Source organism: Mytilus edulis, chromosome 1, assembly GCF_963676685.1.
Source record: "Mytilus edulis chromosome 1, xbMytEdul2.2, whole genome shotgun sequence".
Taxonomy (NCBI): domain Eukaryota; kingdom Metazoa; phylum Mollusca; class Bivalvia; order Mytilida; family Mytilidae; genus Mytilus; species Mytilus edulis.
The window spans coordinates 122,578,157-122,722,335 of NC_092344.1; the positions used below are offsets into that span (position 1 = coordinate 122,578,157).

The 144,179-nt window shown below is 31.3% G+C and overlaps 4 protein-coding genes across 13 annotated transcripts in view; 2 read left to right on the forward strand and 2 right to left on the reverse strand.

Moving 5' to 3' along the window:
* Positions 1-662, reverse strand: part of LOC139504781 (uncharacterized) — an 11,387-nt gene extending 10,725 nt beyond the window's left edge. The window contains exon 1 of the mRNA XM_071294764.1: positions 1-662. This exon is cut by the window's left edge and continues 34 nt beyond it. Coding sequence (XP_071150865.1) covers positions 1-662 — 662 coding nt within the window.
* A 13,615-nt stretch (positions 663-14,277) lies between these two features.
* LOC139505082 (dystrobrevin beta-like) lies at positions 14,278-106,029 on the forward strand. Of its 10 annotated transcripts, none has more exons than XM_071294934.1 (19): positions 14,287-14,389; positions 38,516-38,617; positions 41,885-41,965; positions 43,888-44,101; positions 52,686-52,771; positions 56,004-56,155; positions 56,670-56,778; positions 57,277-57,443; positions 58,610-58,734; positions 59,199-59,234; positions 60,599-60,703; positions 61,224-61,326; positions 83,058-83,143; positions 84,830-85,037; positions 95,697-95,997; positions 96,422-96,466; positions 103,338-103,512; positions 103,970-104,139; positions 105,564-106,029. In XM_071294934.1, the coding sequence occupies exons 1-18, from the start codon at positions 14,365-14,367 to the stop codon at positions 104,109-104,111; spliced, it is 2,262 nt and encodes a 753-aa protein (XP_071151035.1). In that variant the 5' UTR covers positions 14,287-14,364; the 3' UTR covers positions 104,112-104,139; positions 105,564-106,029. The 10 variants fall into 10 exon arrangements, with proteins under 10 accessions (XP_071151040.1, XP_071151033.1, XP_071151035.1 ...); XM_071294931.1 differs by having other exon boundaries at positions 103,970-104,102; positions 105,564-105,859; XM_071294912.1 differs by lacking the exon at positions 14,287-14,389 and adding an exon at positions 25,763-26,087 and having other exon boundaries at positions 105,564-105,704.
* On the reverse strand, positions 44,099-51,637 carry LOC139505164 (tripartite motif-containing protein 2-like). The gene is made up of 2 exons (XM_071294944.1): positions 51,523-51,637; positions 44,099-46,086 (listed from the first exon to the last, which is right to left on the reverse strand). Exon 2 carries the CDS (start codon positions 46,081-46,083, stop codon positions 44,395-44,397), a length of 1,689 nt encoding a protein of 562 aa, XP_071151045.1. The 5' UTR covers positions 46,084-46,086; positions 51,523-51,637; the 3' UTR covers positions 44,099-44,394.
* Positions 106,030-126,207: 20,178 nt separating the features above from the next.
* LOC139505180 (uncharacterized) lies at positions 126,208-129,285 on the forward strand. Its single transcript, XM_071294947.1, has 4 exons — positions 126,208-126,646; positions 127,588-127,656; positions 128,392-128,479; positions 128,906-129,285. The coding sequence occupies exons 1-4, from the start codon at positions 126,289-126,291 to the stop codon at positions 128,964-128,966; spliced, it is 576 nt and encodes a 191-aa protein (XP_071151048.1). The 5' UTR covers positions 126,208-126,288; the 3' UTR covers positions 128,967-129,285.
* Positions 129,286-144,179: the final 14,894 nt, after the last annotated feature.

Here is a 144,179-nt window from a genome sequence, read left to right on the forward strand (position 1 = left end):
GAGGCTTGTTGTTGTAAGAGGTAGGTAGGAAATCCTTCCGATGATACAAGTTCCTCCAACAGGCCTACTGCAACTTTCGCACTTTCTTTGCAATATATATTTCGGTCTTGTAGAATCCGAATAAAGCTTTGTAAGCACAGTTTTTTCTCAGTTTCGTCTACACTAAGTTTATAATTATGACCAAAACTTTCGTTTCTATGCCGTTGAATTTCAGCCATTATTTGTTTATCAATCGAAAAAGCTCTCATATTCATAAACAAGGATATAATCGCACCAATATCTTGATAAATTCCTTGTCTGAGGTGGCGAAGATCACGAACAAAAACTTTCGATATAGCTTCATATGAATCTGGTGTCGAGTGTGGAAAGTCTATGGTGTCGATCTCCTTCCAATTGATTTTGTCCCATTGTTTCTTATATCGACAAAGCTTATGAAGTTCGTCTTTCCATGCTCTACATATGTTGCACCACCGACTGAAACCATTTCCGTATTTTCTACTACAGTTTATAGTACATTTTAAGCCTACAGGTATCTGTTGTAAAATGTTGTTATGTGTTGTTTCCATAGTGTCAAGTATAAAGTCTTGTAATCCGGATACACAAAATTTTAAACCATGAGCCACTGATATAAAATTATCTAATTTCTGATCGATAGCTGCCATTATTGCTGTCCTAAACAATCAAAACTTACAAGCTCACGAAACTACACATGTACCGCATTTTAAACATATACCTTCCTGGTTGGTGTGAAATCAATAACATGAATAAGTATAATTAGCTTTTTCAAAAGCTTGACTGGGCATAGATATCTATTCATAATTAGAATGTGTCACACAAATTGTTTGAAATGATATAAACAGGAATCGCTGGAGATTATGCTTCAAGAAGACCGGAACAAACGCCAAATCATGCCCATCTCCGAAATAATAAATTTTAGAATAAAAAAATTCAAGCGTCATAGTCTCCGATATCTCTGTTCGTACATAATGGACATTTTCTTCACTTCTGTCAATGTTATGCCATCTCCCCTTTTCTATAGGCAGTCAATGAAATGATGTTTGGAATTTACAAAGTGTATAAATGTCTCGGTCATTGATGGTGTTGAAATAATTTTCAAATTCCATTTTTTCCTGAAAGAGCCTATAAGTAATGCATTTTGATGTGTTCTGAATAGCTGAGTTCCAAATTTGTTTAAACTGTTCAATTAATCGAAGCTTGGTACTTTTTGGTAATCATTTCGTGAGATCTGAATTTTGCACATGAAATAAGTTTGAAAATCCAGCATTGTCCAATATATTTTTAATGTTCTTTATCCATAAAATATCATCACCGTTTGTGTGATATTGGAAGTATACAAATTTATATAAGATTGATGATAAATTATTTTCATCTATAAGCAGTCTGCACCAATATGATATCATTCGATATTTAATGCTTATTTCCAATGGATATCTTCCAGTTTCACCGTACACAATCATGCTTGAGGTAGATTTCTTTATGTGTAGTAAATGCTTTAGGAATTTAAGGTGGACTTGTTCAATGATATCATTTTTTCCAAATCTCCATACTTCACATCCGTATAAAAGAATTGGTTTCAGAAGTTTATCAAATAAATCTAATTTGCATTCAATTGATAAATTACACTGCCTCCCTTTTTTTAATAACGTTGTACATAGCTTTTGTTGCTTTTTCTGATAGACTTTTCTTTGCGATATTGAAGGATCCAGATCTGGTTAACAATAGTCCAAGGTAGTTGAATTCTTTCACTATTAATATTATTAGGATGTCTTCCTTTAGAGAAAATTAAAACTTTAGTCTTAGATGTATTTACTTTAAGTTTCCAAGTATCACAATATTCACTGAAGCAATTTAATTGTATTTGAAGGTCTTCCTTTGTTTCTGACATTAGAACAGTATAATCGGCATATATATAATAAAATGAATAGTTTTAAATATACATTGAGGTTAGTTTCAAGGGAATTTGATATCGATGACAAACCTTTCACATTACGTGATAGCAAAAAAAATCAGTGAGGTCATTGATATATAAAGAGAATAATAGAGATTTTCCCCTTGTCTATCTCCAGTGTTGCATGAAATAAAATCAGATTTTTTATTATTATATATAACTCGTGATTTTATATTGTTGTACAAACTATGCATAACTGTATGCATTTTTCCATCAATGTGATAATAGTGATAATTTTGCGGATCTTGGTGATTTCCTTTATATTTGAATATAGGGTGTATATTTCCAACTTTCTGGTATGATTCCTGTATCAAATATAAGATTGAATATCTTTACAAAGATATTAATGATTTCGGTTGAAGCACATATAGCTTTGAAGAATTCGTTTATAATCAGATCATCACCGCTTGCTTTGTTATTTTTCAAGTTTTTTATCTATAATACTAAAATTACGAGGTCCAATTTGTCAGCCGTCATCGCGTAAAAACGACGAATCACAGAATTCAACTTTATATATAACTAATATAGTACAAAGGTGTAGATTAAAAATTACACCACTCCAGGCCCTTTTGTTTTCCACGTAATTAATATTGCCAATAATTAAGAAATTCCGTTTCGAGTCCGCTACCGATACCAATAGTATTACACCTGTTACCTATTACCTTATCTGTACGTTCCGCATCTGACAGGCGCACCACCAAACGTTGTATTCAGGATTAATATGCTATATACACGGGTCATAACCACAGGGTTGACACTACTAAATTGTCAAATTGTTACCTATTGTAGTATTTTAATCAGTAAGACTTTCTAAGATAACAATACGAATACTAAAAATCTGGACTAAAAATAAGGCGTATAGGTACAGTTTTCAATTTGTTAGTGGGCATGACGTAAAACAGCGCAGCAAAGAATCAACTTTATTTATAACTTATATAGGACAATGCTGTTGATTAAAAAATACTCCATTCCAGGACCTTTTGTTTTCCAAATAATTAATATTATTGTTTCAGTTCGACGGGTTCAAACAGAAAGACTTGAAAGCAGAGAAAAACTGTTTATCTTATAATCGGCATGACTTTATCAGATGACAATACTAATACTAAAATAAGGCTTGCGCATAGTTATAGGTGTCAGACCACCAATTAAAAATCCCTATCTGTTCAACCAAATTTTACAATTTTCACAGCTTTCTAAATATTTTACCTTAAGTTTAACTTCAAGGAAACCAGGTATATCCTGAATTGTACATGTATCACCTTCCTACATGCCAATTTTCAACCAATGTTTAAAGTCTTGTAACAAATTTCTGATTTTGAAAAGACAGGTACTACCAAAATAACTCCCGGTTTTCTGGAAATCTTAAATTAGTGTACTATGTAGCGCATTAATCCTGAATTTTTAATGCAAACTCATAGACAAGTGAATTTTGGCTCAAAATGGTCTAAATATATTTCCCTTTCACCAAAAGTTTCATTTCTGCAAATTTGTTGGTTAGTTTAAGTAAACAATGACATCAAAAGCACTATTTTGTGTCAAAGTAGGACTACTTTTACAATACGTTCTAAATTGGAGGGAGTAATTGGTGGTCTGACACCTAAAGAGCCAAAAAAGTTGCTCAGAAATCTTTGCTTTGCTTTATTCTTAATCCTTAGTCAATTTGAAGTCAGAAACATCCTATCTGAGCATAATGTGACTTATATTACAAATTTCACAGCTCAATTTAAACTGACTGTAATGTATGACTTTGATAGAAAATACTTGAAAATTTCATTTTGGACTACAGGAACATAAACTTTCAATATCAAGATCAGTTTTGTTGATCTTTTTCTTGTTTGTTCTATATACTTTAATTCAGTCACGGACCCGTGATATCACGGGTGTGTTCTAGTATTTCTTATTATTTCATCGGGCGTTATCGTTTCATTTAATAAATCATTTTCAATATGTTTTTCAATCTCTTTAGAGTCTAGCTCGTGCTCTTATTCTATATTTCCTTGGTTTAAATTTTTGAAGAAATCATAATTTTTTTCGATTGAAATAATAGGTTGTTTCTTCCTAAAGCCACCATTTAGAATTTTCCAGTACTCTTTTGAGTTCGTGGTTTTCATATTTTTCATTTCATTTCGTACATTTATCCTATACATTTTTATATTTTTGTTCATAGTATTTTTGTATTGTCTTTCACTACGTGTTTTATCTTCCTGGTTAACAATGGATTTGTTTAATTTATATTTTCTTCTGTATTTTCTTGCATTTTTTCTAGCAATTCTACGATCTCTGTTAAACCAGGGTTTTCCCTCTTAAGATCTTGTACTATGAAGGATATTTTCATTCTTTGACTTGTTCTTAAAAGTTCCGAAGGTTTTCCTTGCAGAAGTAACAAATATGTTCGTGATATTTTCTACAGCTTTGTTAATAATGTGTGAATCGGCGGGAAAAGGATTTTTTTCTTCAAGATAGTTTTCTAATTCTGAAATCTTTTCTCTGTCTAAATTTATGATAAAATCTCTTTCTTGTTTATATCCCATTTCTTTATTTTCTCGTCGCTCATTGAATTAATCGGCACGGATCCATATTCACATGTACATTTATTTATTTCTATATCGATATCTAAAGGGCTGTGAATATCGGAGTATAAACAACTAAAATCTAAAACTTTTGAATTGGTGAAAATGTTGATAAAATCTAGCGACCCTTTGAAATAATCAACAACTGCAGCATTTTTGCTCGTCCTTTCCCCTGTGCTATTTTCTCTTATGCGACCGTTTATATGATATACATATTTGTAAATGTGCATAAATCAAGTAAAAGTTTCCCATAACTATTTTTTGTTTTATCTTTATTATTTCTTGCCATCGGTATGTTGTAGATTTCGAATTTATAGAGGTCGTTTTCGGTGATTTCCGGTAAATTCAGAATATCAGGAATATCATTTCCATCAGCTAGTTGGGATGATAATCAGCATCAGTCGATGTTCTACTGTTGAAATCGCCATTTAAGCACATGTATTTGTATTTAGTTGAAAACTTTAGAATATCGGTTACAATTTCGCGAAAGGCTTCGGGTGAACTTTATTTTGCGTTTTCCGATGGAATATAAACAGTCCGGTAGAATATAAACAGACCCAATCACTATTTCAGCATCAATTTTAGTATATGATGATGTGATTTCAAACCATATAACAAAATTACTATCACTCGATAGGAATTTAATATGATCGCATAGTTTTTCTTTATAAAGAACAACAAGTCCACCATATTTTCATAAAAGTCATATCGTTTCTGTTTTTCATTTTACTAATATAGCCAGGTACGAGAATTTCATCACAATTGTCAGTTTTACTTTCTTGAAGGCATATTATATTCCTACGATTAATTAGTTCTATAAATTCAAGATATTGTAGTCGTTTCTTTATGCCACAGACATTTAAACTAGGAATATTTAATTTACAAAAACTATTGTTTATAGACACACATTTACAACTTTTTTTCATTTTCATCAGCTACTCGTTCTTCGTGCCCCTATGATTCTTGTTCTGACCCATGTCTTGCTCGTTTTTGAGATTTTCTGTTGATTTGTCTGTTGGTGGTGTTCCTGAGAGGGAAGTCGACTGTTTGGTTTTTTGTTCACCAGGTGATTGTTTCTTAGTAATTTTCGGTTTAAAAATAATTCCTTCGCTAAACAGCTTATCTTTTATCATGTATGCTCTTTTTCCTTTTTTCTTTGCCTCTTTCATCACGGGGTACAATTTCTTTCTTCTCTCTTCAATCTATCTTAGGAACTGAGTATTTATGCCAAAGTTTGGTTTGTCCTTTAGTTTTGGTCCGGAATATAATTAATACAGTTTGTAAATCTTCGTAAAAAATAAAGGTTGCCACAATAGGTCTGTGTCTGCCATTGTTATCTTTTTGTCTAAATCGATGAACGGTTCCGAGTTGAATTTCTTTTCTTATATTGAGTTCTTCCCTCATAATTTTTTTGTGACCTACCGAATAAGGCTATTGACCGGCATTGTAATAACATGAGCAACACGACGGATGCCACATGTGGAGCAGGATCTGCTTACCCTTCCTGAGTACCTGATATCACCTCCAGTTTTTAGTAGGGTTCTTGTTGCTGTCGTATCCCTATTTGTGACATTTTTACCTATATTGTGTTTGTTTTGTTCACACATCGTTGTCAATATAATGGAATTTGATAGTTTAAACATATTTATTCATAGTGGATTGGGAAACAAGTTTTGCAACTTTTTTTAATCCCTTTCCACTTTGTGGGTGCGAGTGCTGCCTTGTAGCGGCATTAGCCTCCTCTTTTTTCGAAATCTACAAGTAAGTTTTCTTGTTTTAATTGTTTTTTGATTTCGGGGCCTATTATAGCTAACTATGCGGCATGTGATCAGCCTCTGCTTATTGTTGAAGGCCGTTTGATGACATATAGGTGTTAATTTCTGTGTCATTTGGTCTCTTGTGAAGAGTTGTCTCATTAGCAGTTATGCCTCATCTTCTTTTTAGCTCACCGTGGCCCAAGGGGTCCCATGTGAGCTTATACCATCACTTGGCATCCGTCGTCGTCCGTCGTCTTTCGTCGTCTGTCGACTGGTTGTAAACTATTTCAATGAACAAAATTGTCAATTGACCCTTTAAGGACAACTTTACACAAGTTGTTTATGGTTTTTTTTAACTTTAAAAATCTTCTCAAATGAACTTCTAGTATAAATTTTGTATTTTAATTCCTTGTACGTTAAGAAACAGACACTATGGCTAAATTAGTAGGGAACATATGGGTAAAATGAATTTATTTGCTTTAGAAGAAAACATGACAGATACAATGAACATTTAAATAGCATTTTTAAGCCATTCATTTATGTATATTGAAAAGCAAAAATAATCATTGATGAAAGATTTAAGCAAAAAATAACAGGTAAGCGATTCAGACTCTTACATTGAGAGCCTCTTGTTTATATTTAATAAAATAAGTTGTAAGAAGATGTGGTATGAGTGCCAATGAGACAACTCTATCATCAAGTAATTTGTTAAAGGGAAACTTCGCAAAAAAATCAAAAATTGATATTATGTTCATTCTGTATAAAAATGTTCAAATTCATAGATATTAAAGTTTTATTCCACTAGATAAGCGATCACCATCGATTTTAAATTTAGAGTATCAATTCTCCGAGATCCGCCATCTTGTCTTCTTTCCCGATGAATAAAAACGATATGTCTATAAACCACAAAGAAACAAAACTACAGTAACCGATGTAGTCGTAATTGCGTGTCGATATCTTGTCAATCGTACAGTTGTTTAATACGACTAACTAACTTGATACGGAAAATATTCTTACTTTTTTTAAATTACCATGGTCTGTTGTTTTTAAACTGTTGATATTGGAATTAGGTGAAAAGTCAAAGTTGAAATCATAAATAAGTGTTCCGTGAAAATTGTTTTCGAAAATCTAATTGTTCATAATTCTTTAAAGTAATAAACTTTTTTCAAATATATTTTGATCTTCCCTTATCTGATCACCAGCATGGCTAAAGGTATTACTTCCAAAGGTATTGTGAGGGGTGTGAGGTGACACGTCCAGGTATTCAAGCGATTTCCTGTCGGGCTTGCAAGTTCATGCATCGTTTCACTTCTGCAGGTATTGATCAGTGTACACGGCTGATAACTTATAACTTATAACTTTCCATTTTGAACTATCAGATGTATAATATACAACTCTGTCTTACTTGTCATTACTAAACTCATACGCTTGTTTATAAATAACATTTCTGGTGTAAAGAATATAATTCATAATATATAAATAATACCCAAAAAATAAGATTTGATGAAATTAAAATCTATTTAAATATTTTTTCCAAGGGTGAATTTGGGAAAATGTAATATATAGTCATTGTCAATAGTGAAGGACAGATTGGAACAGACCAGAAATATTGATTTAAAAAAATGTACGCACTTGCCGACGATTCGTTTATACGACTGGATATAAAGTTACGAAACTATAGCGCAATTTAAAATATATATGTGTATACATTGAACATAAGAAAAAAACATATATTTTGAATAAATAGGGGTAAAAGTGTTGTAAATAGACTAGCCAACGTATGCCAACAGTATGTAATCATCGAATGTCGATAGACTACAGTTGTATACCAAAAGAAGAAGAGAACCAATTTGATTTAAATACAGGTCGATGTATAACTTTTGCTTTGGTTAATTGAAGCTGTGGACCTAGGAAAATCACAGATTTATATTTCAATAAGATTGTTCTCAAACAAAGGAAGGAATTCGTCATCACAATTGTTATATATGCCACTGGACGAACACTAATTATCCCCAGGGGATGTGAATATTTTGCTGGGAAACTTTTGAGTATCAAAGTTTCAAATTAATTTCGGGATTTATTTTCTTTCTTGGTATTCAATAACCGAAAAAAGAATAAATTACTTGTTCGCTAAATAGGGATATTCTTGTCAGATAAAAGAATTTTAGTTATATTTAAAAAATAGGGAAATATGACATTAAATTGGTTCTGTCTTTTTTTAAACATCGTTAAAACGATGTGTGTCTAAGGTGAACGCCACAAGAACCCTGTAATACTAGTACGAGAGTATAGCATGTAAACATTCCTTCTCAATAATATGGTTGTATTGGAAAACTTTTCATACAGATTGACAACTCATTGTCCGATATGCATGTAATATTTGCCACATGACGCCCATAGTTCTTTCTACCATCATCACCTTATTCCTTGATATTGCTGTAAACATCGATGGTTCACACCCAAACAAAATGGGAGTAATGAACCTTCAGAGCTTCTCCGTGTTATACACTTGTGAAATATATAGACGAAATTTCTGTATTGAAATGAATCTACATCTCACAAACAGGATTTTCAAATAACGATTTTGAGTAATCACCTTACAAACCAATATAAACGTATGGCAAGATATAACCATGAAGGAATTTAGTTTTTGTCAGAACTCATCACTATATCATAAACGTATACGTATATATATGCATACAGTTTCAAATATCAAGAACAAGCGTTCGATGTCGATAGTCTGTTCTCTAACTGTTCAGAGTTAGACATGTCACTTGTTCATTCTTGGAAGCCTTCATATTCCCCGTCTAACGATGGGAACTCTTTCTGATTGTGTTGACTATAAATGCTTGTATGGCAATTCTGTCGTTTATCTGTACAAGCGGTTGCATTTCCTCTCCTTTCCCAACAAACAAACGAACGAAACGCAACTAGTCTGATTTCTCTGGAGCTCATCCTCAATGGCTCTTATACGTCAGGAAACTTACATGTATACTAATAATGATTGTTTCATGAACAACGATGTATGAACGAACTATTATAAATTCGTCAATATCTGTAATGCATGACTAAAGTATAACTTTTATTACAACTACTGTATTACTTATTTGGATTAATGACGTCTATCATGTTCAACATTGCACAACTATTATCATAGAATTTAAAAAAAAATCCTCAAAAATCCTCAAAAGATATAATGCCTTAGCTTAGATAATTAGTAATCTTTTCACAAAAAGTTCGTGTAAATGATTGTCAAATGAATTTAATTATGTAAGAATAAAATGTTAAAAAGAAACTAAAAAAAAATTATGCATGTTGTATGTTGTATTTTTTTGTCAATTAAAAACTTTAAAATTGCAATGGTTTTATTAGCATTTAAACACAGCCAGATTTGAATACAAGTTAAGAAATTCCGGTAAAGTCAATGATATCAAACAGATGTACAATGGTAAATCAAATTGGGTAATATTGCATTTAGTTTTTATTAAAGATTAAAACTACTATTTTTTGCTTCATATTTGAATCTTTACGCCAATTGCCGCTAAGAAAGTAATCAAAAATTGTTTCCTTTTATTTTTATACACTTTCGGAATTACGAATCTGAATTTTATTTTCAATTAATTTACACAATTTAATTATTGTATCTTTATTCTCATGGTGTATTTAATCTTAGTGTATTAACATCATGACAGCATATACTCTAATCCTTTCTATCAGAGACATATATATGTCTCTGTTTCTATTTATCCTTTCCAAATAACAACATTTATACCTGTGTACGCTTGAACTCACACCTGCGGCTAAATAGCTACAAGGTAAACGAATTGACCTCAAGCCGAGAAATATACAGTGACCTTTACAAAATAATATACACACTCTGCTCACACATTAGTTGCATTGAAATGATTATCAAAACAATAACGGTAAATAGAACTGAAATATTTTCAGTTCAATATCAGTAAAAATGTTCAATAAATATTTTATGAAAAAAATCTCAACAATAATTAATTAAATTTATTCAAAAACATTTACTAGAGATAATTTTATAGGAGTTTAATTCAATCAATACAAAACGGTATATATATGCATATTCACTTTCGTTCATTCTTATATTGTGGTTTATAACTTCGACCATTCGTCAGCTGTGCGCTTTTAATTACGTATATTGTCGATAAGCTATAAGAGTTAAACAGATTTTATTTTTTCCCAGAATTCAATAAATCGGGCTAATACGTCACGACCCACTCGAGAATTCAACCAAAAAAGTTACAAATACTTGATTTTCTCCGTTATTAGAAGGAATATAAATTTAAAACTTTGCAAATGTGTTTTTTATGTTAAGATGAACATAATTAGATGATAAGTAAAAAATCGCGGAATTTCCCGTTAAAGTAAACCATTATAGGTTAAATTATGGTCTTCAATACGTACGAAGCCTTGGCTCACACCTGAGACTACTATATGTGTTATAGTAGTCTCAGCTCACACCGAACTGCAAGCTACAATGTATACTGAAAGGACCCTAAAATGACACTTGTGACTGAGTTTTTTGGAGCTATTGTTTTGCTAAATGGTCGTCATCTCTTGAGAATTATATTTTCAAATATCTAACTGATTTATCTGCAATTATATGAATTCTTAGTTTGTATGAACAGAGACATATATTATATGTCTCTGGTATGAACTGTTCGTTTCTGCAGAGACATATCAGAGACATATATATATGTCTCTGATTTCTGTAATCATTTTCATTATTATGATAACCCATTCTTAATTTTTTTACAACTTTTCCCATTTTTCTCTTCTCTTTAATTTTTTTCTCATTTTACTTTCCTAATACTAGTAGCTGAAGTCTATTACTAATTTTCTAGTACTGGACTTCTGCTAATAGTCAATATTTTTGTCATTTATTTAAAAACCCATTCAGACCCTCTGCTATATTTTGTTCTTTTGTTGTCTAAGCCTCTGATTCGAGTTGCTAATCCGATACCGGTTGATTATGGTACAAGGAAAATCGAAGAGCTTTCTCGTGAAATTTAGCCCCTCCTATGGTGTATCTACACATACCCAACACTTTTTTAATTTGGTAACTATAACTTGCATTCAATATTTAGAACATCGAAAAAAGAAAGGCATTATGTTTGTTAACCATATTGATATCATTGTGTGAAAAATCTGCACGAAAATCTGTATTTTGGTGACATAAATCAATCTTTATTAAAAACCTGGTCTGTTAGTGGGTCGGATGTATAAAACCGGTCTGTTAAGAGTTATGAATGGCAATAAAAGTACAATTTTATTGCTATATGGGGTGTTATCGGATCAAATGAGTAAGCTCAAGACGAGCGGCTAAAATGTACGAAAACAACACATGAGCAATGAAACATAACATATGCGGAAACAACACATGAAATTGAAAATTGATAAAAATGGTTTCAAAAAGTGTAATATTAAAGTAATATTAATTTCATCCAAGAATGATCGCATATATCATATTGATTCTGTTTAATTGTCACGAATGACACAAATTTGTCTTCTACATTGGTAACCAGTATATAAATCAGAGATAAACGTCGTAATGTAACTAAACATCAGTAAGTAAAATATATTGGGATGACAAAATATGAAAAATAAAGAAAGAATAATGAGTAAGATAAATAAAATGTAGAAAAAAAATGACATAAAAATTTAAAGAATACAGAAATAAACAATACCTCAAATCCGGACCTTCATGGTATACACGAGAATCTGGATGGAAACGCAGAATATAGAATAATATATAAGGACAGTAGAGATACATTGCTAAAACGAGAGAAAAATGATACTTGTTTAAGAATACACACATGAAACACCGATGGCTGTTGAAACAGTAACGGATTGCGATGTACTTATATTGGTGACAAATTCTAGAAGTTTACATGCGGACAACTATGGTGGCAGGTTAATGCCATTTTGCGTTTTAGCGCTTAAGCGTTTTCGCCTTACATATTCTATATGGCGAAAACGCGAAATTGCGAAGTCGAAAACGGAAATCGATTTCTCGTTTTCGACTTCGCGTTTTCGCGTTTTCGATTTCACGTTTTCGCCCTATAGAATATGAAAGGCGAAATCGCGAAATGGACTTCACCGGCCACCATAGACAACTGTAGTTCTCCTCTGCACTTATGTAGAAAGGAACTAAACGGAATAAAATGAATTGAAACTTAAAATAACCAAATGTAGCTGCATTCGCTCCTTTCCGTTTACTTCTTTAGAGTGATTTGTAAACAACATATGATTAACTAATAGAAGAAAAGAACCAATTGGATGATGCTGACGAATTAGGGTTTAACGTCCAGTGACAAATATCATGTTCATATGTGAACGAGAACACGTTATATGTACCCTGTGTTGTATTAGAAAGACACTTTCAGTCAGAATTGAGAACGTGCTACTTCGAACAAACACAAAAAATTAAGGCTGATTGTAAACGTCAATAAAAAATTCATGCATATTCCAGAGGCCAATCCATATCACGCTATATTGAAGTGACACACCCTTCAATAAAACGCAAAGAAAGTCAAAATAAAAATGTTCTTTCTAGGATACTGTGGTACCGTATTGTCATTTTTGTTTACTCAGGAACATCTCATTCTTATTTTTTTCAAGGGGAAAATATAAAGGTAGCAAAATTATTGTCGTGGCTAAATAACTCTTAACTGACACAACCCATTAACAGACTTTATTCCCATAATTTTCACTAAAATGTGGTATTATTCACGTTATTTTACAATTATGAAATATTTACTAATGTCAATTTATTTTTTAGAACCACCAAGGATTTGTATGGTAAGACTTACCATGGAAGTATTATATTGACAATATAATACTTCCATGGACTTACCATACAAATCCTTGGAACCACAGTACTATTTTTTGTCCTTTAAATCTGAGACTACTTTAACACTATATATAATTTTTTTTTTTATCTAGATATGATTCAGATATGAATAGTGATAACAAAGATATTTTAAAAATTGCTATGCGTATAAGCATAAATACTACATACTTGCGCGACGCCTTAGTTTTACTAAAAACTGCGCAGACTAAGAAATGTTTTTACAAGTGCAAAATGTTCTATGATAGATATCAATTTGTCAGACACTTTTCTTTTTTTTGATTTGGTTCTTATAACATGCCAAAAATCGATATATTTAATAGAGTTTAACATTAGATTAAGCGTTTACTCTTAACAGACGTATTTATAACCAACTCGATTAACAGACCAATCGCCCATATAGCCGCAAACTCAATATAGACTAACCGACAGGAAAACAACAAAATCATCACGAACCAACATGAAATATCTGAAATTTTTAATGACTTTTTTTGTTAATGTCGGCCGTGTTTATAAAGTTATAGTACTAAAAGAATGTAGGACAGAAAGTCACAGGACAAAAAGTCACAGACAAAAAGTCACGGACAAAAAGTCACAATTTATTTTTTCCGATTATTTTCTTTGAATAAAAAACGCTTATTTCTACAAAAATATTTTTGTATTTTTCTTGAACTATTGTATATAAACCAACTTTGTAAACAAAATTTATCAAAGAAATATCTAAGATGATCAAATAATTGTTAAAAAAACAAAATGTCAAAGTGGCTTGGCACTTAAATGGCTTCATGGTGCCTAGAAATCTTTCTTTTGCGTGATTAAAATTAAATAAATCTTCACTTTTCAAATATAATGACACATTTCCTAAACTTTAATATGAATATATGTATTGAAAAGTAAATATTTTAAGATATTTCTCTTATATATTCAAACAATTGTCAACAGATTATTTGTGACTTTTTGTCCTACCAAATTTGTGACTTTATGTCCTGTGACTTTTTGTCCTGTGACTTTCTGTCCGTTTACCTACTAAAACACCTGTTGGTTATCGGTTAAATTTTTTTCTGGTTTCCAGAATTGGCGGTGTTTCTCTTTTTACTAGGCTCTTCACCTAAACAACCGATAAGGGCCCAGGTGACCGAGTTAGAAGAAATCAAGAAATGTGAAAGTTTTTGGAAGACCTTTCAGCGTAAAATGGCAAGCCAGAGAGCTAACAGAGGTAAAAATGACATCATGATCCACTTAAAGAAATGCACGAAAAAAACCCAAACTGCAGTACATAATACACTGTAGATTGTGTGGGAATAATATGATGTGAAACATGAATGATGTATTGATGATGTACTCAGTCTCAGTAGTAGCTGCGGAACCGTAGCTCTTAGGTCCTTATGTTATTTTTTGACTATTTGCGGAAATAGTAAAAAAATAACATAAGGACCTAAGAGCTACGGTTCCGCAGCTATCTCAGTAGCTGTTAGCCATGGGTCACTTCGCCCTACTTTTTAAAAGAAAACCCCAAAAATGTTAATTGTATTAAGATTTGATGAATTTATTCAGTTTTTGGGATACGATTGCTTTCAAGCAATCTGTAGACTTATACCAGTGGCTCAGGACAATGCCCTCACGTCAACCGTTTTATTCTAAACATTATTGTCATTAAGGAACATCTAAGATTCTTATGATTGTCTTGCTTTAAAAGGTAAAAACAAACAAAAGGATTGAACTTAAACAACTTTCCTATAATGTTCTTTTCATAATCTTCATGTTTGATATTTCCCTTTACTTATGTGCGTGTTTTTAACAACACGGAACATCAGAATTAAGCAGTATTTATGTTTAGTGTTTTTATAAATTTAGAAACACGTCAGAGGGAAGTCCCCAGTTTTGATAAAAATGCAAGAGTTCTCTGAATTCCGATAAATCTATTTCTTTCATATAAGAACTGAAGTGGAGTTTTTCTGATATGTCACCGTTATGAAACTGATATTTGATATTGTACTTCCATAAAGAAATAGAGAACCATCTAGGTCGTTTAATTAAAATTTAATATAAGTTCTTGCTCAAGGGTTTGTTTAGGTAATTATGCGCATGCGTATAGTTTTCTGGACTTCCAAGGGGTATAAGCTATATATAGATAGAATGGTTGCTCTGGATTCCCCACTCAATTGAATAATCTAAAACTCATGGGATCCTTTCTTTGTATGTCTGCTATTGAGGGTTATTGTTGTTGCATAATTTTAAATCATATGCATCATTTAAATTAAAATAAATGTATTCCACATCGTTACAACATCCCTTCAAGCGAAATGGAGTCTTCCATATTATCGTTTCAAGTTGTCTCCCTTCCGCAAGTAACTTCCGTTAAATCTGAATGTAAATACACTTCGAGAAAAATTAACTCATTCTGTCGATAAACATCGTATTATATTAAAAACGATCGCAATTTAAACCGAGGAATATGTACGGAAAGGAGTCATGACAACTGACACAAAGGAAATTGAACATTTAAAGAGTTAGGAATGGGGTTCCTCCTAGAATTAACGTAGGAAAATAGGTGATAAGTGAAATACCTTCTCTCACTCTGAGTCTCAATGACTGCTGTGGAAAGTAAACTTGGAATTTATAGTAAAAAAATAAAACACAATAAGCCTAAGTACATTGTTCATACACTTTTATCCAAGATTGGCTATTTTGTAACTATTCATATTACGTAAATTACATTTTACATGTGCAGTTGAATTAATTTTGAAAATAATATGATCTAGCTACATGTATACATGTGTCAATAAAAACAATGGCAATCATATCCCTCAGAGCATTCTGCTCTTTGATTAACATTTCTTAAGCATGTTAAGTGATATACAATGTATATAGAACCTTGTGTTTACTTGATATTCATAAATGAAAAATGTATGTTTTCCCTGAGCCTTACCTTTGCTTTAAGTAGATATAGGAAGATGTGGTGTGAGTGCCAATGAGACAACTCTCCATACAAATAACAATTTAAAAAGTAAACCATTATAGGTTAAAGTACGGCCTTCAACACGGAGCCTTGGCTCACACCGATCAACAAGCTATAAAGGGCCCCAAAATTACTAGTGTAAAACCATTCAAACGGGAAAACCAACGGTCTAATCTATATAAACAAAACGAGAAACGAGAAACACATATATATTACATAAACAAACGACAACTACTGTACATCAGATTCCTGACTTAGGACAGGTGCAAACATTTGCAGCGGGATTAAACGTTTTAATGGATCCAAACCTTCTCCCTTTTTCTGAAACAATAGCATAACATCACAACAAAGAAAAACATACGATAAAATATCAATAGGCAGACTTAACTCAATCAAAAAACGTATGATTAAACAATGAACGAATAAATTTGATCTGCGATATCTGAATACAAATGCACAGTTAATTAAATATTAGAGACAAACATTCATGACCAAAAAGCTAACAAACAAATTCAAACACAGGACATGACTGAGAAATATTTAACCAATCAATGTTCACTTTAGAAAAAAAACGTTTTTTTTATAATCTTGAAGTTTATACAAATGTTGTAAGAATAAGTGAAAAATTGAAGATATTACAAATAATCAAAGCTGGTGTACAGACAAGATCCATATAAATAAAAAATAACAAAAAAGCATTATAAACAGTATCAACAGGTAGAATTAACAAGAAAATACGATTTGAGAGTACTCGCAGTTACTGACAGCTAGTTAAAAGCCAAAACCAATTAATCATAAAAAATCATGCATCAGAGACTAAAATCGACTAAAACACATCACAGGGATTTAGTATTTTAACGTCATTAATAGTCAAAGAAGACATGACTTGTGCAATGCCAAAAATAAATGTATCGACAGGTAGTAGTATAGTGAAGAGTACATGTATATGATTTATTATAAGAATAAGAATACTTTATTAATCCATTTATGGACCCTTGCGGGTTTTAAATTTCATACAATGATTACAATGATTTGTGTTATAACAATGAAATAATAAAATGAAATACATGACAATAGAACACTGAACAGTTATTGCATGCACATGGAAGAGAAAGTAATATGGGAGACAATCAATTTCTGTAATTTCAATTTCTGTATTTCAATTTTTATTATATCTATACTTCTTAAATAATGAGGTTCAATTTGTTGGCTGGCATGATGTTGAAACAATGAATCAAACAATTCAAACAAGTGTAGGACAATGATCATACATGTAAATTATACCATTCTATACTGTGGATTTATTTAATTTTGTGGATTGAGGTTCCAAATATTTGAGCAGATAATTAATTTCATGGTTTTGCAAAAGTCTTCATACACTAATTCATCATTGTTCATTGTTTGTAAACCGGCTAAACCCATGAAATTTGGTAAAATTGGTATTGTAGAATAATAATGAATCCCTAATATTTAGCATGGTCAATTAAAAGTGTTTAGTAAACTCTTATACATTGACAGCATCATTTAAAGTCAAGACACAGTGTCATTCATTTGCAGATTTGTCAGTAAGAATCATGACAAATTTTTTTATGGATCTTTTCCTATTAGTTGAATTTAGTAATTTTCAGATCACAGGGAAAAAAATTAACGGTCGCCCAGTCGCCAATGGCGACCAGAAATTGACCTGGGCGATCTTTTTACTCAGTTGTGGTAGCCCAGGTGGCGAATTGAAAACAAGTACTTGACTGACTGAAATCCGCCATTTACCGTGACTCCTCCAAGTACTGACTTCACGGACAAAAATTTAAAATCTTTTGGAAATGTATTGCATCAAAGTCGCGGTTGCGATAAACAAGGATGTCAAATCAGTGTTTACCTTTGACTAAATATAGTTCACGTTAATTCAGGTCACTGATTGGTCGTCTATTTAAAGTCGGAATGTATCGTATGTTTGCAAGGATAACAAGAGAGGTGTTCTGATGGTCATTAACAATATGAAGCAATCATGGTTTTGGCTTCAAGAAAGCTATCGTAAATATTTACCCTTTTATTAATGGAAATTTTTAGATTTCATCTCATCTACATGAACATTGTTTGTTTACTTGTAACCGAATGTTTTTAATGTTGATATTTGTAGTACGCATGCGTGAATTTGGTATCGGGTCTACTCGCCCTGTTGACATGTTCGTCCTTGGTCTGTTCGTCCTGAGTTTGATATATAGTACGTTCGCCCTGTGTTCATTCTCTTCACTCTTATCAAGGACATTTTATATTACGTCCTTGCATTTATTAAAAAATATTAATATTAAGGGTATCGTTAAAAACCCCTCTAAAATAAGATTTAGTGAAAATCATCTGTTCCTTTTTTTGTTCCCAAGGTAAAACATTCATGTTCAGCCAATCAAATTCTGTGTTTCTCATATATATGCATGATCAAATTAATAAGCCAATAAAAAAACGTTTTCTCTGAAGATTATTCTAACATGCTAGATTTTGAACTTTATTGTTTTCATCTCTTTGTAAAATCGTTAACATGGCACTGTCGCAGGTGAATTTTCATCTGCAAAGAGGGTTCTGACACAGCTTAAGGAGAAAAGCATGGCTGATTGAATAATTCAGTGATACAGTACTACCATAAAGATAATACTGAATAGTAGTTTTTTCACTAATTTATTGACATAATACTTTATTTTTGTATTCAATTAAATTATTTAAGTTTTAAAGCACAGTATACTATTCTTTTTTTCACAAAGACCAACGAACAGGTTGGGACACCCCCTCCCCCCATTATGAGTGGTGTCCATTAAATGAAGGACTGTCCTTACGGATGGAAAATCCATGTTCTTATATATATATATAATTATGACACATTCTTTTTTGAAGAAAAATAATATGTCATAACAATAATGGAACAAAGTAGGCTGGGCTATTGGGGCTGCTTTTATGCATATGGTTATTCAAGTATCCTTTTATTCACCTCCTTCCACCTCAGAGCTATCAGCTCTTTGATTGTTATTTCTGACAAGAGTTACTGCTCTTCATCTGAAAATACAAATTGCGATAGTTGTTCTATCCTTATTTTATATGAATATGGCATTGGGTTTTGAAATCATTTAAGTAGCAGATTTAGATGATTAAAAAAGAGTGAGTTCAATTATAGTACATTTGTAGTATACATTGTACATATTCATAAGATCAGCAAATTTGTCAACCATGTGCTAAATGTATAGCATGCTATAGCATGTATAGGGAACACAGTTACCCTGATCATTGCTGATGTTGATCAAATTTAAAATTCAGAAATTATTGGGACATTGATACATCGTAAATTATTGCTATTTTATGAAATTTTCCTTTTACCTTTATAAACTAATTATTACCTTTCTCAGCACAGTAGAGTGATATTACAAATTATTGTTAGTGGGTGCATGTGCTGTGGTAAAAGAAATGAACAACGCTTTCAGAAGTAAAATAGTGATAAATAGATTATCATTGGTCATCTTAATTCAGTAGCTTTTCTCACTTTTGCCTTACTGGCTCAAGTGAGAAAAAACAAGATCCTTGAGATGATCAAGGATAATCCATAAATATACCATGGACAACAAAGTGAACTTTTTAGGCTAGTGAGTGCAGTGAACAGGTTAAAAGGTTCATATTGTGCTGAGAAATATTTTTTTAGCTTAATCTATACAAGATTTGAGGAAAAGTGTAACATATTGATTGATTAAAATATGTTTGTAACTACAACTACATTGTACATGAAGTTGGAATAAAAGTTTAACACATTTATAGATTTTCGATTAATTGTATGAATTTCTATAAATTAATTTGTATGGTTTCAAGATTATGGTTTTGATTTGTTTTAAATCTTTTTTCGTCTCTCTCATTGAGTCCATCAGGTTCAAGAGTTCGTAACTGGTGCATCCAAAATCTCTCTCTTTTTTGTCTTCCTTGTGTATCCCAATTTTGATTTTTCTCAATAATTTGAAATGTGACGTTTTCAAAATCATGTCCTGTTCTTAAAAGGTGTCTTGTAATTGGGCAGTTCCTTTCTTTTGTATAAATTACCGAAGGTTATTTTAGTCAGATGTAAATGGTGTTTCTGTTTCACCAACATATTGTAATTTGCAAGTTCCACGCGTTGGAACATAAATGCAATTTTGCGTTTTGCAATTTGATGTTATAAATATGTTGTATTTTTTCTTTGTAACTGTGCTGACGAATTGAGTTTCGGTGTTGGCAACTTTGCAGCACTTACATGTACAATTGCCCCTTCCCAATGGTTTATAACCTCTGATTGTTGATATCTCCTGTTTAGATACTTTGGATGTTACTAGAATATCTTTGAGGTTTTTGGGTCTGCAGTAAGCCATAACGGGAGGTGATGGAAAAATCTCTTTTAAGGAAGGATCATTTTCAATAAGACGCCAGTGTTTGTGGACAATTGATGAAAGATTTGTCAGGTGAGGATGAAAGCTAACAAAAAACGGGATTTTATTTGTCTGGGCCGTCTTTTCTTTGTTTTCAAGTAGGTTTGTTCGGTCTTTTTCTTTTGCTTTACCGAAAGCTTTTAATATTAAGGTATATATATATATATAAAAAAAAGTGCCTGTGCTCACATCCCTTACTGTGATAAGTAAATTACAGAGTGACTGAGCATAGTGATGGGAAAGAAGATACAATGTATTTATTATTGGATTTGTTGAAAATGGATGCAAATGCAATGTTCATTATCACATTTTAGGCAATGTTAAAGGAAAATAAGTGGTCCAAATTAAAATTTATAGAATTTGTTTGTAATTTGCTTAAATCATTTGTAGTTAATATTATTTCAGATATTTCCTCAAAATACGGATTTGGGGACGTATTTTTCCTTTCGATAGAAATACATAACTTTTTTGTTTTAAAAGATCAACACAAGCTGTTTTTATGCCCCACCTATGATAGTAGAGGGGCATTATGTTTTCCGGTCTGTGCCTCTGTCTGTTCGTCTGTCCGTCCGTCCGTCCAGGTTCTGGTTAAAGTTTTTGGTCAAGGTAGTTTTTGATGAAGTTGAAGTCCAATCAACTTGAAACTTAGTACATATGTTCCTTATAATATGATCTTTCTAATTTTAATGTCAAATTAAAGTTTTGACCCCAATTTCAAGGTCCACTGAACATAGAAAATGATAGTGCGAAGTCAGGTTAAAGTTTTGGTTAAAGTTTTTGGTCAAGGTAGTTTTTGATGAAGTTGATGTCACATCCACTTGAAACTTAGTACCCATGTTCCCTATGAAATGATCTTTCTAGTTTTAAAGCCAAATTTCACGGTCCACTGAATATGGAAAATGATAGTGCGAGTGGGGCATCCGTGTACTATCTGACTATGGACACATTCTTGTTTGTTAAATAATTTGTAATTTATGTGCTTTTTAAATATTGCATAAATTTGTACATTTTGTTTATACAAATAACTCAAATTCATCAAATGTTCATTAATGTAGAAAAATGTCATTTTTTGCTGTATATTGATTAAATTAAAAAAAAATGCACCATTTACGTTTTCATGAAAATTGGTACACGTAATCTTCTTGCATAATCAAACCAAATGTCATTTTAAAACAGAGGGGTCTATCAACTCTTTTTCCAGTTAAATCAGTTTGAATGATAAAAATCAGTCGAAAACTGTATCTTTTCTCGATAAGTCAACGTTTGATGTTGCAAAAATAACAATTTACATTAGCAACATCATTACCTCCCCTGTAACTGTATTGTATGCCCTTAACAGTCAGAGCTCAGACATAAACAAGTCTGAATCTGCTTTTGACTTATAGATGTCTAAATTTGTAAGTTTTAGGATTTGTCTCCCTTTAATGCAAGACAAAATACGACTTGAATAAGTCAAATATTGTTAAGCAAGAAATGATTGACCAGAATCAAAAAGTTGCAAATATCAACTCCTACAAGTCGATAAGTTACCAAAATTGGTCAACTTCAAGACCCACACATACTTATAAAAAGGTCATGCATCTAAATCAAATAATGACAACATTGAAAGCCAATGCCTTGTCTTCTAAAGAAAAATATGAATGAGAGTCTGAAAAATCGGGGATCATGTTAAGGTAGATCATAAGTAAATATTTTTTGAGACAGAATTTTCTTATACTTAGCCAGAATGAAGATTTTGATATGCTCTTTTCAAATATATAATAAAAAGGAGGGGTTACCGTGCTATTTTTCAAGCTATGAGTCGTTGAAAATTGCCTAAATTTGGTTAGATTGTTCATGGGAAAACACATTTGTGTGCATAAAAAAAAATCTATGAGATAGAATTTTGAAAAAAATTGTGAAAAGATAGGTTTTGTAATATGTTTTAAGAAAATAAAAAGAAAAAATGGTGTCACCGAACTTGTTTTCTTGCTACAAGTAAAAAGAAAAAAATTCCCTATCTGTCCAGTATAAATTTTTTACTAAAAGAGTTATCTTCCCTTAAATGGCTCGTTTGAAAAAAATGATTCTAAAAGCAAGAAAAATTATATTTGTTTAAATATTTTGGATTATACAATAAATTGCCAAGTTTTCTTTATATTATTAAACAGTCTAACCAATAAATTGCAAATCTGTCTTCAAATTTGCAGATTTAGGCAAATAACTAGACCGATTTTTTACTGTGATTGTTCAATCCAAGATGGCGGTATACCATGAATCTACCTTAATTAACCTTACAATGCAACCACCTGGATCCACCCTTAATGAGGTAAAACATCTGTGTTTAGTAAGAATGTTCAATTAGATAATTAAATATAGATAGATCAAGTCCTTGTGAACTCTCCGACAGGTTTTTACTGTCAAAGGTGGTGTAGTTTGGCCACCAAGTCAAGTTAAGTTTTTTCATCAACATAAATAGACCTAAACAAGTCTGTCATTTTGTGACTTAGATAAGTCTAAAATTGAAAACACATTTTTATAAAGAATACATGTTTTGACTTCTTTAAGTCAAAAACAGAAATAGACTTGTTTATGTCTGAGCTCTGACTGCTTAAAGGGGCACTGGCTGTCAAATTCATTGTAACCGATTTGACTCAAATTCTCATATTTGGTTTATAACAATGTAAAACATTTATCCAAACTATCAAAAGTCTAAAATAAACAGTTTACAGAGCATGGGGTAGATAATATATAGGTTCGTTTCGTGTGTATTTTAGTCCAGACGCCATCTAATTACCTATCGATTTGACCTCAGATGACCATATAAGCGATGTAAACAAAAATAAAGATACAAATAGATTAAACCAACACGTGCAATTGCATTTTTATAGGTCTGTTTGATTTTATTCTATAGATTAAAAATAGATGTTTCTCATTGTTTTTAACCATAAAAGAATGATTTTATGTGCATCGAATTAGTTATCAAATGATTTACCGTAGTTTCACTTTCATTGTTGACATTCTTTTTCTTTAAATAACCAGTACACGTACAATGCATGCGTTGTCAATCTCTAGCTAGGGGTTAACTTGAAGTTCACATGAATACCGGTTAGAATGATGATGACGTTTTCACTTGCAAGTGAATCAGTCAAAAATTATGTTTAATCGCTTATTTCAACAAAATTAAAGGAAATTGATTGTTAAAAGCAAATTATTATTTCATTATTTCAATTCGATTAATGATTGATCTAAAAAAAATCATACTTTATTTCTTTATATATATCGTAGCTAGTGCCCCTTTAACAGTCAGTTGTAAGAAAAACAAACTGACCTTAGATTATGACTACTTTGTTGTATGTGCATAACCATAATAACTGTAGATGGATAGTATGTACACTTTGTATACTCAGATGTTAAAAGTATGTCACTATTTACCACTTTGATAAGGTGGTACACTCTACTGTTCTTTCACATGGTGTCAAATAGACTGTGCTATTGTCACACATCAGTCACACTAATTACAATCATTGTTACTTACATGTTTGTTATTAGAAGAGAGATTCCATTGTGCTGAAGCTCTGTTCAGACCTAATTTTATTTGCTGATGGCTAAAGGATATATTATTCTTCATGGAGCATACTAATTACCGTATAAAAGTTTGATGAGAAAAAAAATGTTTTTTCATATTGATTATTGGCCCTGAGGGGGTTCTACGCTTGAAAAAATGCAGATAAGGGATAAATGTTAAAATAATTTGCTTTTATATAGAAAAAGATATATGTGAAAAAAAGTGGTTTTGAACAAATTGTAATATTATGATTATTGCTTATTAACATGATTATAATGTTAAACAGAATATAGATAAAACATACAAGTCACAACCTGTTAAAGTAAAAACTACATTAACTAGACAAGTACGGTACTATTGGAAATTCACATTTCAAATTTGCTGAGTGATATTTGAAGGGGAAATTTTTTCATGATAATGAAGTATAAAAAAATTAGAAAAGCAAACAGAAAAGTGAATATTGGAGAAATTATGATTGAGAAAATAATAGTAATATTATTTTTTACTAAGCATTCACAGCTTTATAATGTATAAACAGGTTGGAGACAAAAGATAAGCATATGCTACAGAGAATATTAGTGAAAAATTAAAAAGTTAATAGATTGTATTTAATATGATATGAACAACATAAAATAAAAACTGAGAATGTAACAGGTGAATTTATAGGATAATCAACCATCTATCTATTTCATGCTTTCCTTATAAAGGCGGTTGTTTTAATGGATATTAAAATTCATCAAATGGAAGAAATTATAAAATGATGCTGAAAGGTGATGGTACAGCATGTTTATAAAGATGGCTGATCAACATGATCAAATTGGAATGAACCATAATTTGTGTTTCTTCTAGATAATAGAATAGCAGAAGGATTTGAATTGTGACTTAACTTGAGTTGTCTCAAGTAGAATTGTTTGTTAAACAAGTTTTACTCTGCTTAGAAGTTGGACCATGGTTACATGAACGATATGGAACATTGTGTTATAACACTACCATGACTAGCTAGCTCATGGAATATATGTTCTTTCTATACATTTATACAATCATGTTTTGATATTTGAAAAGGAGATATTTTATTATTTGTTACATAAACGTGGATTTAAATAATTATCAGAAAATTATACTTTATAATTATATACATGTCATATATATTTACATGCAAATATGCATTTTTAGGATAGGATTATGTAAACAAATTTGATGAGATGTTTAGCTAATTATTTAGTGAAACATGATTATGTTTTATAACATGATACATGTTATCTCAAAAACTTGTACATGTTGTATATGAAATTAAAAATAGGACTATAGTTTAGGGGAAATGAAATGAATTCTCAAATGTGGAATGCTTTTTACCCTTATCAACCAATACATGCAGGAAAAGTTAATTAAACAATATGCTTAAAATGTGTACAATTCCCAGTCTCTGTATTACTCTATAAATATTGGATTTGCTGGATTAATTCAAATGACATGGAATAGAAAATGTTCAATATAAAACCTGTTTTATGTGGATTTACTACTTAATGTTGACTTACAACAAAAAACCTGCTTTGTCACTAATTCTATTTAACAATAGGAACAAACATATCATATGGTACTTCCAATAGTTAATAGCTTATTAGGTTTTCCAATATTCTTGGTTTTATTTAATGGGATATTAAGTGAAGTATAATTTTACACTGGATATGGTTTGTTTACTTTGTACATGATGTTAAATTTATGTGATTCATGAATAAAGAAGAATCAGCAACATGGCCACTGGTCACTTCATCTGACCAATCAGAAATCAGCTCGCAAGATGAAGATGAAAAACAAAATTATAAACTTTTAAAGAGAACGGGATCAAATGACTCTGTATGTGAAATTAATAATAGTAAGGAATATAAGAAACTGAAGCAGTTTAGGAAAACCAATAGAAAGAAAAAATCCAGGAGTAGATGTTGTGTGGGCTGTCTTTGTTGCTTCAAGGGAAATACAGGTAAATCATATCAAAACTCACATGCTAATGGACAGGTAAATCATATCAACATTCACATGTTAATAGACAGGAAAATCATATCAACACTCACATGCTTATGGACAGGTAAATCTTATTAACACTTATATGTCAATAGACAGGTAAATCATATCAACACTTACATGCTAATAGACAGGTAAATCTAAGAATAGATGTTGTGTGGACTGTCTTTACTGCTTCAAAGGAAAGACAGGTAAATCTTATCAACAGGCACACACTTATAGACAGGTAAATCATATTAACGTTATCATACTTATGGACAGGTAAATCCTATCAAACTCACATGCTTATAGACAGGTAAATCATATCAACACCTACATGCTAATAGACAGGTAAATCATATCAACACTAACAACACTAACATGAAATAGTCGGGTAAATCATAATAACACTCACATGAAATAGACGGGTAAATCATATCAACATTCACATGCTTATGGATAAGTTAATCATATACACCCTCACATGTTAATAGACAGGTAAATCTTATTATCACTCAGATGATAATAGACAGGTAAATCATATCATCACTCACATGCTAATAGACAAGTTAATCATATCATCACTCACATGCTAATAGACAGGTAAATCATATCATCACTCACATGATAATAGACAGGTAAATCATATCAACACTTGCATGCTAATAGACAGGTAAATCATATCATCACTCACATGATAATAGACAGGTAAATCATATCAAAACTCACATGCTAATAGACAAGTAAATCATATCATCACTCACATGTTAATAGACAGGTAAATCATATCAATACTCACATACTAATAGACAAGTAAATCATATCATCACTCACATGTTAATAGACAGGTAAATCATATCAAAACTCACATGTTAATAGACAGGTAAATCATATCAAAACTCACATGTTAATAGACAGGTAAATCATATCAAAACTCACATGCTAATAGACAGGTAAATCATATCAATACTCACATACTAATAGACAAGTTAATCATATCATCACTCACATGTTAATAGACAGGTAAATCATATCATCACTCACATGATAATAGACAGGTAAATCATATCATCACTCGGATGATAATAGACAGGTAAATCATATCAACACTTGCATGCTAATAGACAGGTAAATCATATCATCACTCACATGATAATAGACAGGTAAATCATATCAAAACTCACATGCTAATAGACAAGTAAATCATATCATCACTCACATGTTAATAGCCAGGTAAATCATATCATCACTCACATGATAATAGACAGGTAAATCATATCAAAACTCACATGCTAATAGACAAGTTAATCATATCATCACTAACATGCTAATAGCCAGGTAAATCATATCATCACTCACATGTTAATAGCCAGGTAAATCATATCATCACTCACATGATAATAGACAGGTAAATCATATCAAAACTCACATGCTAATAGACAAGTTAATCATATCATCACTAACATGCTAATAGCCAGGTAAATCATATCATCACTCACATGTTAATAGACAGGTAAATCATATCATCACTCGGATGATAATAGACAGGTAAATCATATCATCACTCACATGTTAATAGACAGGTAAATCATATCAATACTCACATACTAATAGATAGGTTAATCATATCATCACTCACATGTTAATAGACAGGTAAATCATATCAATACTCACATACTAATAGACAAGTTAATCATATCATCACTCACATGATAATAGACAGGTAAATCATATCATCACTCATATGATAATAGACAGGTAAATCATATCAAAACTCACATGCTAATAGACAAGTAAATCATATCAACACTCAAATGATACTTCATTATGTCTCCCTTACAATTTAATGAGAAAAAGATATAGTTTGGAAGTTCATACTTTGAACTAGAAAGAGAACCAAAAATTAATGCCAAATTAAAGTTTGACCCCAAAATCATGGTCCACTGACCATAGAAAAATGATAGTGCAAGTGGCGCATCCGTATACTACGGACAGGTTCTTGTTTCTGTAAAGCACTTACTGGCATTTATTGCAAATCCTAATTTCATATGAACACCTTCAAAAGTATTCTCTGAAAGAAACTCTATTGATTCAGAAAAAATAGGAAAAAATGGAAATAGTAATTGAATTTCATTTAAGATGGAGGAAGTACTATATATACTACAATATGTTAGTATTTTATGTCCTTAGACCTATAGTGAAGTGTATATTACTTTATAATTATCTGTAAACGACCAGTATTGATCTATTATGCTATATTGTTAATGTAGAAAATAGGCAGATTGATGGATGGAACCTTTAGTGAAATAAATTATTGAGAGTATGGAAACTTGTCTGTAAATAGTACAGCAACTATAACCTGAAGGAAAAAACATTGGAAAGGATCACATTGGCTTTTAAAGTTGAAATGATCCAGTCTAGTCCTAGGTTCCCCATGAGTTAATGTATTTACATATTTTCTGGCACATTGAACCTCAAGAATTTCTAAACCTAAATATTGACCTACTGGCTGTTAGTCTCAACTTAAGCATTGAGCATGAAGGCTAACACAGCCTGTTTGACCTTATATTCTTCTGTGGACTGTATTAAAGTCTTTCCCATTATAAGGCCTCATATGTCTACAAGGCATTTAAATTTATCTTTGGGCCATTACTTTAAGACATGAGACTATTATTGATCTTGCGGAAATATTGTCTGTAGTGTAATATAAAAAAGAAGATGTGGTATGATTGCCAATGAGACAACTTTCCACAAAAGACCAAAATGACACAGACATTAACAAATATAGGTCACCGTACGGCCTTCAACAATTAGCAAAGCCCATACTATTCACCACAGATATTAAACTTTCTGTTAATTTGGGTTCCACAAGGCTGACATAGAAATGTCATCTGTCCATCTGTTAAAATTGAAAAACATTGTGTATATAAAGAAAAATTGTTTATCACTTAGAAAAATACGATTAAATAAAATATATTGTAAATGATAAATTTTGAACTAGTTACTGACACCACCACACATACCTCAATAGAATGTCACAAATGGATCATGTTGATTGGTTGTCTTTAATAATTTTATGAGTTATTGTAGTTGACATGCAAAGTTTAGTAGGATAAATATAAAAATTACTGTACAGATATTTTAAATTGCATACACTCATCTGCATCTGCAAAAATATTATCATCTCATGGAGGCTAATTAAATTCTAAATTTGTTTTTCATCTGCAAACATATTTTGTGTACAATATTGAAATATGATAATTCTACAGTGAATTATGTCATAGTAAAACTACAGGAAAGTTTGACTATCGATTGAATGTGCATCTTTTCAGTGAAATATTAGATGATAATCAGTTAATCAGATCTGCATATGTTCTGTAATACACTTTGATGAAATTATTTAATTTTCTTCTGTGTAGGTAGTGCTCATGCATTGAGTCATCATCTGAAAATATCTTACAGAAAAAAGTTTTGTACATAAGGAATAAATAAAAGATTGATTTTTGTATACCTGGTTGATTTTGAATTATGGTTTTATTTATATTTCCGTTATTATCTGTACTTTGTGGTTGATTGTTTTCTGAGGTGTTGTTTGCTGTAGATCATTTTGTTAGTATCATTACAGAAATGAATTGCACTGATTATAGTTATCTGTTTGACTTCATTGTGTAGATTTTCCACAATGTATTTACTCACTGGGAACTTTTGATTGTTAGTTTACTTGTATCATTAAGATAAAAGGATATATATTATATTGATATGATTGTTTAGTTGCATTGCTTTTAATTAATTAATTTAGATTTTATTAATATTGAGTATCTTTTGAATTTTCCTGTGATATTTTTCACTGAACTTCTACATGTGATTGTCTTGAATTTGCTTGTGATATTTGTCACTGAACTTCTACATGTGATTGTCTTGAATTTGCTTGTGATATTTGTTACTGAATATATTCTACATGTGATTATCTTGAATTTGCTTGTGATATTTGATACTGAACATCTTCTACATGTGATTGCCTTGAATTTGCTTGTGATATTTGTCATTGAGCCTCACATGTGATAGTCTTGAATTTGCTTGTGATATCTGTCACTGAACATCTTCTACATATGATTGCTTTGAATTTGCTTGTGATATTTGTCACTGAACATATTCTACATGTAATTATCTTGAATTTACCTGTGATATTTATCACTTAACATCTTCTACATGTGATTGCCTTGAATTTGCTTGTGATATCTGTCACTGAACATCTTCTACATATGATTGCTTTGAATTTGCTTGTGATATTTGTCACTGAACATATTCTACATGTAATTATCTTGAATTTACTTGTGATATTTGTCACTTAACATCTTCTACATGTGATTGCCTTGAATTTGCTTGTGATATTTGTCACTGAACTTCTACATGTGATTGTCTTGCATTTGCTTGTGATATTTGTCACTGAACATATTCTACATGTGATTGTCTTGAATTTACTTGTGATATTTGTCACTGAACATATTCTACATGTAATTATCTTGAATTTACCTGTGATATTTATCACTTAACATCTTCTACATGTGATTGCCCTGAATTTGCTTGTGATATCTGTCACTGAACATCTTCTACATATGATTGCTTTGAATTTGCTTGTGATATTTGTCACTGAACATATTCTACATGTAATTATCTTGAATTTACCTGTGATATTTATCACTTAACATCTTCTACATGTGATTGCCTTGAATTTGCTTGTGATATCTGTCACTGAACATCTTCTACATATGATTGCTTTGAATTTGCTTGTGATATTTGTCACTGAACATATTCTACATGTAATTATCTTGAATTTACTTGTGATATTTGTCACTTAACATCTTCTACATGTGATTGCCTTGAATTTGCTTGTGATATTTGTCACTGAACTTCTACATGTGATTGTCTTGCATTTGCTTGTGATATTTGTCACTGAACATATTCTACATGTGATTGTCTTGAATTTACTTGTGATATTTGTCACTGAACATATTCTACATGTAATTATCTTGAATTTACCTGTGATATTTATCACTTAACATCTTCTACATGTGATTGCCTTGAATTTGCTTGTGATATCTGTCACTGAACATCTTCTACATATGATTGCTTTGAATTTGCTTGTGATATTTGTCACTGAACATATTCTACATGTAATTATCTTGAATTTACTTGTGATATTTGTCACTTCACATCTTCTACATGTGATTGCCTTGAATTTGCTTGTGATATTTGTCACTGAACTTCTACATGTGATTGTCTTGCATTTGCTTGTGATATATGTCACTGAACATATTCTACATGTGATTGTCTTGAATTTACTTGTGATACTTGTCACTGAATATATTCTAAATGTGATCCCCTTGAATTTTCTTGTGATATTTGTCACTGAACTTCTACATGTGATTGTCTTGAATTTGCTTGTGACATTTGTCACTGAACAACTTCTATATTTGATTGCCTTGGATTTGCTTGTGATATTTGTCACTGAATATATTCAACATGTGATTATCTTGAACTTGCTTGTGATATTTGTCACTGAATATATTCTACATGAGATTGTCTTGCATTTGCTTGTGATATTTGTCACTGAACATATTCTACATGTGATTGTCTTGAATTTACTTGTGATATTTGTCACTGAATATATTCTAAATGTGATCACCTTGAATTTTCTTGTGATATTTGTCACTGAACTTCTACATGTGATTGTCTTGAATTTGCTTGTGACATTTGTCACTGAACAACTTCTATATTTGATTGCCTTGGATTTGCTTGTGATATTTGTCACTGAATATATTCTACATGTGATTATCTTGAACTTGCTTGTGATATTTGTCACTGAATATATTCTACATGTAATTATCTTGAATCTACTTGTGATATTTGTCACTGAACATCTTCTATATGTGATTGCTGGCAATTTGCTTGTGATATTTGTCACTGAACTTTTACATGTGATAGTCTTGAATTTGCTTGTGATATAAGGGGCACTAGCTGTCAAATTCATGGTCACCGATTTGACTCAAATTCTTAAATTTGATTTATAACAATGTAAAACATTTATCCAAACTATCAAAAGTCTAAAATAAACAGTTTACAGAGCATGGGGTAGATAATACATAGATTCGTTTCGTGTGTACTTTAGTCCAGACGCCATCTAATTAACTATCTATTTGACCTCAGATGACCATATAAGCGATGTAAACATAAATAAAGATATGAATAGATTAAAGCAGCACGTGCAATTGGATTTTTATAGGTCTGTTTGATTTGATTTTACAACTTACAACTTACAACTCCCGTTAGCGCCATGTGTCGCATAGGGCGCAATTTTATTTTATAGATTAAAAATAGATGTTTCTCATTGTTTCTAACCGTATAAGAATGATTTTATGTGCATCGAATTTTCTACATGTGAATCAAATGATTTACCGTAGTTTCACTTTCATTATTGACATTCTTTTTCTTTAAATAACCAGTACACGTACAATGCATGCATTGTCAATTTCTAGCTAGGGGTTAAATTTAAGTTCACATGAATACGGATTTAAAGAGGTCGACTCATTCACTTGCAAGTGAATAACTAATTATCAATGTTTCTTAGCGTAATTTGATAAAATTGAACCTTTTTGGCTGCAAAAAGCGAATTGTTATTTCACTATTTCACTTTCATTATTGATTGAACAGAAAAAAATCAAACTTTAGATTTTTTATATATCTCGTAGCTAGTGCCCCTTTAATATTGAGTATCCACATGTGATTATCTTTGAATTTTCCTGTGATATTTTTCACTGAACTTCTACATGTGATAGTCTTGAATTTGCTTGTGATATTTGTCACTGAACTTCTACATGTGATTGTCTTAAATTTGCTTGTGATATTTGTCACTGAATATATTAAACATATGATTATAAATCTTGAATTTGCTTGTGATATTTGATACTGAACATCACCTACATGTGATCGTCTTGAATTTGCTTGTGATATTTGTCACTGAATATATTCTACATGTGATTATCTTGAACTTGCTTGTGATATTTTTCACTGAATATATTCTACATGTAATTATCTTGAATCTACTTGTGATATTTGTCACTGAACATCTTCTATATGTGATTGCCTGCAATTTGCTTGTGATATTTGTCACTGAACTTTCACATGTGATAATCTTGAATTTGTTTGTGATATTTGTCACTGAACATCTTCTACATGTGATAGTCTTGAATTTGCTTGTGATATTTGTAACTGAACATCTTCTGTATGTGATTGCCTTGAACTTGCTTGTGATATTTGTCACTGGACTTCTACATGTGATTGTCTTGAATTTGCTTGTGATATTTGATACTGAACATCACCTACATGTGATTGCCTTGAATTTGCTTTTAATATATGTCATTTAGCCTCATGCAATTGTCTTGAGTTTATTTGCTTATAATATCTGTCACTGAACTTCTTCTACATGTGATTGCTTTGAATTTGCTTGTGATATTTGTCACTGAACATATTCTGCATGTAATTATCTTGAATTTGCTTGTGATATTTGTCATTGAGCCTCACATGTGATTGTCTTAAATTTGCTTGTGATATCTGTCACTGTGAACATCTTCTACATGTGATTGCTTTGAATTTGCCTGTGATATTTGTCACTGAACTTCTACATGTGATTGTCTTGAATTTGCTTGTGACATATGTCACTGAACAACTTCTATATTTGATTGCCTTGAACTTGCTTGTGTTATTTGTCACTGAATATCTTCTACATGTAATTAAATTGAATCTACTTGTGATATTTGTCACTGAACATCTTCTATATGTGATTGCTGGCAATTTGCTTGTGATATTTGTCACTGAACTTTTACATGTGATAGTCTTGAATTTGCTTGTGATATTTGTCACTGAACATCTACATGTGATTTTCTTGAATATGCTTGTGATATTTGTCACTAAACATTTTCTACATGTGATTGTCATGAATTTGCTTGTGATATTTGTCACTGAACATCTTCTACATGTGATTGTCTTGAATTTGCTTGTGATATTTGTCACTTAACATCTTCGTGTGATTTTCTTGAATTTGCTTGTGTTATTTGTCCCTTAACATTATTATCATATGATTGCCTTGAATTTGCTTGTGATATTTGTCACTGAATATATTCTACATGTGATTGCCTTGATTTTGCTTGTGATGTTTGTCACTGAACATATTCTTGGCATAAGGAAGATTGCAAGAAACCTGTGAGGTATTCTGTTCATATCTTTGTGAGTATGAAACTATATTATACATTAAATTAATGTGACCAATTTTCATACAAAAAGATACCTTTCCCTTTTCTTATTTTTTTTTATTAATGCAATTCCTTCATACCTTTTATAACTTTTCAGAATAAATGACATTGTTGTTTTCTATTAAAAGATCAATTGATGTAAGATTAAGTGACCTGTATTTAAAGTGTCACATAAAACATCCATTACCACTCTGTCTGGTCAACAAAATCAATAGTTTCCCCTGTACCTCAACATACATTACCAAGCTGCCTGTCATAAATACAAATTGATCATTGCAATTAGTTTGAACAATTTTAGAAAATTAGTTTTCCGTTAAATTTTCTATGTTTACAGACTTTTATAGAAGCAAGCTTCCGAAACAATTCCCTTGATTACGACATTAATTTTATTTGAAAGACAGAATTGGAAGGTATAGGATGGGATATAGATTCTGATAGAGTGAACTGCATTCAAGGCTATATAATGTGATAATTAGTACTTCAATGTTGACGATTTATACCACATCTCTCAGTAGTTGGTGTAGGTATTGACTTCAGTGTTTGAGACAAGAGAAAATGATTATTTTGTTTGTTTTTGGTAAATTGTCATTGATTTTGTTAGAATGGAATATAATCAGGTAATAATTCACACCACTTCTAAAATCAATGTATTGACTGGATAACATTGAATGCAATCAACATCATAAAGTATTCAATGAAAAAAATCAGACCTATTTAGATTGGAATTTACCTGGCTTACACCAAAACCAGGCTTCATTATCCTTGGTCTGATGTATTACTTCTAATCCAATAATAAGCACTGGCAGATGAAGAAAGACAAAAATGATTAAAAAACTGTCAATATAGTAGTGATATTGAAATGACCATGGAATTGACGTGTTTTGTGTAATGGTATAAGTTAATCCCTTGATATCAGTAAATATATATAATGGTCAATCGTAGAGATGGATGATAATGAACTAGTGTCTCTCCATATCAAGGATATACATGTATCTAAGGTGTCACAAAGTGTGTACTGTTATACATGTTATATGGCAACTTTTAGTCATAAGTGATTTAACATTTTAAGATTCCATTAGAACTGGTACAATCTCTATATCAAGGATACCTAAGGTGTCACACAGTGTACAGTTGGATGGCCATTTTTAGTCATAAGTGAATTAAGATTCCTGTAAAACTGGTGTGTCCTTATGTCAAAGATGTTAGAGATGTCATACATTGCCCAGATCTATGACCACTTTTATTCATCAGTGATTTTAGATTCTTGAAGACATCATGCCATGTGCAATTGATAGAACTATTTTAGGAATTTAATGACAATTTTATTGTGTTAAAATGATTGCTCTGTGTAATATTCAGTAGAACAAGAATAACATAAAAGAGGAAAAATAGATTAAGCATTTAAATTGTTTATGGAATAACTTGTTGAAACATGGAATGCTTAGCCTATAATCAACAGAGATTTGCATGTGTCATTCAGAATATCAATAAAGAACTGCTACATAAAGGTGAGTCACTCAGACTGCAGATATGATGTAATTCTCATAAGACAAGGATAAATATGTTTCATAATGTCGACAGAATTTAGCATACATGTACATACATTCTAGAAACACTGTCAAAGACATTTATTGCAATTATTGCTGTTTTTCAGATCATGTTAATCTGTAACTATGATAATATCATTTACACCCGTGGCCAATTGCACATGGCAGTGGCGGATCCAGAGGTGGGTTCTGGTGGTTGGAATCCCTCCTATTTTTTGATCATTTTGATTGGGATTAGTTTTCTCGTTTGAATTGTTTTACATTGTCTTATCAGGGCCTATTATAGCTGACTATGCGGTATGGGCTTTGCTCATTGTTGAAGGCCTTACGGTGACCTATAGTTGTTAATGTTTGTGTCATTTTGGTCTTTTGTCGATAGTTGTCTCAGTGGCAATCATACCACATCTTCTTTTTTATACATATAAATTTATGGAGTACTATAGCTTCCTCCAACAAATATAAATTGGTCACCATCATATGGCAAATGTCTTTAAAATGCTTAAATTCCTCAAAAACAGAAATTAGACTGTTGGTTTTCTCATTTAAATGTTTTACCATCTTTATTTTTTGGCCATTTATAGCTTTAATACTAGCAAATATATGTGACCTGTGGTTGAAACAGTTTCAACTTCTACTTCTGTTTGTCTCTGGTTGAGTCAGTTGTCTTCAATTGGCAATCATCATGATCATACCACATCTTATTGTTGTAATAACAAATAAATAAGACATTGATGAACAGTTAATTAACCAGTTTTAAACCTTGTTTTTCTATTGGAAGTTGTAACATCTATTTTTGGGTTGTTTATGGAATTTTGAAGTTTTCATTTGGATGCACATTTTGTTTTCCACAACTTTAATCATGAACAGTTTTATTTTGGCCATTTAATCCATTTCTTAAACTGATGATTGATAATCAGTGTTTAAAATAATTTCACAATCTAATTAGCACAAAGCTCCTTTTTCCAAAAACAGCATCCTCCACCAAAAAAATAATAATCATGATAATAGAAAAAAAAGGAATTTTGAGATTGAATGAGGGATGATACATTCACTGTAATAAGCTGGTTTTAAAATTGGATCAACATGCAGAGTCCTTTCTGCTTTTGTACAATTAAGCTGACTTAGCCTTGAGATTGTTAAGCATTGTAGTTGAACTAAATTTTCTTCAGTCAATTTTGCAAGAAGTCATAAAAATATATTTGATGATAGCTTGTATATTTGGATAGTTCTATAGAAGTCGAGATTTTTTTTATCAACACAAACATATGTAACACTATTCCATATATATACTTTCATAGTAGTTTATGATTGATTTGATTATAATTGATTTTGATAGGAAGTGTTTATTGATTTATCTTGTTTATGTAGTATGCTATCTTATTGTCAGCTATAAACTGTCACAAATATTTTGCCTTAGCCTTGAAATTGTTTGGTATTGAAGTGAAACCGAATTTTCCTTGAAGTGAATTTTGCAAGATGCTATAAAAAAATATTTGATGATGGCTATCTATATTTGGATAGTTCTATAGAAGTCATTGTACTCTTAAAATACCAATTTTTAAATGCATAGCCTATCTTCAAAACTTATTTTCATTGTAACATTATATCATAGCAATTCATAAGATTTTCAGGTCTTGTGCACTAAAAGTATACCTGTTTTATACAAAAAAATATAAAGTTGTTTGAAACAATTTTTTTGGTATTTATTTTTGGTATATATTTTTGGTATATATATTTTTGGTATCAAACAAATCTAACAACTATAGGCGCCTGACCTGACTTGACAGTGTTTGTTGATTGTATATAGATTTAAGGTTTTAGAGTTTGTTAAAATAAAACCATGAAGTTAAGTTACTCCATAAAGTTATATCATCCTCAATCCAAAGAAATAAAGTCAGTCAACTGTATGAAAAATATTTACACGAGTTAATAGATACATGAGTTCTTTTTTTCTTGTCTAATATTACTAATATTTGTCTAAGTGATATGAAAGCCATTGAGATAATTATCCATCGAAGTCGCAATTTGAATGTGTAAAAAGTAGAAAAAAACTATGGGTCAAAGTAAGGCCTTCAACGCTGAGCCTTGGCTCACACGAACAGCAAGCTAATAAAAGGCCCAAAATGACTATTGAAAAAATCAATTTAAACATGAAACCAACAGTCTGATCTTTATGAAAAACAAAAAATGAGAAACACTTGCAAAAAAAGTAAAATCACAAAAATACTGAACTCTAAAATTCAAAATAGAAAGTCCCTTAACAAATGGCAAAATCAAAAACTCAAACACATCAAACGAATTGACAACAGCTCATATTGCTTACTTGTTCCAGGCTTTTTCTTATGTAGAAAATGGTGGATTAAACTTCGATTTATATCTAACATGTCTAACTAAACCTCTCACTTGTATGACAGTGGCATAAAGTTCCATTATATTGTCAACAAACGACAACCACTGAGCAACAGGTTTCTGACTGAGGACAGTTCAATACAAATGCAGAAGGTTTATACCTTTTCTATATACATGTAAAATGTAATAATTTTCTATTCCAGGTTATGTAGTGGGAAGTCCCGAAGATGAAATTAAGATTTTAGAGGATATGAGTCCTACTTCAAAAGTTCAGCACCACAACAAACAGATACTAACAGAAATGAGTAAGTCAGGACAATGAGGAGGTGTAGTATGACTGCCAGTGAGACAACTATCCACCAGAGACTTAAGGAAGTAGATGCTAGTAATACTAAGTCAAAATACAGCCTTCAACAATGAGCAAAACACATACTGCATAGCTAGATATTAAATGCCTAGAAAAACAACAACTTATACATAGAACATGTACCTCACATTTTGTTTCATGTATAAAAGTGAAGAAAAATAGTATTCATTTGAATTTGGCAGTTGTAGGGAAATTACCTGGCAATGTTTTGGAGTCATAAACATATATCTGGGGTGTTTCATAGCAATATTCTTTTTTTAATTTGGTATTTCTTTAAAATATTTTAAATATGGAAGTGACTTTGTAACCAAACCTTGTAACACAGACGTACCCAAATTGCACCAATGAGGAAATTGTGAAAGCCATTTGACAGCTCGAGTTTGTTAACAGAATTCTATCATGCTTAGTAGTTTTGTTTGCGGTCATGTGTCGTTGTCTAGTTGACGATATTGATGATTTGGTCATTTCTATTGGAATTATGAAACTTGTGCCACAATGACACATTGTGACACACATTTGAATGCCTCATTCATACATTTTGTGGAACATTTTGGTATGGGGTCGACCCAGGTAGCAATCTTGTTATTACCAAACATAGTATGTTATCGTATGTTTTTCTATGTTGTGATGTTATGCTATTGTTTCGGAAAAAGGGAGAAGGTTTGGATCCATTAAAACGTTTAATCCCGCTGCAAATGTTTGCACCTGTCCTAAGTCAGGAATCTGATGTACAGTAGTTGTCGTTTGTTTATGTAATATATACGTGTTTCTCTTTTCTCGTTTTGTTTATATAGATTAGACTGTTGGTTTTCCCGTTTGAATGGTTTTATACTAGTAATTTTGGGGCCCTTTATAGCTTGTTGTTCGGTGTGAGCCAAGGCTCCGTGTTGAAGGCCGTACTTTAACCTATAATGGTTTACTTTTTTAAATTGTTATTTGGATGGAGAGTTGTCTCATTGGCACTCACACCACATCTGCCTTTATCTATATAGTGTACCCTTGATTCATTGGCTCATCAAAGACAGGGGACAAGTAACATTTCAAAAGATTTAAGGTACTCTATGATTACCTGATATATACAAGAATATTTCTGTTTAGACTCTCCAAAGAGACTATTGCATGTTGATGATTACCTGGATATATTGAAGTTAATTAGTCTATAAGGTTATCAAAGTCATCTTAGTTATTGATAGATATCTCCTCCATACTGGAATCAACCTTTATACAGTACCTCCAGCTAAGAATACTATTGAACTTCCATTAAATACAGAAAATAACATTTATAAGGGTTAACTTGTACATTATTTATTAGCCAGTCACACAAAGAAATGGTAATTAACAAATAATCATGACGGTTAATCTTGGTGGTAGAATTGAAAATTGAAATAGAATTGATTCTTTGGAGATTTTATGTTTAATTTAGCTGAAATCTTAATGCTTCAATTGTAAAGCATGAAGGAAGAAAGGTTTTAAATTTGAATGGTAAAGATTAAAGTGGGGGAGTGGAACACTTAAAACTAATTTAAATTTTTTTTTTTTTTTTTTAATTAAGTAGATTCATTATCTGTGTCATATTTATTTGAATTCCTGTCAATGGTGAAACTAAAATCTAAATTTGCTAAGGTTTGACACTTAGATTGAAAGAAGAAGAAAGTCTGTGTACTCTCATAATGTATTTGGATGTTAGTTTTGTGATCAACTATAACCAGCTTAATGTCAAGTGGCAAATATGTCATGAGTAAGGATGAGAGTGACTATTTACAATCAAAAGAACAGGGTGGCTTTGTAAGGTGGGAGACAGGGATGAAGGGCAAGAAATTTGGGTCACTGGAAAATAATATTTTGTTGGATAGGGGTAGAAATATGGCCAAGTAACATACTACCTACAAACCCCTCACAGAGTTATATCAAGTTCAGTGGGGTTCAAGGATAGCAGGCCAGGAGGATTGTTGTACGATGGATGTAGTGATGCTTTTATAAATGTTACCAATTTACTAACAAAATTATAAAAAAGTCAAGAGTTTTAATTCAAGCATTTATATACAAGCATGTAATACAATAGTTCACAACAAGTTAAGGTGGTACCTAACACTACAGGGAGTCAACTCTGTAAAATCACCTGAACGTTTTAAATCACATTCTATTGTTAAGAAACATTAAGCTTATCAATGATCAAAATTAGTGTTTGTCAAACTGCTATATATCTAACCAATTTTTTCTGAGAAAGTGATTGGTTCATTTGTTTTGAAATTTTTATATTTTTTTCAAAGGGTCAAAGTTAATATTTTGTCAAAATTTTATGAAAATTAAACAAGCAAAATTAATTTAAGTCAAGGTGTTGGGTACCACCTTAAGATGTTAAAAATCACAATATATCTCAGTAACCATTTGTTAAGACAATCTATGTATTCAACATGATCTAGAATTTTGGACTTTTAGTTACAGCAAGTTATATTATATGTACAGTATAAGTAAAAAGAAAGAAAAAAAATAGATACCGAACTCCAATGAAATTTGAAAAAAGTACTTTATCAGATGATGAAATCAAAAGCACAAACACATCAAAAGAATTGGAAAAACTGTCATAATCCTGACTTGGTACAAGCATTTCCTTATACAGAAAATGATGGACTAAACCTGGTTTTATAGCTAGCTAAACTTCTCACTTGTATGACCATCGCATGGTCATCATGAACCTCCAGTTACAGCAATGGAATAACAAAAATACACAAGTACATGTAGATGTTTTCCTACTTCTTGCCATTGTGTACAATCCTTAAATATCTCTCTAATCTTCAAGCTTATCATCTCCTATCAGCTCCTCAATGCTAAAACATAGGGCCATTATATATCAATTGCCACCAACTATTGTTCTTTTGTCCTAAATTGCCACCAAACATGCACCAATCTCTTTATGTAAAACTATATATCTAAACATGGTAAATACTAACATGTACTTTAAGTCTATATAACCTCTATGAAATCAGATACATCATATGATTACTTAATTAACTATGACAAATAAAAAATAAAAAAATTAATGACTATACAGTTAAAATGTGTTTGAAAACAAAATATTAACATTAAACATTAAACATCTAATTCCTACACACTTACATAGGCCTATTTTAACATTCAAATTTTGTTTTGCCTCTTTAAGAACATCTTGTGAACTCAGATTATTTATTTTGATATTTATTTTCAGGGACACAGAATTTTGATGTTATACGGTTTGCCACTTACAGAACGGCCTGTAAACTCAGATTTATACAGAAGAAGACTAGTCGTAAGTTTTTATAAACACTGTGCACAGTCACAATTCAATACACAAATCCAAAACTATCCAATAAAAACTACTGGATTCATTATTATTTGTGGGATACCAATTTTTGTGGTTTTCGTTGGTACAGGTGAACCACGAATTTAAATTTTGATATGTATACCACAAATTTGCTGTTGGGTGGAAAACAGGTTTTAAATAACCAAGCCAGGAAAACAAATATTCACCAAAATTCAAGATTTCCTTAAACCACGAAAATTTGTACCCATGAAAATAAATCAAACACAGTAACATAATAAAATTAATATACATAATTTAGCACAAATAAATGAAATATAAAAAAAAGGAGATGTGCTAAATGCAAATGGGATAACTAACTGTCCACCAGAGTTCAAATGATGAGCAGAATCTGTAACAACACAAAATAACTTGTAAAATTTGGTTGCAAACAGTTGAACTCAATATTTTGGAAGAAGAAAACTATTATAAAAACAATAGAGACAATGCACATACATAGAGTATTTGGAGTTGCAGAAAGCTTGTTCAAAGCTTTTTACTATGACTAATTCTAATATGTAATATGTTCAACCTATAAAACCACTGAATTAGTCCTATAAGAATCAAAAATATTTGTTTGTTGTCATGCTCTTTGCTCATTTTAACATGTATAGGCATTATATTTGACAAAACACTTGGTGTAAAATATAGACAAATATAAAGCCTACTCAAGTTAGAATGAGCATAGAGTGCCAGTCATTGTCGTTAAAAACTTCCATTTGTTGAATAAGCATTGAGCATGATATGAAAGAATTATTTCGTATAGAAATTATGTTCTCACAGGCTTTTTACTCCATGTTTGACATATATATAACAAATAATTTGGAATAGCATATTATTCCTGCATATCAATTTCATACTGTATTGATATAAATTCACAATTCAATACAAAACACAAAATGAATGAAGGATTCAAAACAAAACACAAAATGAAAACACACTTCCATACAACTACATAAAATTAATGTGTAGTTAAAAACAAAACACAAAATGAATGCAGAATACACAATACTAAACACACTAACTATAGAATGCAGACAAAATTAGTTGTTTTTGTACTGGATTGATTGATAAATATTTCATAGATATATATGAGAACAAATTAACATTTGATACAGTAGGACTAAGTAAGTCCTAGAAGGTAGATAACTTGATTGAAGGACAGAAAATTAGGATTGCCACTTGAAAAAGCATTGTACAATTAATAAGACCATTTGTGTATGTTTTTAGAATTTTAATAAATTATTTCTTACTTGTTAAAGCCGTAAATGACAACCAAGGGGGTAATGGTATACATCTTCAATTTCATCACAAGTAATGCATACCAGTGTTCCATTAGCATTTTAGGACAACTATACACAAGTCCAAATTAAAGAGGTGGTCATTGTAGGGCCTTTATTCTGACCAATGAAGTACACATATAACATATAAATCCATACAAACAAAAATTAAAAAAAACCCTAAAGAATGCAACACAAAAAAACAAAATGCAATACAAAACAAAAAATACATTCACAATTCAATAAAAAAGAGATAATCTAAAAAATCATTTACAAAATACAGAACACAATTCTGATCTGATGTTATCTGACTGACCAGGTGTTATCATGGACATCATCTTTACAACCTTTTGTTAACCCTAGCGGAAAGTAATGATTCTCTTTGTATTGCTTGTAAACTACAATATTTCTCCACTTTGTTAGTCAGTCATTGTGATATGACCTAGACCTCGTTTTCATTTGAATGATTCATTATATAAATTTACTGAAAAATGATATGAATATGGAACTTGTGCATTTTTGAAGTCATATTCATATTTTAGAAAATGAAAAATCATATATGGATTATTAGTATTTTTTTTGTTATTTCAGTATCAGTAGTAGATATATGGAACATTATAGAAGCTTTTAGAGAGAATGGACTTAACACTTTAGAACCAGAATCAGAACTTAATTCCTCACGAGTCGAGTCTGTGTTAAACAGTATATATGTCCACCTAAACAAACGATTGCCGTTATCACAACAGGTCGACTCCAATCAATGTGTACAGATGTTATTAAACTGGCTGGTGGGAGCTTTTGACAGGTATAACTTATAGAAAAATTTATTCTAATTTCTATGTATGTTGGCAGTCAGATATACAGTGGGAGGGATCACAGAGCTTATACTGTAAGCAATTGATTAATTATATTTGGTGTATGGAATGACCTGATTTTCTTAGATATATACTGTTTAGAATTATGATTTATTTGAGTTGTATCTAGTAGAATTCATTATTAGATAAATATTACTCTGCCTAAGCCACAGTTTAATGAACTGGAGACTAACTGTGCACTACAAATGTACATGAAAAGTATCATGTATATGTTGTTCATATTCTATTGATAAGATAAATTGAATTTTGCCAAGTATGTGCCACTGTCATCACAAATAAAACCTGATGACTCATTATGTTTAAAACAAATACACCGAAGATCCTTTAGTCCATCCTCTAAGTTACTAATCAGTACTTTACTATCCTGTCCATCTTTTGATATTACTATTATTCTTTCAGAGTTGTAGTCTGCTACAATAATGTTACCATAACTATCTGTACAAAGTCCATGTGGTCCCATTAAATCCTGTGTATATCTCCAGATCTGTTTACCTGATTCATCATAACAGTATACTGCTCCACCATAATAGTCACCATAGATTACTCTGTCATTACAGTAAACAAGGTGATACATGTATGATTCACACTCAACCTGTATTGACTTCAGTGTATTTCCTTCCAAGTCTACAATACGGATTTCATCATCATCAATCAAACCTACAGCCAGAGAATTATTGTAGAATGATAATCCTTTGCATGCTTTGTCTAATGTGATAACTTTGGTAACTGTTTCATTCTCCATATTAAAGATCTTAATGGCCTTCTCCTCAGGATAAGTTATGGCTATAGTGTTCTGATGGATCTCTGTAACACCCAAGGCTTCACCAGGTATAGGTAACTGTTTCTGTAGTTTGCCATCAGAAGTAAGTAGGTTAACTTTACCACCATCTTCCACTAATATAACTCTTCCATCCATCAGACAAATCATGTCACTTATCACCTTCTCCATGTTGATCTCTATCTTTGTCTCTATATTCATGGTCATGTTGTTTATGTTGGATTTTTCTCTTGATTCTACTTGTGCTTCCTTCCTCACACTTGTTTCTCTTTTCAAGTCTGTTTCTGTTTTAACAACCAACACCTCTCCCATGGATTCTAGTGATCCTAACTTCTTTAGTATGTTTTCTATTTCATCATTTTGCTTCATTTTGATTTCAAATTCTTTAGTCCTCTCATCGTTTTCCAGATCTTCTACATATTGCTTACATTGATGTACTTGTTGTTCAATTTGATGTACACCTAGAAATGATTGTAGTTTAGAAGTTTTTGTTGTGACTGTTTGCAAATGTTCTTTCATTTCCTTCAATTTTGTTTTCTTCCCTTTAACTTCAGAAATGAAGTCTCTAGCTGTTGATATCTCTTGATCCCTGATGTTGTCAGTTTCTTTGCATAACTTTTCCTCCAGACAGTCTAAATATTTATTTATTTGATTCCTTATTTTAACAATTGATTCTTTAATGCCTTCACATTGTTGTTCTCCAGTTTTGATGTTTGTTGATTTATTGTTTACAATTTTATCCAAGAGATGTAAGATGGAGTTGATATCTTTCTCCACAGATTCTTTGGATTTTTGTATCTTAGTTTTCTCCACAACACCTGCCAAACTTTTTATTCCTGTACATTTTGAATGATTAGTGGAAATACATTCATCACAGCAAGGTATTAAATGACTAGGACAGTACAAGTTGAGTTGTTGACCATGTTTGTCACATTCTGTTTTGATAGCTTGGATGGAAGGTTTATAACTTTTGATATCAATAGTTTTATGATCACGTGATGATTTAGATCTTTTGTGATGACCAGAACATGTTGAACATAATCCTTCTTCACAGTTGTAACACCAGATGTCCGCTTTATTCTTTACTTTTCCTTCATTACAAGGTCCACATTGGATATCTTTACTGGACGCCATAACCTACTCATATATAAAATGTAAGTTATTTAGCCTTATGGTGAGGATCTGTTGTTCAACTTGTAGTTAGTGCTAACACGTTGTTAAAATTTCTTAATCATTCGATTAAAATTAATCATATGATTAGTGTGTTGTTCAACTTGCGTTAATTTTAAAGCTGCGTTAAAAAGGCTAAAACTGTCGTTAAACTTACTCAACCTCTTTGAGTTGTATTTAATTTTAATCATATGATTAAAGCATCCAAGATGGCTGCTGTACCAATGCAAAAATGAGCTTATCCTCGAAATATGAGACGTTTAAGAGATATTAAGCTATTAAGAATATAGCCATGAAAGAGCTTAATATTTGAAAGAAACACAATATATTTGCTAGGAGTTGAGTTGACAAGATTGGACGAAGGATCGGACGCACTCATACAATGGTCATTTGATAACAGAAAGAAACTGCACATTTCGGCAGTGTCTCGTTTGTATTTTACCGCTCACTGACAGTGTTGAGTGCAATGACTAAACTTAAAGACGGGCCACATTATTGTGTGAAATTATTCAATAAACTATGATGAACAGCTTTATAAATAATACATGTTACCCTAGCATTAATGTACATGCCATAGGTGATTTGTGACGTCTTTGCTAGTTTCCCCATTTTTCGAAGTTCAAATATTAGCATATATTCAGTAGTGCCCTTGACCTAACTGTTAACGCAGGTAAAATCTAATGGATCAATTCGTCCCACAGAACACTTGGAATTTACGATTTTTATCTTTACATGGAGTTTTAAACATTATATATTTTTTCCCATTTAGTATTAAAATTTATGAGTTTGACGAAGATCCAAATCTAAGCGGATTCAGCCATTTTGGGGGATTCCAACAGTGCCCAAGTTAAAAGGGTTGTTCCAACCATATATCACCTTTCAAAGGTTTTGATTGTCAAATAAAAAGGGGATCAATATTAACAATAAAGAGCAAGCAAACATCCCATAGAGCAAATGACACTGATAATTTATATTGCCCATTTGTTATATGGTCCTGTTCTTAGTGACACGTACATGCATTTAATGGAATCAAATCTTTATCTACTAATGGGTGCAATAGGAGGTTCATCAGAGTATTGAGCGAGGATTTCTTTGCTTATAGTGGATAAAAACTCAGGGTTAGAATTCCCAGAACAGACAAGGTACAGTGACTAATATTTCATGTATATTTTGAACACGGAGAGGGTGCCCCTGGTGTATCATTGTCATTTGCTAAGTTTTATTTGTTACCTTATCTGACATCAGACTCAGACTTCTTTTAAGTTTTACTATGCCAATTGTTATGTGTTTCTTTATTCTAAATTGGCTAGAGGTATAGGGGAATGGTTGAGATCTCTCAAAACTTATTTAACCCCGCCACATTTTTGCGCCCGTCTCAAGTCAGGAGCCTCTGGCCTTTGTTAGTATTGTATGTTTTGTATTTGGTGGAGGGGGTTGGGATTTGTTTTAACCCCTGTCCATTCATCCTTCCGCCTGTCCTTCTTTCGGTCCCATTATGAGTATAAAGTTATTCCACAAAATTCCTCATACAGTTTGAATCCTACATTGATCCTAGGAAGTTTTTACTTGGCTGTCTGTTTGTGCATATGTCGAAGGTGTGCATGTGGTCAGGGTTTTGATTTTGATTAATATTTGCTCTTTTGGGAGATAGTTGGACTTTGTCATTATTGGAGTATATGCTTGAATCAGAGGTGTATCATTTCCAGGTAACTCGTCCCACAGTTTGAATCCTAGGAAGTATTCACTTTTCTGACTATTTGTACATGAATACACTGAAGGTGTGCATGTGGAATAGTAGATAATAAGGACATACTATGTAGATGTGCATATCGACATGAAATTATGATTCAAATTATCTTCTAGGAGTTACGCCCTTTGAACTTATTTGTCTCAATATACTACTGCAACAGTTTGTCATCAAAACTCAAAGACAGGACATTATGATTTATGTTTTTTTCTTTATACAATTTTTAAGGTTCTTTAATTCAAAACAAAATTTTACATCTGTGGGGGCACAATAATATCTCAAATAAAGTCTCATATTTACTTTGTTATAAAACAGTTACTTCAGAGTGGAGTGGGGGGGGGCATGACTTTGTCTAGATTAATTTTAGATCATTTATATGTTTTGGAGTTTAGTGTGAAGTCCATTTTCACTGGACAAGTACACAATTTTATTTAGGGGTCAGCTGAATCGCACCTCCGGGTGCTGGATTTTCTCGCTGCGTTAAAGACCAGGCATTAGTGGCCTTTGGCTGTTTTATGTTTTTTGGTCCGGTTGTTGTCTCTTTGACATTTTCCCCATTTCCATTCTCAATTTTATCCATCAGCGTGAGACAAACGATGTAGTAACATTATGTGATATCATGTGTTTGATATTAATTTTTTGTTGTTTTTTCGTATTTTTCTGCTGAAATTTGAACATGTTGAATAAATATATAAGAGAGGTGTTTTTAACTTCTGAAAGGTTTAAAAGAATAAATTGTTATTTTAGAGGAGATATGAATTTGCTGAACGTCTACTTGCAAACATTTCATGCATACATATAACGGACAGCAATTAAAAGAATTTATTTCAAACAACAAGCTGTACTTTTTGCAGTCAAAAATAGAAACATAAACATAAAGGCCATACATTGACCTATAATGGTTTACTTTTATAAATTGTTATTTGATGGAGATTTGTCTCATTGGCACCACATCTTCCTATATCTATAATCCATAGTTATTTTATTCATAGTAAGCAGCCATCTTTGTTAGTTAGTTGTTGTACAATCTCATCCAATGGTAAAAGAGACCACACAAAAGGCACCAAATAAGCATCTGCTAGTGGTAGACAATCAACTATTTGCATGTGCCTGTAATTCAGTGGTTTTCGTTTGTTGCTATATATATATATCATTGTTTTACATCCATAGTTTTGTACATAAATAAAGCCTTTATATTCCTGATGTGAATTGTTTTACCGCGATTTGTAATATCTAGGCCTTTAAGATTTATAGCTCATTCATCAATATGAGTTTTGTTCGTTGTTGGAGGCCATACGATGACCTATATTCGTTAACTACTACACCATTTGGTCTCCGAAAGGGAGTTGTCTCGTTGGCAATCATACTACATCTTCTTGTCGCCATATTTTATTATTATGCCCCCTATCCTGTAGACGCAAATATCGGATACCCAAGATATATCCTAGTGGTGGATTGCTTTCTTTGATCTTTATTATTATTTTTATTGGGAATTTATTTTTTCTGACAGGGTATTGTCAAATAATGTAACGAACAAGTCGTTATTTCAATTTAAAAAATATATTCAAAACTCTGATACCTTGACTGAATTACAACTTTGACGGACTATGCATTATGCCATTAGTAGTAGGCATTTCACTTACACAATTGAATATTTGTTATTGTCCCTCTGTATCTCATTATGCTGTAGGAACTACAATTGATCTCAGTTCTGTTATATATAGTGCAATCTACACCATCCGTAAAAATGATCTTAAATGTTAACTTGGCATGCCATACTTGATGAAATGCGGAAGTGAAAGAAGGCACTCTTTATCTACGTGTCAATGGAGATTTTATTCCCAATGATTTTGTCATTTAGCATGTAAAGAAGGTTGTACTAAATGAACAAGATAACTGACAGGTTTTTAAAGGAATCATTTTGTTCTGGATATGTGAAAAACCGGGATAAAACATGCAAATCATGGCCATGAATCGGATGCATTCATATTGAGGACCAAAGGTAGCAATACACAGTTAGGAAAAAAACTTAAAATTGACACTCATAATTTTTAAACACCCTCTTTCTCCCCCTGTCTAACAAAGAAGGCTTTATATGTGTGTTATACATGTATATACTTGTAGAAAGAGAATCTTCAATAGATTTGATTTCTAATGGTCATAAGGGTGAAATATAATCCCTTTTGGGTGTAACCATGGCAACAATCTGCATTTCTTAGATACAAAATATAGCAAAAAAGGGGGGTGAACATGTCACAAAAGTCTCCAAAATTTGGTCTAAAGGAAAATTTCAATGAATTACAGTGATACCTTTCCTGAATCCATAGGTTTATATCTATCAAGTGGTCCAAAAAAATCATGTCTTCCTGCTCGTTTTTCCATAAAATTGAATTGAAAAGATCGAGCGCAAAATCTTTGTTGATAAACACTACAATAATTTATGGACCTATGAACGGTACGGATAGAAAAATACGGACTGTCAATCATTGAAATGGCCTATAAAACATGTTAAAATCAATCTAAATGTTCATATAAACCCACTAAGAAGGCTATATTATTCTTCAATTATCTAAAAATCAATTTTATTGTACAAAAACTTTCATATTTAAAAAATTCACAGGGGCCATAATGCGAAACTAAACTTCTAACTGTGTATTGCTACCAAAGACAATTCAGATCACTGACATTGTTTCTGGTTCCACATGTTGCATGATAAAAATAGTTCAGGTGAACATTTCATTATGAACTGGAAACAAAACTAAAATATGAATATGATTCCATAAAAAATATGAACATGTTATAAGATATTTATTCAATAATTATTGGTACCCAAAAATTGTTTAAAAGGAGAATGTTATAATTTAATGCAAAAAGGGAAGTTATATAGGCCCTGATTTATAATGCATTGTGGGAAACACTTGCTAACTACCCAAACTTTAATCATATGATTAAAAATTAATCGCATGATTAGTAAATACAATGATTAAAATTAGTTGAACAACGCAATTTAATCATTGTATTTACTAATCATGCAATTAACTTTTAACAACTGATTAAGATTAATCATATGATTAGTTTAATCACAAGTTGAACAACAGACCCCATGCAGGCTCTTGGCCTTGTAATTAAAATTTATGTCGTTTAGTCTTCAGGATTAGTATGTTAAATGTTTAATTGATCTGTACTGTAACCTACGAATATCTAAATTTATGTGCAGAATGAAACTGATGTGAATTAGCACATTAATTTTTATGCCCCCGCTGTAGGATTCAAGATTTACCCTTGTCTGTCTGTACGTATGTACTTAAGTCAGTCTGTCCCAAAAACAGATCAAGTTTGAATTTTGGTAGTGTCACTTGCACCTGTCTAGAGTTATGCCCCTTTAAAAATGGAAAAATGGCTGATTTTTTTCGGGTCTGTTCTGGAACATTGTTACCCTCAACCAAATGTTATGAAACTAATACATAATGCTTATTACTACAAAACTCAGATCAAGTTAGAATGTTAGTGGTGTCAGTAATTTAAATGATATCTCCCTTTTAATTTCAATGGTTTGAACTAAGAAAAATTAATGACAATACTTGTACAATAACACTATATGGTAGTATTGTATGTAGTCAAAAGTAAAAAGATTTTAGTATTTTTCAACCACATACCTTAACATTTATCTTTTGATTTAGCTTACAGTTACTACATCAGAGAATATTTGTCTTCCCTTTTCTGATATGTTTGTTTGTCTACCAGGAAGTTAATAAGGACCTGTTTAAACCTGACCAAGATCTAAATATTTATACATCATATAGTAGACATTTAAATTACGCCAATGAACATTTAAATGACATGATAATTAAAAAAGGATATACATGTATAATAAATTGATTTTGTAAGAAATGAATGAACTCTAAAATTTATGAGATGATACATATGACTGAATTATGACAAACAAGGGTAAAGAATGTATTGTAATGGGGTTTCAAACACAGGTTTCGCTCTGCAAAATTATATTTGCAAACACCATTTTCAGGTCATGATTGATTTGTCTTATTTTTAGATACATAAACATATGGAATAGTTTTGAATTTTGAATTTTTCACAACACAAAGTGTTATAAATTCTGTTAATGTTTAATGCATATCATTTCATAAAAAAGAATATATTTTTATTTATGTTTCAGGGATAATGTATTTGTTAGGTTTGGTGGGAATTAAAAGCATGAAATGCCAATTTTATTTGTATTCTACAAACCAGAAAAATATGGGCTGCTCATCTGTAAACCAATAAATTAAAAAAGCTGTATTCATATAGCATTTATAATAATTACATTGCATGTATATTTCCTTGTAATACATTATTATAATCGTCTAACAAGAATCTAGCATCATTCTGAAATCAACATTCATTTCAAAATGAATTGCAATATCCATGATGACATGATCTTCCACAATAAAGTGCACAGGGAAATAAAAGGAAAAACTTGATAGTAATCGTGTTTTCATGATCCTAGCAAAAAAATGTAAAATAAGTTATGAATGCTTCTTTCCATAGTTTTATAGAGTTTGAAAGCATTGACCGTGCATACATTTTAGAATGAAGCTCTTGAACTGTGCTTCATATAAAATGTACTTCCCTCAACACATTAACATCCCAATTTTAAATAAATAACCGCAGATAATTCTTACCAAAGAGTAATGTATTGAATTCTGACAACAGTAATGGTAAGAGATTAATGATGAAAAGAAAAAGCAGAGGGACAAGGATAATTCATTAGAGGTTGAGAACAAAGTCTTTATATATAAACATGTTTTGTTTTGTATTTCAGTGTTGGAAGAGGAAAGATAAAGGTGTTCTCTCTAAAGGTTGCCTTGTCTCATATGTGTGCTGGAAAACTGGTGGACAAACTCAGATGTAAGAAAATGAAGTTAAGACTTGTTCATCAAACTCATTAAGAAAATATTTCCCTAAATATCACCTCTGAATGCCCCTCACAGTTTTCCTGTGCAGGGTGTCTAAATTTTTTGAATTTTTTTACTTTTTTTTAATTAGAGTACTCAAATGGTTGCTTCAAACATGCATGAAATAAACCAATATGAAATATTAGTTTCTCAACAGATACATTTGACAACACACAAAAGTTATCTAACTTTGAAAGGGTATGGGTAATAAATTCAGAAGGGCCAAGTTCGGATGGATATCTAGAGTAGATTGAATTGACATGGTCATATATAACACCTGTTATGATTGGATAAAGCTTTTCCGCCATTAACACTCGAGGAACCCTGGTTGTGGCAGGGTTCCTAGAGATCGACTCGATATCCCGGATGTTATGACGTCAATCCAATCAAATTTGAATGTAAACATATTCAGAGTAGGGGCCTTGTACTTCCGGTAATCTAGAGACCTTACTCTTCAAATTTAATTACCGTTCATATGGAACTCTAGTCAGAACTCTAGGTCCATCCGAACTTGGCCAAGGAGGTTTTCTGGATCATGGGTAAACCTTGAACTCTGAAAAAGTAGGGAAATTTAAAAAAAAAAAACCAATTGTGTGTTAAAAAATTACCACTATGTGCAGATAGAAGATTATGGTGTATCAGTCTATCTGTTACATTTCCATTCTCAATTTTACATTTTTATGAACAAAGAGAAATAACTCAATATTTCCTTTACCTGTTCCTTTGCTTATTAATATTGGAATAATACAATCTTGAATAAATGTAAATAAAAAACAATCTGTACATATACACACAAGGAACAGCCTTCAACACGGAGCCTTGGCTCACACCGAACAGCAAGCTATAAAGGCCACAAAAAGTACTAGTGTAAAACCATTCAAATGGGAAAACCAAGGGTCTTATCTAAATAAAAAGTTTTGTTTTGTATTGTTTTTCATTTCATCTCCATGACTGGCATCTGTGACATAAGTGGCATCAACAATTAGAGTTGGTTGTGGTAAAAGTCTTTTGAGACATCAATAACTTTGTTAAACCATAATGGAATTTTATAAAACTTGGGCAACAGCTTTTTTATGGCCAAAAGACCGTATCCAGTACAAAATTTAAAAATAATTTATGTTCATTTTTCTATATTTTCCAAGTATTTCTGCCATCAATGTCCATGTCAAACCTTTTAAAAATATTATATAAATTTAACAGAAGCTTTTCAATGATCAAAAGACAATATTCAAAGCCAAATGATATTTTTTTTCTCTTATATCTGTATTTTATTTATAAATGGACTTTATGGTTTTAACAGTTAACAAGTATATACAATCAGTGTTACACTAGTCATGTTGGGTCCTATTATAGCAGGCTGGTTAGTGTTGAAAGGCTTTGTATTGAAGGCTGTACTTTGACCTATAACTGTTTACTTTTTATACGACCACAAAAAAAAATTTGCGTCGTATAATACTATCATGTCGTCGTCATCGTAGTCGTCTGAAGTCCCATTTAATTTTGAGACAATAGCTTTAGTTTTAGTGAATGGATCTCTATAAATGTTTACATAAAAGGTTTAATACCACTAAAGTTAGGTTGGGATTGATTTTGGGGGTTATGGCCCCAATAGTTAAGTAATTAGCGGCCAAAAAGGGGGCTCAAAATTAGCATTTTTGCAGTTTTCAAACAATAACTTGTGTTTTAGTGTATGAATCTCTCTGAAATTATTCCACAGGTTTCCATGCCATGAAGGGATTGTTAGTATTGACTTTTGGGGTTTTGGCTCAAAATGTTATAGAATTAGGGGCAAAACAGGGGGAAAACTAGGTTTTTCTGGTCAATGGACAATTAAGACAATTTAAAAGCAGTGTAAGGGAGGTAATTCAAAAACATTTAACATACAATGTTGGTTTTGTTCAGATAAACCTCCCTTACACTTCTTGTAAATTCTATATTAAGGAATGTCAGGTTTTGGACAAATATCAAAAAAGGGGGGTGGTAGTAGTTTTCATTTTTTTTCAAATTTCTCATATTCAAAATTTTTGAAAAGTTTGAAGAAAAAATCTCTAATTGCACAATATTGCGCTATCGATTGGTAAGATCTTGACATTTGTTTTGTGTCAGAAACTCATATTATGTCAAAAGTTTGATCACAATCCAAATTCAGAGCTGTATCAAGCTTGAATGTTGTGTGCATACTTGCCCCAATTGTTCAGGGTTTCGACATCTGCAGTTGTATAAAGGTGCACCCTGCAGAGCACCTGGTTACACATTGTGACTTGAATGGAGAGTCGTCTCATTGGCACTCATACCACATCTTCTTTTTTGTGATTTATGTTTGTTAGACATCAAATTTTTTTCAAACTATAAAGAATTTTATGAGATTTTGTAAGAAAGTTTTTTGTAATAAAGAGATAATTTCTGAAGCAATTTTTTTACTTATTAGTGGAAAGGATTCTCTTATGGCACAAAATGGCCTAAAATATCAACTTTGTCATAAACATCAAAATGGTTACAATTTGGTTTGTAAATGGGTCTCTATCAAAAGTATTAATGCTAAAAAAATCAGTTCATTTCATAAAAGTACATAATATTCATCAATATCAAAACTTTTCGGATCATGGATGGCGGCCAATGTTAATTATGCCAAAAACAATTAAAATTATGGAAAATTTTACCGAAATTTACCTTTTATTACAAAAAATGTTTATTTAAGGGATCATAGCTTCATAAATGTAAATTGAAAGTGACAAAAAACTATGTTTTTGTTGTAATAGCACTGTCAAGAGTATTTCAATGTGAAATTTGTAATTTCATGGTCTGATTTAAAAAACATCCAAAATTTAGGGCCAATTTAAACCCTTCGTGAACCTTCTCCTTTGGCAGTTAACATTGGCAGACAGTCTGGGAGGATATATTTTTGACAAGATAAATTATAAACCTTCATGGATATAGGCTTATCTTCAAGATCTTGAAAAAAAAACATTGGATGAACAAAGATTGATTTTTGAAATGTTAATAAATGGACTTACTTTTTACAATCAACATTACATTTTTTAACAGCAGTCCCAGGCAAGACACAGCCTAAACAAGTATTTTAGGGAATTAGGTCTTAGATAGTCACCTATATATGCTTACATCCACCTCATTTGAACTTTAACTGTCCTTGCAAACTGAGTAACAATATAACTCGATTTTTCCAGATGTTTTCACACAGATATCAGATTCAAGCGGTTGCCTGATTCGTAGCAGATTTATTGATTACCTAAAAGATTTGCTTGCCTTACCCACAGCAGTATTTGAAGGGCCTTCATTCGGATACAACGACACTGCCTGTAGAAGCTGTTTTGACAATGTAAATATTTAACACTGTAGAATTGGGAAGGTTCTTTTTAAAGTTGATATAATAATAAGAAGATGGTTTATGACAACCAATGAGACAACTATCCACTAGAAACTAAAGAACAAGAATGTAAACAAATACAGATCACTTTACACCCTTCATCAATGATCAAAACTCATATAGCCTGTAGTAAGCTAGATCACAGTCAACCTTCAACAATGATCAAATCCAAACTCCTGAAGTAAGCTAGATCTCAGTTCACCATTCAACAATAAACAAAACCCTTAAAGCTTGAGCACTGTACACACTTTTAACAATGATCATGAAAATCAAAAACCAAATACCCTGGTGTATGCTAGATCACTATATCCTTCAACAATGATCAAAACCCATATATCCTGTAGAAACCTTGATGACTGTGCTCCATTCCACAATGATCAAAACCCATATATTCTATCCCCTGCCTGTCTCGATCTTTTTTTTAAAATAGGAATGATAAGACTTAAGTTTTCATGTTTGTTTTCAGAGAACACAGATAAATGTAAATGACTTCCTAAATGCATTAATGGCTGACCCAGGCCCACAGTGTCTGATGTGGTTACCGATTCTCAATAAAATGGCTCATGTTGAAAATGGTGAGTTTATTTATATATATATTTTAGAGAATTTCTTATACAAATTTCTAAAATTCACCAATCTTAAATTTGTGTTAGGTGACCTAAAATGGTTGCAAATGAATCACTTTAAATTCTAATGAAAAAGAGTTACAGGAAGTTTTCAACTTACAATAGTGACAAACTCAAATGTTTGTGGATTAAACTTTAATTAATACTTTATCATACCTGCCAACTGTCACTATTTGTTGGGGATTTCCCCCATGGAGGCTTCCATATAGAAATTTTGAAAGAGCAATTGTGTCCACATTAAATTTATAATGACTATGGGCTTGTAAAAGTAAGAAGAAACCAAAAAAAACCAACAACATTAAAATGTATTTGGAGGCCCCCTTGTAGGATGTGTAAGACTATAAGAGCCATCTTGCCTGTAAAACCCCCATGAGCATTTTGAAAAGTTGGCAGGTATGCTTTATATATATGTCATAATATTATTTTATACCTCTTTATCTTTTTCAGTCTTTCATCCTGTACAGTGTGAAGGTTGTCATAGGGAATCATTCATGGGGTTCAGATATAAATGTCAAAGGTGCTATAATTATCAACTATGCCAAGATTGTTTCTGGAGAGGTCGCACATCGGGTAACCATGGCAATGATCATGAAATGAAAGAATATACTACCTATGTAAGTGATCTTAATAAAACCATTTCTAGAAAGTGTATATAGATAATAAAGCACCTGCCTTCTACTGAATGAATTTAAGGAGATGTGGGTTATATGTTTATAAAAGGTGTAATACCACCAAATCATGGTACGTCACATCCGGTTGTATACGAAAGTAGGTCGAAAAAAAAAATTCCCTTGTATTTGACAGTTGTAGGTTATTAATCCTACATTTTATTGCAGTAAAAACATTTCTGTGTCATAAACATATGTCTTGGGTATTTCAAAACATCATTATTTTTTATTTGGGATTTCTATAGAAAATTTTGTAATCTTGAGGTTACATGGTGACTAAACCTTGTACACAGATACAATAAGGGGAGAAATTTGATTGGTTAACTTCCAATGATGGTTATTTTCTTATATATGCAATGAAATGTTATGTTAAATTTTTTCTATAGTACTGGACAGGATAAAACTTTACTCATGCCAAGTATTTCTTTATTTGAAACAAAGATAAATTCTGCACATTTTTTTGAAAAGTACAAATTTAACAAAGACTAATAGGGGAAAATCAATGGTGGTATTACACCAAAAAGCTTAAACATTAAACAACATAAAGACATTTAAAACAGCATCATATGGTTTACAGCAAGGCAAAACTTTCTGTACAATATGTCATATTTTAGATCTAGAGCAAAAATCTGCCTTTTAGTTCTGTAAGGGACAAAAGCATTATGGTATGGACAATGACAATCACTGACCACTTTCCTGATCTTGGAACTGACACATTTCATTAACATGTGGTTGGTCTAAACTAGGTTTTAGTTCAGGTCAACAAAATTGGAAATTAAGCAAACTGTAATCTAAAGTAATTGAGGGGGCATAAAGTTTCATCATTATCCATCTGTACATCCCTTTGCCCCAAAATTGCTTTCTGTTCTCTAACTAGAGATTGTTTCATCTAAATGTTATGAAAGTTGTGCACAATGCTAATTACCATAAAACTAAAATCAAGGATATGAATTTGGGTAATGTCACATTTACCAATCTTGAGTTATGTCCCTTGATAACATTATATGCAAACATGGGCATCATCTGTGTGGGATGTACACATTTCTCATTTATTTTACAAACAATTGTATTTTCTTCGATTCATGTATATTTTTTTCCTCCTATACTTACAGAAATCTCCTGCCAAACAGATTGGTCATGCATTGAAGAAATCTTTGAAGTGTGTACCAAAATCTAATGCACATGTTCCACAGTTCCCAAATACACCAGAAAAGAAATTAGATCTGTCTTATATTATGTAAGTGGAGTCGCATCTTATACAGCTGAAAATTGTTTCTATTCAAATATATGAATCAGATTAAGTGGAAGGAAATTAAATGTTAAAGGCTGTGGTGAACAAAAACCATTTACCGGTAGGTTTTGTTAAAAATAAAAAGGTCTTTTCAATGTTAAGACTATGAGTATGAGGTAATGACCCAACACAAGTGTCTCTGCTGCTGATTTACTGTAGCCATCCCTACTATAATAGATATATGATGAAGTTGCCAAGTATTTTCTTCAGCATAACATTCGTTCTTGTCAGAGACTAACTGTAAAAAGTAAAATCACAAAAATACTGATCACTGGGGAAATTCACAATGAAAACTCTGTTATCAAAGACTAACTGTAAATTGGTCTTTAGCTGAGTCAAGTATGAAAGAATTTTTCGAATGGAGTAAAATTGAGCATTAAATAAGTTTAATGTTGATTAATGTATTTCAGTAATCTACCATTTGAAGACATATTGGAGCTGTTAAAGTATGTCTGGAATGTCTGGAATGTCTGATCAGCTATATTACCTACAGTTTGATTGGACATTTTTTGTGTCTTTGTTTCTCAAAAAAATGAATAATCTTTCAACACCGATTGAAACTTGTCACCTTTCTTTTTCCAATAAAATGCTTGATATTTGTCCTATAACAGCTCTGGCAGTTTTTTTTGTCAGTGTATTAATTAATCAAACTGTAGGTAATTTTGTTTACTTTTCTGTAGGATTTCCTTACATACTGCATGATTACACATATGAAAATAAAGACTGATAACTAGTCATCTATTCATGTCAAACAGATAGTTTCATTGTATTCCTGATCTTGGAAAATGTTTAGTCATCAAGTGTATGATACTAACAAAATATGCATGAAGTTATCTCCTCCTGATTCATGGTACTATATAAAAGATTGTTATTAGTGTAGAAATGTTTTTGAAGATGAGTCAGTCAGATGTTGATTGTTTAACTAACAATTTTAGATTGATCTTGTCTCCCTTTGATCTGTTTTTAGAATACATTTGTTATCTCCCCTTGGTCTGTTGTTGGAATACATGTGTTATGCCTCTTTGTTAGGAATGAATATGTCTGCATGAATATTATAACATTAGGAATTAATCAGAATAGAATAACAAGTTTAGCAGTAATGTTTGAGATATCAGGCAGTTTTCATATAATTAAGCTGTATACACTTTGTGTGGCTATCATTTGCCATCTGAAACTTTGTAAAAACAATTTTCAAATTAACTAATTTTGCTTCAATCAGCTTTGGAAAAAAAGAATTTCCACCAATGCAAAATAAAACTATATGAAGGAGAAGAGGTAATAAGACATGTTAGCACACACAAACATATTACCTTTGTATGAGAATTTATTCAATTTTGCTCATAACATATAGGCAATTGATGAAATCAAGAAATATAACTGAATTTAACACTATATACAATGCATTGATGTAATTATCACATCACAAAATGTGCATAACATAACACTGAAGAAAAATCATGATTTTATAGAATTTTATGCAGGTCTTAATACATATTTCTTTGTGGTAACATTGTCAATCACAAAATAGAGAAGCTTACTTATATCTTTTTACATTATCCTTCCAAATATATAGTTGGTGGTTTAATGTGTCTTCACTTTTCAATCCAAAATATATACTTTCAAAAGTTAAGCCACACAAAATCAAGAAGTAGAGGAATTTCACTGTAGGTTTTTTTCTACCGAAACCACGATTACAAAATCAGGCAACTTTGCTTAAAAAATAAAAGTTATCGTCATTCTGTTGATTTGACATTTTTAATTATCCTGTTTATTTTTGCAAATTATGTAACAGTTTGTATGTTCTTTGTAGACCACCTACACCAGTCCCTGTGAGGAATGGGTACCACGAATCGTCCATCGTTACTAGTCAGTCCCCTGATGTGTTATCAATAGACAGTGGCAACAGTCCTCAAAGGTACGGAGAAAATAAATCTCGTTATTGCTATTGAAGTATTAAAGTGCATATATATCATCCTAAGAATCAGGAAGTGGTGAAAATAGGACAAACAAAAACATTTACATTCATTTAAGTTCAGAATGAAAAGTGGTGCACAATTTATATGTGTTCCCTATTCCTGTTCTGGAATTTCAAGATATAATTTGGTTGAAATGCCCTAGGGGAGATAACTCTGTTATTGCTCTCAAATTCACCAAAAGTTATTTAGATATTGTTTAAATTACTAGTCACACAGAAATTAGAGATCTATCTTTTTTAACTCTACAAAAACTCATTAAAAGAAATGGTCTAGTGAATTATATTGTTCATTTCTCAAGGAGAGAATTATCAAAAACAATAGGATTTTATTAAGTGAATTAATGATGAATACTCACAGTTTTCATTATGTAGATCCTTCTTTACGAATGTACATGAAAAAGAGTTCACCGAACATTTGGGTATGTTTGTATGTTTGTATTATTATATTTTATTTTTTCAGTCCAAGTAAGCTAACAGAGAGTTTGAATTCTATGTGTATTGATGATGAACATAGACTAATCGCACGGTATGCAGCGCGGCTAGCGGCAGATACAAAAGATGCTGTAAGTACTATTATAATGTTAACTTTTATCTGTCTGACAAAGTTTGGATCAAGAGATAGCAATTCTACATTCAATCAGGATTTTATAAGACATTTATAAACTTATCAGACCTTCATAGAACCTTGAAAAGCTTTGATAGAAGCTACTACATAATCAAGGGATAGCATTAAAGCAAAAGTTTGTAAAAATTTTCTGTATTTCACTGCTTCATAAAATTATATTTTATAAAGTCATCAAAACTTAATAAAATTTGGTAGTGTAACTTACATTTAGGACTATTTTTATACGGCCGTCAAAATTTGAATTTGACGGGCCATATTATGTTATACAAATGTCCGGTGTCCGTCCGTCTGTCCATCCGTCTGTCTGTCCATCCGTCTGTCTGTCCGTCCGTCTGTCTGTCTGTCCGGCGTAAACATGTCGCACCGTAACTTGAGAACGACTTATCCAAATTTCATGAAACTTAATATGGTTGTTTCTTATGATGGTCAAATGATCTGTATACGTTTTGGTGAGAATAAGATTTAAACTTTTTGAGTTACGGCACTTTTTAACTAAAACAGGTGTGTGTTTTTTTCACCTGTCGCACTGTATCTCAAAAACAATTCTTGATTATGGCTTAAAACTTTAAACACTTCTTAGTTATATTAATCTTAATATCTGTATACTTTTTGGTGATGATTCAAAATTTCATTTTTGAGTTATTGAGTATTTTGTAAAAAAGGGGGAGGGGATTTTTACATGTCGCGCCATATCTCAAAAACGATTTATGATTATTGCATAAAACTTTACACATGTCTTTGTTATATTAATCTAAAGATCTGTATACTTTTTGGTGATGACTCAAAATTTCATTTTTGAGTTATTAGTATTTTGTAAAAAAGGAGGAGGGTTTTTTTACATGTTGTGCCGTATCTCAAAAACGATATATGATTATTGCTTAAAACTTTACACACTTCTTTGTTATATTAATCTAAAGATCTGTATACTTTTTGGTGATGATTCAAAATTTTTTTTTTTAGTTATTGAGTATTTTGTAAATAAAAACATGTCCCGCCGTGTCTCAAAAACAATATATGGTTATTGCTTTAAACTTTCTCAGAAACTATTTATGATTATTGCATAAGACCTCCACACAAGACGTTGGATGTATCATGCACTCATGTCGCAGCTGTTTATTGATAATGTAAAATGTCAGTTTGTGTCTCAGCCATCTTTGATTAATTGATCATATTTACATGTATCCATCCATAACAAGAACGAAAAGATAGTCATGAACTGAAGAATACTATTAATTCATATAATTATATAGTGATAGACCAAATTAGTCATGAACTGTAGAATACTATTAATTCATATAATTATATAGTGATAGACCAAATTAGTCATGAACTGAAGAATACTATTAATTCATATAATTATATAGTGATAGACCAAATTACTCATGAACTGAAGAATACTATTAATTCATATAATTATATAGTGATAGACCAAATTAGTCATGAACTGAAGAATACTATTAATTCATATAATTATATAGTGATAGACCAAATTAGTCATGAACTGAAGAATACTATTAATTCATATAATTATATAGTGATAGACCAAATTAGTCATGAACTGAAGAATACTATTAATTCATATAATTATATAGTGATAGACCAAATTCAATGTATTACAGTGCATACACATTTATCTACACCAAACCATTTGTCCAGTTCACTTTTTTTACAATGGGATTTCCAAAGGAAGAATCAGTTATTGATTAGGGGATACACTTTTGGCATCTGGGTGGATGGCTGCCAAACAGTGTCTATGTATTTACTTATGAACTGTTCAACCAAAACTTTTCAAATTTTGATATGGTGTTACGGATGATAAAATTGAGGTCAAGTTTAATTTTGATGATTTCCAGTTTCACTGTTCAGGAGTTATGGTGGTTTCAGTTGTATCTATGCTTTAACTTACTAACAGTTCAACCAAAGCTTTTCAAATTTTTAACATGTTGTTACTGATGACATAATGGAGGCCACGTTTGAAATTGACAATTTTCGCAATTTAACCGTTCAGGAGTTGTGGTTAATGAAAGATTGGAAAATGATGTTTCTAGTCTTGTCTTGAATTACAAAATAAAACATAGAAAATGATTAGAATGATAAGAATTATTAAAGTACATTTAGACTACACATGACTACACATTCACAATAAGTAACCTGATTATAAACAATGTTATTAACAAAACCTAAAGTTATTTTGGGTGCCACTGTGACCTGGAGAAATTACAGAATTTTTATAGTCCTAGGTCTAAGGGAGACAACTCTGATAGATTTTATTACATAGATTTAGATATTTTTTCTTCTTCAATTTTTTTCAAACGATAATGATATTTTCTATGATATTCTTTTGTTCTTCAAAAAGGGAGTGCAATAAATAAGTTAAGTTTGAAGAAACAAATAAATCTTAAGATGAAAGAATCCAAAAATATTTCATTTCATCAGATAACCTTGAATTCGTTTTGAATTTGTTGTTACTGGTGAAAAAATGGAGGTCTTGTTTGGTATTGTTTACTTTGCTGGTCAGGAGTTATGGTCCTTGTGATCTTGTAAAATGTCAGGACACAAACAAATGTTATAAAATCCAGTTACTGTCACTCTGATCGCCTCTAGTTTTATTAAAAAATAGGAAAAGCAGCCTGTCTGAAAGATATTTCTAATTTTATCTCCCTTGAAATATTTTAAGGTTTCCTAGTTATTTTCTGACCTCATTTTTTGAGAAGTAAATTATAGTCTGTGTAATTAAAATGAAGTAAACTGTTGAATTGTATAATATAATGAGTATTAACTGCTGACTTTAACAAATAATTAGGGTAGTGTAAATATTGATATTATGTGAAATGGCCATATGTCCCATCATTATATGTCAGCTAGATCTAGTAACACACAGAAAATGTGTTAATCAGTTTTACAATCTCACTCATATTGCACTGTTAAAAAGATTAACATAGTAATTTGCTTTAGTTGTAATAATGATTAAATGGCAACAAATTGGAGGGGGAATGTAGTTCTCTTGGCTTCCATGCTTGTTATTCTGATTGATTATGAAAAAGAAGATGTGGTATGATTGCCAATGAAACAATACACAAGTGACTAATTGACACAGAAATTAACAACTAAAGGTAATTGTACCGCCTTCAACAATGAGCAAAGCCCATACTGCATTGCAAAAATGGGGATGTTATAAAATCATATTTGACAGTACATATACTATTAAATATTAAAGCTATTCTATCTGATTGGTGTTAGAACTTGTTTATAGTTCTATTAAAAGCAGAATATGCAACTGTGTGTATGTTTATCAATTCTGCAATATAAAATGAGACTATACGGCCATTATTTCATTGTAGACTGTTTTTTTAAGTTAAATATCAGAAAAAGTTAAATACTATGATGTACTTGAATGTAAGGCTGCATATTCATTGGTAAGGCTGCATATTCATTGCATGATATATGGCAGTTCAACTGCTTTTTTTTCCAAAATAGTCTATAGGTATTATTGTATTCTGCAACCCAACATTTTTGAAAATTAAGAATTAGTTAAAATTAAACCTGTGAGATATTTTTACAGATATAATCTCCTGTAAATCAGCTTCTATGATAAGCTATCAATTATGTTGCATTGACAGTTTAGAATTCTTTTTGCTGTCTGTGTCAGATCTTATACAGGCAATAAGGAAAATGCAGACAATACAAACATTTTAAATATCAAATTTTTAGAACTTTCTTCAATAGACAAAAAAACATTAAAATATCAAAAGTTATTTGAATTATGGGGATGTTATTAAATCAGATTTGACAGTACATTTAAATATTACAGTAATTCTATCTTATTGATGTAAGCTTGTGTTAAAAGTTATTCTGAGAGCAGAATATGCAATTAAGTTCATGTTTATAAATACTGCAATATAAAATGTATGACTGGTTTTTGTTGAGCAATCAGTTTTATTGATGAAATAATCTTCTATGATAAAGCTAGTATAAGATAGACAGAACAAGAAGGAAAGAAAATAACTAGTATGGTTAATTATCTCCATTTCTTAGTATAATAGTCTTCCATTTATACTGTTTGATAAAAATCCTACGGTGAAATGTTTATTTTAAAATTTATTAAAGATCATTTATTCATTTTTTAATATAATGTAAAATCTTTTATCAACTTCAATTTTAAAAAAAAAGCAGTTTGAATTAAATCAAACCTCTCAGCGCTCCCGTTTCTGATATGTCGTGTGACGCGACATAAGAATCAGGAGCACTGAGAGGTTTGATGCGACATATCAGAAACAGGAGCGCTGAGAGGTTTGATGCGACATATCAAAAACAGGAGCGCTGAAAGGTTTGATGCGGCATATCAGAAACAGGAGCGCTGAGAGGTTTGATGCGACATATCAGAAACAGGAGCGCTGAGAGGTTTGATGCGACATATCAGAAACAGGAGCGCTGAGAGATTTGATGTGACATATCAGAAACAGGAGCGCTGAGAGGTTTGATGTGACATATCAGAAACAGGAGCGCTTTTAGGTTTGATGGGACATATCAGAAACAGGAGCGCTGAGAGGTTTGATGTGACATATCAGAAACAGGAGCGCTGAGAGGTTTGATGTGACATATCAGAAACAGGAGCACTGTGAGGTTTGATGGGACATATCAGAAACAGGAGCGCTGAGAGGTTTGATGTGACATATCAGAAACAGGAGCGCTGAGAGGTTTGATGTGACATATCAGAAACAGGATGAAAGGATTGATTTCAATCAGACTGAAAATATCATGTACTAAAGCTAATGTTGTGTCCATAAGGATCTGTGAAACCTCTTGATATAACTTGAAATTTGTTTATCCTTTATTCAACTCTAAATCAATGTAGATAGATATAAGAAGATGTATATAATTTGGTTCAAAGTTGTCCTAATTTAGTTATGGTACAATGCACTGTTGTTTATTCTTCCAAACCAGTTATGTCTAATTTGAACAGCTCTTCTATGAAGTGTTAAAAACAAGACTACTGTAGTATAAAGTAGAAATCTCAGTGAGGTCTTTATCTAGAATAGATAAAGAATTCCCTTGTAGAAACTTTAATATTAAAAGGAAGATAAGAGTCAGGAAACAAGAAAAAAAAACGTGAAAATAAAACAACAGGTTTGGACATTAAGGTTGCAAATTAGAATCTCCATGGAAATGAACTATTTTACAGTATTCTAGTTGTTTGGGTTGTAAGTGTCTTTGTGTTACTATTTTAATTATTCATAATGTTAAAGAAAGGTTACCGAAACTAGAATATATATATCATATGGGGGATAGCAATATTAAAGATAATCTTGTTAAAAAAGACATCACTTTATTTTAACAAGGATTTTCTGTAGTAAGTACACATTAAATGGGTATCCTTTTTATGACAGACATTTGGAATATGTCAGTTGTCAAGAAGTTAAAGCATAGATGGAATTATTGATTTCTTTTATTATTGCTACTTAATGTAAGTCTCTCTGATTGGATTTTAATTGTCTAGACAAAAGATATACAAACATAATTGTTTTATAGACATAAAGTCATGATAAAATCTGTCTGTAATCCCTGGAGAATTGGTCTATATTGTCATCACAATGACAGATTGGAATTTAAATTTAAAATAAATGGTTACTGTTGAGAATCCTATTTAACTGAAGAAATATATCTTTTGATAATGAATTATTCAGAGTTATTTAAGAATTGGTATTGATGAGTTACATAAACTATACAACCATTGCATCACAATTACAGACAATTTATATGCATGATTCCATCCTGTTCTATGGAAATAATGGATTTTCTTTGGCCATCATACATATGATAAAACTCCACAGTAAAAAGTACAGTTGATTGGAATTTATAGGTTTTAATTCATGGCTACGGTCTTGGTAATTAACTTTTTATGGCCGAAAAAAATTGATTAAGATTGACAAGGCTATAAATGAGATTCAAATCCAGTTTTTAATTAAAGTTTAAAGTATTTTAATTTACAGATATAGAGTTAATTGAGCGACTTCAAAAGAAACTTCAGGTGCATAAAACATTGGTATATAATACAACTGCAGGTTACATAACATGACATTTACTATAAATAAACTTCATATCAATAATACCTCCAAGTTATCAGATGAAATGTTGTATTTTTAAATTAGCTTACTGTTAAAGTCCTTGTGAACTGCCAACTATATGGTTTGGGTCTTTCCTCATTGTTGAAGGCCATATGGTGACCCAGAATTGTTTATATGATATATCCACAATATTTGACCACTGGTGGATAGCTGTCACTTAGCAATCCATGTCTTCTTAATTCTATGTTATTGAAACAATTTATCATTCATCTGTCCCCTTTTTTGTGTATAAACAAGATGGAAAACACAAAAGGTATTGGTGTATTAATTATTGACACAAAAACACTACATGTACATTACATAACCAGAAACAAAAGGTATTGGTGTATAATTTTTTATAAGGTGTTTAATATCTTTTGTTTTTATGCCCCATTTATGGGCATTATTTTTTCTGGTCTGTACATCTGTTTGTCTGTCTGTCCGTTCATATGTTCATTTGCCAGTTCGTCTGTTTGTCATGCTTCAGGTTAAAGTTTTTGGTCAAGGTAGTTTTTGATGAAGTTGAAGTCCAATCAACTTGAAACTTAGTAAACATGTTCCCTATAATGTGATCTTTCTAATTTTAATGCCAAATAAGAGATTTCCCTCCATTTTCACAGTCCATTTAACATAGAAAATGATAGTGTGGATGGGGCATCCGTGTACTGGGGACACATTCTTGTTGGTTATTTTTGTAAGTGTAATCCCTAAGGTAAAAGTTGCTGTCTGTTATAATTAAAAACCATTCTTCAATGAATGTAGTGGATCACACTTGTTATAAATGTAAAAATAGTATGGTCATTACAATTTTTTCCATGGTGATTTTAATATTTTTCCATTACAATAATGTTGACATCAGTCAATTTACATGGATTTAACATTTGGTTTCTAGACTAGTTAGTATAATAGTTATATAAGATGAATTTTATATTCTACATGGTAGTTTACTTGCCTTTAAAAGCTGACTCTTGTCATTGCTGACAAAATGCTTATATAATTACTATCTTTATATAGACCACAATAAACCATATCAGACAGGGATTTCCTGATGATTTATGGGTAATTAAGTGGAGAGATGAAGTCATACGTCACCAGGAATATCTTGTCTGTTCCTGAAGAGGCTTTATGACCAATATAAACCTTCACTAACATTCTCACTGCTAAAGTCATTCACCAATAAACATCTTCACTGCAAGAACCAGCCAACAATAAAATTCAGGGAAGATTGTTCATTTTTGAATAGGTTTCTGTCAAATAGAAATTATTACTGGCCTTGTAGAGGCTTATCATGCTCAGGCTAATTGGATAGCTTATTTGTGTGGATTTGATCCAGTTTTGTTTACTTTTCAACAGGAAATCCCTATAGTTCATAGCTCATAGTTAAGTTTATGTGGTTATGTGCCTTTCTAATATGTCAACTACATGTATATTTGGTATATTTAATAACTAACGTGTCTGTCTGGCATGGTTCAACTCTTGTGAGTTAATGCTTTGACCTTCATTATGCAGTTCTTGAGTTAAAGTTTTGAATATAACTAGATTAGAGTCAGAGGTGACAGATGTTGTTTTCGATATTGACCTCATTTACAGTTCACGAGTTTAAAACTTTGGAAATACATGTACCTGGAAAAAACATGAGTATCATCTATATGAAACACAATAGATACTTAAAACATCAAGTATACTTAAAACACTTTTTTTTTTAAATTATATTACAATAAGAGTCAATTTGATTATTTAACAAGTTTTTATTTTAGATTAGCAGTATCTTTGAACTGAATTTATTATAAAAATTATAAAAATTTGATTAATTATGAGAAATAATGGAATATCACATAGCTTTTTCTCATTCATACAAATCTCTGTGTGACAGCTGATGAAGGATTCCTCTGGCATATTGATGAAATAATTGACTGAGTTCTATGTGTTGTATTCTAAAGCCATACATCACAAACCATCAAACATAAAACCTGCTCTTTTATACAACTCTGCACTTTTAAATATTGAAACTAATTAACAAGTGATATTTTATATATGGAGAATATTTGCTTAGGGGAATGCATTCATTTAGAAAATCTGATTGAAAATACTTGTACTCAACAAGTATGAGAATAGTTGATAATTTTGTTTCTGAAATGCCAGAAGGCTTACAACTGTATACAGTAAATCTTCTGGTTTGTTTTAGAAAAAGATTTGGATTTATAAGATTGAACTTTCTGCTGTTGACTGATCAGTCTATTGATTGTATACTTATTATAACTGCCTTCAGTTGTATTCTGCCTATAAATTGTTTTAACGGTATTATTGCTTCTCTAAGAGAGCATTTACATTGACTCACATTTATGTTTCCATTGTGTTTTGTATTATAAATATAATATACCCATACATATCTATATATATCTTTAATGGGAAGCTTAATACCAAAATTAATGATAAAAGAGATGATTTTACATTTCCTATTGTTAAATATCCATTTCAACTTGTTCAATTTGCTCCTGTATGTGTCAGGTCATTAAAGATTGCATATTTTGGTTTTGATATTGATTCACTCATAGGGTCTTTGTATTGGAAATAAGCACATTTATTCTAAAATTGTTTGTTGGTTATGTTCTTCTCATATATTTTATGACTTTATGGTTCTAAACTCCAAACAGGAGGGGTTGTGCTTGATTTTATTATGATGAAGACATAATCTTTCAATCAGTGCAATTGAGGTCTAGAGCTGGCATGTCAGTAACTGCTAGTAGTCCTTTGTTAATTCATGTATCATTGTTATTTTGTTTAGTTTCTTATGTTACCTATTCTGAAATCGGACTCAGACTTCTATTAAACTGAGTTGTACTGTGTGCATTGCTGTGTGTTTGTTTTTCTACATTGGCTAGACCTATAGGGGGAGGGTTGAGATCTCACTAAACATGTTTAGCTCTGCAACATTTTTGCATTTGTCCCAAGTTAGAAGCCTCTGGACTTTGTTAGTCTTGTATGTATTTTTTTATTTTAGTTAATTTATATATTTTAGAGTTTAGAATGACATCCATGTTGATTATTACTGAACTAGTACACATTTTTTGAAAGTTTGCTATAGCTTGCTATTGCTACTTTCCTTAGGCGTCGGTCTCAAACTTCCGGTTGACAGATTATCGCAATATATTCTGCTCCAAGATAGTGTAGTACTAGTGTTTGAGTTCTGATTCTTGGAAGATTCTTTTAAAATTTTGAGTAACTACTGTTTTGACTGAAAAGATTACAGCTTGAATAAAAAGAAATGAATATTCACCGACGATTCAGATGAATTTAACTTCATTTTAAAAATGAGTATCACAAACACTACTTCGCGGATCTGCCATGCGCTGTAGAGAAAATCACAAGAAATCTACGCGAGATTGCGTTTTCATTCATTCATGAATATTTCATGAATGAACATTTCCCCGCTCTACTTTTACCTGTTTACTATATGTACGTACGTAAACGATGTAAAATCCCGAGTGTATCGAAAGAATCGGGAATGACTGATTAAAATGCGAGAACAAGTTGACTTTTGACCAAGCCGTCGGATAATTGAAAAGTGATAATGGTTTGTTTAAACAAAACACAGGTGAAAGAATATAAAATACTCGATAATTATATTATATGTCTAACGTCTCACGCCAAGGTTGAGTAAAGGTAAAAATGACCGGCTTTAATAAAAAAAAATAAAAATAAAAAAAAATGCATTGTTTTTGTCTAAACATCGATCGGAAGATTTTGATGCCAAAAATCATTTGAAAACTTTAAATACTAATTGTTTCACATTCCAATGTGGATATAAGGAACTTTACTCGTTCAGCATGCTCAAGTGGATCAAACTGACAGCAGAAAAACATTGACCCAACGTCAGTTCTTCTTCACGGTCTTCTTCCAATAATTTACATCATACCACATCTGGTGTGTTATTGTAAATTCGTATCATATAGATAGCATCCGTATTAAAAGCAACCGAGTCAGCATCCACTTCTTCGAATATTATAGCTCAGGGTATCAAGACAAGTTCTATAGAAATGATTATAAGGTCCATGATGTGTACCCTTTGGCTAAAATGGCTGTAAGTATGTATGTCCTTCCCTTACTTGTATGTACATGTACCTCCGTACATCCAAAAATTCGTTTCTGTTCTCTTACTTTAGTTTGCCTGAACCAAATTGTATGAAACTTATACGCAATGCTTATAACCACAATTCACAAGTCAAGTTTGAATTTAATTGCGTCACTTACCATTCTAGCATTTTATGCTACTTTACAAAAAGGAAAGTTGCTTGAAATTTTAGTTTCTGTTCTCTAACTTTAGTTTGTCTTAACCAAATGCTATGAATCTTATACACAATGCTCATTACCACAAACACTGATCAAGTTTGAATTTTGGTGGCTATAGTTATACCATTTTAGAGTTATGCCCCTTTACATATGTAAAAAAATTGCTGACTATTTTCGTTTTAGTTATTTAACTTCAGTTCGCTCAACCAAATGTTATGAAATTTATACAGTGTTAATACTTTTAACAATAAAACAAAGATCAATCTTGAATTTTGGTGGAGTAATTTTTACTGCTCTATGGTTTAGCCTCGTTACAAATGGAACCAGATGCTCCGCTGGGCACATCTTTATACGACCACAGAGGTCGAAACCCTGAACAGTTGGGGCAAGTATGGACACAACATTCAAGCTTGATATAGCTCTGAATTTGGATTGCGATAAAATTTTTGACATAATATATAGGTTTCTGACACAAAACAAATGTCAAGATCTAACAAATCTTTTGTGCAATACTGTGTAATTAGAATGTATACACAATGCTTATTACCCCATAACTCAGATCAAGTACACATTTTGGTAGCGTCATGCACATTTACAGTTCTTGAGTTGTGACCCTTTATAACATTAATGCTAGCGGGGGCATCATTTGTGTCCCATGGACACATCCCTATTTTAGATAAAAGCCTTTAATATAAATTCACTTTCATTACATTTGTATTGATTTAAGTTACTGTAACTGTCTTATTTATAAAAAAAGGATGTGGTATTTATTGTAAAGACTATGCTATTCAAAAGAGTTCAAAGGAGGAAAATGTATTAATAACTATAGGCCACCATATGCTCGTCAATAATGAGAAATATCTGTACCATATACATGCAGAAAGCTATAAGAGGCCCCGATAGGAAACATGTGGAGCAATTCAAACAAAAAAACTTACGTGTTAATTTACTAAAAAAATATATGAAGGATCTAAACCAATAGAAAAATACTAATTCACAGGCCCTTGATGTTGACATGGCATGGGTACTTAAAAAGAAATTATCAGAGCTATCTGTATATTTCAATATTTTAGATCTGCAGTTTTAGGTTGCAATAGAAAATATCAAAACTTTTTATGACAAACATGAAAAAAGTGATTTTTGATAATTACTGACAAGACAATGGTTTAGTTTAAAACATCCAAGCTGTGATGAAATACATTTTTGAAATAATACACGTCTATAACCTTTTTGGAATAATACACAGCTACAGTTGCAAACTTTCCAGAGGTGCTATCCAGCACTTTGATTATTTAAGAGCCAGCTAAATATAAAAAAGAAGATGTGGTAGGATTGCCAAATGAGACAACTCTCAACAAGAGACTAAATGACACGGAAATTAACAACTACAAGTCACTGTACAGCCTTCATTAATGAGCAAAGCCCTTGAGATACTGCATAGTCAGCTACAAAAGGCCCTGAAATGACAATGTATAACAATTTAAACGAGAAAACTAACATCATAGTCTTTGTACAAAAAAAAACACAATTCTAGTTGCTGGATTTTCTCTGTATTGAAGACCCATTTATGGCTTTCAGCTGTGTTTAACTCTTTGGTCAGGTTGTCTCTTTGACACATTTCCCATTGCCATTCTCAATTTTATATGTATAAATATGGGGGAATAAACCAATAAGATGGTGCCAAATCCCTAAAAATAAAAAGAGACATGATCTGGAGATAAAAAAATTGTAAGGGTTCCGCAAAACCCAGTGTCTTGCCTACTTTTGCTGTTGTCTATGTTTTCAGTGTAATAGGGGAATACACATAATAGATTTATAGTTATGAAATAAAACGTTTGAAATGTAGGAAAAAAGAAGCTTGTAAAAAATTAATACAGTATATATGCAATCCCATTTTTATAAAACATAAATTTATTGAATGCACAAATGATAAAAGAAGATAATTTTAACATTGCTTCATGATTTATAACTTAATTCATCAACAAAAATGCATGTAAATAGAAGATGCAATAATAAAATTTTGTTCAAAATAATTGATGCAACAAAAATTCAGAAAAATTATTATAAAAAATTTCCTCTAGATAGTATCTTTTGATTGTAAGAAGCTTCTGTCCAAGTTTGGTAAAAATTTAATGTCCTTGCAATTGTTTACTGGAGTTGATTGTTTGACCTTGACTTCAGTTGACCCTCTGACTTGCATCATTGAGGAGAAGTAATGTCTTAAATGGTTTACTGGAGTGGCGTGTTTGACCTTGACCTTAAGTGACAATCTGACTTGCATCATGTAGTAGGATTTTTTGTCCTTGTTTGTCGGAGATGATTGTTTGACCTTGACTTCAGGTGACACTCTGACTTGCATCATTTAGGAGAAGTCATGTCTTTATTTGTTTACAAGAGTGGTGTGTTTGACGTTGACCTTAAGTGACAGTCTGACTTGCATCATGTAGTAGATTTTTTGTCCTTGTTTGTCGGAGTGGATTGTTTGACCTTGACTTCAGGTGACACTCTGACTTGCATCATGTAGGAATAGTGATGTCTTTAATTGTTTACTGGAGTGGTGTGTTTGACCTTGACCTTAAGTGACAGTCTGACTTGCATCATGTAGTAGATATTTTGTCCTTGTATGTCAGAGTGGATTGTTTGACCTTGACTTCAGGTGACACTCTGACTTGCATCATGTAGGAGATAAGTAATGTCTTAAATGGTTTACTGGAGTGGTGTGGTTGACCTTGACCTTAAGTGACAGTCTGACTTGCATCATGTAGTAGGATTTTTTGTCCTTGTTTGTCGGAGATGATTGTTTGACCTTGACTTCAGGTGACACTCTGACTTGCATCATGTAGGAGAAGTTATGTCTTTAATTGTTTACTGGAGTGGTGTGTTTGACCTTGACCTTAAGTGACAATCAGACTTGCATCATGTAGAAGGATTTTTTGTCCTTGTTTGTCAGAGTAAATTGTTTGACCTTGAATTCAGGTGACACTGATTTGCATCATGTAGGAGAAGTCATGTCTTTAATTGTTTACTGGAGAGGAATGATTGACCTTGACCTCAAGTGACATTCTGACTTACATCATGTAGTAGGATTTTTTTGTTCTTGTTTGTTGGAGATGATTGTTTGAACTTGACTTCAGGTTATACTCTGACTTGCATCATGTAGGAGAAGTAATGTCTTAAATGGTTTACTGGAGTGGCGTGTTTGACCTTGACCTTAAGTGACAATCTGACTTGCATCATGTAGTAGGATTTTTTGTCCTTGTTTGTCGGAGATGATTGTTTGACCTTGACTTCAGGTGACACTCTGACTTGCATCATTTAGGAGAAGTCATGTCTTTATTTGTTTACAAGAGTGGTGTGTTTGACGTTGACCTTAAGTGACAGTCTGACTTGCATCATGTAGTAGATTTTTTGTCCTTGTTTGTCGGAGTGGATTGTTTGACCTTGACTTCAGGTGACACTCTGACTTGCATCATGTAGGAATAGTGATGTCTTTAATTGTTTACTGGAGTGGTGTGTTTGACCTTGACCTTAAGTGACAGTCTGACTTGCATCATGTAGTAGATATTTTGTCCTTGTATGTTGGAGTGGATTGTTTGACCTTGACTTCAGGTGACACTCTGACTTGCATCATGTAGGAATAGTGATGTCTTTAATTGTTTACTGGAGTGGTGTGGTTGACCTTGACCTTAAGTGACAGTCTGACTTGCATCATGTAGTAGGATTTTTTGTCCTTGTTTGTCGGAGATGATTGTTTGACCTTGACTTCAGGTGACACTCTGACTTGCATCATGTAGGAGAAGTTATGTCTTTAATTGTTTACTGGAGTGGTGTGTTTGACCTTGACCTTAAGTGACAATCAGACTTGCATCATGTAGAAGGATTTTTTGTCCTTGTTTGTCAGAGTAAATTGTTTGACCTTGAATTCAGGTGACACTGATTTGCATCATGTAGGAGAAGTCATGTCTTTAATTGTTTACTGGAGAGGAATGATTGACCTTGACCTCAAGTGACATTCTGACTTACATCATGTAGTAGGATTTTTTTGTTCTTGTTTGTTGGAGATGATTGTTTGAACTTGACTTCAGGTTATACTCTGACTTGCATCATTTAGGAGAAGTAATGTCTTTAATTGTTTACTTGAGTGGTGTGTTTGACCTTGACCTTAAGTGACAGTCAACTTGCATCATGTAGTAGCATTTTTTGTCCTTGTTTGTCGTAGTTTGATTGTTTGACCTTGACTCCAGGTGATATTCTGACTTGTATCATGTCATGCATGTAGGAGAAGTTATGTCTTTAATTGTTTACTGGAGTGGTGTGTTTGACCTTGACCTTAAGTGACGGTCTGACTGCATCATGTAGTAGGATTTTTGTCCTTGTTTGTTGGAGTGGATTGTTTGACCTTGACTTCAGGTTATACTCTGACTTGCATCATGTAGAAGAAGTAATGTCTTTAATAGTTCACTGGATTGGTGTTTTAGACCTTGACCTTAAGTGACAGTCTGACTTGCATCATGTAGAAGAATTGTTGTCCTTGTTTGCTAGAGTGGAATTTTTGTCCTTGACTTCAGGTTACACTAATTAGTATCATGTAGGAGAATTAATGTCCTTGTTTACTGCAGTGGTGTGTTTGACCTTGACTTCAGATGACACTCTGACCTGCATCATGTAGGAGAATTTATGTCCTTGTTTACTGGAGTGGATTATTTGACCTTGACATCAGATGACATGTTTGATATAGTGATAACTATCTTCTAATCAGCAGGATTGGTTATTTGACCTTGACCTTTGATGACATGTCGTTTTGTATTATTTTCCAAGAACTTCCTTTTAGATTACTTAGTAAACTATTATGTTGAACGGTATACAGCACATCATTAATTAGGTGCAATTTAAAACGGATACATTTCATGTTATATTCACTGTATTTTCATGAGGTTGACATTGTAATGTATCTATAGACAAATTGTTGACAGGAAATGAATGCTTTAACTATTGTCATTAGTCTGTTGAAAATGTAAGGTACAAATTACTTTGAAATGTAAGATTTGCATGTCTTGAAGATAGACTAATTTGGCATTAAGACATAATTATTTATGGTTCAGTGAAAGATGAACAGCTTCCTACTGTAAACTCATACTTTTGAAGTCAATAAATTATTACTTAAAGTCTGAACTTTGGTAACTCAGTAAGAAACTGTCTGTATAAGGAGTGTTAGAATGTTTCAATTCTTATTATGTTAGTTTGGTATTGAGTATTTAGTAACTATAGCAATTATTGAAAAACTTAGAATTTTAAAATTGTACATAATGAATCTGAGACCTTTCTTGTATGCAAAAAAATATTAATTCCTCATTTTACCAATTTATAATTTAAGGGACCTATACAAGAATTTAAAAAGAGGAGGGTTAGTGATACAGTATATAAAGAATAACCATACATTGTCTCAATATATACTAGTTTTATTTGTACTCTGCTCAAAATAGGATAGAAATGCTTGGCAAAACCTTGCCTTGTTTATTTAAACAGCTCCTGATGAGGTTAACAGCTCCTGATAACCCACACCATTCCTTCCCTGATATACAGAGAACATCAATTGATTTGGTTTATTTTACATACTAAAAAGTTTATATTAGGGAGGCATAGTGTAATTTCAGTTTCATTCCATTCAGATCAATAATTAACAATATTAAAATTATGTTGACTATAACTACATGTTATATTGATTGTATAATCAGTACATCATCATAGACCAATTTTACTATGAATAATATATGAATTTCACAAAAAAATTGTCATTTACTGACCCACTTAATAAGATCTCGGAGATGTATTTTATGTCGTAACGATAGTATTGATATACATTGAATTTTTTGCTTGGATCAGTATTTGGAATATATTGAAGTGTTCTCTCTAGGTCTACATTTGATTTCAATATTTTGTTCTGTTATCCCGGGATTAATGATGACATATGAATTTGTTGTGAACTTTGAATCGTAGTAACATCAGTTACCTCATTATTTGGACATTTATCGTCAAAACTTGACAGGAGTATTTAGAGGCTGTATTAGTAATACATGTTTCTCAGTGTAAAATGATTTTGTGGAAGGTCTTTAAGTTCTGATAGTTTTTGCGATTAAGATTCAAATTGTTTTTGCAAAAGTGAATCACATGTGTGGTTTTTTTTCTAGAAGTGAACTATGATTTGATTGTTGACAAATTATTGGTTGAATATATTATATAGATTATTAATCTGAAGTATAAATCCAATAGCTTCTCCGGGCTATTGCAATATTTTTTTGATGATGGCTTTATTATTATACAACTGTTTGATGACACAATATCATGCAAGCCTCCTTTTCTTCTGGTAGCTGACAGTTGAAATTACTTTTCTAATATGGAATTGTTCTTTAACAATGTCATAGCGTAAACTGGCACTTCGTGTTGAATAAGAGATGGCTTATTACCATATGAAATGTGTAAATAGCAGTAAACAAAATGAACTGTTGCTTGAAAGGAGTTGAAAATGCATGATTTAACATCTGAAAAGGAAATTATTAAGGGAATAAAAATTAATCAAAGTTCATGTTATCTGTGAAATTTATTAGTTTGAATGTGAACAGGGCCAAGGATATGTATAACTTAATCAAAAGGATAAAACGAAGTTTTTCTCTCCATAGCTTGGTAAGCATGATTAGAACAAGTAGTTTTTATTGTTTCTTTTTTCTGCATTACCCTGTATTTATGAATAAGAGACACTATGGAATAAATGTTAATGTGACAGCAGCCTAACAAAAAAAGCTCACTGTTAACTAAATGTTACCATTAGACATTAAATAATAGACAAGCATTTACAGTTGTGAATTCTTAGAGTTTATAGACAAGTTGTGAATCCCTAGGGTAGAGCCTATTAGACAAGATGTGAATCAGAAGTGAACTCAATATCTCCTGACATCAACACTAATACTAGAAGAATGTTACCATAAAGAGACTTAAAATCTTTTGTAGATCAAGGACTTCGACGTTTAAACGCACCCTTTCAATTCTAAAATTTTGTTAGTGTGCCCTTCTAGAGATTCAGCAATATTAACCATTTGATTTAAGGCAATTATTCACAAATTAAGATCGAACTTGAATTTAGTAAGATTGATTTACTCCAAACTATTGGCTGGATTGACACATAAAGTTTCTTGTTGGGGGACTAAAACTGTCACATTGTCTACTCTAGCTAGAACATGCTTGGATGGATTTACTTGAAACTTTACAACATTATTGGGTTTGCGGAAACTATACTACTTATTAAGGAGAAATATTGTTATTTATCATTCCAGAGTTAGGCAATGTTGTAACTTAACACTACATTTTGTATTTGTTAGATAATTTGAAGTTTGATATATTTATATTTGATTTTTAATAATTATCAGACTTTAAGATGACTTTTATTGGCCAAATGATATCTTACTGCAATATTCCTGCAAGCCAGTTTAAAGACTATTTAAACAGAACTACCACACTCACTTCAATTCTATTCTGGCAACAATTTCAATGCTTTGAAGGCAGGTTTATCATACTCATTTGGTGCAGTTGTTTATTAATGTTTTTAATGCAGAAGTCCATTCCACTCTTTTCTTTTAGTTTCTAACTCCTAACAATACATTAGCAGTCATACCACATCTTTATATATCTTTAAACTCACATGATTTGCTGTTGAAATCACTTAATATAGAAATAAGAAGATGTGGTCATGATTGCCAATATAAAGACAACTATTCACAAGAGACCAAATAACACAGAAATGAACAGTTTTAGGTCCCCATACGGTCTTTAACATGAGTAAAACCCATACCACACAGTCAGGTATAAAAAGCATCAACATATTTCAAATGAGAAAACTAACTGCCTGATTTATGTAAAAAATAATGAATAAAAAACAAATATGATATATAGCAACAAACATCTATCTGACGGGTACTACTGGATTACAGGTTCATGACTTGGGACAGGCACATACATAATGTGACAAGGTTAAACTTGGTTGAAGGTGCCAACACCCTCCCCTATTCCATGGAAAGTGGTGTAACAGTACCACATAAGAACAAACTGATAAAATCAGTTGAAAAGGGCTTAACTCATCATATGGATACAAATAGCAATATACATCTAACAAAAACACAGAGTGGACGTGGCCGGGTACTTGTACATCCAAACAACAAAAAGACACCAAAAATACATCTAACAAAAAATACAGAGAGGATGTAGCAGGATACATGTGAAACATCGTCTTATAGTTTGACATGACTGAATATTTAAAATAAGTTAAGTTCCCATTGAATGTTATTGTCTTGCTTTAAGTCGGAAACTTCATTGACAATGAACATATTATAACAATTGAATAATTAGTAGGATAATGAAATAAGCTTTTAAGTTAAGAAGTTTTCTTCTGTTTGTTCAAATTTCATACATCAAGATAAGTATGCATATGATAACAATGTCATACAAGCTTACATTTGCATTTGAAAAGCTAATTTTGAATTGAAAAATAAATAAGTCTCTTTGATTAAAAATGGAAATGGCTGTGTGATGTGGGGGTGGGTTTATTTCTTCTATTGATTGATTGCTATCAAAGCTGTAGATTTGAACATGTTTAAAACCTGAATACTCTTTTAAGTGAAAGAATCTTTATAATTTTGACTTTGAATTGAGATATAATACAGTCTGGGGACATATTTAGATTTTACTCTGTATATAAACCACAGAAACAATGTCACCCATACATGGTCTTTATTTTCTCTTACTCTAAATCACAATATTTATTCCAGGTAATTATTATATAATTGATTAACTATAATAAAGCTTCCTCAGTAACAGCCTCATTGATTTAGTTTACAAAAAAATTGTATAATTAAATGATTTTGCATGGTCTTCTTATTCCAAGAAACTTTAAATTTCATAAATTAGCAATACAAGCTCTACAAATAAGTCTACATGATCAAAATGGTCAGTCGACTCCTTATCAAAGTTATTGCCCTTTGATGACATTTTTACTCATTTTTTTTTTTTGATTTTTTGTATTATAAAAGACAAAAATGATCAGCAAAACAAGATGTTATACAATATATACAATATGAAGAAAGTTGTCTAGCAACAAAATTTTGCTTCTTTCGATTTTAGCTGATATAGTTAGTAGTTTTTTTTACCCTCTTTTGTGTTTTGAGCAGAAATTGAAAAAGATAAAGAGAAACTAAACAGATCAGCAACAACAAAAAAAATGATCAGAAAAAATACTCTTAGGTTTATTTTATTAATTTGGACATCTAAATATTTAATTTCCAATTTCAGATTTTGAGGTCTTACTCTTTTCAGTAATTTTTCTGATCAGTTTAGTATTTTACGTACTTAGTAACTTAAGTAAGTGATGGCCCCTCCCTTTTATACATGCAGTAAGTAATATAGCTATTTTAAATTAAATCACTGTTTTTGTAAAGCAGACAAGAACTTTATCTGTGTCACAAGTTTTTATGCCACACCTAGGGGCATTATGTTTTTCAGTATGTGCGTCTGTTTGTTCATCGTTTGTCCGTTCGTCTATCCGTCTGTCAGTTCAACTTCAGGTTAAAGTTTTGAGTCAAGGTAGTTTTTGATGAAGTTGAAGGCTAATCAACTTGAAACTTTTATACTATATAGACGAAGGAAGATGTAAATAAAACACATCATAGAACACTAGAGACGGACCAACACAAACACCACCAAAAACCATTCATACTGTGAGAGAAATATTAATGCAAGTTGAAAAAAAGTAAGAAACCCTATGTCCAGTTATATATACTGAGTCTGCAGTAGGAGTTAGATATGACATAAGAGATAATGGCATATGTTTATTGGTCTGTTGATTTGATATCATCGGTAAACGTAACATATCAAAATCCAATATTATAGAAATCAGGTCTGAAGGACAACAACAAAGAAGATTGATTCAATAATTTCAAAACTTGTCTCGATCATTACATGTTATCTTAACTGATTGGTGAAGTGCATTGTTTGAAATTGAATTTCATTTGTTATAAATTGGCATTAATTGTCCTATTTAGAACATTTATAATGAATCAATCGCATAAAGTGGTCCTTGATTAACTTGTATTAAATCATTGATATATTGGAATACATGGCTGCTCTGTGGACATGGTTCTAAAAAGTTGTCAGTGCCATTTTCTGACACACTTCAGTCCTTACTGTGTAAATGTAATTATAGTTAAAACTCTTTTCATTAGCAAGTGCTTGTGAAAATTAACATATAGATAGTATAAAGTTTACAGTTTAATTGTTTAGGATTGTATGGTTATTAGAATCACTGATTGGTTTCTTTGATAGCAGACTTTTTATATTCAGGACCATTTTAATTTTGATAAAGCAGCAATTTCAGCATAACAATTTAGGACAGACTTAAGGGGTCAAATTCATATTGTCACATCACGTATGATTTAAAATGATAAAACTGATATTGATGATAATCTGAAAGAATTATAATATCAATATAACACTTCCATCATGTTCAACTATGAGAGAATTTCTCAATGCACTAAATTGATCACAAGAGTGAGTATAAATTGATGTTGTTAAATCACTGATAGTTCATCTTCTTGTGTTCATTTTGCTTTTGACGATACATTTTTATGTGCCTGCGTTAGGGAATTGGGACATTTATTGTTACTCCTGAAAGTCCTCCATCCTTCTGTTCATCCTAGTTTCGTTTTAAGCATGCCAAATATTTTGAACTCATACATATTTCTAAGAACAACAACATGCCGACAGAGTTTGAATTTGGTTAGTAAGTCATTTAATGTTCTAGAGATATGCCTCTTTTTAACTTGGTAAATTGCAAAGCTTGATCAGGCATTTTTATCCTCATACACATCCTTCTATTTCTTTTTAAAGCAAAGTTTCTCTCAAGTAGATTGGTACTGTATAGTTTCTCCCAAGTAGATTGGTACTGTATATTTTCTCTCAAGTAGATTGGTACTGTATAGTTTCTCCCAAGTAGATTGGTACTGTATATTTTCTCTCAAGTAGATTGGTACTGTATAGTTTTGTATGATTGGGATTTTGGTGATCATGTGATCAGTTGTGGTATGTGAATGCTGTCACATAAATGACATTGAAAGATTTTGGCTTGATGTTTCAAATGGAAGTCAAAATATCTTTTTGATATGATGATTTGTTTTGTAGCAGAAACTTATTTGAATAATATTATAATAATAATATGACAAATATTATATTATAGGCAAGAAGTCCAACAGAAATCAACTTTAGTTTAGACACCAATAAAGCACAAAGAGAATTGATAATACAGTTAGAATCTAAAAATAGGTATTAGATACTTAATTTAATCTTGAATTTCTAAGTGCATACCAGAATGGAGAACATTGCAACATTACAATTTAGTCCTTTAGTTTCCTACAACATGAATCCTTTTCTAACAAATCATTTGTTACTTTAGAAAAAACATAGCCATTGATAATATGTGAGGCATTGTCTGACCTTTGAAACTGAAAAATGTAAAACAATTCAAAGAAGAAAACTAGCGGCCTAAATCATGTACCAAAAAAATGAACGAAAACAAATATATAACAGCAACAGACGCCAACTGCTGAATTACAGGCTCCTGACTTTGGACAGGCATATACATAAGCATGATCCCAACCCTCCCCCTAACTTTTGACTGTCATCACAGTGGTGTAACAGTACAACATAAGAACAAACTATGCATATCAGATAAAAAAGGCTTAACTCATCAGATGAATACAATTAAAAATACATATAACAAAAACACACAGTGGCGTGACCATTAAGGCAATAAGTGAATGTTTTTATTTTGTTTTATCTTTCATATACATCTACAATAGGTGTAATATTCTTAATGGATATTATCTTTTTAATTATATTCCAATTATTAGTATACATTTACTGGTTGATAGCTTAAAAGTCCAGGAGAATTGAGATGGAAATTTCAACATTTGTATTTTCTAGAGGAACTCTATTATATTTTGGAAATTGAATGGAAATGGGGAACTGTGCAATAGTCTTATAATGCCCCAGCTCCACACCCTGTTGTAATACATAAATTTTCATTTTCTTTAATCAAGTTTACACAATATTTATTTAAGTTTAGTTTTTTCAGATAATTGACATTGTAAACATCTATATAATTGATTGCCAATGAGACAACTATCAACCAAAGTTCAAATGAAAAAGTGATCAGTTCTTTTTATGTTGTTATGTACCTAATGTATTTAAACATTGAAAAATATCTTTTTATTTTATTTCCTTCAATTTTATGCATAAAGATTCATTCCTGAAAATATTTTTAGGATTTAAAAGTAATGCCGAACATCAGTAAGCTAATAGAACTGACAGGCTTACTGCCTAGGGGTTAGCTTATTGACTGGGAATCATTGACTGGGAATCAAGCTTAATGCCTAACTACACTTATATCCACTAACACACACATATATATCTAATTTCCACAGTGCCCTGGACATTCATTTATAGTTACATGAATGTCATTTAATCTTTTACATGTTTTAATATAGATATTTGCATTTTGATATCAAAATAGCATACAGGCAATATCTATGTTGTATAATAAGATTTGTTTAATGTTATAACATACAAATTGAGAATTTAATTTTAGAAAGCCCTGTTAATTATATTTCAAGTCTTTTTTATAAACTTTAGGTGCATTTTAGAATTGTAACAAAAGAGTTTAAAATATTGATGGTTGAGTGTTAACAAAATCAATATAGTTAAATGGATAGAACATGGTTTACATTTGTTTAACCAGTTTGATATTAATATGACAATAACATCATAGTAAATGTTATCTATTGTTGAACGTATACATTTCTATAATTGTAACTGTGTTTATGTTGTCAAAATATTATACATTAAAGGAAGTCAAAGAATTATTGATCATTTTCTATCTCAGTGTAATTATTTGCATGGTTAAGTCACAGCTAAACTTTTAGCCATTTCTAAATTATTATTTTTTTATAGAGAAATAATGAGAGAAATACAACGATTACGTGCTGAGCAGGAAGCCCACGCTAAGAGTACAGCTGACGCACAGTACAATCCAACATTATTAGCCGAATTACGTCTTCTACGGCAGCGAAAAGATGAATTGGAATCCCGTATGCAGACACTTCAGGAAAGTCGCAAAGAATTGATGGTCCAATTAGAAGGCCTAATGAAACTGCTGAAGGTAACAATTGTAGTTATAGGATATCTCCATTGTTTAATAGCAACAGTTTACATTTAACAATTATAGGATATCTCCATTGTTAATTAGCAAAAGTTTACATTTAACAATTATAGGATATCTCCATTGTTAATTAGCAAAAGTTTACATTTAACAGTTATAGGATATCTCCATTGTTAATTAGCAAAAGTTTACATTTAACAGTTATAGGATATCTCCATTGTTAAATAGCAACAGTTTACGTTTAACAATTATAGGATATCTCCATTGTTAATTAGCAACAGTTTACATTAAACAATTATAGGATATCTCCATTGTTAATTAGCAACAGTTTACATTAAACAATTATAGGATATCACCATTGTTTAATAGCAACAGTTTACGTTTAACAATTATAGGATATCTCCATTGTTAATTAGCAACAGTTTACGTTTAACAGTTATAGGATATCTCCATTGTTAAATAGCAACAGTTTATGTTTAACAATTATAGGATATCTCCATTGTTAATTAGCAACAGTTTATGTTTAACAATTATAGGATATCTCCATTGTTAATTAGTAACAGTTTATGTTTAACAGTTATAGGATATCTCCATTGTTAATTAGTAACAGTTTATGTTTTACAGTTATAGGATATAAACATTGTTAATTAGCAACAGTTTACGTTTAACAATTATAGGATATCACCATTTTTAATTAGCAACAGTTTACATTTAACAATTATAGGATATCACCATTGTTAAATAGCAACAGTTTATGTTTAACAATTATAGGATATCTCCATTGTTAATTAGCAACAGTTTACGTTTAACAATTATAGGATATAAACATTGTTAATTAGCAACAGTTTATGTTTAACAGTTATAGGATATCTCCATTGTTTAATAGCAACAGTTTACATTTCACAATTATAGGATATCACCATTGTTAATTAGCAACAGTTTACATTTAACAATTATAGGATATAAACATTGTTAATTAGCAACAGTTTACGTTTAACAATTATAGGATATAAACATTGTTAATTAGCAACAGTTTATGTTTAACAATTATAGGGTATCACCATTGTTAATTAGCAACAGTTTAACGTTTAACAATTATAGGGTATCACCATTTTTAATTAGCAACAGTTTACATTTAACAATTATAGGATATCACCATTTTTAATTAGCAACAGTTTACATTTAACAATTATAGGATATCACCATTTTTAATTAGCAATAGTTTACATTTAACAATTATAGGATATAAACATTGTTAATTAGCAACAGTTTATGTTTAACAGTTATAGGATAACTCCATTGTTTAATAGCAACAGTTTACATTTCACAATTATAGGATATCACCATTGTTAATTAGCAACAGTTTACATTTAACAATTATAGGATATAAACATTGTTAATTAGCAACAGTTTACGTTTAACAATTATAGGATATAAACATTGTTAATTAGCAACAGTTTACGTTTAACAATTATAGGGTATCACCATTGTTAATTAGCAACAGTTTAACGTTTAACAATTATAGGGTATCACCATTGTTAATTAGCAATAGTTTACATTTAACAATTATAGGATATAAACATTGTTAATTAGCAACAGTTTACGTTTAACAATTATAGGATATCACCATTGTTAATTAGCAACAGTTTACGTTTAACAATTATAGGATATCTCCATTGTTAAACGTAAACAGTTTACGTTTAACAATTATAGGATATCACCATTGTTAAATAGCAACAGTTTATGTTTAACAATTAAAGGATATCTCCATTGTTAATTAGCAACAGTTTACGTTTAACAATTATAGGATATCACCATTGTTAAATAGCAACAGTTTATGTTTAACAGTTATAGGATATCTCCATTGTTAACTAGCAACAGTTTATGTTTAACAATTATAGGATATCTCCATTGTTAATTAGTAACAGTTTATGTTTAACAGTTATAGGATATCTCCATTGTTAATTAGCAACAGTTTATGTTTAACAATTATAGGATATCTCCATTGTTAATTAGTAACAGTTTATGTTTAACAGTTATAGGATATCTCCATTGTTAATTAGCAACAGTTTACGTTTAACAGTTATAGGATATCACCATTGTTAATTAGCAACAGTTTATGTTTAACAATTATAGGATATCACCATTGTTAATTAGCAACAGTTTATGTTTAACAGTTATAGGATATCTCCATTGTTAATTAGCAACAGTTTACGTTTAACAATTATAGGATATCTCCATTGTTAATTAGCAACAGTTTATGTTTAACAGTTATAGGATATCTCCATTGTTAATTAGCAACAGTTTACGTTTAACAGTTATAGGATATCACCATTGTTAACTAGCAACAGTTTATGTTTAACAATTATAGGATATCACCATTGTTAATTAGCAACAGTTTATGTTTAACAGTTATAGGATATCTCCATTGTTAATTAGCAACAGTTTATGTTTAACAATTATAGGATATCTCCATTGTTAATTAGCAACAGTTTATGTTTAACAATTATAGGATATCTCCATTGTTAATTAGCAACAGTTTGCGTTTAACAATTATAGGATATAAACATTGTTAATTAGCAACAGTTTATGTTTAACAGTTATAGGATAACTCCATTGTTTAATAGCAATAGTTTACATTTCACAATTATAGGATATCACCATTGTTAATTAGCAACAGTTTACATTTAACAATTATAGGATATAAACATTGTTAATTAGCAACAGTTTACGTTTAACAATTATAGGATATAAACATTGTTAATTAGCAACAGTTTATGTTTAATAATTATAGGATATCACCATTGTTAATTAGCAACAGTTTATGTTTAACAATTGTAGGATATAAACATTGTTAATTAGCAACAGTTTATGTTTAACAATTATAGGATATCTCCATTGTTAATTAGTAACAGTTTATGTTTAACAGTTATAGGATATCTCCATTGTTAATTAGCAACAGTTTACCTTTAACAGTTATAGGATATCACCATTGTTAATTAGCAACAGTTTATGTTTAACAGTTATAGGATATCTCCATTGTTAACTAGCAACAGTTTACATTTAACAATTATAGGATATCTCCATTGTTAATTAGCAACAGTTTACGTTTAACAATTATAGGATATCACCATTGTTAAATAGCAACAGTTTATGTTTAACAGTTATAGGATATCTCCATTGTTAACTAGCAACAGTTTATGTTTAACAATTATAGGATATCTCCATTGTTAAATAGCAACAGTTTATGTTTAACAATTATAGGATATCACCATTGTTAATTAGTAACAGTTTATGTTTAACAGTTATAGGATATCATATCTCCATTGTTAATTAGTAACAGTTTATGTTTAACAGTTATAGTATATCTCCATTGTTAATTAGCAACAGTTTATGTTTAACAATTATAGGATATCTCCATTGTTAATTAGTAACAGTTTATGTTTAACAGTTATAGGATATCACCATTGTTAATTAGCAACAGTTTATGTTTAACAGTTATAGGATATCTCCATTGTTAACTAGCAACAGTTTATGTTTAACAGTTATAGGATATCTCCATTGTTAATTAGCAACAGTTTATGTTTAACAATTATAGGATATCTCCATTGTTAAACGTAAACAGTTTACGTTTAACAATTATAGGATATCACCATTGTTAAATAGCAACAGTTTATGTTTAACAATTATAGGATATCTCCTTTGTTAATTAGCAACAGTTTACGTTTAACAATTATAGGATATCACCATTGTTAAATAGCAACAGTTTATGTTTAACAGTTATAGGATATTTCCATTGTTAACTAGCAACAGTTTATGTTTAACAATTATAGGATATCTCCATTGTTAATTAGTAACAGTTTATGTTTAACAGTTATAGGATATCTCCATTGTTAATTAGCAACAGTTTATGTTTAACAATTATAGGATATCTCCATTGTTAATTAGTAACAGTTTATGTTTAACAGTTATAGGATATCTCCATTGTTAATTAGCAACAGTTTACGTTTAACAGTTATAGGATATCACCATTGTTAATTAGCAACAGTTTATGTTTCACAATTATAGGATATCACCATTGTTAATTAGCAACAGTTTATGTTTAACAGTTATAGGATATCTCCATTGTTAATTAGCAACAGTTTACGTTTAACAATTATAGGATATCTCCATTGTTAATTAGCAACAGTTTATGTTTAACAATTATAGGATATCTCCATTGTTAATTAGCAACAGTTTACGTTTAACAATTATAGGATATAAACATTGTTAATTAGCAACAGTTTATGTTTAACAGTTATAGGATAACTCCATTGTTTAATAGCAACAGTTTACATTTCACAATTATAGGATATCACCATTGTTAATTAGCAACAGTTTACATTTAACAATTATAGGATATAAACATTGTTAATTAGCAACAGTTTACGTTTAACAATTATAGGATATAAACATTGTTAATTAGCAACAGTTTACGTTTAACAATTATAGGGTATCACCATTGTTAATTAGCAACAGTTTAACGTTTAACAATTATAGGGTATCACCATTGTTAATTAGCAATAGTTTACATTTAACAATTATAGGATATAAACATTGTTAATTAGCAACAGTTTACGTTTAACAATTATAGGATATAAACATTGTTAATTAGCAACAGTTTATGTTTAACAATTATAGGATATCTCCATTGTTAATTAGCAACAGTTTACGTTTAACAATTATAGGATATAAACATTGTTAATTAGCAACAGTTTACGTTTAACAATTATAGGGTATCACCATTGTTAATTAGCAACAGTTTAACGTTTAACAATTATAGGGTATCACCATTGTTAATTAGCAACAGTTTAACGTTTAACAATTATAGGGTATCACCATTGTTAATTAGCAACAGTTTAACGTTTAACAATTATAGGATATCACCATTTTTAATTAGCAACAGTTTACATTTAACAATTATAGGATATCACCATTTTTAATTAGCAACAGTTTACATTTAACAATTATAGGATATCACCATTTTTAATTAGCAACAGTTTACATTAAACAATTATAGGATATCACCATTGTTAAATAGCAACAGTTTATGTTTAACAATTATAGGATATCTCCAATGTTAAATAGCAAAAGTTTACATTTAACAATTATAGGATATAAACATTGTTAATTAGCAACAGTTTACGTTTAACAATTATAGGATATCACCATTGTTAAATAGCAACAGTTTATGTTTAACAGTTATAGGATATCTCCATTGTTAATTAGCAACAGTTTATGTTTAACAATTATAGGATATCTCCATTGTTAATTAGTAACAGTTTATGTTTAACAGTTATAGGATATCTCCATTGTTAATTAGCAACAGTTTATGTTTAACAATTATAGGATATCTCCATTGTTAATTAGTAACAGTTTATGTTTAACAGTTATAGGATATCTCCATTGTTAATTAGCAACAGTTTACGTTTAACAGTTATAGGATATCACCATTGTTAATTAGCAACAGTTTATGTTTAACAATTATAGGATATCACCATTGTTAATTAGCAACAGTTTACGTTTAACAGTTATAGGATATCTCCATTGTTAATTAGCAACAGTTTACGTTTAACAGTTATAGGATATCTCCATTGTTAATTAGCAACAGTTTATGTTTAACAGTTATAGGATATCTCCATTGTAAATTAGCAACAGTTTATGTTTAACAGTTATAGGATATCTCCATTGTTAATTAGCAACAGTTTATGTTTAACAATTATAGGATATCTTCATTGTTAATTAGCAACAGTTTACGTTTAACAATTATAGGATATAAACATTGTTAATTAGCAACAGTTTATGTTTAACAGTTATAGGATATCTCCATTGTTTAATAGCAACAGTTTACATTTCACAATTATAGGATATCACCATTGTTAATTAGCAACAGTTTACATTTAACAATTATAGGATATAAACATTGTTAATTAGCAACAGTTTACGTTTAACAGTTATAGGATATCTCCATTGTTAATTAGCAACAGTTTATGTTTAACAATTATAGGGTATCACCATTGTTAATTAGCAACAGTTTAACGTTTAACAATTATAGGGTATCACCATTTTTAATTAGCAACAGTTTACATTTAACAATTATAGGATATCACCATTTTTAATTAGCAACAGTTTACATTTAACAATTATAGGATATCACCATTGTTAAATAGCAACAGTTTACGTTTAACAATTATAGGGTATCACCATTGTTAAATAGCAACAGTTTACGTTTAACAATTATAGGATATCACCATTGTTAATTAGCAACAGTTTAAGTTTAACAATTATAGGATATCTCCATTGTTAAACGTAAACAGTTTATGTTTAACAATTATAGGATATCACCATTGTTAAATAGCAACAGTTTCATGTTTACTAAACTGATTGTCATATCATTGTAAGATTTGATGATGGCAGTGCAAAATAAAAGTCGCAGAAGTTCAAGTTTTATTTACAAATTTTGAAAGTTTTATTTCTGTTCACTTTGAATAAGATTAATTTGATTTAAGAATATTTCAACCGTAGCCTCCATCTTAAGGTTAACCATTTTTATACCCCACCTACGATAGTGGAGGGGCATTATGTTTACTGGTCTGTGCATCAGTTCGTTAGTTCATCTGTTCGTCCGTCCGTCTGTTCATTCGCTTGTCTGTCCCGCTTCAGGTTAAAGTTTTTGGTCAAGGTAGTTTTTGATGAAGCTGAAGTCCAATCAACTTTTAACTTAGTACACATATTCCTTATGATATGGCTATTCTAATTTTAAAGCCAAATTTGACTTTTGTCCCTAATTACACAGTCCACTGAACATAGAGAATTAAAGTGTGAGTTGCAGGTTAAAGTTTTTGGTCAAAGTAGTTATTATACCCCATGCAACGAAGTTTCGGAGGGTATAATGTTTTTGACCCGTCCGTCCGTCCGTCAGTCCGTCCGTCAGTCCATCCGTCAGTCCGTCAGTCCTGTTTCTTGTCATCGCAACTCCTCTCAAACCACACAACAGAATTTCATGAAACCTTTTCAGATAATAAGGACATACTATGTAGTTGTGCATATCGACGGGAAATTGCGATTCAATTTTTTTTCTAGGAGTTACGCCCCTTTGAACTTATTTACTTTAATGTACTACTGCAACAGTTTGTCATCGCAACTCCTCTCAAACCACACAACAGAATTTCACGAAACCTTTTCAGATAATAAGGACATACTATGTAGTTGTGCATATCGACAGGAAATTCCGATTCAATTTTTTTTCTAGGAGTTGCGCCCCTTTGAACTTATTTACTTTAATGTACTACTGCAACAGTTTGTCATCGCAACTCCTCTCAAACCACACAACAGAATTTCACGAAACCTTTTCAGATAATAAGGACATACTATGTAGTTGTGCATATCGACGGAAATTGTGATTCAATTTTTTTTCTAGGAGTTATGCCCCTTTGAACTTATTTACTTTAATGTACTACTGCAACAGTTTGTCATCGCAACTCCTCTCAAACCACACAACAGAATTTCACGAAACCTTTTCAGATAATAAGGACATACTATGTAGATGTGCATATCGACAGGAAATTACGGCTCAATTTTTTTTCTAGGAGTTATGCTCCTTTGAACTTATTTGCTTCAATGTACTTCTGCAACAGTTTGTCATCTCAACTCCTCTGAAAACACACAACAGAATTTCATGAAATTTTGTAGATAATAAGGACATACTATGTATATTGACAGGAAATTATTATTCAATATTTTTTCTTATACTTATTTAATTTCTCCAATGACAATGTGGGGACATGGGGTATGTGAGCGTGCTCACTAAGGTTCTTTAATTGATGAAGTTGAAGTCCAATCAACTTGAAACGTAGTACACATGTTCCCTATGGTATGATCTTTCTAATTTTAATGCCAAATTAGATTTTTAACCCAATTTCACTGTCCATTGAACATGTAAAATGATAGTGCGAGTGGGGCATCCTTGTACTTTGGACACATTTTTGTTTTCTGTTTTTTTTGGCAGAGTCAGATTGCAGGCTATACTTTTAAACTTGACCTATAATGGTTTACTTTTATGAATTGTTATTTTGATGGAGAGTTGTCTCATTGGCACTCATACCACATCTTCCTATATCTATTTACATATATAAATAATAATTACATATTCAAGCTCAACAATTCTGTCCAGTTCTATTTTGGGGTCATATAAGTCTGTCCTTTTAAATAAATAAACAAACTTTCTGGACCAAAAAAATTACAGAATCTGCAGTAATTGAAATATTCCATGTATGGATTTGAGGTATATGCTCATTGCTAAATTCTCACATCTTATCAACCTTTGAGAATGCTTATTCAGAAGATGTTAATATGCATATAACATCTATTTGGAAACAGGAGAAAGAGTGTCTAAAATCTGAATGTAAAGATCATTTTTATACGACCGCAAAATTTGAAAAAATTTTCGTCTTATATTGCTATCACATTGGCGTCGTCGTCGTCTGAATACTTTTAGTTTTCGCACTCTAACTTTAGTAAAAGTGAATGGAAATCTATGAAATTTTAACACAAGGTTTATGACCACAAAAGGAAGGTTGGTATTGATTTTGGGAGTTTTGGTCCCAACATTTTAGGAATTAAGGGCCAAAATCGGCCCAAATAAGCATTTTCTTGGTTTTATCACTATAACTTTAGTTTAAGTTAATAGAAATCTATGAAATTTTGACACAAGGTTTATGACCACAAAAGAACGGTTGGGATTGATTTTGGGAGTTTTGGTTTCAACAGTTTAGGAATTAGGGGCCAAAAAAGGGCCCAAATAAGCATTATTCTTGGTTTTTGCACAATAACTTTAGTTTAAGTAAATAGAAATCAATGAAATTTAAACACAATGTTAATGACTACAAAAGGAAGGTTGGTAATGATTTTGGGAGTTTAGGTCCCAACAGTTTAGGAATTAGGGGCCAAAAAGGGACCCTAATAAGCATTTTTCTTGGTTTTCGCACCATAACGTTAGTATAAGTAAATAGAAATCTATGTAATTTAAACACAAGGTTTATGACCATAAAAGGAAGGTTGGTATTGATTTTGGGAGTTTTGGTCCCAACAGAATAAGGGGCCCAAAGGGTCCAAAATTAAACTTTGTTTGATTTCATCAAAATTGAATAATTGGGGTTCTTTAATATGCCGAATCTAACTGTCATGACTGTGTATGTAGATTCTTAACTTTTGGTCCCGTTTTCAAATTGGTCTACATTAAGATCCAAAGGGTCCAAAATTAAACTTAGTTTGATTTTGACAAAAAATGAATCAGTTAGGTTCTTTGATATGCTGAATCTAAAAATGTACTTAGATTCTTGATTATTGGCCCAGTTTTCAAGTTGGTCCAAATCGGGGTCCAAAATTAAACTTTGTTTGATTTCATCAAAAATTGAATAAATGGGGTTCTTTGATATACCAAATCTAACTGTGTATGTAGATTCTTCATTTTTGGTCCTGTTTTCAAATTGGTCTACACTAAAGTCCAAAGGGTTCAAAATTAAACTTAGTCTGATTTTAACAAAAATTGAAATCTTGGGGTTCTTTGATATGCTGAATCTAAAAATGTACTTAGATTTTTTATTATGGGCCCAGTTTTCAAGTTGGTCCAAATCAGGATCTAAAATTATTATATTAAGTATTGTGCAATAGCAAGTCTTTTCAATTGCACAGTATTGCGCAATGGCAAGAAATATCTAATTGCACAATATTGTGAAATAGCAAATTTTTTTTTTAATTGAGTTATCTTTCTTTGTCCAGAATAGTAAGCAAGAAATATCTAATTGCAAAATATTGTGCAATAGCAAGATTTTTTTTAATTGGAGTTATCTTTCTTTGTCCAGAATCAACTTAAATCTTTGTTATATACAATATACAATGTATATTCTCTTTTTACTACCAACTGATAAATTAAAATAATCTTTACCATTCAGTGATAACAAGCAGTTTTTTTACATCTTAATATTTTATGATGTATTTAAATGAGTAGTTATTGTTGCAAACTCCATTAGAAATTTTAATTGAGATTAGTTTTGGAATAAGGGAAAGGGGGATGTGATTAAAAAAATTGGGTTCAATTTTTCTCATTTGAAATTTCATAAATAAAAAAGAAAATTTCTTCAAACATTTTTTTGAGAGGATTAATATTCAACAGCATAGTGAATTGCTCTAAGAGAAAACAAAAATTTTAAGTTCATTAGAACACATTCATTCTGTGTCAGAAACCTATGCTGTGTCAACTATTTAATCACAATCCAAATTTAGAGCTGAATCCAGCTTGAATGTTGTATCCATACTTGCCCCAACCGTTCAGGGTTCAACCTCTGCGGTCGTATAAAGCTACGCCCTGCGGAGCATCTGGTTAAAACATATTCAAGTGGGCAAGCGATAGCTTTTAATTGGCAAAATATTTAGACCTTTTCTCACATACTTTAAAAACTAAGGCCATATTAGACATGAAAAGTCAAATTTATCTAATCTCTTCATATTGCTTTTTTTCAAAATAGCTGCTTTTTCAATTATTTGTTGAGATGTTGATTGTTTGTTTTCAACAAAAAATATTGGTCTTTTTTATCATGAATATTCAAACTTTTCTTCCAGACCAATCCTACCTCTCCACGATCAACGCTAAATGGCAGTACGCGATCTCATGTCAGCCAATCACAGTCGTTTGCTGGACCTATTACAATCAGATCACAATCAATGTCAGATTCCCAAGGGAATGTTCCAACATCCCCTGGAATGGAATCTTCCACTTTGTCAGGAGTTGGTGGGGAAGTACAGGAAGCCTTCAGTCAGCCATCGTCTGCTGATAATGTCCGTCTGCTGAAAAATGATCTCCTTTGTGCTGCAGATTCTGTGACAAGTGCCATGTCATCTCTTGTCAAGGAACTTAATTCTGGTATTGTTGCTTAGTCCTGTTCTCATTAAATTAGAAAAAAATAAAACAATTTAAACTTTTACATTGAAAACAGAGAACAGAATAACCATTATTGTTTATTGCCTATTTCTACCTTTTACTGCAACAGAACATATATGTTAGAATTGTTGTTCAGATAAGTTTTATTTTAAGTTGGCAGGTTAAGTATCGAAACCATATAAGCTCTGAGTAAGATTTTTAACCAACATAAAGGATTAATAGTTAACATCAAAAAGGTTTACTGTTACCTATAGAAACCAGTAAGATTTGTAGTGAGACTCATGTACTATTTAAATTCCACGTTAAGGTTTCATACATTGTCTCTACAAAATTCTGATATTCACATATAAAAAACCCATAACTTGAAATCTAGCCAAACCATTGACCGATTATTTTGTATTTACAGAACAGAGTTGCAGTGATGATGATGATGACAATGGTGAGGCTGAAGGTTGGTATTAATTCATGGATTCTTTGATGTTTTATTGGCCAAGGGTCATCAAAGGTCATGTTTAGAATGCGATAAACTTCAATATAAAACGTTTACATAAACAAGCACCAAATGCAAAATGACAAGTTTCTTCTGGTTAATACATTGTTTTCACTGATGCAGAAGTGGTCATACTGTCTGAATACACCTGATTGCTATTTTCGAAATATGTGCTGCTTGAACTTTTGATGTCATACAAAAAATAATTTATCCATTGTCTATTTAGATATTTGCTATTGTGACGTCAAAAAATTTAAGGAAACTTTGTGATGTCCAGTAATGGCAGACAAATACTGTAGCCATAAGTTATATCATAACCTGAATGTGTCTTTGATCCTCATCTTTTTGACAGTATATTGTTGTTGGAACAATCCCTGACAACAAATTTAGTTTTTTCAGTCCTCAATTGGCAAATGTAGTTACGATTTTATTAAGGACATTAAACATCATTTTGAAATGTTATTTCCCAATAATAAAATGAAGACTTTTCTTAACTACTTTCTACTAATTTCTGCAAGAATAATGTCTTCCGATTTTGTTTCAATCTGTTTCAATTAGGAGGTTCTACTCTGTTTGAGAAAATTCCTGCTAGTGATAATTGTTTAAACCTCTCAACATAATATCTGTTCTCTTCCACATGACTTTCTATGATAGGGTTCATCATGATGTGTTGGAGTAACAGTTATAAGTAAATAATGAAGGAGGGCAGATTGTCCTTAGAAATACCAATCATTGAAGCAGGTGAATTGTTTCAATAGGGACATGACGATTTGGTCTTTATTTATTCTGGAGCTAGAGATTTATATATTTTGGGACTCTGAATTTAATTGAAGATTCAAGCAAGAATGTGTTTCTTTCACTGGGAATGATAACTTAAACAAAACAAAAACCTAACACATAGCCAAGTAATCTATACACTATTTTATGAATAAGATATTTCCCCAAGTACAGTTGTCTACCACAAACTAATTATTTTAATGATGTCAATTCAATTGGTATGACAATTAACCTAAAATTTTGAACTATGTCCAGTGCACGATGTTATGTCCATATTGTCAACATCGTAATGTCAACTTTATAGTGTCGTTATTGTGTTTACATTGTATCCTATCAATATGTTCTATACCTTTCTGTTTACATCGTTCACATCGTATACATCGGGATGTTGACAATATCGTGTCAACATCGTGTTTATATTGTATATATATAGAGTCTATAGCTTTCTGTTTACATCGTTCACATCGTATGCATCGCTATGTTGACAATAACGTGTCAACATCGTGTTTATATTGTATATATATATATATATAAAGTCTATACCTTTCTGTTTACATCGTTCACATCGTATACATCGCAATGTTGACAATATTGTGTCAACATCGTGTATATATAGAGTCTATACCTTTCTGTTTACATCGTATACATCGCAATGTTGACAATATCGTGTCAACATCGTGTTTATATTGTATTTATATATATAAAGTCTATACCTTTCTGTTTACATCGTTCACATCGTATACATCGCGATGTTGAATAGTGTCAACATCGTGTTTATATTGTATATATAGAGTCTATACCTTTCTGTTTACATCGTTCACATCGTGTACATCGCGATGTTGACAATATCATGTCAACATTGTGTTTATATTGTATTTATATATATAAAGTCTATACCTTTCTGTTTACATCGATCTTATACATCGCGATGTTGACAATATTGTGTCAACATCGTGTTTATATTGTATATATAGTGTCTACAGCTTTCTGTTTACATCGTTCACATCGTATACATCGTAATGTTAACAATATAGTGTCAACATCTTGTTGTTGTTGTATATACATTTTTTTTTGTTCTTTTTTTTTTAAATAAGTTAACATGGTTAAGCAGTTAGTTATATAGTTAAAATTGTTTTCCATTTTTCATGTCGGCGTCTTTTATTGTTAACTATGCCATATAAACTTTGCTCAATGATAAAGGCCATACGGTTATCTATAGATGTGCCAGTTAGTATGTATGTACTGGAAATTTTACTTATTTGCAATCATACCACTTCTTTTTTTATAAATACCTTTCTGTTTAAATTGTTCACATAACAATGCTAACAATATTGTGTCAAAATCGTGTTTATATTTTATATTGAGTCTATGGTACGTATATAAACGTTAAACTAACTGCATTTGTTTGCACCTGTCCTTAGTCAGGAATCTGTCGTTCAGTAGTTGTCGTTTGTTGAATTGTTCATACGTGTTTCTGGTTTCATGTTTTTTTTTTACATTAGACCTTTATTTTTCCTGTTCAAATAGTTTTACACTAGTGTTTTTTTGTGCCTTTCATAGCTTGCTACTCGATAAAAACCAAAACTCCATATTAATGTCAAACCTATATGGGTATACTTATAAAATATGTAACTTAAATAAAAAGTTGTCTCATTTGAACTTATACCGCATTTTCTTATATGTATACATTGCTATGTTAACGATGTCAACGATGTAAACAATATATAAGAGTTCAAACAATGTTAACAAAGTTGACTAGATATTGGTTTAATATTGTGTACATCGCGATGTTAATGATGTCAACGATGTAAACAATATATAAGAGTTTAAACAATGTCAACGATGTTCACACGACATCGTTTTAACCTTGTAAACATCACGATGTTAACGATGTCAACGATGTAAACAATATATAAAAGTTCAAACAATGTCAACAATGTTGACAGGACATCGTGTTTACATTGTTTACATCGCAATGTTAACGATGTCAACGATGTAAACAATATAAAAGGGATCAAACAATGTAAACGATGTTGACACGACATCGTGTTAACATTGTAAACATCGCGATGTTAACGATGTCAACGATGTAAACAATATATAAGAGTTCAAACAATGTTAACAAAGTTGACTAGATATTGGTTTAATATTGTGTACATCGCGATGTTAACGATGTCAACGATGTAAACAATATATAAGAGTTTAAACAATGTCAACGATGTTCACACGACATCGTTTTAACCTTGTAAACATCACGATGTTAACGATGTCAACGATGTAAACAATATATAAAAGTTCAAACAATGTCAACAATGTTGACAGGACATCGTGTTTACATTGTATGCATCGCAATGTTAACGATGTCAATGATGTAAACAATATAAAAGGGATCAAACAATGTAAACGATGTTGACACGACATCGTGTTAACATTGTAAACATCGCGATGTTAACGATGTCAACGATATAAACAATATATAAGAGTTCAAACAATGTCAACGTTGTTGACACGACATCGTGTTTACATTGTATACATCGCAATGTTAACGATGTCAACGATGTATACATTATATAAGGGTTTAAACAATGTAAACAATGTTGACACTATATCGTGTTAACATTTTAGATATCGCGATGTCGACAATATTGAATAAACATCATTCACTGGACATGAATGAAAATTTTTAAATTGGGGATCTTTCTTAATATTTTGGAAAGTTAAATGAATGTTAGCATTGTCCTAATATTATTTCCCCCTCTAGTTTGGAATAATTGAAATCCTTTCAAATTTTATTTCATAGTACAGAGTTCTTTTTTATTCAATAAGCTGTTTTGATTACATGGGTTTTTCCTCAGAGAAGTTTGATCTTGACAACTAATACAATATGGTTTTCTATGTTTGCAATTAGATGCATGTTTATTTTTTGATGAAATGGAATTTTTGATTTAATATCAGTAATGTTTCTACTGTTTATAGAATATTTGACATTTCAGTATAATAAAGTCAGCACAAAGTTATTGATAGAAAAGGATAGATCATTAAACTCTTACCACATGGTATTACTCAATATACTGGTACCTAATGGTATAAGATTACTCATTATACTGGTAACACTTATACTCATTAAACTGGTATCTTATAACAAAAACGTGGGAATATAAAACCTCTTGTTCAGAAGTGAAATGAGAGCAAATCATTCTATTTCCTAATTTGTCCATTATTCATTTGTTAACCTAAACACAACAAAATATTTTGAATTTTGCTTTATGTGTTCAAACGTTACTGGAGTCATCTTTAAGCTGTGTTGGTCTTCAAACCAACTATTTAACCAGCATTGTCATAAATATGTGTAGAACATACATATTTGTTACCAGTAATGTAATGGTTTTCCTTGTAAATGTGTACCTCACTTTTAGCAAAACTTAAAGTTTTTAAGTTCAAAGCATATTACCTGTGGGTTTTATTCACTTGAGTCTTGACCTTTTGTAGCTAATTTTGGCCTTTGAATTTGCAAAATAAAAAAGACTTGTTTCAATTCGCATCAGTCATCACACAAAAAAGTAAGCTGACATTTGATATTGGTTTAAAAAAGCAACAAAATTATATAATGACTAAGCACTCTATAACTGGAAAATGTTAACATTTAATTTGACATTCAATACAATAATTTGATAATCCAAAGAAACTATCATTTTAGCATTTATTTTTTCTTCAATTGATTTGGGCTATAAAATTAATGATACAACTTTAATAATTCATAGAAAAACAAAATAATAGCATTTATATTCAAATTGAATTGTTTATTTTATATGTTGGGAGTATACCAATCTACATAAAATTTGACTGGTTAAAATGTCATGTCTCCATGGAGATGAGATGAGACTGATGATTCATTTTCTGTGTAAAAATGATTTCAAATGAAAAACTTGTTTTGGATTTTTGGGTTTTTGGTTATTCTTGGGATGTTTTTCTTTAATTTCATGTTTTTTCATCCATCACTTCATTAATTTAGACAACAAAAAACAAGACAATAGGAACATAGGAAATTTCTGTATCAACAACATATAGTTTTCAAGAAAAAATATGTAATAGAAATGAGAAATTTGAGGATTTATAGACACAGGAAGATTTGACTTCCTTTCTATACATTATTTCACCTATTATGAAAGAATTTAATCAGTAACATTTTAGATGTTCAAAGAGATGAATGTATTATTCCTTCAATTTTCAATCGAAGCTTGACCAGCCAAAATTGCAGTCAAAATTTTAGCAAAATCTGTGACATAGCCCTTTTACTGTAACTTAACCTTAAGAAACTGACAAAACTATGGTTTTAAAAGATTGAATTTATTCATCCTTAAACATCCTGTAAAATAATATATTTCTTTTATTTTATTTACAGTCCTAGTTTTAATGGAACTTTTAATTATACCCCACGCAACGAAGTTGCGGAGGGTATAATGTTTTTGACCCGTCCGTCCGTCCGTCCGTCCGTCCGTCAGTCCGTCAGTCCTGTTTCTTGTCATCGCAACTCCTCTCAAACCACACAACAGAATTTCACGAAACCTTTTCAGATAATAAGGACATACTATGTAGTTGTGCATATCGACGGGAAATTGCGATTCAATTTTTTTTCTAGGAGTTACGCCCGTTTGAACTTATTTACTTTAATGTACTACTGCAACAGTTTGTCATCGCAACTCCTCTCAAACCACACAACAGAATTTCACGAAACCTTTTTAGATAATAAGGACATACTATGTAGTTGTGCATATCGACGGGAAATTGCGATTCCTTTTTTTTTCTAGGAGTTACGCCCCTTTGAACTTATTTACTTTAATTTACTACTGCAACAGTTTGTCATCGCAACTCCTCTCAAACCACACAACAGAATTTCATGAAACTTTGTAGATAATAAGGACATACTATGTAGATGTGCATATCAACAGGAAATTACGGTTCAATTTTTTTCTAGGAGTTATGCCCCTTTGAACTTATTTGCTTCAATGTACTTCTGCAGAAGTTTGTCATCTCAACTCCTCTGAAAACACACAACAGAATTTCATGAAATTTTGTAGATAATAAGGACATACTTTGTTTATTGACAGGAAATTATTATTCAATATTTTTTTCTTATACAATTTTTTTTCTTATACTTATTTAATTTCTCCAATGACAATGTGGGGACGTGGGGTATGTGAGCGTGCTCACTAAGGTTCTTTAATTTTATACGATGTTCTATTCTTTTTTAAGACTTGATACCTTCATAATTCATTGTGGAAACACCTGAAATAGTTGCCACTGGTCATTAAAAAGTGGCAAAGTTGTCGTCCTTACAATTGTAGTTAATGAATAAATAAGCAACAAAAAAAGCAGCTACAAGTTGTATTAAAAGGGAGATAACTCTAGTTATATTTTTATGTTTTTTAGGCAAAATTATTGTTCTTTGTTATTCCCAAAACATTTTGAGTCTTGTTTTTAATAAGCAGCAATATATCCCATAAATTATATAAAATAATCTTATTTGCATGGAGATTACTTGGCTATAGAATATTGATTTTAAGTTTTTCTTAGTGTTGCATCTTATTAGTTTGTGTTTTATTAAACTAATTTCAGAGAACTGCTAATGCAGTAATGGTAAGTCAGTGATATTTGGTTAGCAGTTGTACTAACATATACACATCTCATTTCTGGCTATGATGATATTAGAACAAATGCTTAAATAACTCAAAAGTATTTTACTTAATAGTCAGTGTTGAGGAAGTCAATTTTTACCTGACAAACTTATTTTATTTATTTTCTAGCTAATGTAGAGATGGCGGATGCTTATGTAAAACACATTTTATTGTGTAGCTAATGTAGAGATGGCCGATTCTTACGTGACAAACACATTTTATTTTCTATCTAATGTAGAGATGGCCGATGCTTACGTGACAAACACATTTTATTTTCTAGCTAATGTAGAGATGGCTGATGCTAATGTAAAACACATTTTATTTTCTAGCTAACGTAGAGATGGCTGATGCTTACCTGACAAACTAATTTTATTTTCTAGCTAATGTAGAGATGGCTGATGCATATGTGACAAAGACCCAGGAAGATATGGATAGCTGGCAACAGGAGGTATTAAAACGTCTAGATCAGGAACAAGATTTTATAGCACAGCTGAGAAAACGACGTCAAAATAGTAATAGTAGCAGTATTATTCAAAGTGATAATGAAAATGACAAGTAAGAACTGAACTATTTGATATCTATTTTTGATGACGATATCATTTTATATCTCTAGAATAAGAAAATTCATAGAGGGAGATTTATTATAGAGCCTTTCTCACATTTGTAAGGTCACATCATAATATATCTGCCTTTTTTGGGAATGAGCTTTGACTTTTAACTTGCCTCACAATTTACTTAGTGAATCATCTCTCCAATGCAATGAATATCATTTTAATCCAAAGCAAATGTTTTAACAAAAACAAAAATGACTTTAAACAAGGAATTATTTGAATGTAGAATAATCTTCAAAATTGAAAAGAAATGTATAATGAAAACTAATGCAGCTAGATAAAGTTAACCATGCTCAAATGGCTTATTATAAGGGGAGTATGTAAGTCCATACTCAAATATCAGAAAGGTAGAATTATCCTTAGCCATGCACACATTAATATCCTGAATATTTGTATTCCAGCTCTATACCAATGGACATGACATCATCTTACGTTAAGACAGATGACAGTAGTGTTGTGACAGACAATGATAGCTGTACTAAAAGTGACGGGGAAGAGGAGGACGATTCAGAACTCTATGATAATCATCCTAAAGTAAGATGATTCAGAACTCTATGATAATCATCCTAAAGTAAGATGTCAAAATCAAATATACTGGTATTGTTCTACCATAGGTTATTAAAAGAGATAGGAACAAGTATAACCATTGGTATCACATGAGGATAATAAATAGCTGTACTAGTTGTTGATAACAATGTAGTAACTTCAAATGGATCTTATAAGTAGTTTTGTCAGATGATTTAATATGATTCTTCATCTATTTTTATGTAGACAAGGGTAAAACCATGAATAATATCCTTCTACAAGTACATGTAAAAATAAGTTATGTGGTATAAGTCCATATGATGTGGATGTTGGCAGATATTGGTCACATTACAACCTTCAATGAGAAAACCCCAGTGGGCATAGCAGGCTTTAAAAGCCTTTACATTACCAATCTCATTATAATTCAATAAAATTGAGAATGGAAATGGGGAATGTGTCAAAGAGACAACAACCCGACCAAATAAAAAACAACAGCAGAGGGTCACCAACAGGTCTTCAATGTAGCGAGAAATTCCCGCACCCGGAGGCGTCCTTCAGCTGGCCCCTAAACAAATATATACTAGTCCAGTGATAATGAACGCCATACTAAATTCCAAATTGTACACAAGAAACTAAAATTAAAATAATACAAGACTAACAAAGGCCAGAGGCTCCTACGTTGGGACAGGCGCAAAAATGCGGCGGGGGTTAAACATGTTTGTGAGATCTCAACCCTCCCCCTATACCTCTAACCAATGTAGAAAAGTAAACGCATAACAATACGCACATTAAAATTCAGTTTAAGAGAAGTCTGAGTCTGATGTCAGAAGAGTTGATACTGAATGTTAAACAAGCAACAATCATTTAATCAACCAATGATGGACACTAGCTAGTGCTCTTTAATGATAATAGGAGATTTTGCTGAATGAATCCAAATAGACCACTTTCAAGTAAATTCTTCACCGGATAAAACTCCGTCAATTATTCGCGCCTTTATGACATCATTTACCAGAAAGAGGGGATCGACTGTATCCCTGCACTCTTAATGTTCATCAAGCATCTTAGTGATCGTCATTTTGCAGGATAAACTAGAAATAATGTTTGTTTTGTAAGTACTTAATCACAATACCCTAATGACAGCAGTGCTGATTGTCAATTATGAGAATTTAATTTGCTGAATAATTCATGCAATATAGCATTATAGTTTTCCAACCACTCGCTCAACATGGGAAAGGAAGTGATGATGCCCCTAAACGCACAAATGATGTTCACTTAAACCAGAGTTTTTGACAGAAATGCATTGAACTCAAAAGTTGTCTATTATCTCTGCATAACTAACATTTGACACATGTTGAAAAAAATTAGCATGAATCTATTTACCCACAATAGTATAAATATTTAGATGTGTTTATTGAGAATTTGATCATTTTCTATCGTAAATCCGTTTTAATAACTACTTCTGTTTTTCAGGAGCTACCCAACAGAATGACGTCAAGTACATTCTCTACAGACGAGGAAAGTTTTCTACAGTCAGACGCTGAATCTTACATACGAACAGACGAGGAGGACAATGATAATGACTGGGAGGAGTCGATGAAAAGATGGGCAAACAGATGAAACCACGGATTATTGTCAAATCTTAAAAGTCTGCATCGCACAGTATGCTGTTAAAGAAATGGGGTCTTATTTTTGTACTAGGATTGAATAAGATCTTCCAATAGAGAATTATCATTATATGACCCCAATCAGTCATTGAATAGGTTCCCCATACCAAAAAGATCACTGATTACTGTTGATGTATGGGTATGGTGGACAACCTGCCCATGACACTATAATAAAGTACCTCGATATCTGTGTCAAATTATCATAGCTACACTCATATAGAATTCTGGTAGAGTCAGTATGAAATTTTTATGTTTTTTATGCTAAAATAAAATTCTGGTAATAGATAAAGGAAGATGTGGTGTGAGTGCCAATGAGACAACTCTCCATCCAAATAACAATTTATAAAAGTAAATAGGTCTGATTAGAATGCAATACAGTCATATGATCATGTGATCAATGTTACGGCAACAAGAAATTCATGTTAATTATTCAGAAACTTCTTATGTTTGTAATTATATCATTTGATGTTTGCTTGGTTACAGATACTCCCTGTGATTGCAATGCATTAGTACTATATAACTATTTTATTGTAATCAATGTAAACTTCAGTTAGAGAATGCTATCATATTATTTGAAAAGAACAAATAATAGTTCCAAAATTATAAGTTATGTAGAGGGTTTGTATGTAAATTTGTTATTCTTGGTTGTGATTCTACCAAGTCTGCCTTTCATTATGTGTAAGTTATATTTATACTGTGCAAACTGAGGCTACTAAATAAATATATGTATATGAATCTACAAAAAACAAGGTCATTTTTAAAATGTATAGAAAGAAAAACTATATGAAAGTTTAGTTTGGACAAGTTAGTAGCAATTCAAAATAAACAGTTCCCCTTCAGCATGGAAATGAATATAATATAATTATACAAACTGATAAACTAATTTTTTCACAAAATCATTAAAGTGGAGTTAAAGTCTTATAGGATTGTAAGTATGTTTTATTTTATCACCTTGCACTTTCATGACTTGGCTTTGGTTTTCTACAGCAGTTGGTTCAAATTTCAGACCAGTTGAACAATTTGATTATATAAAACAAATTGCAATTTGGTCAAAATTTTGAATGAGTTGCAATTGGTGGAGAGCAACACTAACAGTCAAGTCACTGTAATATAGCCAACATTTTCCATTTAAAGATTGCTTGTCAGTATTTATATTAGGACAGGTATCATTCATAGTTTTATTTCATGTTTTTTTTTATTATGCAAGTTATTATTTGCAAGAAATATCAGTTACCAGAAATGAACAGATTGTACAACCGACATCACACATATATATAGTTATCAGAAATGAACAGATTGTACAACCGACATCACACATATATATATACATGTACATGTTATATTCATGTATCCTTCATAATTATTTATATGTATTGCCATTTATCTTTTTTGTTTTATAAAGATGTTTAATATTTTTACTTATGATTTTTGTACTTATTTAGATCTAGTCGGTTAAGACTTCACCAATGGCATTTTGGTGATATATATTTTGAATTTTACACAATGATGCTATAGCTATTTATATTTTGTAATGCAGAATGTTTTGTTTTCATTTTATTTTTGGAAATTAATCATTTTCTTTTCAAGTAAGTATTCACATAAACGGGTTTTTGATTTTTTTTAAATCTAAGATTAATTTTTTCTGATTTGTCCTTATGTATTTTGATGCCCCACTTACAATAGTAGAGGGGCATTACGTTTTCTGGTCTGTGCGTCTGTTCTTTCATCCTTTCATTTGTCCGTATGTCATGCTTCAGGTTAAAGTTTTTAGTCAAGGTAGTTTTTGATGAAGTCCAATCAACTTGAAACTTAGTATACATGTTCCCTATGATATGATCTTTTTAATTTAAATGCCAAATAAGAGTTTTTACCCCAATTTCACGGTCTACTTAACATAGAAAATAATAGTGCGAGTGGGGCATCCGTGTCCATAACATTCTTGTTTTATATATATATATATATATATATTATATTGTAAATTTATATTTACAATCTACGAGTTTAAATCTTCCTCTGGTATCTTTCGCCCTTCTTTTTTAAGTCTATACAGTGATAATTAGTTTCTGTACAGTTTTATTGTTAGATTCTTTCATTGTTATTATTTTTTGTTAAAGTTTTATATCTATTTTACAAATATTAAAAAATCAAAACTATTTTCTGGTCATTTACTTAATAATTATGTTTACTTATAATTGTATATGTTACAATTGAAATTTTAATTGATTGGAACTTTTACACAGGGCATAATCCAGCAAACACACTGTTAAAGTACACAGATGATTCACTTTTAAACAAATTCCAAATAAACCAAAATCAAATTCCTAACGATTTCTTAATTTCTTTTGAACTACTTTTGCTTATTAAAACCAAACTTAGTTACGATGAAATTTGAATAGTTACTTTAAGAGCAATATGAGAAAACGAAACCTAGCTTGCTACATGAGATTTTTTATGCCCCACCTATGATAGTAGAGGGGCATTATGTTTTCTGGTCTGTGCCTCCGTTCGTCTGTTCGTCTGTCCATCTAGGTTAAAGTTTTTGGTCAAGGTAGTTTTTGAAGAAGTTGAAATCCAATCAACTTGAAACTTAGTACACATGTTCCCAATAATATGATCTTTCTAATTGTAATGCCAAATTATAGTTTTGACCCCAATTACATGGTCAACTGAACATAGAAAATGATAGTGCGAAGTTCAGGTTAAAGTTTTTGGTCAAGGTAGTTTTTGATGAAGTTAAAGTTGCATCATTTTGAATCTTAGTACACATGTTCCCTATGATATGATCTTTCTAATTATAATTCCAAATTAAAGTTTTGACCCCAATTTCACGGTCCAATGAACATAGAAAATGATAGTGCGAGTGGGGCATCCGTGTACTATGGACACATTCTTGTTTGGGATATAAATTATTTCCCTTCATCTCCAATAGAATGGTCACTTGTTGGTTTTCTTGATAGATATTAACTACTAGTTCTTTATACCTTCCAAGATGGCAGCCAGAAAATGAAGATTTTTTTTTTAAAACTATTATAATACATAGTGTACACAATATAAATACAAATGTAAGACAACCCTTTTCATATATGATCTGAGCCCCCAAACTGTTAAGAGAGATATAAATTATATGAGATTTAGACTTGGAATGTTTTATGTAGATTTTATGCTTCAGGCAACCCACCAATACAATACAGTTTCCCACTGTTTGGTTATGTTTTTCTGTGCCGAAGATGTAATGTATATGTTTTATTGCCAAGATCAAACTATTTCTTTTTTTTATATTTAACTTTTTACTCAGATTTTAATACTTTGTTTTGTATGAGATTCGTTGACCTTTGTTAGACTCATTTTCTACAAGTTTGTAAAAGAATAACTTTCGTTGGCTTGTCTGCTACAAATTTGTGAACAATAATTTATAGAACATTACAAACATGATAATAGGTTGTATTTATGAAAGTTGTGATATTCTTAAGAAATACAGATTTTAAACAGAATATTTGTTGTTTATTAAACAAGGTAGCAATAATTATCAGAATTTTGCTTCTTGCAGCAATTATAGCATCAATCTTGGAGTTCGGGTTATATTGTAAATACCTTGTCCATTCATTCTTCCATCCCTCGGCTCGTCCAACTAATCATTTCCATCACACTTTTCTGACAAACTATCACACAAAATGACATCTTATGTAGTCTGCAGTTTGACAGCAATGAGTTTCAGGTTTGAGCACGTTTCAGATCTTGTCAATATGATAGGTGCCACTAATGCAATAGGAATTGAAAACACAGTTATATAACTTCAAGTTATATTATATGGAGGGGAGTTTAGCAGTTATATCCCAATTGAAGTTCACAATGGTAGTCATCTTTGAAATATCAGACACCAATTGCATATCTGCAAATTCTTATAAATGCTAATGTATTGTCTGCTGTGAGTTTAGAAAGCAAATGTTGTCTTTTTTCAATTTTGGTTTTGATCAAAAATTTTATTAAAACTTTTTCATGAGTCTAATTTTTTTCCCTTGATATGAGTTTGCATTCATTTCCTCGTTTCCTTTAGAAAAAAGAAAAATAAAAAACTTAATTTATTTTCAAGATTTATTAGAATAAAAGTTGAATAGCTTTGTCATATGATTTTTTTCCTGTTACCACCGTATTTCAGACATATGTAATATTCCCCAATCTAGATGATTTATTTTTCAGGCTCTTTCCCTTACTTGGTCAACTGTAATATTTAACTTGGCATTCTCATAACATATTCCTTTGAAATGTTTCTGTGTGACCTCAACTATATTGTTTATTCACTTTCCTTGCCACTAATCGGTTGTGATCCGGTATTATGTTTGAAACTTGAAAGTGCTTGGTCTTAGAGATAACACTGGATTGAACATTATCTCCCTTTACAATTAGTTTTGATAAGCAGCTTTTTGACTTTTTATTTTTGCTTTTAAATGACAAGAGACGTTTTTGATCTATATCAATATATTTTTCGAGTGAATCATATGTCTCTTACATATGCTTTTGATAGATAATTCCTGACTGAACATTCTCTTGGCAGATTTGTACTCTTGAAATGTGATGTGTTCACCTCTTGGTCTTTTCAAAAATCCAATGTAAGCTTGATTAAAACTGGGTGATGATTCAAACATTGAATGAATGATTGTTTAGCACACATGCTGATTCAAACATACTGACATATCCTTTGATATCAAAATAGCTGTAGACGAACCATTGTCATACGACTGGAATGTAAATGTATTTCTAACGAAACTAAAAGATCTTTGACCAGTTACTTTGGTGTTTATATCTTCAAGAATGATGACCATTCCTAGCTGAGATTACATCATGTATATCAGATACAGCAGCTCAACCATTCGAATGGTTTGGACGATGCAGGTAAGTATATACAGGAACAATATATACTCTCATAGAGAAAAGTCAAACAACAAAAATACCGAACTTTGAGGAAAATTTAAATCGGAAAGTCCCTTCTCAAATGGCAAAGTCAGTCTCAAACATTCCAAACGAATGGAAAACAACTGTCATACTCCTGAATTGGTACTTGCATTTCGATATGAAGAAAATTGTGGATTAAACCTGGTTTTATGGCTAGCTAAACCTTTCACTTGTAAGACAAATCTCTCAATTGTATGAATATAGTGAATTTCTATTCATGTTATACGTGTGTCGTCCATATCAATACAATATACATATTTTCGGATTGAAGATTTTGCAATAAAGGTCACACACCCTCCAATTCGAATTTTGAATGCTTCAGGTGGTTAGCTATCAACACGTTTTGGATTTACAGATACATAAGTTGAATCAATACCAAAATTTAGAATGGAAATGTCGAATGTGTCAAAGAGACAACAACTTGACCAAAGAACTGACAAATGTCGAAGGTCACCAATGAATCTTCAATGCAGCGAGAAAATCCCGCAACCAAAATCGCGCTTCAGCTGGCCTCCAAGTTAACAAAAATGTAAACTAAGTCAGTGATAATGGACGTCATGCTATTTTCCGAAATATATAAAAGAAACCCAAATTAAAAATGATACAAGACTAACAAAGGCAAGGCTCATGACTTGAAACAGGTGCAAAATCGGTGGGTAAAAGATATTTTTTGAAATCTTAACCCGCCCCCTATACCTCTACACCCAATATAGAAAAAAAAAAACAAACACACAACAATACGCACAACAAAACTCAGTTTAAATGTCAGAATAGGTAACAAATAAAAAAACTAAACAAAATGCATGAATTAACAAAGGACTATTAGCGGTTACTGGCATGCCAGCTGCAGACCTCAATTAAACTGACTGAAAGATTAATTCTTCATCATATGAATATCAAGCACAATCCCTCCCGTTACGTTTAGTATTATGACTAAATAACATATATGCATGAGAACATAATCCGTCATCTTCGCTAGCCAAGGGTTACGATCCACTTCCCTCCTCTCCACCCTTGGCAGATGAAGCCAACATTTGTTGCACCTAATCACGTTCGCCCCCTTTCACTTTCGCACCCTACACGTTTGCGCCCAATTTATATTGGTTTTGTGTTTAATAACTTTGTAATCAAGTTTTGGCAAGTGTATTCCTATAAGTATAGTTGTTGTCATTGTAGCAATATAAATTGAGACGTTTTTTTTTTTGTGTATTGTTAAAAAAAATATCATGGTTTCTAAATAAAGTGTGATTCTGTCAACGTTTTTTCTTTGTATTGAATACATCTTAATCATGTGTTGGTTAGTGTTTTGCTATATCACTCTGACAACGTTTCTTTTTGTTGTGTTAATTAAATTTTAATCATGTTTAGGTTAATGTATTGCTATAATTTTTTGTTTCATTGTTTCAGATCAAAGTGGCCAAGCTGTTAAAACAATTATCTTTTGTGCTTTTCATTTAAAATCGTCAATGTTTACTCATACCGTCCAAGCTAAATGTATGCAGTATTCACATCATAGCAATTTCAAACAATAATCATGATTTTCTTATTATTCAACTGAAATTTGTTTTAAAATTGTGTGTGAACGTGTAGGGTGCGAACGTGCAAGGTGTGAACGTGTAGGGTGCGAGTGTGTATTGTGTTAATCCGTAACATGCAAACAACTGGTTTTAGAATAAATGTGTTTAATTCCGATGCAAAGTGAACCAATATAAAGACTAAATATGCCATATTTAATGAACTGACAACAGTATCGTAACTATAGCCCTGTTAAATAAGTATGTTTAAAGGTTTTAAGTTTTGAGAATAATTTTTCAGTAATACATAAATGTATCTCGCTAAAATCTAATACGTTGTAACATACATGAGCGAATCGTTGAGATATATAAACATCATAAGATAGTGTCAAGGGAACGCCACCATCTAAAAATGTATAATTAACGATAGGAAATGAAAAAAACATCTCTTTTATCACAATTTATTGTTTTCAATCATTGCTGTCTCAAGTAAATCATTTTAATTATCATTGCATTATTCGCACCTTTTCACGGAATAAACATTTTTTCATCATAAGGGCACACCATGATGTATGATAGCAGGCAGGGAATTATGTTTAACAATAGGATAATTACTACGGGTTGACTGTCAAAAAATGTACTATATGTCAGTATACGAATTTTACCGAAAAAGAGTATGTGTTGTAGCACACAAAAAGGAAGCAAGAGTAAATAAATTATGTTGTCGTTGTTTCATGTCTGTCATAATTCTTTTTCGTCAATTAATTGGTTACAAACCAGGCCGTAAGTTTCCTTCTTTGAATTGTTTAAGATTTTGTCATGTCGGGAACTTTCATAACCGATATTGGTACAAAAGTATTGCTTACATGCACCTTTTCGAACTCTGGTCGATAGTTTTCACATTTGCAATACTACCATATATCCTTATTTTTTATATATGTTTGAAACCATGTTAAACTTAGTTGCAATTTTACAGTTTTGAATTCCTTTCAACTGTAGAAAAATTGTTATAATTGAAAATATATGGGCACACTTAAATTACAAATATTGCAGTTTTAACAATTTTATCTTTTATTTGAGTAAGTCTGTCTTTTTGCAGAACAATGCACGTCTAAATATTACGTGTTTCTTTTTCAGTACAATTGATAACTGGCATGAATATAAAATCTGTCTAAATCCCTTTAAATCAAGAACAAAATACCACATTCAATGATTATGTAAATTTGTATTGGTGTTGATATTCAATTAAAAGTACACACGGCATTTTACATGAACCTGTCGTGTTTTTCTTGAGAAATAAGAGTTTAATTTGTATATCAAAAGTTCCGGTAAAAATGATAGATAACCTTGAAGTACATTAGAACCAATTGACCACTTTAATTTCTACTTTTGGCCATTATAATGGTTTCAACTATTTGCAATCTTTTACTTCTGAAGCATGATAGTTATAAATGTGTGTAACAAAGTACCTAAATTTTTTATTCTGGCTTTGTCGGATGTATAGTTTATATTCTCGGAATGTGACTGTTAATTTCCATGTTTCACCTTTAATGTTGACATTCTTTCCTTTTTTTTTTTTATAACTGAGCATACCTAATTCATGCAACCTCTAGCGACGGGGAAACATTGAGCGTTACCTGAATACGGATCCATTGAGGTCGAATTATTCACTTGCAAGTTAATTATTCATAATATATAATTTGTCATGAAGGGAGTTATTAAACAAATATTTATAACAAATCGTACAAATTTTCTTTGCTTACTTTTAATAATCATTTCCCAAATTATGAAGATATTGTCAATACCAATAAATCAAACATAAGCCATAACAAATGAGTAACCTGACAAAATTTCTTGATAAACAAAGAACGTAAGATAACAGTATAGTTCGGAAAGATTCCGGATAGACATTATTATGTTTACTTATTATTCAAACAGATATCCATTGAACTTATTTCAAATTTAATGTCTGATTTAATAAGTTATCTTGGCGACTGAAGGAATCCATACAATATTAGATATACCCCACTCAAACACTGATTTACTCTTTAGTTCATTGTAAAACGTATTAAAATGTCAAATGAAATATCCATTCAAAAACATCGTTTCCAATTGTTAACATATTGTTTATGTGAATTCCCTATAACCTATTTTGTAAGTTACTTTACCAGAAGTCAAAGTCAATATAGGCGATAATAGTTTACCAATGTTAAATACAAAATCAAATATAAAAAAGAAGATGTGGTATGATTGCCAATGAGACAACTGTCCACAAGAGACCAACATGACACAGACATTAACAACTAAAGGTCACCGTACGGCCTTCAACAATGAACAAAGCCCATACCGCATTGTCAGCTATAAAAAGGTCCCGATAAAACAGTGTAAAACAATTCAAAGGAGAAAACAAACGGCCTTATTTTAAATAAAAAAATGAACGAAAAACAAATATGTAACACAAAAACAAACGACAACCACAGAATTACAGGCTCCTGACTTGGGACAGGCATATACATAAATAATGTGGCGGGGTTAAACATGTTAGCGGGATCCCAACCCTCCCTCTAACCTGGGACAGTGGTATAACAGTACAAAATAAGTTCGAACTATAAAAATCAGTTGAAAAAGGCTTTATCAGATGGACAAACATACAAGTGGACTTGGCAGGGTACTGGTACATCCCGACAACAAAAAGACACTAGGAACATATCTGAGAGTACTCGCAGTTATCTGACAGCTAGTTCAAAGCCAAATCTAAGACTAAACTATCAATCCGTACACATCCAACATCCAATGGATTAAGTGTAAAGACTTCATAAACAGTCAGAGAAAACCAATACCTTGTGCAATGCCAGTTACAGGTATCGACAGATTTTAGATAACATGAATGTGTATATGTATATAATATACTAGTAATATTTAGTTTGCTTTTAATTTACTGATAACAAAATCAATATTTATACCAATAAAACAATGTTCAAGGATCTTATTACAGTGTTGAATTGGTAACCTTTTAGAATAAGTTTATTTAAAAGAGCGATAAGTTTACAATGGATTCATGACAAAATTGTGTTTTGGTGATGGTGATGTGTTTTAACATCTTACTTTACTTAACATTCTTGCTGCTTACACTTATCTCTATCTATTATGAACTTGGCCCAGTAGTTTCAGTGGAAAATGTTAGTAAAAATTTACAAATTTTATGAAAATTGTTAAAAATTTACAAATTTTATGAAAATTGTTAAAAATTTACTATAAAGGGCAATAACTCCTTAGGGGGCTAATTGACCATTTCGGTCATGTTAACTTATTTGTAAATCTTATTTAGCTTAACATTATTGCCGTTTACAGTTTATCTCTATCTATAATAATATTCAAGATAATAATCAAAAACAGTAAAATTTCCTTAAAATTACCAATTCAGGGGCAGCAACCCAAAAACGGGTTGTCCGATTCATCTGAAAATTTTAGGGCAGATAGATTTTGACCTGATAGACAATTTTATCCGTGTCAGATTTGCTCTAAATGCTTTGATTTTTGAGTTATAAGCCAAAAACTGCATTTTACCCCTATGTTCTATTTTTAGCCATGTCGGCCATCTTGGTTGGATGGTTGGGTCACCGGACACATCTTCCAAACTAGATAGCTTAATGATGATTGTGGTCAAGTTTGGGTTAATTTGGCCCAGTAGTTTCAGAGGAGAAGACTTTTGTAAAAGTTAACGACGACGGACGCAAAATGATGGGGAAAGCTCACTTTGCACTTCTCGCCAGGTGAGCTAAAAAGGACATTAACAAAAATGTATGCATCTTTCGGTGGCAGATTGTGAGCTTAATGAACGGTGACCCCATTTTTTTCTCCATTTTTCTATCAAAGAGGGACGAGAGATACCAAAGGGACAGTCAAACTCATAAATCTAAAATAAACTGACAACGCCATGGCTAAAAATAAAAAGACAAACAATAACACACATGACACAACATAGAAAACTAAAGAATTAACAAAACGAACCCCACCAAAAACTAGGTGTGATCTCATGTGCTCCGGAAGGGTAAGCAGATCCTGCTCTACATGTGGCACCTGTCGTGTTGCTTATGTGATAACAAATCAAGTAAAGGGAAAGGGATTGTAGTTACCACGTAAGGAGCATATCCGATATCATTTGTGAAACGGTCATTCCATAACGGTCAACCAACTCGTGATGGCGTCCGTAAAATTTACGAAGGGATGATTTCAACTTCACCATATTAAGTATATGATAATGTTGATTTATAGAGAAATATAGCGAAAACCTATATTAAAAAATGTATTGATTTATACCTGCGAGCCCCCTTAAAGTACATGAACTATCAACAGTTTCGGTTGTACAACTTTTTATTTTGATCGGAGTGTAGATTCTGTAGAGTATCAGTTGATGACTTCAAATGCTTTAAAAATTGAAGAAAAATTGTACTTATAAACGGTAGCATAAAGTATAAATCATCAAAGCATTTTAGTAAATACACATCTGTCACATTTGTCCATTTACCATATGTTCAAACAATGCACATCTGATATTTTGCAGTAAATAACATTTTTGTATATTACATGCTTTATCATTTTTAAACGCTTGGATATCAGAAAATGGAAAATAATAATTGTAAAATTGAGAATGGAATTTTTAGTATTGACTTTTCCCTTTTAAATTACTACTTATGTTAGTTCGCATTTATATTACATCATAAGGTGGTGAGACATTTATATATACACTGAATACGTATAGCGTTAGACCATGAACATCCGAATAACAGTCCTAGTAATTATAAGTTCTGCATTTGTGGTTTGTAATGCTGTTTTTGACTGTACCGGTGGCGTAAACCCATACTGTAGTCTAAGTCAGTGGGGAGGTTGGTCAAACTGTTCTTCGTCATGTGGCGGTGGAACCTCTCGAAGATTTAAACAACTGTGCTGTAATAAATCTTATAAAACAATTGAAAAATGTGCAACAAACTGCAATGTTACGAGAAATGAGTACGTTTAAACAAAATTATGTGAGCAGACGTGCATAAATGGTGTATTTAAATAGACCAAATGTCAATGTCCATATATGTTCACAGGGAAATGTTGTGAAACTGGTAGGTAATTTTAAAGTAATTGAATGAAAATCAACAAATAAGATAACCTTAAGTGAGAAGTACCATGTTATAAACAGATGTGACTTTTTCTAAACATGCAAATATGTAATACTAGCTTATAATTAAATAGGTATAAAAACAAAAATATATGTAAACAATGTTTTGTCATTGTCTAACGCATTTCGGATTTGTTTGTTTATTTAGGTATAATTCGCTAATGTTTGTATTAAACAAAGAAATACTTTATTAACAAGATGATTTACATAAATTTTTTTTTTTAGAAATGACGACTGCAGGATTCACAAATTCACCAGGCATAAGTAAGGCTCCAAGACGTAAGCTATATACATTGGTTTTTTTTTTTTTTATAAAACTAACATAACAAGTCTATTAGCGATTCGTGATCCATTTCATATGATAAGGTTCTTCCAGTTTTAAATTTTCCTCGGAGTTAAGTAAATTATTAATTTAGCTTTTGCGATTCAATCTTGGCAAATTATTTTCTTCGAGTATGTTTTTAAAAATCTAACACTAGTAACTTGAACATCCTTTTGTCACACGATCTGCTTACTATTCTAGAGCTCCTAAGATCACCGCCATTGTTATGAGTTTAAATACTTAGTTTCTATGTTGTGTTTCGTAAAAGAGAAGTGAAAGATACAAAAGAGTCATTAAAACTCATAATACGAAAACAAACTGACAACGACCTGGAAAACTGTTGTTTGCCTTTTGGTTATTGTCCAGGTTTATCTTTGCATTAACGTTGTCAATTTGTTTTCGACTTATTCTCCTTTTTATGAAGGAAAATAACAAAACAGTTAAATTATCATAATATTTATTCAAAATACGCCACCAAGTCACCAGGAAAAAATTAGGATCACAAGCCATTTATATACGTTTTCACAAAAGTTAAATATTTATTATAAAACAGTTATTGGCGTTATACTGAAACTTTTATTAGGATTCTATATAAAGGCAACATAACTATTCCGCTGTACGAATTCATAAATCGATTAAGAGAAAACAAATCCGGGTTACAACCATAAACTGACAGAAACTATAGCAGGAAAACAAGAAATACTTAAGTGAAACAAAAAAAAAAAAAAACAATTGACAATTCAACACACAGAGAAATGAACTATATGATAACAATTGACATTTTCCTGACTTGGTACTTAAAGGATGAAAATGAAAATTAATGTCACAAAATCATAAGCCTTTTATCTTTGATGAGTGTTAGATCTACTATTGTATTTTGAATAAGTTTTCGATTATTTTGGCATTGCCATATTTTGATCTGAGCGTCACTGATGAGTTATTTAATACACCAGACGCGCGTTTTGTATATGTAAGACTCGTTAGTGACGCTCCGTTCAAAATAGTTATAGAGCCAAACAAGTACAAAAATGAAGAGCATTAAGGGCTCAACATTCCAAAACGTTGTGCCGAATACGACTTAGACCCCGTTCACACTAGCATTTTTTAAATTTAATTTAGCGTTCGTATTATCTTTAATCAGAACGATCTCTATCGGTCTAATCTGAACCACTGCGTTCACACTACAATTAAAAACGCAATCGATCTAACCTTTTTATCCGTAAATCTGTAAACATTGTGTATAAATAGAACTGATATATCAAATTCATGCATGTGTTGATACACTGATACACAGACTTGAGAAAAAATTGGATAAAGTTATTGTTTCTCTTGAATCACAAGTTTGATACTGGTGTTATTACAGTTTTCTTTAATTTAGAAAAAAAATAACCGTAGCAACGAAATTACAACATGACGAAATACTGATCAATACTGCGGTTCCTGAAAAGAAAAGAAAACCCATTGGCATAAGAAAAGTAGACAGAGGTTTCACAAATCTACTTAAACTGCTACGGTGAAGACAATTTTTTTAAAGTTTTTTTACAGAGAAATATGGGTTAAACAAGTAACCTCTGAAATAGTTTTGCCGCTATACATGTGCATACGTTATTTTCGATTCAATCGTACTAGTTTAAACCGATCTCTGCGTTCACATTTAAAGTATGTTCGATTTACTTTAGATCGATTCAAACTAAACTACCTCTTTTAGTGTTTTAGTTTAGACCAATTGAAGATCGATTCAAAGCGTTCACATTGGCGCTTAAACCGATCTAAAGTGAACCGGTCTAGATTAAATCGATAAAATTGTCCTTGTGTGAACGGGGTCCAAGTTAAGCTATGCTTGTGATAAGAAAATCCTTAGTTTTGTAAACAGGAATTTGATAAAAATGACCAAATAATTGATATTTATGTGGACGGCGAAGTGCTGACCACTGGGCTGGTGATATCTTAAGGATGGGTGTCCAAATAATTACAAAATTGTCTTTCGATACCATCGTTATCATATCTATGAACATGAGTGTAATACCGAGTGCGAATTAAAAATTGCCTTTTTATAACAAGTTAGAGATTGCATGTTAGTTACGTAAGCGCGTCACTGTGGTGTCTGTCATTGATAGTATATGTTCGTTGTTGTCCGGCAGTTTGCATTTTGTTTCGAATTTTGTATTATGTGTGCGTATCTCTGTTTAGAATGTTCTTGCATGCGTTTGTGCTGTATTTCTGTCACGAAGTGTTGTCATTTGAGCGATATTAGTTATCATTGTCATTAAACGGGTTTAGCTAGTAATTCAACAAGATTCAACCCAACAATTTTTCTTACAATGAAATGTATCAAGTCAGAATATGACAGTTGTTAAAATAAGCCTTTTTATGTATGTTTGCGTTTGTTTTTGTTGCTCTTCATAATTCCTGTTGTTCCTTTGTTTTTCCCTTTAAGTTAAAGTGTTTCCTTCGGTTCTAGTTTATAACCCGGATTTGTTTTCTCTCAAATGATTTATAACTTTTGAACACCGGTACCTTTTGTATTCATCTGACCAAAGAGCTGTTTTTGACCTCAGAGCATACTTGAATTTAAACCTGATATCTTGATGAGATTTTAAAACCACAGGATCCATGACACTATTTGTTGTCAGTTTCATTTCGAGGGTAATCCAATCCCGGTAGTCAGTGCTATTATTTAAGTATAAAGTATCATGTTTTTGGTAAAATTTTGTAGTTTTTTGGGATATAACAATCAAGACTCTTTTCTGCGACTGTCTTACAAGTGAGAGGTGTAACTAGCTATAAAAGCAGGTTTAATCCACCATTGTCTAATAAGAAAATGCCTGTATCAAGTCAGGAATATGACAGTTGTTATCAATTATTTGATGTGTTTGAGTTTCCCTTTTGAATGTTCGGCTTTATAACTATTTTGATCTGAGCGTCACTGACGAGTCTTATGTAGACTAAAGGCGCGTCTGGCGTATAAAAGTATAATCCTGGTACCTTTGATAGCTATTCCTCCCAATTAGGTATATTGTTATTTGGTCTTTCCACTTTTCTGTTATTTTTCATTGCTGCACTCATAAGTTCCAAAGCCAGTATAAAAAGGTAAGGGGATAAAGGATCCCCTTGACGGACCCCTCTTTCTATATTAAAGAAACTAGAGCAATGACCATTATTTATGATACAACTTTCGATATTAAAATATAAAGATTTTACCCAATTACAGAAATCTGGACCAAAACCTAAGAATTCAAGTGCTTTATTTATGAATGACCATTCAAGAGTATCAAATGCTTTTTCAAAGTCTAAAAGGAGTAGAAGTCCAGGTATATTTTCTTCTTCAGTTCTTTCTATTAAGTCAAAAATAAGTCTTGTACATTCCCCTATGTATCTACCTTTAATAAATCCTAACTGTGTTTCACTAATAATATGTTTGAGCAAAGGTTTAATTCTATTTGCGATGGATGCGGAACATATTTTCATATCAACATTTAAAAGGGTGATAGGTCGCCAGTTTTTTAAATAAAACTTAGATTTCCCTTCTTTTGGGATACATGTAACAATGCCTTGTCTTTGTGAAATTGATAATGAGCCTTCTTCAAAGCTATAATTAAAGGAATTAATTGAATAGAATTTAAGGTCATTCCAGAAAAATTTATAAAACTCTGCTGTATACCCATCTACCCCTGGTGATTTATTATTTTTCATGTTTTTTAAGGCATTCAGACATTCGTGAGTTGATATTTTTCCCTCAGCTTCTAACATTTGTTCTTCTGATAAACAATTGATAAAAGAGTTATTTTTATTGAAAAACATATTTTCATGTTCCATTTTACAAAATGCATTTTTAGATGGGTATAAATTTTGATAAAATTTTCTCTGTTCTTCCAATATTTTGAATTGATCAAAGATTTCATCTCCATTCTCATTGATAACTTTAGGAATAATTTTTTCATTATAATGTCTTTTTTCTAAATTACAAAAGGAGTTTGTACATTTTTCTCCTTCTCCTTCTGCTTCCCATTTTGCTTTTGCTCTAGCAATTATTCCATTTTTTTTTCTCTTAATGTTTTTAAACTCTCCTCTATGTTTTGAATTTCAGTTTTTAGTTCCTGATCTTTGTGTAGGTCATATCTATTTTGTGAAATGTTTAATTGTTGTTCAAGTTCAGATTCTTCCCTTTGACTTATTTTTTTAGATAGGAAGTATAAGAGATAGTTTTCCCTCTTATTGTACATTTTAATAACTCCCAAAATATATGGGGGTTTACAGATAATTCTGTTTCTTCCCCAGTATTTGATAGGTTATATTGATTAACAGTGTCTGATATACACTTTTTAATCTCAGCCACATAATAAGTATCATGTAGTAAGCTATTATTAAATTTCCAAGTACCCCTCCCCCTTTCTTGGTTATAAAATTTTAAACTGAGAGAAACAGGAGAATGGTCAGAACGATAGCTAATATCTATATCAGATTTATTTACTAAGGATTCAAAATCAGTGGATATCAGAAAATAGTCTAAACGACTTTGTTTATGTTCTGGGCCTCTCCATGTATATCTTTTCTTGTCTGGGTTATTTGCTCTCCAGACATCTACCAAGTCTAAGGAGTTCTTTATTTCTATCAGTTTAGTATGAGCTTTGACATAAATTTGTCAAAGCTCATACTTGCCAAGTTGTTCTTACCGAGCGGCCATATTTATGAATCAAGTACATGCCTGTAACTATTGTAGTGTGTGGTGATTTCACCTTAAACACTTTGGGGTTACAAGAAATTTCCAGGCGCATGGGAGTCGCCATCTTTGTTATTGTTTTTTGAACACGGACCACGTTGAGAGCACTTGTATATTTCAATTGTACAAACAAATCATGTGATTCAAACAGCTGATTTTTAAAAACGTGGACCTCGACGAGGACACCCAGGCAATACACAATTTAGAAATTTTATATAAACACAAGGCCAGACAAATAAGGTTGGAATAAATTCTTTTGAAATATCAAAGGATTTCAATATAAGTACAAAGATAATGACAATAAATGTAAATAACACATAGTTCAAATATAGATTAACTGAAAAAAAACAAACTTTTATAATGCACATTGTAAATTAATGTTGTTATCTATGAACGCTTGGTGACAAGCTTCAGAAATGGAGCATCTCGTAGGTATACCAATTTGGTTTTCCTTCTAGATTCTGGTGACAAATCCCGTCGTTCCTTCAAAAGTTCACCTCGGCGAACGGAGAGACTGGGTGGTAGATCTGGTACGACACTATATCCTGAGCGAGGCGGTAATTTTATGGCTGCCTTTAGAATGTCATCTCGGTCGATCAGACTCGATAGTCTTAGCATAATACTGCGTCTGTTCTCATCACCAGACGGAAGACGGTGGACTGCAGTGAAAAACATGTTGTCTGCACGTTCTGGTGGGATGTTGAGTGTATTCTTTTTTACTTAATTGACATTTCGTAACACAAACATAATGGTTTAAAGGGTACGCAAACATTTGATTATAATTTTCTCCCCTTTTTTATTACAACTCATGCTTATGATGGTGATATAAACCATTAATCAAATATAATTAACGCCTAAGGTCTTTTGATGTGATGTCTTTGGTTTATGACCTTGAAATTGAGCTCAAGGATATAGGTTAATATGACGTTCTAGATTTTGACCTCTGCTTTTACTTAATATGTATGCATGAGAACGCTGTGGGACTTTGTGCATTAAGTTGCAAACCATATGACCTTTAAAAAGAAACTAGAAGTGACCCCGTGTAAACTGGAAGTAGCTATTTTTGGAATCAGTAATCTAACAATAAAACCGGAATTGACAATTTTCAATACGGAAGTAACAAATTATCTCCCTTATTTAAAAAAAATTGTATAGAAATAATATATTTTTGGAATCAGCTCACTGTCAGATGCCGTAGTTCTCCTCTTATATTTGATGCGTTTCCCTCAGTTTTAGTTTGTATTCCGGATTTGTTTTTTTCTGAATCGATTTTATAAATATCGAACAGTGGTATACTACTGTTGCTTTTATTTTGATGTCATCCAACTTTGGAAATGACATTTTCAAATCGTTTGAATATTTTCATATCAAAATAAATGATTTTTTGGTGGAAAGACCTTCAATTGTTCTCTGCACAATTTGTTTTTAATTATACCTTTTTTCCTACTTTTAGATGAATGTGAACAAGGTTGTAAATTTGGTAAATGCAATAATGGTAAATGTTCATGTATGGCATTTTTCAAGGGATACACTTGTAAAAAACGTAAGTAATTGATTATATATTATATTGATAAGACGAAAAGCTTGGCAGCAACGCCAGTAAAAATGTTTATGGTATCTTTATCCGATTTAACCTTTTCCTGACGAGTTGGATATTTTACCTAATCAGCGTGTGGTATGTTTGATCTGAGTTCTCCATTGGTCTCAATTAGATTATAACGTCAATTTTTGTGCTTTTCTCTGTATGTCATATTGCGACGTCATGTAAAAAGGCGACCATGTCTGATGACGTCATATAAAAGGTAACATCTTTCAGCACACAATTCGAAAATAACGGTTCAAATTGTCTGTACATCTTCTTAAAAAATCATTCGAGTAACAAATTCCACGACCAAATCTTGTGTTGGTTTCAGATTATATGTTAAAATAATATTTTAATAATAGTTTTTAGCGGTATAAATGAGTTTTTGTAGAAGAAACCCGTCTACCAAATGGTTTACCCTTCTTTCACTACCAGTGTTCACATTCTATTCCGTTTTATAGATGACCACGGCTAGTTCATGTGTAATTTGTTTTTTCTTTATCGATTTATGAATTTTGAACAGCGGTATACTATAACATCGTTAACAATAAATTCACCTTTATGTATTAACTTTTGTTGCAGCTGAACCGTGGTTTCTAGTAGTAGCATCTGTTTTAGGAACTATTTTGATGATGATGTTATTTTGTTGTATTTGTCGGGTTTGTTGCGAGTAAGTTGACTATTCCATATCTGATTTTTAATGAGTAAGTGGAAGCATGAAACATATTGAAAATGCATGCATACATAGAAAAATACCATAGGAAAACCTTTTGTACACACTTTACTTTCGACAAGTTTCATCACATAAACTCGATCAATTAGTTCATACCAGTATTTTGGCTGATAACAAAATTGACGACGTAAGATCAAAGGTGTTTCTTGCATAAATATTAGCATGGAATTTTGAGAGCATAGTGTTTACATTCAAAGTTTTTCAAATAAGGTGGCATTTCTGACGACCAAAAGGTCTAAACATGTCAATGGCCAACTTTTCTTGATGATATATCAGGCTAAGTTTATACAAATAGAGCCATGCCAATCTACAAAATATACGCCTGTACCAAGTCGTTTTTGATTTTGACATTTGATAAGGGACTTACCTTTTTGATTACAGTATTTTTGTGATATATATTTTTTGTTAATTTCTTAAAAGGTGTATTGGATATTTGTAGATATGGACGAAAAACTGAACCTGAACAGAAAGAAAAATGTGTGATATAATTGAAAAAATATTAATATGTAAAGCATAATAAAATAAATCACTAGTTACAGTTACTTCTTCAGTTTGTTTACCAGAGGGAGTCAAAGGGCGGAATCTAAACTCACAAGTCGAAAAACGAAAGAGAACAATATCAACAAATTATGGGGACAAATATGGATAAAAAACAAACAAACGTAGAAATAAAATTGAGAAAGGAAATGAGGAATGTGTCAAAGCGACAACAACCCGACCATAGAGCAGACAACAAAGGCCATCAATGAGTCTTCAATGTAGCGAGAAACTCCCGCACCCGTAGGCGTCCTTCAGCGTGCCCCTTACAAAATATGTATACAAGTACAGTGATAATGGACGTCATACTAAACTCTGAATTATACACAAGAAACTAAAATTAAAAATTCTTGGAGAACACTATCAATTTAAAAGTTGTTATTGGTTTAGAATTAACTTCAGTGACTGTTACTACACTTATCACGGTGCTTTGTGTTTATTGGTTTATGTTAGTTGCTTTTGTGCCGCATACAGATCTTTTGAGTTAAACCACCGCAACTTTGTTCTCGAGTTGTACTATTACACCGCTGTCTCAGGTCATATTGTTTTCTTCATTTTTTTTTAATTTAAAACTTAGCCATAAGTTTTCTCGATGGAATTGTTTCATTTTTTCCATGTTGGGGGTATCATTTCATTTCTTTCATTACCTGTATATCTCTGTCATTTAATCGTCTCTGGAATGACACTCTTGTTTGTAGGATTTTGTAGGTTTAGCAGTATGGGGTCTGCGCGGTAAAAGATTGTACTAATAGACAGATAATGAAAGCATATATTTACAAAAGATTAACAACATAAAGATAGAATATCCTGAATACAGGAGTAACAACAAAACTTGTTTAAACAGTTTAGATATAATTTGTAAACTAAATCCACATATACACGTAATCGTCATGTTTTGTGTCATTCTTTAGACAGTCGGAAAGTAAATAACACCGTTATAAGTTTTACCTTACACGTAAAGGCGGCTGTTTTGAGACATACAATAATACGGCCGGCCTTCGAAATGACAACATTTTATACACAGAACAAAATAATTATCTTGGTAGTTTTGAGTTCTGCATTTATGGTTTGCAATGCAGTATTTCAATGCAGCGGTTCTGCAGGGAACCAGTGTCATAAGAGTCAGTGGGGAAATTGGTCAAACTGTTCCTCGTCCTGTGGTGGTGGCACTTCTAGGAGATTGACACAGTTGTGCTGTAATTCTTCTTATTCAACCATTGAAAAATGTGCAGCAGGTTGTAATATTACAGTCAAGGAATTAATTGACGAGCAAGCATGTGGAAAAACGTGTGTGAATGGTGTTTTTAGACAGAACAAGTGTCAGTGTCCACTAAGATTTACTGGAAAATGTTGTGAAACTGGTAAATTGATTAATAATTAAAAACAAAGAATCAATAATTGAGATTATTTCAAAGGAGAAAAACAAAATGTATTGATCAGAATAAAAACATTAGGCGTTATAGCATACATTATCTTAGCATACAAATTTATTATTATTTAAACAGATTAAGTAATGAAATAATGCAAAAAAATCTAAAAATACAAAAATACTGAATTCCGAGAAAACGGAAAGTCCCTCATCGAATGGCACAATCAAAAGAACAAACACTTCAAACAACTGTCATATTCCTGAATGATACAGGCATTTTCTTATGTAGAAAATGATGGATTGAACCTGGTTTTATAGCTAGCTAAACCTCACACTTGTATGACAGTTGCATCAAATCCATTATATTGACAACGATGTGTAAACAAAACAACATACATAATTGGTAAAAGTGTCAAAAATAAGGGTACAGCCGAAACACTAAATTAGTGTATGATTGATGTAAGCAGTTTTATGAATAAGGGCGAATAGTCCATAGAGAATTATAAATCTTGCATAAACAGTTATATTAATGACATTTAATTGATTGGAATTCGTGGATGTTGCATGACATGTTTTTCTAACATTGTGTTATAATCTTTATCACTAAAAATCAAACAAGTATGAAATAAAGAAGCACAAAATGGCATATAGATCAAGCATATTAGCAACACTTTAAGACACAAAAAAAACCAAATGTACCATAGTACAATATCACAGTGGCGGTATGTATAAGTACAGAGCCACGTCATATATGTAAATAAATTTTAAAAAAAAGCAAAAAAAAAAAAAAAACACTATTAAATCAACCAAAAGACTGAAAAAAATTAGATAAACATTTGAAAGTACTAAATTATTACCTTTGTATTCATCCATGAAGTGCAAGAACATGTTTATGTATTTATAAACAATGTGAAATATTTTTTTAATTTTTAGCAATAACACCAGTGTCTTGGACAACTAAGTTATTTACAACATCACCAGACAAAACCAAGATTATAATAAGTAAGTAAGTCATAAAATTAAAAAAAATGCTTAGTTTTAAACCGTATATTTAGAAACTATCAATCTATTTTTTGTCAAAATTCGGACAACTACAATATCCTCTTTTACACAACAAACGTACAGTGACCTATACTTGTTAATTTCTGTGTCATGTTGGTCTCCCGTGGAGAGTTGTTTCTTCGGCAATCTTACCATATCTTCTTTTTTTTATAATCATAAATCAGCTGAAATGAACTTACAAAAAAACTGGGGTGGGGGATGGTGGGGCTATGGTTTTTTTTTTCTGTACAAACTGTTTTTAATCTATTTTTTTCGCGACAAGTCGAAAGCAATTTTTTTTCTTTCAATTTTAGCATTTACATATAGTGGCAGCTGAGGGTGAAACAAACAATTTTTTTTTTCTCAGAATCAAAAACAAATTATTTTTTTCTCCAAAAACTGGAAACAAACTTTTTTTTCCAAAAAAAAACCATACCCCCCCCCCCCCCCCCCCCCCCCAGAAAATCAAATGGTTGCTGCCTTATGCATGTTGAATGCCGTTTTTGGTATTTTGAGAATTTGTTTTAAAAAAAAAAATCAATAGCAGCTAAAGAATTGACATAATTAATAGTACTTTGATCGTTAATGTTGTTAACCTGACCATTATGAAATAGCACAAAAGTACTGAAAGTGGCATTACACACTCATTTATCAATAACTCAAGTTCTGCCGTACTAACGTTTTTTTTTATTACAGCTGAACCATGGTTCGTGGCAACAACGTCCGTTCTGGCACCTCTTCTGATCATAATCATAGTTTGTTGTATTTGTTGTTTTTGTTGTGGGTAAGTTAAACATCATTAAGGCCAACCCATAAAACTTACATTCAGAAACAGAACATAGCAAAATTGAAAAACATTATCCAAAGTTATTTTTCAAATTTCATTACATCGTTAGCATTTTCATAGAATACATTCAAGAACGGTATTTCAAATGATATATTTCAACTATATCTAAAAATGAGATGCATTGGAGAAATTTTTGTCAATAATTTTAAAGAAAAAAAGTTAATAGAGCCAAAGTTTCTTGAATGCATTGAATATAACTTATAACCCAATGGACTTCAAATGACTATAGACTCAAAAGGCTAACGAGATTGAGGAAAATCATAATAAGTAACAACTACTACATTAAAGAACATAACGATATAAGAAAGTTTTACCGTCGATGATTCCTGATTGGTATTTTACATGTTAATCTGATATTTGTAGATACGGTAAAAAGGTTGAACCTGAACAGAGAGACAGCAGATTGAGTGTGAAAATACATTAAACAGATTGACATTTAAAAGTTTTAATCGTACAAAATAAATCATTTCTTTCATATTCTACTGTTTAGTACTAAAATATAAAATATATTGGATGCTAAATAGTGTTTAGTCGAGAAGGAAATTTCAGGACAAAAGAGAACAAAAACAAAAATGAGACAAAATAAACAATAAAAAGCATGGCAAATTCCATCGATAGACAGTAGATAACAGATTCAGATGAATCTAACAGTTTTCTCATTTAAGAAACAACACATTCTGATTTGTACATTTTCAATGGTTTGTCGAGATAGGGATGTCTGTTGCACTATTTTACTTACTCACTATTAGGATCTTTATGTATTGGATTTGGTTTGGAAAGTAATGTATTCATTTAAAATTTTGCTGGATCATGTAAATAAAAATAACACTAGTACCTTATATATAAATATCATGCGACGGACATTTTTTTTTTTAATCTATCTTAATAAGATATGATCAAACAAAAACCATTGAAATGCATGAATAATAAATAGATAGTATTGTACTCTTTTTTGGTATGATCAAATTTATCATATAATCAAAAAAGTTCATTCTTCATTAGCTTTATTAAAAAGAATCAAGAACTACTTGAATCATAATGCACGAATTCTATTTTACAATGCGTATATTCTTCCACATTTGGAGTACTGCTGTTCAGTATGGGGAAACTTTATCAAGATTTTAGTTAATAGTTTACTAAAATTGCAAAAACGGTCAGCCAGAATTATTTTAAACGAACACGATATTCGTAAACCATTTACTGAACTATTTAAGGATTCTGAAATTATTCTCCTTACTAAGCGAATACTTTAGGTGTAATACCACCATTGATTTTTCCCTATTAGTCTTTGTTAAATTGGCACTTTTAAACAAATTGTATAGTATTTACCTTTATTTCAACCAAAGAAATACTTTGTATGTATAAAGTTTAATCCTTTCCAGTGATACAGTGAAAATTTCACACTACATTTCATTGCATATAAGAAAGTAACCAGCACCGGAAGTAAACAACCCAATTTTTACACTGTTATTTATTGGTTACCTGCTTTGGTAACTATGTAACCTTAACGCTCCAAAATATTTTTATAAGACCATCAAATAAAAAAAGAACGCTGCTTTCAGACATCCAACATACATATTTACGACTCAGAAAAATGTAAGTGCACTGAAATGCAGGGTTAATTTTCTACAACTGTCAAATTCAAGGGAATATTTTTTTAGGCCTACTTTCGTATGCAACCGGATGTGACGTACCATAATTTGGTGGTATTACACCTTTAAAACAAGTCAATATTGTCGAGCCTTCGACTTTTGTCGAGAAAGTGAGACATAGTGATCTTACATTCCGTCGTCGGTGTCATCGTCCACAAATATTCACTCTATGGTTAAAGTTTTTGAAATTTTAATAACTTTCTTTAAATATTCTGCATTTCTACTAAACTTAGACAGAAGCGTGTTTATGATCATAAAAAAGTATATAATAGTAAATTTTGTGAAAAATATTCCCGTCTTTTCCGTATTTTACTTATAAATGGGCTTATTTTTTGCCAGCAAACATTACATTCATTCTGTGGTTAAAGTTTTAAAATTTGTATAGCGTTATTAATCTATCCTGGATTTGTACCAAACTTGATCAGAAGCTTGTTTATGATCAAAAGCTAGTGTCAAGAAGGATATTTTGTAAAAAATAAGTTTGGGTCAACTAAATTTATACGATATATTTGGTTTACAGTTTGGTTTAGAAGAAACACCAACATTGCTAGATATTACAGTTAATTATCTAATTACTACCACAATTTGATATTATTTAGTATTGTAATTTTCATTGTTATTATATAAATAAATATTTTATCTATTTTACAAACCTAATCTCGAATTCTATCCTAATTCTATACTATTTTTGGAAATTTTTTAGATTCAAATGTGACGTCACTTTGTGCATTTATCGCTTTGGCTAACTCGGCTGTGAATTTTTATGTGCTGGTTAAGTTTGTTTTATGTACCCGTTTTTATTCTGTAGTTAGTCACCACTTCGGTTTGATCATGTATATCTATTATATAGTCATTGTATAAAATTTACTGTTTGCAAAATTATGAATTATTCTAAATAATAAGAATGTTCTTATCCCAGGCAGACAAACCTTACCCGTATTATCACAACTATTTGGAACGTTTGGTTCTCCATTGTTCTCAATGCTCTTTAATTTTGTGCCTGTTTTTGGCTTTCGAACTTTTTTCATCTGAGCGTCACTGGGTAATCTTGTGTGGACGAAACTCGCGTCTGGCGTATTAAATTTAAAACCTGATACCATCTGTTAGCTGTTATTCATGTGTTTCTCTGTCCTATATATTCTCCCATTTATTTGTATTGAAGTCCTTTCATGTAATGTTGTCATTTTAATGTTATGTTTAACATTGCCATAAAAGCGGTAGGTTTGGCATGCCACAAAACCTGGTTCTACCCACCATTGTTTTCTTAAAATGTCCTGTACCAAGTCAGGAAAATGTTATATTATAGTTCGTTTCTGTGTGTGTTACATTTTTACGTTATGTTTCTGTTGTGTCGTTGTTCACCTCTTATATTTGATGTGATTCCCTCAGTTTTAGTTTGTAACCCGGATTTGTTTTTATCTCAATCGATTTATGAATTTCGAACAGCGGTAAACTACTGTTGCCTTTATTTGTACCTGTTTTCCACCCGTAGTTTACTTAAAAATGGAATTAACATTACGTACAGTCTGCAGTTAAAGTTTTAAAAACATTTATCAGATTCATAAACTATCCTGGAGTTTTACCAACTAGGCCAGAAGCTTTTTACAATCAAAAGGAATATTTTTATTATTTTTTTTCTCATTGTTGTTGTGCCTGCGATTAACAGCAAAAGTAGACGAGACACTGGCTTCCACAGAACCTTAACTAATTTTTATTATACAAATAAAACATGAACGGACATCAAAATATTTATCGGATGAGTGTTTCAATTTAAACATGTCAAACTTTAATTACTTGTGCATTACATATACATTTCGACAAAATAAAGAACAGTATATACTTAAAGAAAACTTGAATCGTAAACTCACCGTATATAATCGTTAAATCCAATGGATAATAATTAGATTTAGACGACACACATCAAAATTATACCCGATAACGCACATGTGAAAAACAACACATATTGTGCCCAATACTAATGGAAACACGGATCATACCGATAACGGAGTTGATTCCGGAAAAATTTAATACTAAGAAAAAGAGAAAAAGAAACACAATATAATGTATGTGTAATCACAATATTTTAATCAAATATATTTTGTGAAATGACTTATGTTATGAATACTAATATTATGAAGAAATAATATCTTGCCAAATAGTGCTTCCCTTAACTATTAGGCAAGCTAACAAGAGGGATACTAAGTTAAAGCTGTACACTTAGTAAATTGTTACAGCAAATATGCAATAAAGATATTGTTACGTTAAAAAAAAAAAAAAAAAAAAAAATATTTATCATTCTTATTGTGCCTACAAATAGTAAACAGTCGTACAATGCTCGACTTTCATCATCGGGTAATTTTATTGTCCTTAAATGAATACAGAATTATACAAATCAAGTTTTTCTTTAAGTGGTCCCAAAGTGGGGAATTCACTTTCCAGTGAAATTAAAATATCAAAACATATATCTGCATTCAAATACTCTTACAAACCATTATATTTTGTGTGAAAAAAGATATATTATATGTGTTTTTTGTTGTTGTTGTTAGATTTTGTTAATATACATCTACTGCTTACATGTGTGTAATGGTAGAATAATTATGTGTATTCATATAGTTGATATTGTATGTTAAGAGCCTTGTTGAAAATTGGTTTAATCCAAATGAGTTACTCTCTTAAAATAAAGATATTATCATTATTTTTTTTATTAAGAGAGTAACACATAAATAATAAAAGCATTCTTCTCAAACATTAACAAAAATCTATAAATATAATACAAAATAAAATTAATTCAGTTTTAAAACAATTTGTGTAAAAGTTTTTCTCGTATGTAAATTAAATATACGCTTTGAAAAGTTTAGATAATTTGTAATTTGTTTTTACACTAATTTAATAATGATTGAGAAACAAAACTGTGCGATAAATTGTAGACTTTATCATCTAGATTGTGAACTTTTAATTTCTAAATACGCCAGCATGTGGAGTTGATGCAATATGCGAGCGCTTGCGTTTCTTAACATCATTTTGTTGATAGAGGGATGCTGCTTTCAATGAAACTATTAAACAAGGGCTATAAGTTAAAAAGTTGAGGACATACCTTTGACTGTTTTAGGGGCGTTTTAAGATGTTATTGTTACAGATGACAACGGCTATGTTCCAATTGTCGTGGCCACATTCATATCCTCTTTGCCTCGAATGTGACAATGAAAATTTAGACAAATCATATGGTTTTTGCATGAGTAATACGACGAATGTAACATCAGGGATCCTTATCCTTCCATAGCAGTTTAAGTTCGCTCATTTTTTATGTAGTAAATACATTACATAAATAAGTATTACACTTAAACAATAAACTCATCTGTAATATATTTCTACGAGAATAGTTATATCTTTTTAAAAGAAATTTTAGGGTACATGTAAATAAACTCACCATCGATACCAGGACTAAAATTTTACACTTACGCCAGACACGCGTTTCGTCTACAAAAGACTCATCAGTGACGCTCGAATAAACAAATGTTAAAAAGGTCCAATAAAGTACGAAGTTGAAGAGCATTGTGGACCAAAAAGACCTAAAAGTTTTGCAAAATACAGCTAAGGTAATCTATTCCTAAGGTAGAAAAGCCTTAGTGTTTCCAAAAATTCAAAGTTTTGTTAACAGTTAATTTATTATTATGAACATATCAATGATAACTCAAGTCAACACAGAAGTGCTGACTACTGGGCTGATGATACCCTCGGGGAAAAAAATCTCCACCAGCAGTGACATCGACCCAGTGGTTTAGAATAAACTCATCATAGATACCAGAACTAAAATTTTACACTTACGCCAGACGTGCGTTTCGTCTACAAAAGATTCATCAGTGACGCTCGAATTAAAAAATGTTAAAAGGCCAAATAAAGTACGAAGTTGAAGAGCATTAAGGACCAAAAATTCCTTAAAGTTTTGCCAAATACAGCTAAGGTATTCTATTCCTGAGGTAGAAAAGCTTTAGTTTTTCAAAAATTCAAAGTTTTGTTATCAGTTAATTTAATATTATGAATATATCAATGATAACTCAAGTCAACACAGAAGTTAATGAGGCAGTACAATTACACGAAAATAACATAAATAGATTTAAAAGATAACGTGTATCGCTTAACAAGAAACAGTTGTCTGAAAAGGCAATACTATTTAAATAGTTTACATGATAAAAAGTAAAATAACAAAAATAATAACTCCGAAGAAAACTCTAAACGAAAAGTTCCTGAGCAAACCACAAGCTCTAAGCTCAACAATTAATTTCTAAGTTGTGAAAAGTTAAATAACTAAAATACGGTATTTACGAGAGTGTTGTTGATTTGTTGTTCTATTTGTCGTTGCGTACATCGTAGATTGTCTTTGGATCGGATTTGATTGACCGTTTCCATGTGTCTGTGACTCACAAATCACATTATTTCATGATTTCAGATCTTAAGATGGTTTGTCTTTTTGTGATTATAAAGATTTAAAAATGATGTATGTGCAGGTTAGAAAATCAAATGAAGATTATTTGTTCAAATATTTTTTCGTATTTAAAAAATAGATCGTCTTGATAATGGTACCAATATTTGCGGTCTTTCCGATATAGTTGCATTCAATTAAAAATGATGAATATTTATATTTGGTACTAAACAAAATCTTAAATACGCATGCTATATATTAAAATTTCGTGTTGTAAGTTATATTATGAATAAAATTGATTGCTCAACATTAGAGTCATTTATTATGTATAAACATACTTTCAGGTACATATTAATTTCAAGTTCGTTTATTATTATTTTGTAGAAGTACTTCCTTGTTGGGTAGCAATCTTTATTGGTTATACTGATTGGTGATACCGCAGTAACCACCATTATTATAATACTATCAGATCCTTTGTTTAGCTTCATTCAGAATTTAATATTTTGTTCACAACTTAGTTTCATCGTATCTTTACGCAGGTGCCATATATGGACTATGGTTTTGTTTTGCGCTTTACATTACTATGTCCATAATCAGTCGAAAGATAGTCTTATTGAGAGAATTATTATTTTTTACCAAAATTGAAATCGTAGTTAAAAAATCCTTGTTTTAGTTAATGAATAATTATTTTATGCGGAGAGCCTCATTGATTCTAACAATAAGTATAATAAAGAGGAATTATCAATATTCCTGATTTCTTTATCTGGTACTCTCTCTAAATAAAGATATTATTAAATGGTATGATTCATCGATATTGAAACATGCATATACGAAAAAGTAAAATAACAAAAATAATAACTCCGAAGAAAACTCTAAACGAAAAGTTCCTGAGCAAACCACAAGCTCTAAGCTCAACAATTAATTTCTATGTTGTGAAAAGTTAAATAACTAAAATACGGTATTTACGAGAGTGTTGTTGATTTGTTGTTCTATTTGTCGTTGCGTACATCGTAGATTGTCTTTGGATCGGATTTGATTGACCGTTTCCATGTGTCTGTGACTCACAAATAACATTATTTCATGATTTCAGATCTTAAGATGGTTTGTCTTTTTGTGATTATAAAGATTTAAAAATGATGTATGTGCAGGTTAGAAAATCAAATGAAGATTATTTGTTCAAATATTTTTTCGTATTTAAAAAATAGATCGTCTTGATAATGGTACCAATATTTGCGGTCTTTCCGATATAGTTGCATTCAATTAAAAATGATGAATATTTATATTTGGCACTAAACAAAATCTTAAATACGCATGCTATATATTAAAATTTCGTGTTGTAAGTAATATTATGAATAAAATTGATTGCTCAACATTAGAGTAATTTATTATGTGTAAACATACTTTCAGGTACATATTAATTTCAAGTTCGTTTATTATTATTTTGTAGAAGTACTTCCTTGTTGGGTAGCAATCTTTATTGGTTATACTGATTGGTGATACCGCAGTAACCACCATTATTATAATACTATCAGATCCTTTGTTTAGCTTCATTCAGAATTTAATATTTTGTTCACAACTTAGTTTCATCGTATCTTTACGCAGGTGCCATATATGGACTATGGTTTTGTTTTGCGCTTTACATTACTATGCCCATAATCAGTCGAAAGATAGTCTTATTGAGAGAATTATTATTTTTTACCAAAATTGAAATCGTAGTTAAAAAATCCTTGTTTTAGTTAATGAATAATTATTTTATGCGGAGAGCCTCATTGATTCTAACAATAAGTATAATAAAGAGGAATTATCAATATTCCTGATTTCTTTATCTGGTACTCTCTCTAAATAAAGATATTATTAAATGGTATGATTCATCGATATTGAAACATGCATATACGAATTTTATTAACAAAGGGATTGCTACTGTTACATCAGAGTTATGAGGACATTCCATCTAGGTAGTGGTGGATTTGATAGGCTTTTTGTTGTTTCTTTGTTGTTGTGTTTTTGTAGTGTTTGTTTGACCAATACGATCTGTCAGTGACACACATTATTTTGCAGTCTTTTGGCTTTAGTTTTGGTTACTAGTCTGAACTGTAAGTTAACAATTGTAACACTTTATTTGTGGAGCAGGATCTGTTTACCCTTCCTGAACACCTAAGATCACCCCCAATTCAATACAACAAAAAAACCTGTTTTTTTCGCTAACTTCGGAAAAAGTTGAATTCATACAATAAAAGATATTTGGGATGAAGAAACGAAAAACATCAAAAGCGACAACTTTATATACAATACTCTTAAAGATAAGAGAAACTGGATCTCGGAATGGACAAGGCTGAAATTAGCTATTCCAAAATTGTTCAAGGACAGACTAAAAAACGTCCACGTTGATCCAGAACCCCCCAAAAATGGTTATTACATTAAAAATACATTTGAATTTTACGATAAACAGAATAAAGTAGTAATCCCAAGTGAGATATCTTTGAAATTAATCCAATATTCGTTAAATTTAGATATAGTTCCAAACTGTCAAATAAAATGGAATATTCAGTATAATTCGGAATTACCGTGGAAAAAGATCTGGATAAATTTAAATAAAAGTATGTCCTCTAGGAAAGCAAATCAAATTAGCTGGAAAATTGTTCTTAACATTATCTATACGGAGCAAAAACTATTTAGAATCTGCAAATCAAATAATGGCAAATGCCATTTTTGTAAAACAGAAAACGAAACTCTCACACACCTTTTTCACAGCTGTAACATTATAATGGTTGTTTGGGAACACATTTTTGATGCGCTTAAAACATATTATGTACTAATAACACTGTATATATTCCATTGAGCGAAGAACTTATCATACTAGGAATGTACGATTACAACAAAAAGTACAATGTCATAATTAATACGATTATGAATACAGTTAAATGGATTATTTGGAAATGTAGGAATATAATCAAATATCAGTCGAAAAGTTTTACTTCCAATCAATTGATAGCATATGCAAAACGGGAACTGAGCAGTTTAATTGAATCTATGGACAAATCATTATCATCTAAAAAAGAAAATTTTGCAGCTGAAATAAAACTTATAATAAATCTTATACATTAGTAAGTGACGTAATAATTTGTACTTACTTTCCTTTCCTTTTCAGAACATAATACATCCAACGATAGAAATATACAATACACGCTTTTACAAGGTCGAGCATGTGACCTATAAAATCACTGACCGACACATAACAATGTAATCCAGGTGTTAAAAGTACAAAAAATGAAACGTCAATTATATAAGTATAGGTAAATTATTGTGTAGATTGTAGTGTTTTGGGGGACTTTTGATGTATTTTATGTACTGGTAGAATATTGTGAATAATTTATACGCAAACTCAATCTGTGTAATTAATATGAATGTATAACTTATGTATGGAAAAAATATAAAATAGATTTTTTTTTATAATAGAGTCCACCGTTTATCCCTGGACGTTGGATCATTGCAAACACAGGTGATCTTCAATAAATGTATTTCAAGTCTTAAAAAATAAAAAAAAAAGATCACCCCAGTTTCCGGTGGGGTTCGTATTGCTTAGTCTTTAGTTTATTGTGCTGTGTCATCTGTAATATAATTTGTCTGTTTGTCTTTGTGTCTTTTTAATTTTTAGCCATGGCGTTGTCAGTTTATTTTCAATTTATGAGTTTGACTGTCCCTCTGGTATCTTTCGTCCCTTTTCTACAGCGTCTTCTCGTAGTTATAATGTCGAAATGTGCATGTTAAAAAGAAACACATGAATACATTTACAATTATGATTATCTGTGAAAAAAATTTCAGTATCTTTTGTTACAATTTCAAAAATATTTTGTCTATAAGATTTTTTTTTTTACCTACATTGCTTTCTATTGCTTCTCTATCAATAACAATATTCAAGATAATAACCAAAAAAACGGCAAAATTTCCTTAAAATTACCAATTCAGGGGCAGCAACCCAACAATGGGTTGTCTGAATTATCTCAAAATTTCAGGACAGATATATCTTGACCTGATAAACAATTTGACTCCGTCAGATTCGCTTTAAATGCTTTGGTTTTAGAGATATAAGCCAAAATTTACATTTTACCCCTATGTTCTATTGTTAGCCATGGCGGTCATCTTGGTTGGATGGCCGGGTCACCGGACATATTTTTCAAACTAGATACACCAATAAAGATTGTTGCCAAGTTTGGTTAAATTTGGCCCAGTAGTTTCAGAGGAGAAGGTTTTTGTAAAAGTTAACGACGACGGACGATGGACGGGGTGAAACTTGTTAGCGGAATCACAACCCTCACCTAACCTGGGACAGTGGTGTAACTAGATAGATAGTTTATTCTCATAAAACCATGCAAGTACAAAGGTTCCAGAGAAGTTAAAAAAAACTAGTATACATAAAAATAAATAATGCATTAAAAATGCAAATTTCGGATGAGATAGACTTGTATAGTCAAATGTAAAAGCTAAAATTGTATAAAGAAATACTTTCTATAAGTATGTTAAATAAATTATGATTGTTAAGAAGGAGTGAGCTTACTATTAATACATCTTATAAAATTGCAGAGGTTTCTTAGTGTCTTTGGTTTTTTTGAATTAAACAGTTTGTTGAATGTAAAAATGTTATGTCTTGTTTTTAGTCCATTTGGAATAAATCTTCTTCTTTCATCTTGTAAAGTCGGGCAAACAAAAATATAGTGGTATTCGTCTCCGATATCTCTTTTTGTACATATTGAACATTTTCTATCACTTCTTTCAATGTTATACCATCTCCCCTTTTCTATTGGCAGTGAATGATTCGATGTTCGGAATTTACAAAGTGTATATATATCTCGGTCATTTATGATGTTGAAATAATTCTCAAATTCAAAATGTTCCTTAAAGAGCCTATATGTAATGCATTTTGATGTGTTCTGAATAGCTGAGTTCCAAATTTGTTTAAACTGGTCAATTAATCTAAGTTTGATACTTTTTGGTAACCATTTGGTGAGGTCTGTATTTTGCACATAAAATAAGTTTGAAAATCCGGCATTGTCCAATATATTTTTAATGTTCTTTATCCATAAAATATCATCATTGTTTATGTGATATCGGGAATATACAAATTTGTATAATATTGATGATAACTTGTTTTCATCTATAAGCAGCCTGCACCAATATGTTATCATTCGGCATTTAATGCTTATTTCCAATGGGTAACGTCCAGTTTACCGTACACAATCATACTTGGGGTAGATCTCTTGAGGTGTAGTAAATGCTTTAAAAATTTGAGATGAACTTGTTCAATAATGTCATTTTTTCCAAATCCCCATTCTTCACATCCGTATAGAAGAATTGGTTTCACCAGTTTGTCAAATAACTCTAATTGGCATTCAATTGATAAATTACACTGCCTCCCTTTTTTAATAACGTTGTACATAGCTTTTGTTGCTTTTTCTGATAGTCTTTTCTTTGCTTTATTGAAGGATCCGGATCTTGTTAACAATAGTCCAAGGTAGTTAAATTCTTTCACTATTTCAATTTCATTTTCTTCATAAATGAAATTAATATTATTAGGCTGTCTTCCTTTAGAGAAAATTAAAACTTTAGTCTTAGATGTATTTACTTTAAGTTTCCAAGTATCACAATATTCACTGAAGCAATTTAATTGCATTTGAAGGTCTTCCTTTGTTTCTGACATTAGAGCAGTATCATCGGCATATAATAAAATGAACAGCTTTAAATAGATATTGAGGCTAGTTTCAAGGGAGTTCTATATTGATGACAAACCTTTCACATTATGTGATAGCAAAAAATCAGTGAGGTCATTGATATATAAAGAGAATAATAGAGGGGAAAGATTTTCCCCTTGTCTAACTCCAGTGTTACATGGGAAAAAATCAGATTTTTGATTATTGTATATAACTCTTGATTTTATATTGTTGTACATACTATGTATTACTGTATGCATTTTTCCATCAATGTGATTCAATGCCATCTTAAACCATAGGCCGTTTCTCCAAACTGTGTCGAACGCTTTGGCAAAATCAATAAAAACACAAAATAACTTTTTCTTTTGCGATCTAGCTAGGTCGAAGAGACTTTGTAATATAAATATGTTATCTGTTGTTGAATATTTTTTCCTAAAGCCACTTTGATTGTTATGTATTATTGAAAAGTTCTCGAAATATTTCGTTAATCGTTCATTTAGGATGGGCGTAAAAAGTTTTCCAAAACAGCTAAAAATAGTGATAGGTCTATAATTTTGCGGATCTTGTTGATTTCCTTTATTTTTAAATAAAGGGTGTATATTTCCAGATAACCAACTGTCTGGTATGATTCCTGTATCAAATATAAGATTGAATAACTTTACAAAGATATTAATGATTTCTGTTGAAGCACACGTAGCTTTGAAGAATTCGTTTATAATCAGGTCATCACCGCTTGCCTTGTTATTTTTCAAGTTTTTTATATTTTTTATTATTTCATCGGGCGTAATCATTTCATTTAATAAATTATTTTCGATATTTCTTTCAATCTCTTCGTGGTTTAGCTCTTGTTCTTTTTCTATATTTCCTTGATTTAAATTTTTGAAGAAATCATAAAGTTTTTCAATTGAAATATTTGGTTGTTTCTTCCTAGAGCCTCCATTTAGAATTTCCCAGTACTCTTTTGAGTTCGTGGTTTTCATATTTTTCATATCATTCCGCACATTTTTCCTATACTTTTTTATATTTCTGTTCATGGTATTTTTGTATTGTCTTTCACTGCGTTTTTTATATTCCTGGTTTACAATGGATTTGTTTAATTTATATTTTCTTCTGTATTTTCTCGCATTTTTCCCCGCAATTCTACAATCTATGTTAAACCATGGTTTTTTATCTTGTGATCTTGTACTCTGAGGGGTATTTTCGTTCTTTGACTTGTTTTTTAATGTTCCGAATGTTTTCTTTGCAGAAGTAACAAATATGTTCGTAATATTTTCTACAGCTTTGTTAATAATGTTCGAATCAGCAGGAAAAGATTTGGTTTCTTCAAGATAGTTTTCTAATTCAGAAATCTTTTCTCTGTCTAAATTTAAAATAAAATCTTCTTTCTTTTTTATATCCCATTTCTTTATTTTCTCTCCGCTCATCGAATTAATCGGCACAGATCCATATTCACATGTGCATTTATTTATGTCGACATCTATATCTATAGGGCTGTGGATATCGGAATATAAACAACTAAAATCTAAAACTTTCGAATTTGAGATAATGTTAATAAAATCTAGCGACCCTATGAAATAATCAACAACTGCAGCATTTTTGCTCGTCCGTTCCCCCGCCATATTTTCTCTTATGCGGCCGTTTATAATAGACATATTTGTAAATTTGCATAAATCAAGTAATAGTTTCCCATAATTATTTTTTGTTTTATCTTTATTATTTCTTGCTATCGGTATGTTGTAGATTTCGAATTTATAGGTGTCGTTTTCTGCGATTTCCGGTTAATTCAGAATGTCAGAAATATCATTTCCATCAGTTGGGATAAAATCAGCATCAGTCGATGTTCTACTGTTGAAATCGCCATTTAAGCACATATATTTGCATTTAGTTGAAAATTTTAGAATATCAGTTTCGATTTCGCGAAAGGCGTCGGGTGAACTATATTTTGTGTTTTCCGGTGGAATATAAACAGACCCAATGACTATTTCAGCATCAAGTTTAGTATATGAAGATGAGATTTCAAACCATATAACAAAATTACTATCACTCGATAGGAATTTTATATGATCGCATAATTTTTCTTTATAAAGAATCATAAGTCCACCAGATTTTCTAAATGTCATATCGTGTCTGTTTTTCATTTTACTGATATAGCCAGGTACGGAAATTTCATCACAATTGTCAGTTTTACTTTCTTGGAGACATATTATATCATAACGATTGATTAATTCTATAAATTCAGGATATTGTAGTCGTTTCTTTATGCCACAGACATTTAAACTAAGAATATTTAATTTACAAAAACTATTGTTTATAGACACACAATTACATCTTTTTTCATTTTCATCAGCTACTCCTTCTTCGTGCCCCTATGATTCTGCTTCTGACCCATGTCTTGCTCGTTTTTGTGATTTCCTGTTATCTGTTGGTGGTGTTCCTGAGAGGGAAGTCGACTGTTGGGTTTTTTGTTCACCAGGTGATTGTTTCTTAATTTCCGGTTTAAAAAGATTTCCCTCGATAAACAGCTTATCTTTTATCATGTATGCTCTTTTTCCTTTTTTCTTTGCCTCTTTCATCACGGGGTACAATTTTTTTCTTCTCTCTTCGATCTCTCTTGGGAACTGAGTATTTATGCCAAAGTTTGGTTTATTTTTTAGTTTTGGTCCGGAATATAATATGGTTTGTAGATCTTCGTAAAAAATAAAGCTCGCCACAATAGGTCTGTGCCTGCCATTGTTATCTTTTTGTCCAAATCGATGAACGGTTCCAAGTTGAATTTCTTTTCTTATACTGAGCTCTTCCCTATAAATTTATGCAGCACTTGTTTGGTGTTTTCTTCTGCAGACTCTTCCAGACCTGTAAATACCAAATTATTTCTCATAGACCTGCATTGTAGATCTAGTATTTTCTCTTTTAATTCTGTTGTATTATTTTCAGCATCTCGTATATCCAATACATCTTTCTGCAACTGCCTGATTTTGTTATCTTGAGCACATGAATACATTTACAATTATGACTATCTGTGAAAAAAAATTCAGTATCTTTTTTTACAATTTCAAAAATATTTTGTCTATAAGATTTTTTTTTTCTACATTGCTTTCTATTGCTTCTCTATCAATAACAATATTCAAGATAATAACCAAAAAAACGGCAAAATTTCCTTAAAATTACCAATTCAGGGGCAGCAACCCAACAATGGATTGTCTGAATTATCTCAAAATTTCAGGACAGATATATCTTGACCTGATAAACAATTTGACTCCGTCAGATTCGCTTTAATTGCTTTGGTTTTAGAGATATAAGCCAAAATTTACATTTTACTCCTATGTTCTATTGTTAGCCATGGCGGTCATCTTGGTTGGATGGCCGGGTCACCGGACATATTTTTCAAACTAGATACACCAATACAGATTGTTGCCAAGTTTGGTTAAATTTGGCCCAGTAGTTTCAGAGGAGAAGGTTTTTGTAAAAGTTAACGACGACGGACGATGGACGGGGTGAAACTGGTTAGCGGAATCACAACCCTCACCTAACCTGGGACAGTGGTGTAACAGTACAACCTAAAAACGAACTATAAAATTAGTTAAAAAAGCTTTAACTCGTCACATAGATAAAAACACAAATACTACAAGTGGACGTGGCCGGGTACATATAATATAATATTGATTTTTATCAGGTTTTATGGACTTGGTATTTGTTTTAAGTTACTTTGAGATCTTTTTGTTATAATTTTGTTTCAACGAATTTTAAAGCGTCAATAAATTAGAAGATTGTGAGATTAAACACACTGCAGTATGTTGTTTTTAAACATTTATCCTCTCTCAAATTGTGTAATTAATACGACCTTTGTTTAATTAATACAA

Bases quoted from the DNA above. Each gene is read 5' to 3' on its own strand.
- LOC139505082 (XM_071294901.1), top strand. From the start codon at position 25,838: ATGAATAAAGAAGAATCAGCAACATGGCCACTGGTCACTTCATCTGAC. The intron at 41,966-43,887 runs GTAAGTTTTTAT...TTGTTATTTCAG, and splicing joins TATACAGAAGAAGACTAGTC to TATCAGTAGTAGATATATGG. The intron at 104,103-105,563 runs GTAAGATGATTC...TCTGTTTTTCAG, and splicing joins TCTATGATAATCATCCTAAA to GAGCTACCCAACAGAATGAC.
- LOC139505164 (XM_071294944.1), bottom strand. From the start codon at position 46,083: ATGGCGTCCAGTAAAGATATCCAATGTGGACCTTGTAATGAAGGAAAA.
- LOC139505180 (XM_071294947.1), top strand. From the start codon at position 126,289: ATGACAACATTTTATACACAGAACAAAATAATTATCTTGGTAGTTTTG. The intron at 126,647-127,587 runs GTAAATTGATTA...TTTAATTTTTAG, and splicing joins TGGAAAATGTTGTGAAACTG to CAATAACACCAGTGTCTTGG. The intron at 128,480-128,905 runs GTAAGTTAAACA...TGATATTTGTAG, and splicing joins ATTTGTTGTTTTTGTTGTGG to ATACGGTAAAAAGGTTGAAC.